The 127,696-nt window shown below is 56.0% G+C and overlaps 7 protein-coding genes and 1 pseudogene across 14 annotated transcripts in view; 3 read left to right on the top strand and 5 right to left on the bottom strand.

The window, feature by feature from the left end:
- Positions 1-10,485: 10,485 nt before the first annotated feature.
- On the bottom strand, positions 10,486-14,856 carry LOC122421326 (annotated as a pseudogene).
- Positions 14,857-28,375: 13,519 nt separating this feature from the next.
- ZC3H18 (zinc finger CCCH-type containing 18) lies at positions 28,376-70,729 on the top strand. 4 transcript variants are annotated; one of them, XM_043436422.1, is made up of 20 exons: positions 28,376-28,560; positions 34,630-35,201; positions 41,122-41,206; positions 41,890-41,958; positions 49,340-49,488; positions 49,801-49,893; positions 50,532-50,689; positions 53,263-53,380; positions 54,320-54,364; positions 54,416-54,570; positions 63,272-63,463; positions 64,150-64,275; positions 64,665-64,766; positions 65,761-65,907; positions 66,217-66,276; positions 67,195-67,355; positions 67,494-67,693; positions 68,096-68,192; positions 69,153-69,249; positions 69,928-70,729. In XM_043436422.1, exons 2-20 carry the CDS (start codon positions 34,644-34,646, stop codon positions 70,133-70,135), a joined length of 2,820 nt encoding a protein of 939 aa, XP_043292357.1. In that variant the 5' UTR covers positions 28,376-28,560; positions 34,630-34,643; the 3' UTR covers positions 70,136-70,729. The 4 variants fall into 4 exon arrangements, with proteins under 4 accessions (XP_043292357.1, XP_043292356.1, XP_043292355.1 ...); XM_043436421.1 differs by having other exon boundaries at positions 54,320-54,382; XM_043436420.1 differs by having other exon boundaries at positions 54,320-54,570.
- Positions 70,730-75,722: 4,993 nt separating this feature from the next.
- IL17C (interleukin 17C) lies at positions 75,723-77,186 on the top strand. Its single transcript, XM_043436323.1, has 3 exons — positions 75,723-75,731; positions 76,058-76,398; positions 76,805-77,186. Exons 1-3 carry the CDS (start codon positions 75,729-75,731, stop codon positions 77,064-77,066), a joined length of 606 nt encoding a protein of 201 aa, XP_043292258.1. The 5' UTR covers positions 75,723-75,728; the 3' UTR covers positions 77,067-77,186.
- Positions 77,187-79,437: 2,251 nt separating this feature from the next.
- Positions 79,438-86,372, bottom strand: LOC122420817 (cytochrome b-245 light chain). The gene is made up of 6 exons (XM_043436324.1): positions 86,216-86,372; positions 82,860-82,929; positions 82,327-82,401; positions 82,025-82,108; positions 81,424-81,505; positions 79,438-79,837 (listed from the first exon to the last, which is right to left on the bottom strand). The coding sequence occupies exons 1-6, from the start codon at positions 86,271-86,273 to the stop codon at positions 79,628-79,630; spliced, it is 579 nt and encodes a 192-aa protein (XP_043292259.1). The 5' UTR covers positions 86,274-86,372; the 3' UTR covers positions 79,438-79,627.
- Positions 86,373-87,039: 667 nt separating this feature from the next.
- MVD (mevalonate diphosphate decarboxylase) lies at positions 87,040-93,674 on the bottom strand. Its single transcript, XM_043436322.1, has 10 exons — positions 93,519-93,674; positions 91,497-91,567; positions 90,979-91,093; positions 90,574-90,720; positions 89,746-89,945; positions 89,583-89,657; positions 89,264-89,482; positions 88,964-89,079; positions 88,097-88,205; positions 87,040-87,664 (listed from the first exon to the last, which is right to left on the bottom strand). Exons 1-10 carry the CDS (start codon positions 93,586-93,588, stop codon positions 87,584-87,586), a joined length of 1,203 nt encoding a protein of 400 aa, XP_043292257.1. The 5' UTR covers positions 93,589-93,674; the 3' UTR covers positions 87,040-87,583.
- A 10,924-nt stretch (positions 93,675-104,598) lies between these two features.
- On the bottom strand, positions 104,599-112,631 carry SNAI3 (snail family transcriptional repressor 3). Its single transcript, XM_043435217.1, has 3 exons — positions 112,435-112,631; positions 108,797-109,417; positions 104,599-107,344 (listed from the first exon to the last, which is right to left on the bottom strand). The coding sequence occupies exons 1-3, from the start codon at positions 112,508-112,510 to the stop codon at positions 107,166-107,168; spliced, it is 876 nt and encodes a 291-aa protein (XP_043291152.1). The 5' UTR covers positions 112,511-112,631; the 3' UTR covers positions 104,599-107,165.
- Positions 112,632-112,720: 89 nt separating this feature from the next.
- The window catches only part of CTU2 (cytosolic thiouridylase subunit 2), a 22,197-nt gene continuing 7,221 nt past the window's right edge, over positions 112,721-127,696 (top strand). For 2 of the 4 annotated variants that reach the window (XR_006263250.1, XM_043435216.1), the window contains exons 1-2: positions 125,244-125,374; positions 126,015-126,092. Coding sequence is in view for 1 of the 4 variants with exons in the window: in XM_043435216.1 (XP_043291151.1) it covers positions 125,310-125,374; positions 126,015-126,092 (143 nt within the window). In the remaining 3 variants the exon portion in view is untranslated. Of the gene's footprint in view, positions 112,941-114,279; positions 114,474-125,243; positions 125,375-126,014; positions 126,093-127,696 lie in introns of those variants that run through there. The other 2 variants (XR_006263248.1, XR_006263249.1) reach the window with 2 other exon arrangements.
- RNF166 (ring finger protein 166) lies at positions 117,214-125,070 on the bottom strand. Of its 2 annotated transcripts, none has more exons than XM_043435218.1 (6): positions 124,916-125,070; positions 120,948-121,104; positions 119,604-119,716; positions 119,096-119,210; positions 118,906-119,013; positions 117,214-118,222 (listed from the first exon to the last, which is right to left on the bottom strand). In XM_043435218.1, exons 1-6 carry the CDS (start codon positions 125,068-125,070, stop codon positions 118,157-118,159), a joined length of 714 nt encoding a protein of 237 aa, XP_043291153.1. In that variant the 3' UTR covers positions 117,214-118,156. The 2 variants fall into 2 exon arrangements, with proteins under 2 accessions (XP_043291153.1, XP_043291154.1); XM_043435219.1 differs by having other exon boundaries at positions 119,096-119,195.

Genomic DNA, 127,696 nt, shown 5'->3' with positions numbered 1-127,696 from the left:
CATGCTGTGACCCGTCACTGCATCACTTCCCAACCCTTCTCAGGTCCCCTCAGGGGCTGTGCAAGGGCAAACAGATTAAAACAGGGGAAAAAATTAATCTTCCTGCTGCAAAAAAGGAATGGAACTATCCCCTCTCTTGCCTTAGAGCATTTAGAACACCTGTAAATTCTTTCTCTGCCTCCTCTGAAATGGATGTCATTTCTATAAACAACTCCATAAGCCTGTTGCAGGTTTACAACCCAGGACCATCTTTCTCCAGGGCCTGGGAGTTGCCTCCTGGAGTGTGATCCTAAGGGAAGAGGCTCCCCTTCTACCCCCAGATTCTGTGGGGTACAGGTCCCCGGCTCTAGGCTGAAACCCTGCACCTGTAAGAGGCCAGAACATCTACTGTCCCTTTAGATAAAAGCAATCAGCTAACACAAACCCCAATTACAGGCGGAGCTGGCGTGAACTGTGTATGACCAATGGTGCTGTCCTAAGTCCTAAGTAAGGACTGATGCTGGTCTGTCCCAGGAACATGTGTCTAATGGGCTGACTCTCCCCAGCTACATAAAAGGGTGAGCGCCCCTCCTGTCTGCAATGGCCTGGTGATGAGACAAGCGTCATGATCTGGTTTCAGGCTTACTCAATCCTGAGCCCATTCCCCCTGCTCTACCCTGTGGAGAAGTTTTCTCAGTCGGAGGAGATTTTGTTCTAATTACACAGGCACACCTTGGATATACTGCAGGTTTGAGTCCAGAACATCACAGGCTGTAAAGCAAGCATTAAAACAAGGCGGGTCCTTTACTGTACAAATTCTTTGCTTTCCCGGTGCATGTTCTATAGTCTAGCCTGTTAAACGTGCAGTAGTACTACGTATAAAAACACTGTGCAAACCTTAATTAAATATTTTATAGCTAAAACATCCTCTAAGCCTTCAGCCAGTTGCAATCTTTTTGCAAGAGTAATACCAAGGGTCACTGATCACAGATCACCGTAATACATATAATAATAATGAAAAATCTTGAAATATCACAAGAATTACCAAAACATGACAGACAGACATGGTGAGCAAATGCTGTTGGAAAAATGGTGCCCATGGACTTGCTCGAGGTAGGGTCACACAGATCTGCAGTGGACAGAGTGATTCAGTGAGCTCCGCCTGGGTTTCCTGACAGCTAGTGCGGGTGAGGAAAGAGCCCGGGTCTGGACCTGCCAATCTGTGTGGCCCAGGACTGCCTCCCACGCGTCCTCACTCTCCCAGGACAAAACTGGCTACAGCCTTTGTGGAAACTCACTCGGGTGGTGGAGTTGAAGGTACTTTGTGTGTGAAAAGGAGCTCTTTTCACTTTTTTCTACCTCTATAGTTTCCCACAATGAGTGCCCACTGCTTATAACTAAACACCTGCAGTGATTTTATGATTAGGGCCATGGGTGCAGGTCCTTTAAAGGCAGGCTGGGCTCCTCCTGCCTCAGCAGTCCCAGAGGGGGCCCTCTCCTCCGTGGTGCTCATAGAAGCTGACCTCCTGATGGGGCGGGAAGGTTCTGAGTGCGGGTTCGGAGGGCTCCAAGCTGCCCCCTGCTCTGGACTCACCAGTGGGAAGTGGGCAGGAGGCAAGAGGCAGGGGAGCCACGTGGGCAGATGGAGCATCACAGCTGGGAGTCGGGAAGGCACTTGGCCCTGCCTGTGTCACAGGTGAATCCTTCCTCTTGGAACCTCAGTTTATCCAAAAGTAAACTGAAGAAAAACCACCATTTATCAAGAACAGGATCTGCCAGGTACTACCCTGGTGGCTCAGCGGTAAAGAATCTGCCTGCAATGCAGGAGACCTAGGTCAGGAAGATCCCCTGGAGAAGGAAATGGCAACCCACTCCAGTATTCTTGCCTTGGAAATCCCATGGACAGAGGAGCCTGGCGGGCTACAGTCCATGGGATTGCAAAAGAGTTGGACATGATGTAGCAACTAAACCACAAGATCAATGTTAATCCACAACTACTGCCTAAGTAAGTTGAAAACTTTATTTCAGGACCCCATTTACATTCTTAAATTACTGAGGATCCCAAGGAGCTTTGATCCATGTATGCTGTATCTATAGGTATTTACCATATTAGATATGGCTTAGAATTTTTAAATATTCATGTTATTTAAAAATAACAGTAAGTAAAACATCTACTTCTGCCTTATTGGCTACGCCAAAGCCTTTGACTGCATGGATCACAACAAACTGTGGAGAATTCTTCAAGATGGGAATACCAGACCACCTTACCTGCCTCCTGAGAAACCAGTATGCAGATCAAGAAGCAACAGTTAGAAGGGGACATGGAACAATGGACTGGCTCCAAATTGGGAAACAAGTACATCAAGGCTGTATATGGTCACCCTGCTTATTTAACTTATATGCAGAGTACATCATGTGAAATGCCACACTGGATGAAGCACAAACTGGAATCAAGACTGCCAGGAGAAATATCAATAACCTCAGATATTCAGATGACACCACCGTTATGGCAGAAACAGAAGAACTAAAGAATCTCTTGATGAAGGTGAAAGAGAAGAGTGAAAAAGTAGGCTTAAAACTCGACATTCAAAAACCAAAGATCATGGCATCCAGTCCCATCACTCCGTGCCAAATAGATGGGGAGACAATGGAAACAGTGAGAGACTTTATTTTGGGGGGCTCCAAAATCACTGCAGATGGTGACTGCAGCCATGAAATTAAAACATGCTTGCTCCTTGGAAGAAAAGCTATGACAAACCTAGACAGCATTATTAAAAAGCAGAGATGTTACTTTGCCAACAAAGATCTGTCTAGTCAAAGCTGTGGTTTTTCCAGTAGTCACATATGGATGTGAGAGTTGGACCATAAAGAAAGCTGAACACCGAAGAATTGATGCTTTTGAACTGTAGTGTTGGAGAAGACTCTTGAGAGTCCCTTGGACTGCAAGGAGATCAAACCAGTCAAGCCTAAAGGAACCAGTCCTGAGTATTCATTGGAAAGACTGATGCTGAAGCTCCAATACTTTAGCCACCTGATATGAAGAACTTACTCATTGGAAAAGACCCTGATGCTGGGAAAGACTGAAGGCAGGAGGAGAAGTGGATGACAGAGGGTGAGAAGGTTGGATGGCATCACTGACTTGATGGACATGGGAGTTTGAGCAAGCTCTGGGAGTTGGTGATGGACAGGGAAGCCTGGTGTGCTGCAGTCCATGGGGTCGCAAAGAGTTAGACATGACTGAGTGACAGAACTTAACTGAACCCATTACATATCAACAGAAATAATGTTTTTATGAAAAACAGTATTTTCCTAAATAAGGAGAAAATTCAGAGAGAAGGACATTGTGTTTTCAAACCTCTTGTCACCTGTCAGTACCTCTGCATACATGCTCAGTCAAGTCCAACTCTTTGCGACCCTAAGGACTGTAGCCCAGCAGGCTCCTCTGTCCATGGAATCTTCCAGGCAACACTAGAGTGGGGTTGCTCTCCCTCCTTGTTAGTTGCTTGGCCTGAGACGACCCAGCCCTGGGGTCTACAGGCTCTGTGGCAAGGTTAATTGTGACCTCCAAGAGGAATTACGCCAAGGGGGGCTTCCAGGACTGCTGCTGCCACTGCCGAGTGGTGATCCCCTGCCAACCCATGCTCCCACAGGAGACCCTCCAACATGAGCAGCACTGTTTATGCTAGCCAATACATAGAAGCAACCTAAATGTCCATCAACAGAGGAATGGATAAAGAAGACATGGTACATATATACACTGGAATATTACTGAACCATTAAAAAGAATGAAATAATGCCATTTGCAGCAACATGGATGGACCTGGAGACTGTCATACTGAGTGAAGTAAGTCAGAGAAGGAGAAATATGGTATGACATTCCTTACGTGTGGAATCTGAAAAGAAATCATATAAATGGACTTACAAAACATAAAGAGACTCAAAGAACAAGCTTATGGTTTCTGGGGAGAAGGATGGGGGGAAGGGATAGTTAGGGAGTTTAGGATGGACAGGTACACACTGCTGTATTTAAAATGGATAACCAACAAGGTCCTACTCTACAGCACATGGAACTCTGCTCAATGTTATGTGGCAGCCAGGATGGGAGGTGAGTTTGGGGAAGAATGGATACATGTATATGTATGGCTGAGTCCCTTCCTGTTCACCTAAAACTATCACAACATTGTTAACTGGCTATACCTCAATAGAAAATAAAAAGTTTAGGGGAAAAAAAAACACTAGAGTGGGTTGCCATTTCCTACTCCAGGGGATCTTCCTGACCCAGGAATTGAAACCATGTCTCCTGCGTCTCCTGCACTGGCAGGGGAATTCTTTGCCACTGCATCACCTGGGAAGCCCTCAAATCTCTTTACTGTTGGCTATTTAATAGCAGGCAGTGGGATTCTCATCTGGGTCGTATATTATTTTGGTCGAAGTAAGCAAAAAAAATCTAACCCACACAGACGTGTGACTGGAAAGGGCCTGGTCAGATCACGTAGCAGGGCCTGAAGACCAGCTTCCAGGTGGACTCTATCACATCCTGACCACTTCCTCCTGTTACAGGAAAATCCAGTGGCTTCTTATGTGCTTTGAAAGGGTTGTTCCTTTTAGCCAGGTATGATCTCAACATCCTGTATTGGGCCATTTGGAAAATCTAAGCTCAGGGAGTCTAAGGGACAGCTCACTGGAGGCACACCTCATTACACAACATCAAACACAGACACAGCTTTCCGCCCATCCCCACCAATTTCATCAGGAAAGCCATCAAACCTTGCGAAGCTGTCAAGCTGTGCAAAATTCTAATTTTCAGGTGAAAGCCTGGACTTTTTCACCAGCACAGACCCTGAGCTGGTCTCCTGGTCGCAGCCTGGAGGGCACTCGGCACCACGTGAACATCCTGTCACAGCCACACCCGCTCCTCCCATTGCATCACCAAAACCATTAAAAAGGCAGAATTCAAGAGCTGAGATTTACTAAATTAGCATCTGTCATGGCCTCATCAAAAACAGCCTCAGTGTGAACTGTGGGGACAGGGTGACCATGAGCACATCCCAAGCCAAAGCCCCCAGAGCAAAGGTCACCTTAGGACAAAGGCAAACAGTGTCCGAGTGGTTTCGAAACGGCAGACCTTTAGGGTTCCACACATCACACTTTGAGGACTGCTACATTAATCCCTCACCATCCCTCCACCCGGATCAGGGGGTGAGCTGTTTTGCCAAAGAAAAAATTGGAGGTTTAGTGACATTGATGCAAGGCCCCTCCAGGCACTTCTGTCTGTAGCAGGACAGAAATGTGTTCACGACCCTGGTCCCCCCTCCACACAGCCTAGCTCTCTGTTCTCTAACCCCTCAGCCACTGTTAAAACCACCCTCCCCACTGCCCCCACTTGGAGCCCCTCCGCTGGGGCTCTCAGATAGCCAAGTCCCAGGTAACACCCCCCCATACCCCCACACCCCGATGATGACCCCACAATTGGCACCCTTCCACAGCGGTCTATGGAGCCCCCACAGTTGGCATCCTTCAGGGCTGACAAAGCACAGTTCACCCCCTTCACCCTCAGGGACAGCATGAGGATCATTCCAAGTAGAAAATGAGGAGGTGGGCCTTGGTCTCCCAGGCTCCAGGCTGTTCTCACCAGAGCACAGCTCCCCTAACCCCCCACCTCCCTGACTTCTCCCTGGCTCCCTTCCCCCAAGCTCCACGTTGGGGAGCCACCTCAGAGAGTCTGGGAGGCTCACGTGGACCACAGACACCTCTCCCCCTGCCTGCTGACCCCAGACCCTCCTCTGCTAGGAGCAGCACTCAATCCAGGCTCCAAGGATCCCCAACTGGCACACTCCACCCCTGCTCAGCCACAGGAGGGGTTAAAGGTTAAGCAAGACCTCGGCATGTCCCCACCCCGGCTCTGAGGGCCACCTCGGTGGCATCAACTCCCAGCCACCCCCAGCACCAGGCGGCAACTGCCACACCTCCAGGCAACTCCTCCCTGGTCACTGCATTCCGTCTGGGCCAGGGTCCTGGTACCAGCATCCTTGCTGGGCCAGCTGCACAGAGCACCTGGAAGCCCGGGCTGAGCAGAGCAGCCTGGCCCAGAGGGGCCACTTCTCCTGGGCCCCATTCCCTGCCACCATCTCTCCTCCCTTCGCGCAGAGCCGGCAGGCACCTGTGGTCCAGGCCAGGGGCCCAGCTCCTTAGTCAGGTGGGGGCGGGAGAGCCTGAGAGGCCCTGACCTTGCAGGGAGGAGGAGGAGGGAGGTACAGGCTCAGGGGGACAGGATCCTCCCAAAGACTTAAGGAAGGACCAGTGGCAGCGCCAGACGCCTTGGGGGGCAGGTCTGAAGCTGCCTGAGGTCGGAGGAGGACAAAGTGCTGTGCATCTGTGATGGGGGTGAGCGGTGGGAGGCAGGCGCTGACACCTTGCACCCATGGCTTGAGAATATTCTGGAACCCAGCAGGGGAGGGGCGTCCCGTTATCCATGCCCCACCCCGCCCGCAATTAAAGGAGCAGAAAGGCACGTGTGTCTGCACAGGCCTGTGGTCCGGTGGGGGGCAGGGGGGAGGGCTGGGGGGCCACCGACTGGCTGGTTGTAAGGACGCGACACCCCAAAGGACAAGCTGTCCGCTCAGAGGCCGAGCACAGTGCCTCCTCAGCTACCCGGGGGTCGCTCCCCTGGAATGACCCGCGCGGCTTCAAAAACGGCAAGGAGCCCTTCGGGTCCACGCACAAAGCTCAAGAAACTGCAAATATGTGTCTTACCTGCACGTCGGCGACTTCAGGCGTTCCTGGGTCGTCCCCTAAACGCCGCTGGCTCCCAGCAGCCCTGTGGTCACCGACGGCCGCCGCGCGGGCCAGGAGGCGCCCGAGACCCGCGGGCGGACGCAGGGAGCGCGGGGCCTGCCGGGACAGCTGGGGGGGCGCGAGCGCCGAGCGGCTCTAACTCGGCGCACCTGCCGGCGCGGGGCTGGGGGCGCAGAGGGACAAGGACCCGCCCAGCCTCCGCTGGCGGCCTAGCCCCAACCCAGGGCAAGGGGAGGGCTCCGGGGGCCAGGGGCCAGAGGTCCTGGCAGGTGGCTCTGCCGCGGCTCCTACGCAGAGAGTAGACGCGGGGGCGGGGGGACGGACCTACAGGTGACAGCGTGCTGGTCTCCAGTCGGATGAGAGGTCTCCAGGTGACAGGTGGGTGGTCTCCAGGTGACAAGCAGGTGGTCTCCTGTCAAATGAATGGCCTGCAGGTGATAGGCAGGTGGTCTGCAGGTGACAGGGGGTGTTCTCCAGGTGACAGGCAGGTGGTCTCCAGGTGACAGATGGGTGGTCTCCAGCTGCTTGGCCCTAAGGGCACTCTCAGTCAGCTGAATGGGGAATGTTCTTCTCTGTTGCTAGTTTCAGGGGAACACACAATCTCATTTCAGCTTATTGAACATGAGACAAAGAACCAGGAGCTGGAGGAGCGGAGTCTGGCCTGGTGACAAGTAACCCGGGAAGTATCTAGGGGTCTCATGGGGTATCTGAAGAAGGACCAACTTCATCTACATCATTCGGGGAAGTCTTTGCAGCAAACTGTCTCCCAAGATGTTTCGAAAAACAAGAGATTTGTCCGGCTTTTTGTTTGGGGGGGTTTTTTTGGCCATGTTGCACGGCATATGAGATCTTTCCCAACCAGGAATCAAATCCATGCCCCTAGCACTAGAAGCTCAGAGTCTAATCACTGGACGCTAGCAAAGTCCCCTGTGAAACTTCTTAACTGCCCCTGTTTTCTGGGAGCACAGGCTCAGAGGGGACCCGACCCAGACACCCTGGCTGTTCCAATATTTCCCAGGGGAACCCACGGCCCCTGGGCCCAGCCCAGCCGGGGAGCACAGCACTACCCTGAGCCCACAGCGGCCCCTGCTGGAGGGAGGGAGTGGGTGTCCACACAGGTCTGAAGAGGGAGCTGAGCCAGCCCCAGGCTCTATGCCCTCTGCAGTCCCTGGGCATTTACTCCGAGGGCAACACGGGCTCAGCAGAGAGTAGAGCCTCGGGGCAGCTCCGAATGGCACAGACCTGGTGTCCCAATGGCCCAAGGGCTCCGTGTGGCACACCTGGCCTGGAGCCATAGCACAGTCCCTTTCCCAAGCCCCGTTTTCTGGGCCTGTTCCAGGGAAGCACACGCTCTAACCTCTGACTGCTGCATCTGTTCCCACGGGGCGACAGCACCTCTGCATCGTCCGGGACCGCTTGAGTTCTGAGCCACAGCAGGTCCGGCTTCACGCGTGTCCCCGCAGCCTCCTGGCTCAGCTGGGAGACAACCACTGGTGCCATGTCCACACACCAAAGTGTCTTTGCTTTTAGCCCCTCGGGTACGAAATCCATCCAGAGCACAGTGCTGGTCCTGGCCCCTTAAACAGGGGTGCTGCTTGTCACAGGCGCTGTCACAGCCAAGGGCTGGGACCGTCCTCCAGCCGGCACATCCCTTAGCGTGCAGCGGGTTGTCACAGCTTTCGGCTTTTGTTCCCCAGACAGGGCGCTGCTCTGACCGAGAAGCTTGTCTCTACTCCACGTGCCCAGACCTCTGGCCCCAGCCCAGCTCTGGTATTTTTTGACACTCTCTGGGGGTGGAACTGCTATTCTGAAAACCGGGAAATAAAAATTGGAGCCAGTGAGGGGCTTCAGAGGGAGGGGCTGACGCATGCCAGGTTTGGGGACAGAGCTCCAGAGAGCCGCATGTCAAATTAAGCCAGAAGCACAGCTCACTCCGGGAGTTGGGGCAGCAGCCTGGGGTCCTCTCTGACTTTTACAAGTTCGTTTTTTCCATCTGCAGGGAGGTGAGGTGCCTAAGTTAACTTATTTCCTGACTTATGTGTGTCCTGGGTAGGGGGCAGTAAACAGTTAACCTCCCTGTCCGTGAGATGTTCCTACACCAAAAAAAGACAGAAAGGGAGCAGTTCAGACAGCGAGACTGGTACAGTGATAAGGCTAGAACTCTGGTAACAGGTACCCTCACTGAGCACTGTCTTACCTGGGGCGGGGTGGCCCAGCCCAGGTGTGCAGGGTGACCAGAGAGGTATGGAGAAAGGCCAGGACCAGCATCAAGACCTTGACCCAGCAGGCCCTCTGCAGCCGTGGGAGAAGCTCACACCCAGGCAGCGTCTGTCTCGGAGCTCAGCCACAAGGTCAATGAGAGGGCACCCTTCCTCCAGCGAGGTCCCGTCTTCTCATCAGCCCCCATCTGTCCCTCGGCTCTCTCTGGGGACAGAGTCCCACCATGGCCCAGCTTTCAGGATGCCCTTTCTCCCTGCCCAATGTACTCCCTCACTCCCACCTCCTTCCATCCTGGAGGTCATACTCAGGCCACCTCTGGACACACAGACCTCCTCCCAAACAAGTGTCCATGGAAAATCTGCTTTAATGAGCATCACGGTGGCCAAGAGGTAAATAATCTCAGAGGGAATGGGGCTGGGCTCAAGATGCTGTGCTTTTGTCCTAATGAGCTTTGTGGGCAGGAGTTCAGTGACTCACCCATGGGGGACAGGTGACCCCCTGAAGGTCTTCCTGGCCTCAGTTTCCTCATACATTAAAACCAACACAATTGGAGGCCCCCCTTGACAGGGTCATTGCTGGGGTAAGAGGGCTGCAGATAGCTGGCCCAGGGCCCAGAGCCCTCAACCATCAGTAAGGACCACCAGGGGGTGTGGGGGGATGGCAGGCATGGACGGCGGGGTGTGGGGAGGGGGAGCAGCCCAGCAGTGGCTCAGTTGGGGCTGCAGTAATCCAGACCAGAGTTGTCATGTGACCATGGCCACACCCACTCACACCAGCTCTCTCTCCTTATTGGTGGACAGCAGGGTGGGCAGCTATGTGCCCTAATGGAAGGCTGGGCATCAGTTCGTCCAGCTTAGCTGCCACCTTCTGGCAGGTAAACAGGCCAGGTCCTGGCCAAATCACGTGGCACAAGGCAGGCCACCCCCAGGGTCCTTGACCTGAGGGCTGGTGCTAGGGTCCTGGGTCCTGGCCATCTACGCGTGGCCCTCAGTCCAGGCTCCACTGGTTCTTGGCGTCAAAGCAGAGATGACTGTCGTTGATCTACATCCCTTGAAACCACTTACCACATGGAGCAACTGCAGAGAACTGGCAGGGAGGAAACAGGCCTGAGATTCTGAGAGTCAGGCCAGGCGACCGTCCCACCAGCTGGCCCAGAAACCCATCCAGCTCCCCCTTGGAGGGCTCTTTCTGCCCCCTGCCACCTGAATTGTCAATGCCTTTGGCTGCAGCGTTCCACCCAGAAAAGTGGTGGAGCCTGAGAGGAGGAAGCCTGGGGCCTAGCTGTCCCACACCGTGAAATCCCCTCCATCCCTGGATGTAGAGGGTAGTGGTCAGCAAAGCGGGCTCCTTGAGGGCAGAGCTTGGATGCCTCAGGGCAAGAGGGCTCAGGAAGGCTTCCTGTTTATGGCTCAGTGGCCAGAAGAAACAGCACTCTGCTCTGTTCGTCCCCTGAGACAGCCCTGCTCTCACATTGTGGCCCAGGGACAGAGCTCACAGGGGAGGAGGTGGGAGGCTCAGAGAGCCATTGGCAAAGGGGTATCTGCCTATCTCCTGGTCCTGCCAGCCATCAGCAGACAGGATCCAGCTGGGGAGCAAACCGAGGGAGGTGGGAGGGGCTGGTCCGGGGGAGGGCAGCCCTCGGACCGTGCTGAATCCAGGCCGCTGCTGCAGGAGTGGGGACCCTGCTGCTTGAGGGCCGGCGGCCTCGCTCCTGCTGGTCTGTGCCTTCTGAGGGGTCTCTCGGACCACGCTGTAGCTGGCGGTGCTGAGCCCAGCCATGCACCTCTGTGGCCCCTCCGCCCTGCACTGACACAACCGCCGGAAGGCCGCCCGGACCTTCTGGGACATGAGGCTGTAAATGATGGGGTTGACAGCGCTATTGGCATACACGCAGGTGCGGCAGAAGAGGAGCACCCGGGGGTCCAGGAAGGGCTCGGCCACGAAGGAGTTGAGAAGCACCAGCGTGCGGTAGGGCATCCACAGGAGGGCAAAGGGCAGCACGACCACCACCAGCATCTTGGTGACCTGTGGGCGGGAGGGCTGGGTGGCCGACCGCCATCACCCTTCACACCGTGGGGCCAGCGGGGCCAGCGGCCGAGCTGAGGCCGTGGCTCCTGCCTCAGTGTGTGTTTGCTGAGCATGTGATGAGAACGTAATTGCAATATCACTGAAATTACTACGGCGTACCCATTGGACTCTACGCTAAACGTTTCCCGTTCAGGAACCCAGGGCCAGCATTCAAAGCTGTGCTGGTCGACACACTGATGGAATAGCCCCATTTCAAGTGGTAATTGTTCACCGCCCTGTGCCCACTGGTGCACCTCACCTCCCAGACCTCTCAGACCCCCAGGAAGTAAAGACCAGATGCCTGGAGCGGCGCCTCAGGCATCTGTTGAGGGGTGCTGCAGGGAAGCCTGGGTGGACGCCGTTGCTGCTGGCACTCAGGTTACGTTCCCTGCAGCGAGCCTTCCAGTGGTGCTGTTGTCACCTCCACCTGGAGGAGGAGGAAGGGAATTCCCCAGCAGTCTGGTGGTTAAAACTCAGGGGCTTTCACTGCCATGGCCCAGGTTCAATTCCTGGTTGGGGAGCTAAGATCCCACAAGCCTCGAGGCAAAAAAAAAAAAATAAGAGGAAGCAGAGGCTCAGAGTGAGAGATCACACTGCCCAGGCACCATGAACCAGCTTCTCCTGCAGCCCGTCTGTGCACAGTCATGTCCCCACTCTGCACCCCATTCTGTTCTTTCAGCTCAGGAGTGAGTCACCAGGCGGGCTGAGGACAGGAACATGCTGGGCTCCAACTTCCCGCTGCCAGCCCAGGGTCACGGCATCTCTGGGAGGGAGGAGGGTCAGTGGGAGGAGAACGGGCAGGTGTCCTGGCCACACAGAGGGACAGCCATCACTGATCCATGCAGAGAACTTCCTGAGGACCCCAGAGCTGAGGGGAGGTCTTGGGGGTCCCCTCATCTGCTTTATCTTGGCCTCTGCCTGCTGCTGCCTCCAGAGTACAGGGGGCAGAGGGTGGGAGTCAGAGTGCTAAAGCCAGCAAGCCTAAGCTGGGTGACCTTGGCCAGCCCCCTTCACCTCTCTGAGCCTCTCTCTGAGCCTCTGTCTCCACTTGTGGCATCAGGAGAACTGCAGTGTCCTTCAGGAATTGGTCTATGGGGAGGTGGGGGGTGAGGGATCCCCACGAAATCATCAGTCCTTTGCCCCAGAAAGTGTGATGCCTGTGTGTCCATAGCTTTGTGCTGGGGCCATGCTACAGCCCGCGTGCAGGCAGGCCTCGACTGCTCAGCGCCTCTGGTTCTCCGTTTCGCTCTGTCTCCCCGTCTGTCTCTTTATGTCTCTCTCCCTCTGTCTCTGTGTGTGTGTATCTCTGTATCTCCTTCTCTCTCTGTGTCTCCCTCTCTGTCTCTGTGCCTCTGTCTCTTCCCCAGTCCCTCCCTCTCTCTGTCTCCCTCTCTGCTTCTCCCCCACTCACATCTCAGCTGCTCATCCACAGGGACCCTCTCTGCTCAGCCCTCCCCCCGCCTCAGCCTCTCCGCGCGCCCATCGTGGTTACACGTCGGAGCCTGTACACGCCTGTCTTGGGCTGCAAACGTGTACGGAGCCCCTGAACCCTGAGATGTGGCCCCTCCTCTCAGAACCCCCAGAGTTGCCCCAGTCAGGGCTGAGTGCTTCCAGGGCCCCCAGAGTGTCCACCCCATTCCCCCCATCCTTCCTGACCATTCATGCACCAGGCCCTCCCTCTGTTTCTCCCCACCTGGACCACTTCCTGGGTATCTGCTTGGTCTGCCCTGCTGCCAATCTCAGATCTTAATTCAGTCGTCACCTCAGCAAGGCCTTCTCAAACTTTCCCCTAAACTCCCTCTCTTCTGGGCAGTATTCTGCAGAACAAGTGTTTACTTGTCTTACCATGAGCCCCAAAGGCAGGATGTTTGTCTTGTTCTGTTCTCCCCAGCTTCCAGCACCTAGAACCTCACCGGACACACAGTTGGTGCCCAGAGACACCTGCTGAGTGAGTGGGTGAACAGGGGTGGAGCCAGCACCCCCCGCCCCATCCATTCACCCCTTTGCCCAAACTCCCTGTCTCTGTACAAACCGCCCCCTCCCACCCCCCAGCCTCAGGAGACCTCGTACCTGCTTCCTGGATGAAGGGAAGCCTCTGGCCTTGTGGCAGCTGGCCCCCGCACCCCCGCCAGGCTCACAGGGCTGTCTCCCCAGGGCTCTTGCCTCCGGCTGGGCCTCACTGTCCCTGTGCTGGTCCCCAAGCTATGGCAGGTGCGCCAGGGTGCTCCAGAACAAGATCCTTGAGATAAGTCCGTAGAGCACCGTAGGGCTCTACTGGTCCGTAGAGCCAGTAGGGGCGCAAGGAAGAAGACGGTGAAGTCCAGCAGGTAGATAGGAAGGTACAGGCTGTGGGCCACCTGGTAGCCGCACTGCAGGCCCCGGCGCCCTCCAGCGTCCAGGTCCACCAGGAAGAACCAGAGCAGGCAATACACGGACGTGGTCCCCCAGACACCCACCACGACTCACTTGGCCCGCGTCATGGTGCACACGGTCTGTGCCCACATCGGGTGGCAGATGGCGATGTACCTGCAGGCCACAGGGCGGTCCTGTGACCCACCTGCCCTCCTGGGCTATTGGGCTGCAGTGGGGACACCTGATGCACTCGGCCAATCAGATTCCCCAATGAGGAACCGAATGCGATGTGATGGTTTAAACGGCCCTTTCACTATGGACCTGGGAGGCTGTGGAGATCTGGGGAGCGGAGTGGCCACGTTGAGGCAGCCTCAGGGGCTGGCAGAGCAAGGTGCCAATCTCAAGAGGGGAGAGCGGGCCGAGTCAGAACACACAGCCCCTTAAGGTCTGGCCAGGCCCACAAGGCAGAGGTGCCCATGCAAAGACCTTGACCTCTGTGCAAGTTCCAGCGGGCTTCCTACTGCCCACTACCAAAGGTCTCATGCTAAGGGGTCAAGGACACTGTGACCCCAGATGGCACAGCGGGCAAGAGGCAGGACTGGGCCAGCATATGTAAGTCAGAGGCCTCGGTTCTGTCCCCAATCTGTGTGGCCCTGGACAAGATGCTGAGTCTCTGGGCCAATGTGCCAAAGGCCACGCAGCTGAGAAGAAGCAGAGCTGATGTTGAACCCAGCCAGCGGGCTTCAGCATCTACATCCTGAGAGGCGGGTTTGCCTCTCAGGTGTTAGCTTCAGAGCTGGAACAGGCCTGGGAGACTGTCCAGTCCAGCGCCCACATTCCCAAGGGGAACACCGTGCCCGAAGAGTGCCAGGCTGCGTTGGCATCCCGCAGCAAGTCAGCGGCAGAGGTGAGATGAGAAACCCACTTCCAGGCACCTGCCCCCTCTCCACCAGGCTCCTCCAGGGTCTCACCCAGCACCCCTCTTCATTAAAGGAGAGCAGCCTCAGTTTACCAAGGATCACAGCCAGGAAGTCCTGACCTGTTGGGGGGGGACTGGGGGTGCACATACCTCTCCACCGTGGAAATCAGGATGGAGCAGGAGGAGGCATTGATGCCCAGATACTGCAAATAGGTGATGTCCAGGCAGCTGGCGTGGCCATACACCCGCTGCCCAGCCAAGCTCTCGGAGACACTGGGCAGCCCTGCAGCCACCAGCACAGTGAGGTCTGCCAGGGCCAGGCTGACCAGGTAGCAGCTGGTGGACATTTGCATGTCCCGGGTGGTCAGCACCACCAGGACCACCATGGCATTGCCCATGATGCCCACCACGCACACGAGGAGCACCAGGAAGATGGAGACCCCCTTGTACGCAGGGCCCGGGACAGCCTCACTGGGAGCCAGGGGCACGGTGCTGGGGCTTCCTGGCCTGCTCCCACTCTCCATGGTGGCTGCTCAGGCACTAGGGGGCAGGGGGATTCCGGGAGGTGTCCACACCGTTGGCTGGGGCCTCGTGCCACTGGACAAACACTTGCCTCTCCCAAGAGCCCAGCCCCAGGGACACACGGGGACCCAGCACAGGTGACGTGACTGCTTGGCCAAGAGAAGGACACAACAGGGACGCTCCTTCCAGTCTCTGCCGTAAATGTAGTCAGCAAGTCACCGGCTCTGCCAGCCTCAGTCTCTTGGTGCATAAATATAGATGGTCGTGCTTAAGACATGAGACAGCAAGGAGACTGAACCCAGAAGGACACATGTCGCACCCTGACTCAGTGCCTCCTGGATGCTTGGCGGCCCGCAGTCCTTTCACTAGGAAGCCACATGGCCTCTCCAAGCCCCAGCCAGCTCATCTGTGAAACTGCTTCTCAGGGATGCAGTGAGATCCCCACAAAACCAGGAGACACAGAGGGTTCTGGGCTGGGAGACTGGCTCTGTCCCACGTCTGTTCCTAATGTTAACATTAAGGCTTTAATTCCCCTGGGTCTCAGTCTCCACACCTGGAGACCCTAACAGTAGCTCAATCCCAGGGGGCTGTGCAGAACGAAAGGGACAGGCACACCAGGGCGTCGGGGGCCCCGCACAGACTCCGCTCCCCCAGCTCTGGAAACGCCAGTCAGCCACCCCCCTCCACCCATCACAGGGCGATGGAGCAGTGAAGTCGTGGCTGGGACTCGGGCCGACAGGTGAGGTCCTGGGGCCCACACAGCCCTACAGCACACCTACACACGCACACCACACACCACCCACTCCTCCACCCTTTAATTCTGCGGGTGTCACCGGCCAGAAGGACCCCCGCCAGCTCCCTCAGAGTCCCATCTGGGCCCCTGGTGGCCGAGTGGCCCAGGACCAGAGTGGAGCCCTCCTTGTACAGACACAGAAACCCAGGCGCACAAGCTAGACACACACAACACACACGAAACAAAATCCCCCTGTACAGCACCCCCAACACACACCGACCCAGAGCCCAACACACATACGTGTCCCCACTTTGGCGTGGACATAGACACACACTCAACTTTGCACGCACAGGTACCAACCACACAGGGACCCAAATGCGTGTGTGGGTACATAAATGCACATCACAACTTGCCCACAACCCAGGCATCTGTGTTACAACTACAGACGCACACTGTCCACGTTCATACACCCAGGTGCTCAGAGATGCAAAACGCCACATGCCTGTGCCCCCAGGCTCCCGCAGCCACTCCCCACACACGGAGCCCCTCACCCTCCTGAACACAAGCCTCCCTTCACTCTACCTGGAGGAGACCATCTCGCCCCGGGAGCCCAGCAGCCGGCACGATCCCAAAGGCTGCATTTCCCTCCAGCTGGCAGAAGCCAGCAGCCACCAGTCCAGGGAGCGGGGTGGAGGAGAACCCAGAGTTCTCCCAGAAGCCCCTCTTCCCCCATGGGCAAGGCCCCCTGCAACTGGGGGCTCACCTGTCTCTGCCACCTCGGCATCCCAGGGTCCCCTACCTCCCCACTTCCATCTCTTCCTCCCCTGCACACGAGCCTTTCGTCAAAGAACATTCCCCCAGGCGGGCAGCAGGGACCACTCTCCCCCAGCCCAGGTGAGCCCCCAGGAGAAACTTGCAGTGCTGAGAACTTACCGGGTCAGGAGCCTCGGGCCTTCCTCCCCCTCCCCTCCCCCTCCCCCTCTCCCCCTCCCCCCTCCCCCTCCTCCTCCTCCTCCCCCTCCCGGGGGAAAGAGGGAGGGAGAGACGGTCCCGTGGTCCAGCGGCACAGGCTTCTGTTCTGCAGGCTGCAGTGCTGCGCAGACGTGCTGGGTGCTCACAGACACACATGCGGCCCTGCCAACTTCTCCTGCCCCCTGTCATCCCCCCTTGTCCCCCTTAGTCCCCCCTTGTAGGGCTGAAGTCAGCTGATGTGGCTTCCCCAGCAGGGAGACCCCTGAGAAGAAATCCCAGGACCCCAGCTTCCCCCAGAGCACAGGCTGGCCAGGCTGGGAAGGACCCTATTAGCCCGCCGAGCCTCTGGAGCCCCACAGGACAAGGCAGAGACCCAGGGAGGGTGGGGGTGGACCAGTCCTTTACTCCCTGGGGGCCCCCCACTTCCGTCTGGAGAGGAGGGAGCACAGAGGTGAGTGCCTCCCGCAGTGTGTGCCTGCGGGGAGACTGGGACTGCGGTCGGGGCGTGAACGTTTCAGGTGAAGGAGTGGGACTGGGCCTGGGCCTGGGGGCTCCAGGGAGCAGGGGACCCCATGCTTCCTGCTGGGCTGGGGCTGCTGCTGTGTTCCCCATGGCCGACACACCTCCTCTTGGCTAGCTTTCAGGAAGAGACCCCAAAGGGACCCCTCAGCTGGCTCAGAAAACAGGAATCCTGCTGTGGCCTCCAAATGGCCAGGGGCCTGGCTCCTCTGAGGCGTTTAAAGTGCAGATTTCATCCCCAGGTCCATCCTCAGGCTGTGAGTCGCAGCCCACACCCCTAGGAACCCAGGAGGAGCCTGGGAAAGGTGCGGATTCCTGGTCACCAGGTCCAGCATCCAGGAGCCAGGCCCTTGAATTGTGTCTCCCAGAAAGTCCAACGACAACAAGTGTCTTATCTCTCTTTTTTTTTAACATTTTGATTTTGGAATGTAATATACTCATATAAACGTGCTTGAAATACAAAATGACATATGAATGAATAAAGTGGGCGTGTGGATACCATCGGCCTGCCAGCCCCACCCCCGCCCTGGCTTACATCCTGATCACTGTCCTCTGCTGCGACCATCAGGTGCTCTCTGTAACCAGCACAGTGGACTGTGTCCTGCTCATTCCACTGACACTGGCAGGTGGGCATCTGCCTGACTATGACTGTCCAGATCATCCGTTCCCCCCTGCTGTATGGCTCTCCACCACAGGACTGGGCTGCAAAATGTCCACGCAGGATGGACTGTTGGTGGACTTCTATGTCGTTTCTAGTTTGGGGGATCACAGATGCCACTGCTGTGAACTCTCCTGTACGTGAGTCCTGGATAAGTACATTTTGGGAAAGGGCAGCAGAAGAGATGGCATGTTCCCTGCCACGGAAGGGGCACCCCAGCCCCCCCAGGGCTTCCTGGAATGCTGGGAAGCCACACAGAGGGCTCCATGGTGCCTGGTGGACAGAGGATTTCTCTGCCTCTCCTTGTGACCACCCTCAGCCCACCCCCCACCCCCTCCTCCAAACTGGCCCTCCCAGGGAATTCCCTCCCAAGAGAGCTCTTGACTGCTGTCCTCCTGGCTGGTGCTGAAATCACCTGGCTGGACTAGAATCTGTCTTCAGCCTCACACGGGGCCCTCTCTCTATACCACTCCTCCTGCCCATTGGTGTGGGGGTCCGGCTCCTCTTTTGGACAGGAAAGACACCAGAGACAGAGGCATCGCCAGCTAGCACCTATGTAGAGAGCACCTCACTTGCCCTGAGTGCTCACCCACTAGCTTGCCTGTGGACAGACCACATTCCTCAGTTTCCTGTGTCCATACCCTCCCTGTGCCCCAGGAGTCCTGCAGCCAGCAACCCCCTCCCCAGCAGCACAGAAACTCTCTGTGACTTCTCCAGGTACAGGGTGGTCACAGAGCTCTTGTTCATAATAAGAGAACTCCCTGACAACTTAGATGTCCAGAGTGATAAGGACCTGATGCTGTTAAAACTGATGCCTTGGAGAAAAACTAATTGGCACATGATCCATTGAATTAATGGGACTTCCCGGGTGGCTCAGATGGTAAAGAATCCTCCTGCAATGCAGGAGACCCAGGTTTGATCCCTGGGTTGGGAAGATCCCCTGGAGAAGGGAATGGCTACCCACTTCAAAATTCTTGCCTGCAGAATTCCATGGACAGAGGAGCCTGGTGGGGTACGCTCTATGGGGTCGAAAAGAGCTGGACATGAGTGAGTAACTAACACTTTCACTTTTCCGTTGAGTTAGAGGGCAGGCTGCAAATAGCAGACGAGCATTCCCTCCTGTTTGAAGAATGTATTCATGTCTAATAGCCGCCATCCACCAGGAGCTTGGCATATGCCAAGCATGGGGCATGGCCCTCAGCATCTTGTGTAACCATCACAACTATCCCTTCATGGTGACGACTTCACTGTTGTTGTTTTCCGGAAGAGAAAGCAGAGCCTCACAGATGCAAGTCGGCTGCTCAAAGCCACACAGCTGATCAAAGGCAGAGCTGAGGTGTGAGCCCAAATCCCTCCTTCTACAAAGTCGGTGTCCTCAGCCTCAGGGTGGATGGTCACCACTGTACCTGTGCTGTGACTCCAGAAATGCCTGGAGAAAGGGTACACCCGGTGCTTGGGTGCCTACCCCGATGAATGTGGGTGATTCCGTAGTTAGAAAAAGTGACAAAACGCCTGGCTGAAGAGCTGCATTCCTAGTGGGAGCCTTCCTGTATTTGGTCCCAAGGCCAGAGCAGGACGCGGGCAGGAGGAAGGTGACACTTCTTAAAATGTCAGCCTCGAGTCCTTGGACTCAGGGGCTTAGCAAGCAGTGTGAACATCCAGCTGGGGGGTTCCAGGCTCAGGATGTCACAAACAGCACACCCCGGGGTGCTCCAGGGCCCAGGGGAGGGATCGGTGTCTGGGTGAGACCCCAAAGAAACACCACGTATCTGACTGGCACACACTAACATGGCCCCTCAGCTACCCTCTGTCAATACCCAAGGCCCTCCTCCTGGCCGTGCCGACACCTGCTGGAACCGTCTAGACGTCCCCGCAGCCCAGGATCCAAAGAGTAAATGTGTGGCCCTACATCAGGGGCCCTTCTGGCTGGCCGGTGGCCATGCTGTCTGGTTATCAATGAATATCTGAGAGGGACGCCTGGGTCTTGCGTGATGGGGTCTACTGAAATCAGGACAGAGAGGAGTAGGCAGCTCCAAGCCACCTTCTGTGAGGAAGGGGTGGGATGGAAAGTGCTCCTGGGAGGTGACGTCATGTTTGTGCAAAAGAAGCTGGAAGCAGAGATAGAAGTTTGCATAAAGACATGAGGCCAGTTGGTGCTAAAATGCAAAACTCACACTCAGGCAGTGAGCTCACACAGAGCCTGGCCCCCACTGTAGCAGTGGCCCTACAACCTTGGCCCTCTGGTGCCTAGGGGCCAGCTGCCCCCAGTGCAGGGCTGACACTACAGTCTCCATGTCATCTGCTCTTCTGAGTGTGGTGAAATCTGGAGCTGGGGCTGTCCAGGTCTGGTGCTTACACACCCGGTGTCCGGCAGAGAGGATGGGCAGGCTGGCCAGGGCCTCGTGCTCTCGGCACAGAGGTGCCAGCAGAGGAGCTGGGTTCCTACACGGCAGCTCCGTGCTGGGTCCTCTGCACCCACCGGGGACCAGCCAGACTAAGGGGCTGCTCAGGACCATGAGTCTCCACAGGTGGGCTGGTGGGTTCCTGGGGCCTTCCCGGAGCCTGGCCACCACAGCCTACTGGTCTTCAGGATAGGACCACAGTGGGGCCTGCGGTTTCATCCAAGCTCTGCCGGTGGCCTCACGGGTTCCCTGGTGAACTCAGTCGGTAAAGAATCTGCCTGCAAGGTGGGAGACCCAGGTTTGATCCCTGGGTTGGGAAGATCCTCTGGAGAAGGGAATGGCTACCCACTCCAGTATTCTTGCCTGCGGAATTTCATGGACAGAGGAGTCTGGCGGGCTCCAGTCCGTGGGGTCACAAAGAGTTGGACACGACTGAGTGACTAACATGTGCAAGGTGAAGGAGGGTGTTGGGGTGAGAAAGTGCTGTGCCCGGATCACCACTGTGGGAGGAAATCCAGGACCCTTGATGAAGGCCTGCAAGTGGGAACTGAGCTGACCTTAGTTCAATTTTCATTCATTCATTCATGGAAACATCCTGCCCAGGCCCTGCTGTGCGGGTAGCCCTGGGGCCACAGAGACAATAGAAGCCCACAGCCTCAGGCAGGAAAGGTCCCAGAGCCCTTCCCCTACCTCCTGGGGCCTGCAAACCTCCTGACACTGGCAGGGACAGGGGGCCACTCCTCAGTGGGTCTCAGGGTTGCCCCTGGATGTCTCCAGGGAGGGAAGAAGGCCAGGTGGAGTCCGTGCCTCAGAGGACAGAATGGAGCCTGTAGGAACAAGGACCCCAGTGGGGTCAGCACCCCTGATGGTAAGCCCACCCTTCCACAGCCTCTCACTCCACCTGCGTGGGGGCTGAGATATGAGTGGGGTCTGGATGAAGATGGGGTGTGTGTGCATGTGTACACAAGCCTGCACCCACCCGTGCCCCTCACCAAGTGACTGTGCGCCGGTGCAGGGGATGGACAGCCTGTGAGTGTCTGAGAGTCTGAGGCCCACCCAGCTGGGACCCCAAATGCTGGGGTCTAGCTAGGGCGCTCTCTGGTGACAGCACGAGGCAGCCACGGAAGCCAGCGGGGGGTTGGCCACTTGAAGAGGTGAGACCTCCTGGTTTCCACCTCCAGTGGATCCTTCCAGCAGATCCACTTTCCCAATTGCAGCTTTCAGACAGTTGCCTTCTTGGGGAGCTCACCTGTGCCCCTGGACACATTCATAAGGATGCACACACATGCGCTGAGGCACTTGGAGGCAGGCAGTGGGCTGGGGGGGGGGGGCAGCAAGGGGATGAGCGCTGAGCAAAGGCAGAGTGGACTGAGTGAGCCCCGCGCCCACCCTGGCATTGGGCACAGAGAGCATCAGGCACAGCTTGCTGAACTGAGGAGGCAGGACACACCCTCGGGGGCTCAAGGGGAAGCTCCCACCCTGGGGAAAATCTCGGGGACAAGTGGAAAGCCCTAGGCAGGGCAGGTGGGAGCAGAGCCAGAGCACGTGGCCCTAGGAGAGACAGGCTGCAGGTGGAGCCTGCAGAGAGGGAGGTGGACCCAGAGGCCCCCTCCAGGGAGCGCAGATCAGCCCTGGTGATGCCTAGAAGCAAACTCACCTGGGCCAGCGACGTGCTGGAACCACCTGCTGGGAAGACTAAAGCCTCACTTTCTTTGGGAGTAGATAATTCATCCACAAAGTTTACATTTGTCTTACCCAACAGCCCCAGCCAGGGCACCGTGATATGGTCACTTGGGTTTTGTGATTGGGCTGCCCAGGGTGGAATCCCAGCTCCACGATGGTACAGCTTCTATTTCCCTGACTGTACAATGGAGAGAATGTGGGGGCTGCCTCCCAGGGCTTTCGTGAGATGCGGGGCACCAGGCAGGCAGTGATTCAGAGCTCCACACAAGGACAGATGCTTGGCACCTCTTGTCCCTTCCTTCATCCTGAGAGGGAAGCAGCAGGTGTGAACTGCCCCACTTCGAAGACCTGAAACGCTGAGGCCTAGAGAGCACTGCCTGCATCCTTCACCTGGGGCCTCAAGGTCACAGGATTTGGACTCAGAGAGACCTGGGCTCTGATCCCACCTTGGCCACTTTCAGTCTTTCTAAATGCACCCTCCCCTGACCCTGCTATACACACACACTCTGGATGTCGTAACATGGTGCCTGACTTGGGGTTACGGGCAATCCAGGAGCTCACAGCCCAGCTGCCAAGACAGCCAGGGGCCTGGGAGGAGGTCCACTGAAGGTGTGACCTGGAGAAAGGAGTGAGCCCGTTGGAGGTGGAAGGCTGTTCCAGGCGGCAGGAGTGACTCCTGCAAAGACCTGGGAGCACAGAAAGACATAGCAAGTCCAGGGTGAAGGAGTGAGCATGCAGGCGGCAGGGCAGGCGGGGGCTGAGGGTACAGTGTAGGGGTGGCATGCTGGGGGCAGAGGGAGTTGCTGGAGAGACCTCAAGCTGGAGTGATGAGACCAGAACCAACCTGAGATTTAGATAGGTGGTTTCTGAGTGCCTGGGAGAGGCTGGGAGTCAGGGGCTGTGACGAAGCAGGAAACAGGGGGGAGAAATGGGAGGACACTTCGAGGTTCAGCAATGAGGAGTGCCCCCCTTCAAGCCTCTCCCACTACCTCTCAGCTCCCAGTTGGTGTTTCCCCTCCCTTCCTCCACTATCTCTCTTCTTTTTTTTTAAAAAATAATAGCTGTATTGAGGAATAACTCATACACCATAAAATCTACCCTTTTAAAGTGCACAACTCAGTGGTTTCTTATACATTCATGAAGTTATACAACCATTACCACTACCTGACTCCCGAATATTTTTATCATCCCTGAAAGAACCTTTGTTCCCATTAAGCAATCACTCCCCAGCCCATCTCCCCGAGTCCCTGGTAACCTCTCACCTACTTTCTGACTCTGTGGATTGCCTCTTCTGGATAGTTCATGTAAATGGAATGTATTAGTCAGCCCAGGGGACCATAACAGACCCCACAGACTGGGGGGCTTAAACAAGGCGCCTATTTCTCACAGTTCTGGAAATCTGAGATCTGGGCTCTGGCAAGAGCTCCCTTCCACTTTCTTGTGTCCTCTTACCATTGGACTGTGGTATCTCTTCTTAGACAGACTTCACCCTCTTATACTGCTGAGTAGTATTCTACCGTATGGATAGCCTTTTTTTTTTTTTTTTTTTTTGACCACACTGCATGGCTTGTGGGATCTTAGTTGCCTGACCAGGGATTGAACCCAGGCTCTTAGCAGTGACAGCCCTGAGTTCTAACCACTGGACCGCCAGGGAATTCCCTGGACCACATTTTCTTGGCCCATCGTCAGTTGATGGACACCTAGGTTGCTTCCACTCTGGAGCTGTTGTGAATAACACTGCTGGAAGATTCGTGAATAGGTTTTTGTGTTTCATTTCTTTGGGAGTGACATCATAGGTCGTATGGTAGCTCTATGTCGACGACCTCACTTTCTTCCTATCCTCATTTATTCATGCAGGGCCCATTACAAGGTGAAAATGCAGGCCCTTTCTTCAAAAATGATACAGTATTTTAAGGCAAGGACAGCTAAGCATTTGACTAAGCCCAGGGTCCCTCTAAGTGCAGGTTCGTATTCTAACAGGGAGAGTTTGAAGCTCTGCAGGAGGCTTGGTGGGGCTCCATCCGGGGGACTGTGAAGGCAGTTGGTTAAAATGCTCCAAATGCCACATAATGTCTTTCTGATCAAGGAAAGGTGACATCATATTAAGCTGATTGCATTTACTAAAATGCAGAGTTGTTGATCCCCATGGAAATGGTGTAAAATTTTAAGCTCTGATATTTAAATGCAGTATCTAAAAAATTATTAACTTTTGTGTTGAGCTGATTATTATTTTTTTGTTTCTTGAGTTAATTTTTTAAAAAGAAATCAGTGTTTAAAAAATTCAACTGAGTAAATTTGAAGATCTAATTAGCTTTATTCAACAATTTATGAATCAGGCAGCATCCCCTTTAGCAAGCAGAAAGGCTTCTAGAAGCTGTACAAAATGGAGATTTTTATGGGCACAGTTTAGTTCAGTTCAGTCGCTCAGTTGTGTCTGACTCTTTTTGACCCCATGGACTGCAACACGCCAGGCTTCTCTGTTCATCATCAACTCCGGAACTTGCCTAACTCATCCCCATTGACTCAGTGATGCCATCCAACCAACTCATCTCTGTCATCCCCTTCTCCTCCTCCCCTGAATCCCAGCACCAGGGTCTTTTCAAATGAGTCCAGTTTTTCGCATCAGGTGGCCAAAGTATTGAGTTTCAGCTTCACATCAGACCTACAATGAACACCCAGGACTGATCTCCGTTAGGATGGACTGGTTGGATCTCCTTGCAGTCCAAAAGGACCTCTTCAAGAGTCTTCTCCAACACCAATAGTTCAAAAGCAATTCTTCAGCGCTCAGCTTTCTTCACCGTCCAACTCTCACATCCATACATGCTACTGGAAAAACCATGCCCTTGAGTTAGATGGACCTTTTTGGCAAAGTATGTCCTCTTCTTTTATATCACTGTCTAGGTGGCTTTTCTTCAAGGAGCAAGCATCTTTTAATTTCAATGGTGCAGCACCATTCTTGTGGTGATTTTGGAGCCCCCCAAAAAATAAAGACTCTCACTGTTTCCCCCCATTCATTTCCCATGAAGTTGATGGGAACTAGAATGCCTTATCTTAGTTTACTGGAATGTGAGTTTTAGCTACTTTTTCAGTTCCTTCTTTCACGCTTCCATCAAGAGGCTCTTTAGTTCTTCTTCCTGTTTTCTGCAATAAGGGAGGTGTCATCTGAATAATCTGAGGTATTGATATTTCTCCCAGCAATCTTGATTCAAGCTTGTGCTTCATCCAGTCCACCATTTCACATGATGTGCTCTACATAGAAGTTAAATAAGCAGGGTGACAATATAAAGCCTTGACATACACCTTTCCCAATTTGGAACCAGTCTGTTTTTCCATGTCCAGTTTTAACTGATTGCTTCTTGCTCCCGAATACAAGATTTTCTCAGGAGGAAGGTAGAAGGTCTGGTATTCTAATCTCTTCAGAATTTTCAACAGGTTTGGTTTTGTGAAAAATGCAGCACAGTCCAAAAGGCTTTGGGCATAGTCAATAAAGCAGAAAGTAGATGTTTTCTGGAACTCTCTGTGCTTTGTTATGATCCAATGGATGTGGCAATTTTGACTCTGTTCCTCTGGCTTTTCTAAATCCAGCTTGATCATATGGAAGTTCATGGTTCATGTACTGTTGAAGCCTGGCTTGGAGAATTTTGAGCATTACTTTGCTAGTGTGTGAGATGAGTGCAATTGTGCAGTAGTTTGAGCATTCTTTGGCATTGCCTTTCTTAGGGATTGGAATGAAAACTGACTTTTTCCAGTCCTGAGGCCACTGCTGAGTTTTCCAAATTTGCTGGCATATTGAGTGAAGCACTTTAACAGCATCATCTTTTAGGATCTGAAATAGCTCAGCTGGAATTTCATCAACTCCACTAGATTTGTTCCTATCTATGCTTCCTAAAGCCCACTTGACTTTGCATTCCAGGATGTCTGGCACTAGGTGAGTGATCACACCATCGTGATTATCTGGGTCATGAAGATCTTTTTGTATAGTACTTCTGTGTATTCTTCCCACCTCTTCTTAATCTCTTCTGCTTCTGTTAGGTCCACACCATTTCTGTCCTTTATTGTGCCCATCTCTGCAAGAAATGTTCCCTTGATAGCTCTAATTTTCTTGAAGAGATTTCTAGTCTTTCCCATTCTATTGTTTTTCTCTATTTCTTTGCATTGACTGCTCAGGAAGGCTTTCTTATCTCTCCTTGCTATTCTTTGGAACTCTGCATTCAGATGGGTGTATCTTTCCTTCTCTCCTTTGCCTTTGACTTCTCTTGTTTTCTCAGCTATTTGTAAGGCCTCTGCAGACAACCATTTTGCCTTTTTGCATTTCTTTTTCTTAGGGGTGGTCTCGGTCACTGCTTCCTGTACAATGTCATGAACCTCTGTCCATAGTTCTTCAGGCACACTATCAGATCTAATCTCTTGAATTTATTTGTCACTTCCACTGTATAATTGTAAGGGATTTGACTTAGGTCATACCTGAATGGTCTAGTGGTTTTCCCTACTTTCTTCAAGTCTGAATTTGGCAAAAAGGAGTTCATAATCTGAGCCACAGTCAGCTCCCAGCCTTGTATTTGCTGATTGTATAGAGCTTCTCCATCTTTGGCTGCAAATAATATAATCAATCTGATTTTGGTATTGACCATCTGGCGATGTCCATGTGTAGAGTTGTCTCTTGTGTTGTTAGAAGAGAGTGTTTGTTATGACCAGTACTTTCTCTTGGCAAAACCCTGTTAGCCTTTGCCTGACTTCATTTTGTACTCAGAGGCCAAATTTGCCTGTTACTCCAAGTATCCCTTGACTTCCTACTTTTCCATTCCAGTCCCCAATAATGAAAAGGACATCTTTTTTCAGTGTTAGTTCTAGAAGTTCTTGTAGGTCTTCATAGAACCGTTCAGCTTCAGCTTCTCAGCATTACTGGTTGGGCCACAGACTTGGATTACTGTGATACTGAATGGTTTGCCTTGGAAATGAGCAGAGATCTTTCTGTTGAGATTGCATCCAAGTACTGCATTTTGGACTCTTCTGTTGACTATTAGGGCTATTCCATTTCTTCTGATGGATTCTTGCCCACATTAGTAGATAAAATGGTCATCTGAGTTAAAGTCACCCATTCCTGTCCATTTTAGTTCACTGATTCCTGAAAGGTTGATGTTCACCCTTGCCATCTGCTGTTTGACCACTTCCAGTTTACCTTGATTCATAGACCTAACATTCCAGGTTCCTATGCAATGTTGTTTTTTACAGCATTAGACTTTACTTCCATCATCAATCACATCTACAAATGTGTGTTGTTTTTGCTTTGGTTCTGTCTCTTCATTCTCTCTGGAGTTATTTCTCCACTCTTCAGTAGTATATTGGACCTCTATAGACCTGGGGAGTTCATCTTTCAGTGTCGTATCTTTTTGCCTTTTCATACTGTTCATGGGGTTCTCAAGACAAGAATTCTGAACTTGCTTGTCATTGCCTTTTCCAGTGGACCACGTTTTGTCAGAGCTCTCCACCATGACCCGTCTGTCTTGGGTGACCCTACAGGGCATGGCTCATAGTTTCATTGCATTAGACAAGGCTGTGGTCCATGTGATCAGTTTGATTAGTTTTCTGTGATGTGGTCTTCATTTTGTCTGCACTCTGAGGCATAAGGATAAGAGGTTTATGGAAGCTTCCTGATGGGAGAGACTGGGGGGAACTGGGTCTTTATGAGCACAGAGGGTGGAAAAATGAAGCTAAGAGGGTAGGTTGCTCCAACAAGGGTGCCTTACCTTAGGGAGGGGAGGGGGTCTTACACAGATCACCTCCCTAGTGCTGATCACACTGTTGGGTTGCAGACTGATGGGTTTAACTTTCCACTCTAGAGACAGGCTGCAACATCAGTTAGATTAGGTATTAAGGTTTGATAGATTTAGCATAAGTGATTAGATCTTGGACCTGTTGATACTTTTTAACAGCATGGGGATTAGTTTAAAAACTTTAAAGCTTTGACATCAAAAAAATGATTAAATTTTGTGTTGGACTGATTATATTTGATAAAGCAAGAGCTATTTAGTACCACAGAAATAGTTTCTAAAATGTTTAAACTTTGATATTTAAACTCAGTTTTTCGAAAATGATTAATCTTGTGTTGAACTGATATTTAACAGAGAGGGAGCTATGTAGTCCCTAGTAAGCAATTTAAAAAGTCTAAGTTTTTCTATTTAAACTCATTTCCCGAAAAGGATTAACTTTAGGCTGGGGGATCTTCAGCAGGGCTGGAGAAGGTAAGCTCTGAGCCGTGACGTCGCGGGACCCACCTCCGCCTGGTAGGGTGCAGCAGGGACAGCGGACCTCTAGGCGGGAACCTGCGGCAGCACGTCACGTGACCACGCGCCGCGGACAGCCCTACTTGCACCTCGATGGGCGGTGCGCGCGCTCTGAGCCCCGCCCCGGGGGCGGGGCCCCAGCCGCGCCTGCGCCGTGACTGGTACGGGCGGACGCGCCCCGAGGGGGCGGGGCCGCGCGGGGGCGGGGGCGCGGAGGCCGGAAGGAAGCAGGTGGGGGGCGTGGCGAGCGAGGGAAGCCCGCCGGCCCGCAGATAACCGTCGCGGCCTGATGACGTCGCACAATGGCCGGCCCCCGCGGCTAGTGGAGCCCGTTTGTTCCGCCCGCGTCGCGCCTGAAGCCGGAGACTGTGAGCAGCGGAAGGGCCGAGAGACGCCTTGTCCGCGCCGTCCCGACCCCTGCGAAGCCGTGGCCCCCTCTCTGCCCTCGAGCTGAGGTAAGTGGTGGTGGTGGCTGGGAGGCCTGGCCGGCGGGAGAAGGAGGCCGAGGCGGCCGGACAGGGAGCGTGGCGGCGGCATTGAGCCGAGGCCCGGAGCCTCGCCGCTTCTGCCTCCGGGGAGCACTCCAGGCTGCCCCCGGCCGGAGCGTGACTCTTGGGCCCCGGGAAGAGGACGCTGAGCTAGGCACGATCCCAGGTTCCGTCCGGTCGAGCTGGCCGGGGGTCCTGAATCCCCCTAAGCTCGAGTGCCTGGCGGCTGCCTCCGCACTCCGTCGTGGGGTTGATCTCCCGAAGCTGTCATTTCTCTTCCGGGACATTCGCGTGGCACTGCTTTCCGCCCACAAAGATGGGGGTGCGGAAGGAGGCACGCAAGTTCGCCCTCCGGACTGAGGATAGGCTCTTCGGGAGCTTTGAGCTCTCTGGATCCTCCTGGAACTTGCTCCCTCGACTTCCCGGGCGGCACAGGTTGGATCTGTTGGTTGTGCCCCAAGACGCACGCCACTCTTTGGAATAAACTTCCCTGTGCCCCTTTGGTTAAGAGCCCATAGGATGCCGGGTCATTGCTGGGAGTACCTAAGACTTAAAAACTTCCAGCCTTACTCCTGCTAAAACTTAAGTTTTCATGAATACTTTATGATAGCTGAGTTTGCCAGATAGAGTGGTTGATCATATTATAAGAGCTGTTCAGCTCTGCATCTGTGAGAGCAGGTCAGTCTTTAGATCCATTTGGGGAGAATGGAAGAAGAGTGCGTTTGGGGGCATAGCAGTGGCTTTCATCCTTTCTCCTTCGTGTCGCCTGTGGAGTGGTCCTGTCCCAGAGCAGAGGTTGGGATTCTCAGGGTGAAGCTGGGCCCAGGTCAATTCCCGCTTCCCAGGCAGGGGCATCTTTGCCTGATGATGTTACAATCTGAGCACAAGTGTGGAACCCACCCAGCTCTGGAAACCAGTCACATGTGTCCTGGAGGCTAGAATTTCTCTCCAGTTTTTGGTGGGTAAGATAGCTTTGTGAAACCATTCCTAAGAGCAAAGGAGGTGTTTTCCTTTTTCACAGATCATCTCAAGGTGAGTGCTTCCTCCCTGGGAAGTCGTTTGGTGTCAGGCTTAGTCGGTTTGGGGATGATGTCTATCACCAGTCTTGACATCCTTCCTTTGGATGTTGTAAATCCCTGAAGTTCTGAACGTGAATTTTAACCAGATGTACCAGAGCTTGGGCATTCAGATAGGGACAGCTCTATTAAAAATGGTTGTCCTCGAAAGTTAGACTTGTATTTCATTGGTGCTCTTTTGCCAGAATCTCTTTAGAAGTCCTGTTTTGGTAGTAAATATGCAAGCCATAGGGGAAAAATCAGTCTTGTTCAACAGTCACACCACATGTTTGACCCAAAATCATCTTACCTGGCTTGGGAACTCACCTCACTTAACCAGACCAGGCTTTTGAACAGCTTCCTGCTGACCCACCTTGAGAGAGGGAAGATTTGCTGCCACTGAGAGTGCCCGGGGATTGTTGTGCATGTTCTAAAGTTCTCTCAGAAAGAAAAGTTCCCAAATGTTCTGTACTTTAGCGGTGCCCTTGGAGTCAAGGTGCAACCTTCCAGAATGACCGCTGGAAAAGGAGGCAGCACCACTCTGTGTCTCAGTTCCAGAATAGTCTTCTAAAAAGTAGACACTTACTTCAAGTTTCTTTCTGGCATGCAACAGGTATTTACAACCAAGGAGTCTTTGTGATTTATTCGACAAGCATCTATCAGTCTCCGTCTGCCAGTGTACTACGCTGTGGAGACACAATGATGGACACTGTTATTCTCTTTTCCAGGCAGTTTCACTATCTTGTGGATCAAAGGCCTAAAGAGTTATAAACTTTGCCAAGAATGCCCGACGATAGGGTGATTGTGTGAGAAGAACACACTAAGTAAGAGTTGCGAGCCTGGGAGTTGTGGAGACGTGCCCGGAGGACCCTGTGTTTCACTGTGTGCACTCAGTAGACCACATGTTTTCCTGGCTCCTGACATACAGCACTTACTCAGATATTTGCCAAATTGAGTTAATCTCGGAATAGGACACTGATGCCCAGAGAGCCAGTTAACTCTCCCAGAGTGGGCCTGGAATACAAACCGCATTCTGACCCCCAGCAGTACTCCCCTCCTGCCCAACAAGTTGTCACTCAGGGTGCTTCTGATAAGCAAGTCAGTTCTTTGGTCTGTTTTCCTCTGCAAGCTGTTCACCTGGGTGTAGCCTCAGATTGTAAAATCCCAGGAGATTCCACAGGGAGAGAAAAAGTGGAGAATGTCAGGGCCGCCTGTGGGTGACTGTGTGTCCTGGTGTGCCTAGGAAGGCTGTGACTCGTGCATGTGGTAGTTGTCAGCAGTGCCCCCAGGTTCAGACAGTAAGTTGTGTGGTAGCCATTTGCTGAGCTTAGAGGACCCAGGAGAGTCTGAGTCCTTCCACTCATGCCCTTCATGGGGGGATGTCTCCCAACAGACTTTGCAAATGGACAATGGTGGTATAGCGTGGTGAGTGTGGGTGCATGGTAGAACACTGCACAATACACTCTGGGCAGTAGTTCTCGGTCTAGGGACTGTGGGTGGACCTCAGGAGTCTTTGAACTCCCAGAAATGGGAGATAAATTGCTTATGTCCAGGTTTTTCTAGAGAGAGGAGCCATTCCCTTCCTCAGATTCTTAAAGCAATCCATGTCTGCACCCCGCCCCCCGCCCCCCGCCAATGGAAGGCTGACAGTACTTGTCCACCTGAATAGAAGCAGGTGCACGAAGGGCCTTTTGCTAAAAATGGCCCTTTAGAGGAGGGAAGATAGCGCTGTGCTTGGGGAGGGGGATGAAGTGATTTCCATAATACAAACTGGGGGCACATTCAAGGATCTTCAAGGACTTCTTTCCACACACCATCCAGCTGTGGTGTTGGTATAGAAGTGTGCACCTTTGGGGGGTTTCTTTTGTTAGATTTAGTTTTAAGTGCCTGAGTTTCAAACTTGGGACACACTTTAAAATAAGTGGTGTCACAGGTTCAATTTCCATATGATCATCACTCTTCTTTACCTAATAGTCTGTGTGGACCATATAGTAACTTTTCCATCTCTGTAAAAACCTGTCTTTTGGGTTCTAGAAGGGCTCAGGCAGGAAGCTAGATGGATCAGCACAAAACTTGAGAAGGGAGAAGAGAACAACATACAGATCTCCTGGGTCAGTGTGAGTCCCGTTCGATGTGAGGGCTGTATTCCAGAACAGAATTTGTAGAGTCATTTGGCGCTCAGGTCCCATTTTCCTGTAGAACAATGGTGATGTGTGGCAGTTAGTCCCAGGGCAGGTAGCAGGAACTGATGTTCTGCATCAGGCCGGCTCGGGACTGGGCAGCAGAGTAGACTCCAGCTTGGACTGCACTCAGTGGCCAGGTGGCCTCAGTTTCCTTCTCTGTGAGGGGTAACATCATTTGTCTAAAAGGTCGATGTGAGGGACTAGACCCAGTGTCTGGCAGAGTAGTAGTCTTGCCGCAGGTAGGGTGGCTGTTGATTTTGCTGCATAGTTGTTGTAAAGACGTGATCGTGCTGAGTCCGTTCTCTGATGTGTGTTGGGTGACTGGCCCCTGGGCAGTCTCATGGGGAGTGGGACACGGGTGTTGGAAGCCATCAGCCTTGTCTCATCTCACTGCTGCAGTGACTTCTAGAGTGGATGCTGTTTTCCCATATTTCAGATAAAGAAACTGGAGTCTGGCAAGTTTACATAATTTGTCCAGGACCCTAAGGCCAGGAGGCAGTGGAGCGAGGATTCGGGTTCTGACTCAGAAGCCCACACTGATCCCCATGTCCCAGAAAGACACGGTCCACTTGCTTGAGTTTGTATATTTGAAGCTAGGAGCTCTTTTTCTTCCATTTCTTACCCTGGGATTTAAATCCAAGTTTGCCAAAATGCACAGAGCAGTTTGTTTGGACCTAATCATGACAATGGAACCTTTTGGCACCTGGGCCCCAGGAAGGGGCTATTATCATGTTACTTGCAGGCAGCCTTGGTGCCAGGAACAGTGAACAGGATAGTATGTTGCAAGGCTCAAGTAGCAGTTGTGTGGATTTTAAGCTAGTTTAAGAGGACACTTAATTTTGGTTACTAGCTGATTAATTTCAGAGGCAACTTGGTTCCCAAGGTTGCCATTAGACTGTACGATGTGATAATCGGAATTTGAGGCTCAGTGACAGTTGTATGTGACTGCCTTGCCTTCAGGGTCCCGGGGGCCAGCCTGAGCAACTGGGGAGTGAAAGTCCCTGCCTCTCTATGGAGAGGTTTCTTACGCACAGTGTAGTAAAAGCTGTACAAAGGTAGGCATAGGACATTGTACACCAAGGGAAATCTCACACATTTCACTGATATCATCAACTAAGGTGGGGCGAGAGGCTGCTGGTTTGCCACTGGCCCCTGACTGGTTGCAGTACGCCCAGCGCTGTGTCTGGAGGAGGCGAGGATGTGGGCCCTGTCTTGGTAGCTTTCTCACCTTGCTGGTTGCCCTGGGCTGCCAGAGGAATGTATGTGGTGACAGGCTCTGCCCTGTGCAGGGAGGCAGCAAAATACAGCACTTTAGGACTGACTTTAATATTAATAATTCCTTCAGTAGGCCTGCCTCTGGACAGTGTCGTTAGAAGGCCGCAAAGTGAATCATTTTCCAAACTGTCTACTTTTAAGTCACTTTGAATGGATTGGTTTGTAAATTCCTTTTACTGCTGACTATTTATAAGGTGATGACTTTGAAGTGATTTGTCCTTATGTTTGCTGAATTTTAATAATTTCCATTATCAGCAAAAAAAATTTTTTAACTATGGGTTCAGATACCAGTTCTTGATATGTGCATCTTTAAACACAGGTTCTCCTTTTGAAAGTGTACATTTAAAAGATATATTTTAAAATTTTAGTTACATATAAATGCATAAGTAATTTTATATACTTATGCAAATACGGTTATGTGTGTTTTCAGGTTTCATCAAGGTATCATGTGACATGACTGTGGCATACATTGTTTTAAATAAAAAACCTTGAAGACTCAGGTGAACATTAAACCTTTCACTGTTCCTGCTCTTTCACACCAGCTTGATGGTGACCCCTGGCCTGGTGGACGGTCAGTGTTCGCTTGTAGGCTGTGTGGTGTTGATTGGCTATTTGGTGTTGATTTCACACACACACGCACACACACACACACTCAGCCCAGTTTATGCAGCCTGCGTTTAGAACAATTGGGACAATTTTCTGTCTTTGCACATTAGGGTGGGAAAACCAGGAAATAGTCACTTTATAATTAAATCTAGTTAGTAAAAATAGAAAAGAAATCTTCTTTTCTAGGATGACAGTCAATGTTTTTATATTCGAAACTACTTAAACATGTACAATTTTCTGCCAGAGTTGTTTCCTGCAGCATGCCCATCCTGGAAAGGTACTTCTTGAGAATCAGGGTGCATGGAGGCCTTCTGGCGTCCTTTGGTGGCTCCAGAAGGGCCTGCGGTTTAAGGATCACCCCCAGTGATTGTGACTTGGTGGTCAGGGCCAGGCCTGGAGAGACGTATGCAGGAGTGGAGACAGCCTGCATCCTGGGGACTGTCTGAGGCAATCGGGCTTGTGTTCCAGACCCTGTAGGGGGCTCCAGACAGTGGTCAGGCATGTTGCCTTCTGTGTTGCCATGGTGTTCCTAATGCACATCCTCCTGAATTTCAAAAGAAATTACTTTAAGAACCCAAAAAGCTGTCGCTTGTGGTGCCCATCTTCCTGCTCACTGGCTGATAAGCTTGGGTTGCCCTGGGAGGAGGGGGCTGTGCGGGGGCTCTTGCCACCCAGTGGTTCTGGGTGTGGGGCTCCTGACGCCCAGCTCAGCGGGCCCGGCCTGGCCCCATGGAGGCCTGGGCTGCGGTGCCTGGTGCCGCTGGTCTGCAGAGCACAGTCTGGGATGTGGAGGAGCTGGGCAGCCACGGGTCCTGAGCCCTCCTGCAGATCAGGAGCCCTCCTGGGGCTAGGAGAGCCGCGCGGGACTGACTGGCCCTTCTGCTGGATGCTCTGAGTGTGTTCTCTTTCTTTTGCAGAACCGTGGGTACTGATGGATGTGGCCGAGAGCCCTGACCGGGACCCTCGCTCTCCGGAGGACGAAGAAGAGCAGCAGGGGCTCTCGGACGATGACATCCTGAGGGAAAGCGGGTCTGAGCAGGATCTGGACGCGGCGGGTGGGAGGGCTTCTGACTTGGAGGATGAGGAGAGTGTGGCCCCAGGACTGAGCCAGGAGGATGAGGAGAGTCGCTCCGATGAGGACGACCGGGACTCTGAGGCTCAGGAGCTGAGCAGGGGCCCGGCCAGCCCCCCACGAGCTGAGGGGGACCGTGCCAGCGACCTGAGGGACGAGGCCTCGTCGGTCACCAGGGACCTGGATGAGCACGAGCTAGATTACGACGAGGAGGTGCCCGAGGAGCCGGCCCCTGGCGCTCAGGAGGACGATGCTGAGAAGGCCGGGCCCGAGGATGACGAGGAGCGCGGAGAAGGGGCTCCTGGGGAGGAGGGGAAGGCGGGGGGCCATGCTGTGGAGGACAAGGAGCCCCCAGAGGCTGCCAAGGAGAAGAGGAAAGAGGATGATGACGGGGAGATCGACGACGGGGAGATCGATGTGAGTAGGCCCGGTGGGCGCCCTGAGGAAGGGGTGGGGGGGCCAGCGCTGGGGCCGTTGCCGTGGTGGTGAGGGGACACTGAAGGCATGGAGACTGGCCTGGCCTGGAGTCGGCAGCTGGCGGAAGTTCCACAGACCCTCACTTGTCTGTCTGGTGCTGTTGGTTGGATCGTGTTAAAATTGTGGATTTTTTTTTTTTTAAAGAGGTCATTTTCTGCCTTTTTTTTTTTTTCTGTCTTTAAGTACTGTTTGAGTTAGTGTTCAACTAGAACCATTGTGGATTTAATTTCCTGTTAGATTCTTGAGACTGAGGAAACTTCCTTCCAGTTTTGTCCATTATTTTGGCCATTTTTCTCTTTGTCCTCTGCTGAGGGTCTTCACTAGGCCATGCTTCTTTGCAAGTGTCTCGTTGGGACTGCAGAAAATGGGATTGTGTTGTCAGGGCACTTTGACTTTTGACCATCACATTCTTTTAACTTTATTTATATTAATCTGGCCTTTCAGGTTAAGGAGAAGGTATCTGGTAATAATCGTTTTAGTTGTGAGCAGTTGGGTTTTTATGACAGATAATCTGATGAGAGAACTTCCATCACCATCTTTTAAGAGGTTGAATTTTGAGGAGGGAAGAATTTGAAGTCCTGCTGAGAAATGCTTTTACTCAAAGGAGGAGAGAGAGGGAGTTTTAATATCCCAGGAAGGAGATTCTGCTCATGGGAGAGGCACTGAAGTGAGAGGTGTGAGGAATAGCTCTCAGAAATGCTCTGGGTTGCTGAGGGGAGGGGGCTGTTGGTTAAGTATATGAGCTGGATTTGCCTGACACACTGGCTTCAGCAGCTAGTACGTATGCCATGTCTTGGGGCCATGGTTGTGCCTGGTGTTGCTTCTTGAACTTCACGAGAACAGAACTTTGTGAGGCGTTACAGGCTCATGTGTGTAGTTACAAGCTTAGAATTTTAGATCTTTTGTCTTCTCACAACTAAACGTAGCAGATGGTCTCCTAAGCTAATAGCCACTGCTTGTTAGTATTATACTTACTTACAAGGATGCTGTCAGGACGTTGTCTGTGAGCATTCTTAGGTTCTGCCAGCTGTGCTTCCTTGCAATTTGGAAATTTCTTCTCAACCAGAGGGTTGCCAGAGGAAAAAGAGATGCCACGAGACTCCAGTTAATCAGTTTGGATGACATTTGGGGCAGAAGACGAAATCATTGATTGAGATTGCCCATGAGTTTGGTCTCTCAGTTTACAAAAAGAAAAGCTAAGTCAGTGTCTTGCCCATAGGACGTGGGGCTCCTAGTGATGGGATGTGCGGCCGGCGGGTCTGGACAGTCCTCCCCCATTAAGAAAGGACTAAGGTGCAAGCTCTTCTTGCTTCAGCTGTGAATAGTCCGCAGGGGAAGTTCATTGACTTCTCAGCCTTTCCATGCTCACATGCGGTCAGATATCTCCCCACAGGTCCTGGGGGCTCTACCACTGCACTGAGTTAGATGTGGTGGCCTAGGACGTGACGTTGACCTGAGCTGGCCCAGGAAAACACCTGTTGTTTGGAGATAGCTGGTTTCTTCAGAAACAGCATGAGAAGTAGAAATCCAGGTTGACTTTCTTGCCCACTTGACCCTAGATGGTTGTTTGGTTTGGCTTGTGCCTGCCTGGCCTCTCAAGAGGGCCCCAGAGCCCCGCTGGCCCCAGGCCCACCTTCATTCAGCCACAGGGTGGCATGTCTATCCACATGCATCCCCATGGGCCCTGCAGTGTGCTGCTGGGCTCTTTGTGACACGGGGGCATGTGACCAGGCGGAGCAGAGCCTGTCGCCCCTCCAGACAGGCAGGCCTGGACAGGGGTGGGCGCTATGAGTGGAGACTCGGACCCTCGTGGGAGCCCCTCTGGTTCACTTGTGCCCAGATGCCTGCATTCCAGGCTCCTCCCCATTCTTTGATCACTTGCTTAGATGTTACGCCCTTTCTGTGGGCTCTGCCCCTGACTGTCGCGTCAGGCTTGGTGCCTTTGCTGTGATTCCAATCTGAACTGACTGGGTCGTCAGTATGTGTGTTCCTGTTGCTCTTTAGCACCCTTACTTCCAAGAACACAAGTGATTTACCCTTCTTTTAACTGAGAAGTGCTTTTCTCTGTTGGAGTACACTGACCTGCTTTTTTCCCTTGTAGGCTTTGGGTCACTGGGACAGATAGCTGGTTTGGAGGGAAGCAGGCCCCCTCTCCCCAGCTTTTCCACTTTCTTGGTGGTTTCCTTGGTAGTGACATCAGTTTGTACAATGAACCTTTGATGTTCTTCTGTTTGAACCAGGTGGTTTATAACTCAGGCCTTGAATGACTTGCACGTGTTTTGGTGAGCTACCTTCAAATACCAGTGCCCTTCTGGAAGTGCCACTTCCCTGTTGCAGTGGGAGGGGATTTTGCAAACAGGATTGTGGGCCAGCTATTTATAGCGTCTAGCTTATTTGTGGAGGGGGCCGAGGGTCCCCGCCAAGTGACAGCTGAAGCATGGGTGAACTTGACTTAGTCAGCGGTCTCACCTGTGCCGGCAGCTCAGACAGCCAAATGGCGCGAGCAGCCATGTGTGCCTTGCATGGTCCTACACAGAGCCTCCTCCCTCGAGAGTCTGTGACTTGCCTTTGCAGACTCCAGTCCTTCCATCTTTGGCCCTCCATCGTCTCCTCCGCTTTGTGACTTGGTTCTGTTTTTATGTCTCACATGTTGTCTGGTTAACGAAACTTTGGCACCTGGAGCATCCCATCCACTTGGGAAGGGGCAGAGTATTCTGTTCCCTCCCTCCTTTCGTCAGTGACTATCGCACTGATAGGGTGGCTGCTCAGAGACGGCGGGACCAGGCCCGCACACCAAGTGGACTGTCCACACAGCTCCTTGGGCAGAAGTGATGGCTCTTGGCCCAGCCAGGGATGAATATGCCTCGGAAGCCTTTTCTTTACATGTGGGCTTTGTCTTCTCATGTTCACATCTGCCTGCTCCTTTCATGTCTGGACACATAGTATTTTCTACCAAAGGATTTAGGGGCTTAGAAATCTGGGGCATTCGCAGCACTGCCCTCTGGTGGGAGGCGGAGAAGCAGCCATGGCGACCTGGTCCCAAGGGATTCAGTCAGGCCTCCCGCCTCCCTCTGCTTGGCTAGTAGGGGCTGGACCACTGTACTTGCTTAGCCGAGCAGCCCAGAAGCTCTGGGGTAGGCAAGCTGCCTTCCTGCCAGCACCCGACATGCTTTAACCTGTTTGTGGTTTGTGTTTATTGCTTTGTGCACAGGTCCTGGGTCCCCTCACAGGTGCTGCTCCACACCCCATCACCATTTTGAAACCAAAACATCAACTCTGGCCTCAAAGGGTGTGCATGCAGGATTATAGACCTGAACTGCTAGCTCGCTATACAGGTGCAGAATCGGAAGTTCAAGGAGCCCCTGATTGGCCCAGCGGCCCCTGGGCCTCTGCTCTGGGGCGCAAGCCTGCATCTTCTTCCTTATCTGCTGTTGCCGGGGAGGTGCTGGGTTGGAAATGAGTTCTTTTTGTTGTTGAGGTGATACCCCAGCTTTGTGGTTTTGTGTTGTTTTAAGGAAAATAACCCACACAAAGGAGAAGGTAGAAGTCACCTGTGCTCCCCTCGCTCACATTTCACGTGTTGCCTCTGAGGGCTTTTTCTGTCAAGATGCTGAGCGGCCACCACGTGCGTCTCCTGAGGCCCGGGTGGAAGCTCTGGCTGCTGGAAGAGTGGGGGGAGGAGGGCACGGCTGGGGCCGGGGGGGGCGGGGGGCAGGCCCACGGTCATGGTAGCAGGAGGAGAACCCAGGCCGCCCTATGCCCCATGCATACTCACCCCAAGGACATGCTGCCTGGTTCTCCCTAGATTTGTAAACTGTAGGGGGGCCTGGCACAAGCTCCCCAAGTTAGTTGTTGGTGCCCTTTTAGCTGTTTATAGACCCACCAGTTTGCTTCTGGGGACACCTGCTCTCTGCTGGCTCTGTTCTAGGTCACGGGATCAGGGGCCACCCGCCAGAATTCCTGCCAGTTACAGCCCTGACCTGGTGCTGGGAACACTCGGGGGCTGACTTTAGAGACATCCTTCTTGAGTTGTTTTTGCTTGAAACTCTTTATAAGATCTCAGAACTCCTTGTGTTCATCACTCGAGAGGCCATTGTGCTAAATGAACAGTTAGTTGACGATTGAGAATATTCTCCTGCTGGGTGATTTATTGATACTTTCGTCTGTCTGGTGTCTAAGAAGCGGCTGAGCTGGGCGGCTGAGCTGGGCAGCTGGCTCCTGATTGCTCTTGTGAATATCGAGAGTAACATCTCTGCAGAAACAGATCTGTAACCTGATCGAGTGCACTGGCTGTGAATCTTGGTTTCTTTCTTTCTTTTTTTTTTTGTGAATCTTGGTTTCTTAAAAGCAGTTGCTCTGTGTGAGCATCTGTATGGCCCAAGACTGCACGTGAGGTGGTGGTGTAGGACCCAGTGCCTGAGGAAGCAGGAAGGACAGGGCTGGGAGACCGGGGTGGGGGGGGCCAGGGGATGATGTTCACAGGGTACAAACTTTCAGTTATTAGGTGAAGAAATTCTCAAGACCTTTAAAAAAACTTGTTACTTTCTCTGAAAGAAATCATTCTGCTGGCTCTCTTAAGAGAGATAGCTCTCAGGCACCTGTTCTTTTTTTTTTTTTTAACAAAATACTTCTTAATAACTTGGTGTTTTTAAGGCAGAAATTTTACAAATATTTACGCTTTGGAATAAGTCACCTTAAGTCCAGGGTTTGTCTCCAGTGTTTCTTCACTCAATGAAGACTGTTTACGGTGAGTCCGATGCTGCTTTTGGAGCAGCAGCAAGTGAAAAGCGGATGGCACCATCTGGTCAGCAGCCTCGGCGGCTGGGGCCCTGTCCGTGGTGGGGGGCTGTGGGGCCTCTGACTCAGACTGTGTCACCCACCGGGAAGGAGAGGCGAGGACATGGTCGGGCCGGACTCACTGCGGTCACAGCTGTGGGGAGCATGCGGAGGGTCACGGGTGTGGGTGCCCGTCCAGAAGCAGTCCCCAGGCTGAGTGGGATGGGCAGTCATTTGGACGAGGGCAGTGCTGCAGGTGATGAGAGGAGGGTCTCCCAGACCTCTGCCCTGCTTGTGGCTCCCTTGTGTTCACCACACGAGGGCGCTCTGGAACAGGCTGGGGCCTGCAGACCTGGAGGGGCTCTATCCTGGACTTAGCATCTTAACTACATCTACAGGGCTCTGGATCCCTGCTTGGGCTAGGGGCCATCCTGGGTTGGGGTTTCAGCTCAGGGCACAGGTGGGGGGCTGGGGAGGGTGCAGAGCAGTGGTCCAAGTTGCTCTCTGAAATCCCTGGAGGAGAGACCCACCCCTACTTGTGGTCTTGAAACCCTCCTGCATTATAAAACCCAAGGTTGGGAACTCTGGGCCAGAACAGGAAGAGAAGGCCCAGGTCTAAGCTGAAGTGGATCTGCTCACTGACCTGAGTCGCCTAAATTCCCTCCTCCTTGGCCCTAGACTTGTAAATTAGAGAAAGTGCCTAGTTTAAAGGACACAAAATATTTTTTCCTGTAAATTTTAAGTGCAAAAAATATTAAAAACCTGAAGTGTGGCCATTTCCTGCCCAGAATTGCTAATTAACAGAACTATGATGACAGCCTGGCTTGTGTTGCATGTCACGTACATCACAGAACGTTGTTTCTTGGTGATCGCTGTGACGCTGCAGTCTGTGGGTGAGCTTCGATCATCCGCATAGCCCGATTGGGGGAGTCTCAGGTTTGGAAGCATGTATGAACGTGGCTGCGTGAGTCGCATGGCCGTACCCTGTCTGGTTTAGGGAGTGCCGTGCGCGTTGGTAGGCGTCCCTCCCGCCTCATCACCTCATTCAGGTGAGTCTCTCTTCAAGTGACTCTCTCTGTTTCAGGACGATGACCTGGAGGAGGGTGAGGTGAAGGACCCCAGTGACAGGAAGGTGAGGCCTCGTCCTACCTGCCGATTCTTCATGAAAGGTAATTGTCTGCGTGAGGGGCCTCTGCGTGGCCCGTTGGTGTGGTCTCAGTTGTTCCCGGGACAGAGGTGGTGGTTCAGCCCTGGGCCTGGGCAGGGCTGTCCTCAGGGCCGCAGTGACCGTCTGTGGCGGTGGCAGCGGCAGAGCTTTGCTCTCAGCTGTGGGCCTTTCCTGGTCACTCTCGTGCCTTGCTCGGAGGGCAGCCAGCCTGCTTGTTTCACCCTAGGCTCCAGCCCATTCACCCAGCACAGACCCATGTCTCCACTGTAGACAGCATCACTCCTTGTCTGAGTGGTCCCTTTTCTAAGGCCACTTGCCCCAGCTGTGACATTTCCCAACTCTGTAAGGAGAATTCCCACTTATTACCAGGCGTCAGAGGCTGGAAAGGAGCCTGTAGAAGGGTCGGCCTCTGAAGGCAGCAAGGCCCCTCCCTCCTGCAAAGCGGATGGAGTGAGTTGAGTGGCTGTGACAGAGAAGGTGTGACAAGGGGCTCAAGCCCAGGGTGCGTGTGTCGGGGCTGCTCCGGAACAGCGCCGTCCGGCGTGTCTGTGATGGAGCGGCCCCTTGCACCGGAGGAAGGTCTTCTCCTGCCCGGGCTTGCTGTGACCCCAGACGCCTCGCGCACTGACCCGGCCCACCCGTGCAGCCTAACGTTCACGAGAGCTTCCTGTACTTCTTTTCCAGATGTTGTGACACCATTGTCCACTCCTCCACCAATATCAAATTCCATACCATTCAGAGGCCAGGTTAAAGGTACAAAATATACGATATTCATCTCTCTAGTACCGCACAGTCCCCCTGCTCCGGAGGCCAGACTCTTTTCTTCTGGATCCAGAATCCTGCCGTGATGCCAGGGGTAGGGGGAGGCTCTGAGGGCAGGACGCGGCCGTGACGGGCTCGCAGGGGCCGCGTGCTGCCTGCACAGGGGGTGGCGGGGGGCGGGGGGCGGTGGTGGAGCCCCGTCCTATGAGTGGCCGTGAACAAGCCCGTCCCTCATACTGAGGTGACCCAAGGATGCAAGCGCCTGGGAACGCTCGGGGCCCTGGTCAGCACGTCCTGGGGGCGCGTCCTCTTGGCTGTGCTGTTTCTGTGCTGCTCGTTGCCGCTGCGCAATGGCTCCTCTGTGCGGCCACATGCGCCGTTCCCTGGATGGGAGCATAGCCGCCCTAAGGATGCAGATGAATACGCAGCACCTTCTAGAAAGTAAATGCTTACAGCTTCTCAAAGCCTGTGGTATTTGAAGTGTCAGTATCTCAGAAAACTTAAACTTAAGCCAAAGACTTCCTTGCCATAAAGACTTCAGTCTGTCTCTGGAATTTCTGGAGTAAATCAGTGGAGCCCGTGGAGCCCAACACGCATGCATGCACACACATGTGCTGCGATCATTTCCAGTTAGCACTGTGCACAGACCCTGTGGTTAGAAGTCTGGCCACGGTCAGGACCTGCGGGAGGCCCCGTGGCAACAGGGCGGGAGGCTGCAGCACCCACCTGTGAGGGCACAGAGGCTCCGGCCAGGTGCGTGGTGTCTCACTGCTGAAGGACTTGCCAGAATTTAGCTCCAGAAGCGCACACACTACAAGACGAAGCTGGTGGCCGTACACAGAGACTCATTGGGGGGTGCTGGAGGGGGTGCCCTCTCCAAGGACGTCTGCAGCAGGGGGGGTGGGTGGGGTGGTAATAGCACAGCAGGGGAGGTGCCTCAGATCCCACTGAGCACCCAGGTGGGGTTTCAGGGAGTGACACCGCCCACCACCACGTGTCAGGCCTTTCTTGGTAGAGAAGTCAGAAGCTACTGGTAAGCAGCGTTTTTTGCAGTTTAATTGGGCACATTCAGTAACTTGTTTCAGAAGTATACTGTTTAATTTATAGTTTCCCTTCCCCCGATATTCTGTTCATTCTACAGAATAATGTGATAGATCTTTGGGTGTTCTGGGACATACCTCTTACCTTTCCTTAGGAAAAAGATTTTGGATGTAAACGTTTTTGCTTGTATGCAGTTTAAAAGATTATAAGCTGAGATGGATGCATTTCGGTTCTCTCCAATAGCAAGAGTCACTAAAATACAATGAAGTTTGCTGTGTCTGGGGAGGATGTGGAGAAACAGAACCTTACTTACGCCCTGGGTGCAGCCTGCTCAGAGTGTGTGGTGGAGAGGGCTGCAGCTAAGCCAGCCACTCCCCCCCGGTGTGTCCTGAGCCGCACGGAGACCTGTACACAAGTGTTCACAGCAGCATGGTCACAACAGGCAGAAGGTAGAAACAGCCCCAGTGCCCATCGGCTCGTGAGGGGATAAACAGGATGTGGTCCGTCCATACCAGGGAATAATAAAAGCAGTATGGATGAACCTGAGGACACTGCTGGTCACTAACAGCCCATATTGTATGATTTTGCTTATGGGAACTGTCCAGGGTGGACAGATCCATAGAGACAGAAAATGGGCTGGTTATTGTCCAGGCCAGAGCAGGAGGGGCAGCCATTGAGTACAGGGTTTCATTTTGGGAGGTGGAATGTCCTAGAATTGTGTAGTAGCGATGGTTGCACAACTTTGTGAACATACTAAAACCCACTGAATGGTGCCCTTTAAATAGGGGTATTTTACAGTATGTGAATTATATCTTAATTTGAAAATACTTAAACAGTGTTTGTTAGCTATATTTCTATTACAAGTTGTGATCTGCAGATTAATTGTTAAGTTGCCCAGATGGACGCATTGATCTTTGTAACCGATGACAACAATGTACTTAGGAATACAAGTTGAAACATTTTAAAGCGCCAGTACTTTGTTTATGGTATATTTTCATCTCTCACCTACTTAGGTTGAGTCATCAAAACTTGAAGTTCTGTCCACAAAGGCATAAATAGCATTTTCTTTAAATTGTCCTGCTCCTGGGTCTCTGATTACTTGGCTGTCCGTAGCACCAAGCCTGTTCTGCAGACCAGGCCTCCTGTGTCTGCTCCTTCCTGTGCCTGCGCACCCCCCCCAACACACACACACTTTCTTCCTCTTGTTAAAATTGTGGTAAAAAACAACATAAAATTTACCATCTTAACTGTTGTTAAGTGTCCATTTCATTGGCCTTCATTGTGGCCATCACCCCCATGGGCCTCCAGAGCTCCTTTCATTATGGAAACCTGAAACTGTCTGTGTTAGACAGGAGCTCCCAGCCCTCCACCTCTGCCCACCTCACCTCCATGAAGTTGAGTACCCCGTGTGCCTAACAGAAGTGCAGTCTCATCCTTTTGTGAGGGGCTCATTTCACTCAGCACAGTGTCCTCAAGGTTCATCCACGCTGTGGCAGTGTCAGGATTGCCTTCCTCTTCAGGATGGAGTGACAGTCCGCTGCGGGGCAGATCACACTGTGCTTGCCCGTCGCCCGTCAGTGGGCGTCTCGGTTGCTTCCTTGCTTGACCTGTTGTGATAATGCTGCTGGGAAGATGGGTGTGCAGATGTCTCTTTGACACCCTCCTCTCCAATCTGTTGAATATACACCCAGAAGTAGGATGGCCTGGTCGTGTGGTACTTATGTCTTTAAAGTTTTAGAAACTGCCCTACAATTGTCCACGTGGCTCTACCGTTTCGCATCCCACCACGTCGCCCGGGGTTTAAGCTCTTTCCTTGTGGACGCCCATTTTCTGGTTTTGCAATAGTGACTGTCATCATGGGTGTGGGGTGGTGTCTCCTGTGGGTTCTGATTTGCATTTCCCTCTGATTAGTGATGTGGAGCATCTCTTCAAGTGCTTTTTGGCCATTTGTGAATATTCTTTGGAGAAGTGCTTACTGCCCATTTTTTAATCCCTGCATCCTCTGGTGTTTAAGGCAGGAGGTCTCCAGGTATGTTCTTGCGACCTAGGGGCCCTTGAAGTCAGTGCCTTAGTGAGACTGAATGCACCACTCGGCAGGGGCCACCTGCTGCACATGCTGTGAAACAACGTCCATGATTAGTTTGAGTTTAGGTCTTTTCATAAATAAATTTATCAAGGTATAATTGCCCTGTCATAAAATCCACCTATTTTAAGTGTCCAGTTTAATGATTCTTATTAGTTTAGCAAGTTGTGCAGCCAGCACCAAAGTCCAGGTGTAGAATATTTCCTTCGCCCCACCACAACCCCTCAGTGTGTGTCTTTTTGCTTTTCTAACAAAACTGCAAGCACTCACGGAGCTCCTTTGCTGCCCTTGAGGCGTGAGGGGTGCCTCCAGGGAGGGCATGCCAGGTGTGGCCATGAGCCCAGTCCTGTTGCCTCCAGGACACCCAGAAAGCCAGGACAGTGGCTGCTGATAAGGTCAGCCTCTCAAGTGAAAAATCAGAGTGTTAGGAAACTTGACAGCTTTGCAGGATTTGATGACTTTTCCAAGCTAACGTTGTGTGATGTCACAAAATCCTACCTGGGTAGAAAGCCATTCACAGTTCAAGGTGGACCCGCCTGGGAGTCAGAGAAGTTCAGTGGCAGGGCTGGGGGAGTTCCTGGTCAAAGCCTCGGAGGACACGCAGCGTCGGGAGAGGCCTCAGGGTCTCCCAGCGGCTGCACCTCCTCCCCTGAGCCACCCCCAGAGCAGGCTAATTTTTCTCAAAATATGTTCATAAAACCTTTATGTTAACAAATATTGTTAACATAAATTATATATGTTATATTTTATGTCTTTAAATTTTCTCGGTTTTAATATCAATAAATATAATCATTACAGAGACTCTGGGATCCTGAGACCGAAAAGTTACACAAACCACTGGTTTCAAGTCTGTCATTTATAAAGAAGCAGCCCAGAAACTATTTTTATTCTTTCAACTACCATAATGAATAATGACTATTCCTGAAGAAGTCGAAGCAGCTCAGCACAGATGACCTGGTTGTCTGTCTGTCACAGTTCTGTGAAGAGGGGAGCACTGACTTTTGTGTTCTTACATTAAGTTTGTGTTCATTGAGTTTTATGCCTGTTAGAGGAAGCATTTGTAGAACTTGGGTTGGTCTTTAATATTTCCTTATTAGATTTTTATATATTCTGTTTTCTTTTCAAAAAGTATTTTTTAAAAAAACCATGAAGTACTTTAAACTTATTTTGACAATCCCTATTTTTATTAGTTATTCTGAGTTGTTCAAATTAACAGGAAATGGGACCGAGGAATATCTAAATAAGACCACTGTGTCTTATTTAGAAACAAGGAAGTCTTTGTTTAAAATTCTAGTGTGAAGAAAGTGTTTTGTGTGGAAGCTAGAGAAAGAGGGTGTAAAATCATCTCCGCTGTTGTGGGAGGCACCACAGGTGCCGTGGCATGCAGGTTAGAAATGCCAGCAGAGGCACCTCACTGACCTCCAGTCAGACTAGCAGTCAGAAGTTTTAAGGCCTGGTGGTATTTCTGACCAAACTCCTGGATCTGCTGTGTGGGGCGTGCATTCTGTCATCTGTGTTCGTGTCTGGTTTCCGCTGAGACTGAGGCAGGCTGTGTGTGTGTGTGTGTGTGTGTGTGTGTGTGTGTGTGTGTGTGTGTGTGTGTGTGTGTGTGTGTGTGTGTGTGTGTGACTGAGGCAGGCTGTGTGTGTGTGTGTGTGTGTGTGTGTGTGTGATGTGTGGCGAGGAGGCTGTGTGTGGTTGTGTGTGTGTGTGTGTGTGTGTGTGACTGAGGCAGGCTGTGTGTTGTGTGTGTGTGTGTGTGTGTGACTGAGGCAGGCTGTGTGTGTGTGTGTGTGTGTGTGTGTGTGGCGTGCATTCTGTCATCTGTGTTCGTGTCTGGTTTCTGCTGAGACTGAGGCAGCCTGTGTGTGTGTGTGTGTGTGTGTGTGTGTGTGTGTGGCGTGCATTCTGTCATCTGTGTTCGTGTCTTTGGTTTCTGCTGAGACTGAGGCAGGCTCTGTGTGTGTGTGCGTGTGTGTGTGCGCGTGAGACTAATAGGCACCTTTGTTTACATGTCTTCCTGTGTGGTGTGTGTGTGTGCGCGCGCATGAGACCAATAGGCACCTGTGTGTGTGTGTGTGTGTGTGTGCACATGAGACTAATAGGCACCTTTGTGTGTGTGTGTGTGTGTGTGTGTGTGTGTGCGCGCGCGCGCATGAGACTAATAGGCACCTTGTTTACATGTCTTCCTGTGACCCTCCCACCCACCACCACACTGCGTCCTTTTTTTCCTTCTGGCTGTACCACTTGGATTGCAGCAAAGTCCTCTACTTGCTCCCTTTGGGCTCCTGTGCCTGTCCACACAGACCCCTGACCAAATTGTAATCCTGTTTCGTCATACAGTCACAGTCCACATAAATTTTCTGGTAGTGAAATTTCATTTAGAAGCAGAAGAGAGTTTTTAAACCTGTAAATCTATTTTTGCTTCCATTTCCTGGAGATTTTTTTTTTCCCCAAACAAATTGCTTTCTTAAATTATGAAAGTAATGTGTGCTGACAGAGAGTCAAAACAGTATCAGTTATCCCGATACAGTTGGAGTGTATCCTCCCATACTTCTTTCTGCATAATTGAAAATTCACTTTTCAAAAGGCTGGTGGGATTGCACTGTTCTTGCCACTCTTCCTGCCTGCAGGCGCGGGACGCCTGCCCTTGCATGTTTGTAGACCGCCCACACTTCCTGGAGCAGCCACCTCCTTCTCTTTGGAGGCCCTGGGCTCAGACACAGGCAGTCTCAACTCCTCTCTGCTCATTCTCCGGCTCTTCCTCCCTGCCCTTAAAACCTGAGGAACCAAAGAGCTTTTTTGTTAGTAGGTCAGGGGTGATATTTTTGTTTTGTTTTGAAAATTCAAATACAAAAAGAACAAAGAATAACACACTCATTTACCTCCTACCCATATATGTATTTTAGATTTTAAATATTATAGAAATACTGTGCTTTATTTTGTTAATACTTTTCTGTGCTTACAATTTTTTTGTTACTTTTTAACTGCATGAGCAGTGTGAACTGTGATGTGAATTTATGAGAGTCTAGCGATGAATAAGTGGATATTTTGGAATTCTTTATTTAGATGTATGACTGCATATTCTTTTTTCTTTAAAACTGTCTGAGTCTCTGGGGTTTTGAACCCCCTGGAGTGTGTTACCCAGCCTCTGCTTTGTATGTGATCTCTCAAACACTTTTAGAAATTATAAACTTAGTTGATTGTTTTTGCATTCCCAGAGAAGAAATTTTTTTAAGTATACTTTATTCCATATTTAATTTTGGAGCCATATATTATTGGTTTTAATACAAGTTGAAATGCTCATAATTTTTAAAAGGTAAAATTTAGTGTTTCTTAAATATCAAATGATTATTTCTCTTTAATTTACATGATATAAGGAAAAAAACATTTTTTTGACAGAAATATTCAAATGAAATATTGTGTTTAGGAGTGAATATATATTAAAAGATGGCTTACAATTTAACTACATGCTAACCAATTGAAAATGTTTTCTAAAACCACTTAGATATTGTATGCCATATTTATTAAGCCTGCACACGTATTACCTATTCAAAAAATTAAATTAAAAAAAAAATTCACTCACTAATTAAATTTAAAATGTAGTCTTCTTTTCTGTCCTGAAAAGTCAGGTGGTTTTCCTGAATCTTGGTGTTCTGTTGCTGAATAATACTAAAGGTCAACCTTTTTAGTTCTTTGTTATAAAGTATAAACACCCCATTTATTATAGTTGTCTATGTGTTTTCTCTCTAACCCTTTTTTTTAAGTAACCAGAAGTAGCCTGCAGTGGCTTGCTAGGAGAAATGCAGGTGTACAGAGCTGGTAAAGATCACCCTGGCATAAACTGGCAGAGTTACTGATCGCTATCGTGCTGCTCATTGATTTCTGTTTCAGTATGGGGCTCTCTTGAGTCAGAATCATGACCTTGTCAGTGCACCTTCGGGTGTGTATGTCCTGAGCCGTGAAACCTGAGGCAGGGCCACCCTGATCACCAGGATGCTGTGGGTGTCTCTGTTTAGGGGAGATGAACTACTCTCGTGGTGACTGTGGGGCAGGGTCCTGTGTGGGCCCTTAAGTGCTGCTCTCAGGGCGGCCCAGACTGTCCAGGCCTGCCTTCATGGTCTCGTGGGATGGACAGGGCTGTGCTCGGCCTGCTGCCTGGGTGTCTTGCCGGTCGCCAGTGGAGCAGGGGGAGCTGAGCTGTGCACATGGGCCAGGCCCCCTCTGACCTGCCTCTTACTTCCACAGGGAACTGCACCTGGGGCATGAACTGCAGATTCATACACCCTGGAGTCAACGACAAGGGCAACTACTCCCTCATCACCAAGGCTGAGCCCTTCCCACCCAATGGGGCCCCGCCGCTCGGACCGCACCCCCTGATGCCTGCCAACCCATGGGTACGTGAACGCCATGAATGCCATTCCTTGCTGGCAGGTCACATCTAAACTCTGTTTGTGATGTTCCAACTCAAAAGCATGACTGTGCCTTGTGTGTAAGACATTTCTAGGCTGCCACGGAGGCCAGAGCTGCCTTCCAACCCTCTGGTTGTCCCCAGCTAGGGGCCCCCGTAGGCTTGGGACAGCCAGTCAAGGGAGGGAGGCTGAGAGAGGAGAGCAGGCAGGGCCCGCTGGGGTTTCACTTGGTATTTTTGCGCCCCCATTTCTAAGTTTTGCTTGCTGTCATAACTTTTTGCTTACCTTTTTTTATAGGGCGGGCCTGTAGTAGATGAAATTTTGCCTCCACCCCCTCCAGAACCCCCCACAGAGAGTGCCTGGGAACGAGGACTCCGGCATGCAAAGGAGGTAACAGACCAGTGGAAAGCCTGCGAAGAAAAGTACTAATGGTGGTCCTTGCACAAAGCCAGCATTTCTGTCTCTCCGAGGCTGCTAGGTCATCCAGAGGCCAGGGGGGCCATGCCACTTCCCCTGTGGCCTCTGTATCTGGAGAAGCCATCTTTCCTGGGGAAGCACAGTGCACCCACCTCCCCCTCCCTCATGCTAGGCCACACCTGGCACCTGGCTCCCAGTTCCCGCGCTTACCCCTCTTGGCTCTGGAGCTTCACTTCAGGGAAATGACGTGCGAAAGCAGAGCCGTTCCCGCCCACTCCCCCAGCCCTGCCCCACTCTGGGTGCCTCTCCTGCCTAGAGCACCTTCCCCTGCCCCCTCACTTAGTGCTCGTCTGGAGCCCCCAGTTCAAGGCCAGGACTAGAAACAGGAAGTCAGACATAGGTGAGCTCCTGAGTGCAGGGTGCACTGTGCCTGCAGGGATGGGGCCCTTGTGGGGTCCCGTGTGCATCCCAGCACAGAGCTTCAGCAAATCCCTACTGGGCGCTTGGTCATGCTCCTCTGGTACGCCAGCCCAGGCATCAGGGGTCAGTCAGGGTAGGACCCCCTGTGTTTCCTTAGCAGTAACAGTGTTGGCTTCTTTTTACAATGATAGGTTTTGAAAAAAGCAACTATTCGAAAAGAACAGGAGCCTGATTTTGAAGAGAAAAGGTTTACGGTGACCATTGGTGAAGATGAGCGAGAATTTGACAAAGAAAATGAAGTTTTCCGAGACTGGAACTATCGGATCACGAGAGACGTCAGAGACACAGCGTAAGGAGTGGTTCTGCCTCTGCTTCCCCTGTTGAGAGCTCAGTGTCCCCGGCTGGGTGGGACCCAGGCTCTTGGGAGCAGCAGCACAGTCCACTCCCCTGGGCTGAGAATGGCCTTCCTGAGGTGCTGCAGACAGTTTGCAGCTGACTTTCCTTGTTTTTCTTCTGGAAGGATATGTTTGAGTGCTGTGCCAGGGCCTTGGGACTGTGGAGGGCTCACATCCATTGGGATTCCTACAAGCTCTGAGGGGGTTTACAGTTGTTCCTAAGGCCCCTGAAACCCACGTCTCTCCCACCTTCCCCCAGGTTCCCCAGCAACCAGGAGAAGCTGTGAAATTTGTCCCAAAACCCGGGAGTATGGCAGGTTTCTTCATTGTTGCTGCCAGACATTTTATCATGGGCCTTTTAAATGGATTGCAGAAGCACATGTGGCTGAAACCCCCGTCAGCCCTTGAGGAGCTGTGTGGTGCCCCCCCACATAACCCGGGCTCCAGCACCTACTCCGCACTCAGCCCAGCTCAACTTCAGGCAGGGCAGTCCAGGTCTTTCCCCAGCAGGCAACTTCAGCAGCTCCCTGGTCACACAGCGACACCGCGTGAGGGGCGTTCCTGCTGGAAAGCACAGCCCTGATTTCCGGCTGAAACAACAGTCAGGGGCGCAGATAAAGGCTGTGGGGTCGGCTCTGTGTTTCCGCAGTCGCCGCCACAGCCGCCCATGTAGGCCTGAGGCTGTGGGCTGGAGGGTGAGGAAGCCGTCTGGCTGTTGGGAGTGATCAGGCTGTCACTTGGCAGCACAGCCCTGAGTTCACCCCACCAGGGCCCCAGGAGTGTAGGGGGAGATGCCCTAGAAAGCAGCCACTGAAGGCCTTGTGGAGGCAGTACAGGCTGGAGGAGGCCTTGGGCCTCTCTGAGCTCTGGGCACATCTGTTTCTCCTACCAGTTTACCCAATGGGAAGGGTTAGTCTGGAGTCAAGAAATCTCTGAAAGAAGCTTGAGGGCCCAGCTGCTGTTGGGTGACCATCCCCTTCACACACACACACACTCTCTCAATCCTGGTGACCATCCCCTTCACACACACACACACACACACTCTCAATCCTGGTGACCATCTCCTTCACACACACACACACACTCTCTCTCTCAATCCTGGTGACCATCCCCTTCACACACACACACACACACACACACACACACACTCTCTCTCTCAATCCTGGTGACCATCCCCTTCACACACACACACACACACACACACACTCTCAATCCTGGTGACCATCCCCTTCACACACACACACACACACACACAGACACACACTCTCTCTCAATCCTGGGCTGCAGGTCCTCTGGGTCAGTGTGTGGGGAGGGCCCTCCTCCTCTTCCAGGGAGTAGGAGCCATCCTGTTCCCATGGTTGAAGGTCCACCACTCTCACCCACACCAGGCTCTGTGCCCAGACCTCCTGTTTTATTCCTCGGGTCTGTTTCTTCATGACCTGGGCCATCTGTGATATCGTGAGGTCTCAAGAGGGTGTCTTTTTTCCCCCTAATTTTTGGCTGTGCCACGTGGCATGAGGAATTTAAGTTCCCTGCTCAGGGATTGAACCCATACCCCCCTGCAGTGGAAGCATGGTGTACTAACCCTTGGACACCAGGGAAATTACACAGAGGGTGTGTCTTATCTTTCCCAGGGTTTCTTGGCTGGTCTTATATGTCTTGGGTCCATGTGAACCTGAGGATCAGTTGTCTACCCACATGAAGAACCTCGTCAGCATTTTTATTGGGATTGCCCTAAATTTATAAATTAATGAAGGGATTTGTAAATTAACTGACTTCTTGGTGATGTTCAGTTTTCCTTTGTGATGATGAGGGATGTGATCCTATTCGCCTGTGCTTTTGTGTCTTTCAAGAGTGTTAAAGTTTTCCTCAAGTAGAGTCTGCATGTTTCTGGTTAAGTGTATTATTACCTTGTTCCTCAGTATGTTTCCTTCTTTCTTGCTGGTTAAATGGGGTTTTCTCTACCCTCCTCACTGGTTATTATCTAGAATTATCTATGTGCCTTACTGGGCTCTTCTTACCGCTTGAATTGACTTCACCATCATGTCATGGCTTTCACATATGGTGTCATTTAATTTGCACATTGAGGTGGCTTGGGGGCTCCTGGAGTCTGGTTGCGGTGGTGCCCCCAGGACACTGTGGGTTGTCTCAGAGGCACTGGGCTTTCTTGCCCATTGGGAACTTAACGGGAACACCTCCCTGTTCCCAGCAAATAAGGTGCTGGCTTTCGTTCTGAAGTGTATAAACATCAGTATCTATCACATTAAGAAAGTGTCATTTCCTCCTCTCATTGGGAAGGGGTTGGGTTTTTATCACAAATGTTTTCACCATCTGTAGGTGTTATCCTTTGATTTCTCTGTAGGTCTGTGATTTTGTTTAGTATATTCAGTTTCTAATATTGACTCAGCCTTGCAGTCTCTTTTTTTTTTTTTAAATGTGGTGTCTAAATCTTGGCAGATATTTTATGTAATGTATTTGCATTAACGTTCCTAAGTGATAAGCTTGACTTTTACTTGCTCTTTTTCAGACTCGAGCCTTACGCAGACCCTTATTACGACTACGAGATAGAGCGCTTCTGGCGTGGCGGGCAGTATGAGAACTTCCGGGTGCAGTACACAGAGGCCGAGCCGTACCATAACTACCGGGTATGTAGGTTGGAACTTCACTGGTGGACCCTTTAAATCACCCCATTTTTATTTGTAGGACTTTATAAAGGCTTAATTGTGTGAGCATGGTGTGTGATTTCAAGTCCCAGTTGACCATCTGTGGAGAACGGATTCTGGTCCGGGGACTGACCTTGTGGCGACTTGAACAGCTCCTTCTCTGAGCTGGTCTGTGCTCTGGCTCTGTTTTCCCCAGAGCCGCGGGGTGGGTGAGCAGTGCCAGCGGCAGGGGCTGTGTCTCTCTCCGGCTCAGGACCACCCTTGGCGGGTCGTGGCCATTCCTGTCGGCACTTCTCTGAGATGTGGTAGGTTTATGAATATATGTGCTTCACCCTCTGAGCCCCTGACCCTGTGCTTCTGATGTGAAGCTGCCGGTTGGAAGAGGTCGTTAGAAGTAGGTTAGTGGTTTCTGTGCCACAGCTTAAGTGATAGTCGTGAGCTTTTAGGGCCAGAGGGGAGTGACTGGCTGGGGACCACATCAGATGGTGAGCCTGTGGCGAGAAGAGGACCTGGCTGCTGGCCCTGCTGTGCCCCTTCTCCAGGCGGTTAGAGCAGAGTCCTCACTCACTGGGGCCGGGCCGCAGGGCTGCAGGTGCCTGGTGCCAGCCAGGGCAGCCTCAGAGGGTGTGGGACCTGCCGGGGTGCCCTGAGCCCCAGGCCGGGCTGCCTGTGCACAGCCTTGGTGTCTACCTCCCGAGACGGGAGCTGAGGTCCGGGAGGCCTGCCAGGCCCACAGGCCTGGTGCTGATGCTGGAGAGCCTGCTCTGCGGGCGCCCCATGTGGCCTCAAGTCCATTTCTGGTGCAGAAACGAGACCCCCACCCAGGTGTTCTGTCTACTCCGCCTGCTCTCGCGTCCCGCCCGCGCCTCTCCTTCTGAGGGTCTGATCCCGCCTGTGCGTGTGTTTGTCTTTTCCACGAAGGAAAGGGAGCGAGAACGGGAGCGGGAGAACAGACAGCGCGAGCGGGAGCGCGAGCGCGAGCGGGACCGGGAGCGGGAGCGGCGCCAGCGGGAGCGCGAGCGCGAGCGGGACAAGGAGCGGCAGCGGCGGAAGGAGGAGTGGGAGCGCGAGCGCGCCAAGCGGGACGAGAAGGACCGGCAGCACCGCGACCGCGACAAGGAGCGCGAGAAGGACAAGGAGAAGCCCAAGGCCCGCTCCCCGCAGCCACCCAGGTAGGAACCGCGCCGTCTGGAGCCTGGGAGCGGGAGGGCTGCGGGAGCGGCAGCGCTGAGGTGGAGGACCTGCCCCCACTGTGTGGACCGCTCCTTTGGTTGTGCAGAAGCTTTCTGGTTAGATGCAGTCCCGCAGGTTTATTTTTGCGTTTGCTGTTTGTGCTTTAGATGTCGTATCTAACATTGTTAAGACCTACATCGTGAAGCTTTTGCTGTTTTCTTCTAAGAGTTGTGTAGTTTCCCATCTCACATGTAAGTTTTTTAATCCATTTCAAGGTAGCTTTTATTAGTGGTTGAAGATAGGGTCTAATTTCATTCTTCTGCATGTGACTGTCCAGTTTTCCCCATTGAGTTTTTGGCTCCCTTGGCAAATATTAGTTGCCTGGGTGTGCAGGGCTTTGTTTCTGGACTCTGTCTCCCGCTGACGTCTGTGCTTCTGTTTTGACACCAGCGCCACACTGCTTTGCTTACTGCAGCTTTTAGCACAGCTTTAATCAGGAGCTGTGGTGCCTCCTGCTCTGTTCTTTCTCAGGATTGCTTCGGCTGTTCGGAGTCCTTTGTGGTGCTGTACAAAACTGTAGGTTGTTTTTTCTGTTGTATGAAAAGTGCCGTTGGAACTTTGGTTAGGCCTGCAGTGTATCTGTAGGTTGGTGTGGGCGGCACAGACGGTGTAACCGTGTTTTCTAATTGGTGAGCCTGCTGTGTGTTTCAGTGTTTTCTGTCGTCTTCAGGTCCCTTCATCAGTGTCTTATGATTTTCAGTGTACAGATCTCTCACCACCTTTGTTAATTCATTCCTAAGTATTTTATTATTTTATATTATAAATAGGATTATTTCTTTTTTATGTACTTCGTTGTTAGTATATAAAAACACAACTGGTTTTTGTATGTTGCTTTTGTATCCTGCATTTGCACTGAATCTTGTTCGTTATTTCTAACAGTTTTTGGTGGAAAAGCCAGACTCATATCCCTGATTCCTGTCCTTGCCATTGAACAGAGTCCTGTCTTGTGTTTCTGAAAGTAAACGTCAGGACCATATAGTCTTTCATTCTTGTCTTTTGTTAAGTGTGGGTTCTATACTCATCCTCTAGGTGATAGTGAACTGACCTCCCTGAATTTGCTCTGTTTTTTCCTAATATTGGGCAAAGTGATAGACTTTAAGAACAATCAGAGTAAATCATATTTTAGATGCATTGAAAGAGTTCCTTCTTCAATTTTTCTGTTGTGGGGCCCTTTGAAGCCCCTTTTTGGTAGACACTTTGCCTTCTGTCCATACCGCTGGCTGGCCTCTGCCTCTTCTTGGCTCACCTCAATCATTGCTCTGCCATTCCCCTGCCTCTGGGCTTTACCTGCTACTCAGAGAGGTCAAACCCCCCCCCCCGCCCCCGCATTCCTGCTTTATTTATTGTTCTTAACAGCTCTAATCTCCTCCTGACTTCATAGTACTTGCTTATCTATTGCCCTCTGTGGTCTTTGTAGAGAGGAGCCCGCACAGGGCACTGCAGTCTCAGGGCCCGGCACAGGGGGGCGCCAGTAGCTAGTCTGTGTGTGACCCCAGGGCCTACCCAACTTAGGAGAAGTCTTGCGTAGAATGACCCATCAGAAAATGCATCTGATCTACTGAACAGTGTAAAGTGTGGAATCTTTCATGGAATTTATGGAAAGTTGTACTAAAGTGGAAAGCTGAAGGGTTTCCTGGTTCCGGAAGAGCTGTTTGGTGTATTGCTCGTCTGCCCTGGGGTCATGTGGGTGACAGAGCTGTGGCTCACTGCCCAGTAAAGATCAAAATGCAAAATTCAAAGCACAGCTTCTCCTGAAGGCATGCCACTTTCCACTGTTGTAAAAGTCTAGCCATCCTAAGTCAGGGACTACCTGTAGCTCATGGACAGATGCCTGTGTTCACTCTCTACGGGGAAGTCTGGGGAAGTCAGACCCACAAGGAGGGTTTCTTGAAGGCAGTGGCAAGTCTTGGCCTGGCCCCCAGCAGCGGAGCACTGTGAGCAGCCACCAGATCTGATGTCTGCACAGCCACAGGGTCTCCTACGAGGAAGGGCTCAGCAACAACACAGCTGAACTAGAGGGTCAGGGTTCGGGGAACTTTGTGAATTCCTCCTAAAATCAGAGGCAGCTTTTGTCATGGACTGGTGTGCTCTGCTGCCAGCCTCTGACATGGTTCACTTCCCTTCTTTGGGCTCAGTTCTTCCCCTGCGGACCCCCTACTGCCCTCAGCAGAGGGGCATATTCTGTCAGTCGGCCTCAGTTCAGCCCGGCTCACTGGTCTTCGGAGTCTTGAATTTCATCTTTGATCACCCTGGCTGGGGCCCCGCCAGCCCTGCCACCAACTTGAAGGGTGGGGTTTCACCAGAGCAGAATTTCCAACACGGCCTCCTGTTTCCTTTCCTTTGATCAGCCCAAGCTGGTGTGACCACTGCGTCAGGAGGTGGCCAGGCTCCCTGCTGTAATTCCTTTACCTGACCTCCCTTTTATGGGAGAGTTTGTTTACTTAGCCTCTAACAGGTTGGGAGTTTTTCATCAGCAGCTGGATGGAGAGAACGTGGTGGCTTCCCAGCTTGCATAGTGGTAAAGAATCTGCCTGCCCATGCAGGAGATGCAAGAGATTCGGGTTTGATCCCTGGGTCGGGAAGATCCCTTGGAGGAGGAAATGGCACGCCACTCTGGTATTCTTGCCTGGAGATCCCATGGACAGAGGAACCTGGTGGGCTACAGCTCATGGGGTCACAGAGAGTTGGACACGACTGAGCATGCAGCATGCACACACCTGAGAGAGGAAACAGGCACAGCTCTTTCCGCCGCATGCGGGCTCTGAACGGGGCGGCATCTGTTGGGGAAGGTCCCACACGTGGGAGTAGGGGATGCCATTGGGTGTGGTGCTGGATCTTCCCTTACATCCAGACCAGCGAGAGCTCCCAAAACCCAGCTTGTGGCCGGAGGGGGCTAGTAGCACACAGGAGGGTGGGTCCTGGCTCTGCCAGGCCTGGGTCCCTCTCATCCCCACCCCTCACCTGCCCAAGCTGCCTCCTGTGGAGCAGCTGCCACAGGGACCGCCTGTTGACACTTCTGCAGGCCTCCGGGCCAGCCCCCATGTTGTTCGTTTGGAGTCAACACCCCTGCCTTCACTGAGGCTCACCTTCATGATTGGGCCTTTCCAGACATCTTGCCCGCTTCTATAACTGGGCTGTTTTTAGAGCGGAGCCTGTAGCCAGTTCTGTGAGAGAATCGCTGTGACGGAAGAGCACTTCCATGAAACCTCCTCCCAGTGTGTACAGCCAGGCCGGCGGGCGTGCTCTGTGGGTAGGGCACCGCAGAAAGGATGTTCTCAGACATGCGGATGAATGTCATTCCAGACACAAATAGTATCCGGGACCTTCCCGAGGACTCGCCCAGATTGCCTGTTATCTTCAAAGCTGTTTACTGAGCATTCGAGCACAGTGAGAGGTTTGGGGCCCCTTGGGGTTGAAATGGCCAGCTTCTCATCTCTAGGGACCAGGGTTCTTCATGGGGCAGTGCTGTTCCCACTTCCTCACACTCCCCGCAGCCTGGCGACTGTCACCTGGATGCCAGGGAGGTGACCTCCTCAAGTGCGCCCACCCAGGAATCTCGAGACCCTGGGAGCACGGAGGTTACTGTTAGGTTGACCAAGCCATGGCTGTGTCACTGCCCGCGCACTTTGGCTCAGACTGGTGCTTGGACCAAGGGTGATGGCCGCTCGGGTCTCCTCTGACTGTTCCGTGGGGCACTTTAGGTCCCCTTCTGCTTTCGGTGGCTTTTTCCGTCCCTGTTTCCTCGAGCACCTCACCTCTTGCCATGGCACCTCCACCTTCAGTGCCATCTGTCTTACTTGTGGAATTCATGGGATCCCATAGCGGTATTACCCGCCTTTGCTAAATAACCCCGAGGGTTCCAGGCACTCACACCCAGACAACTGCCATGCTGGCCAGGCCACTGGGGCCTCCCGTTCCACACTGGCCCCATCCTTGCACTTAAGGAGTTAGATCCCAGCTTGGACTTTCTGCTAGCAGGAGACACACTCCCTGGGAGCTAAGGAACCTTGTTTATCTTTCTCATCTCATTCCAGTCTTTCCCGGTCATGGCTTACTTCCTCCTCTGGGAAAGTTGTGCCCAGGGCATTCTCGAGGAAAAGTGGATCCTGTGTGGATCCTGTGTTCTAACTTCTTGACTGACGCACAGAGTTACAGAGCTTGCCCCAAAATGGAGAGACTTGTGGTCTCTCTCAAGTTCTGACCCAAGTGCCCACAAGTGGCCTTGGTGGGAACTGCATCAATGCACGAGGTCACGAGAGCAGTCAGGCTATGGCTGCGCTCCACAATGGGAACGCGCTGGGTCAGGGCCACCCCAGACTAATGCTGCTCCTCAGCATTAGTGGCCTTGGGAACGATGGGCCTCACTGTGGAAACAGTCTTCATGACCCCACCCAGAAATTAAAAGTCCAACCTCACGGTGGAGTCAAAATTTGTTTTCAAGTCTGAGGAATAAAGCGATGGGTCTGTGATCCCAGATGCCCCTCCCTGGGAACTGCCCTCACCTTCCCAGGCCCCTGCGGGGGAAGTCGGGGGGCCTGTTCACTCCCTGCTCGTCTGTGCATGGGTCCCTGGGAGCCGCTGGCCTGGAGGAGGGCTGCTGGGCAGGGTGTTCAGGCTCGTGGCATCCTGGGGACCATCCTGGGAGCCAGCTCCACGTCCACAGGGACCCGGGGTGGGACCCGGGGTGACCTTGTCCAGAGTTCGGAGGGGAGCAACTCGTGGGGAAGGGTCCATGGGAGGCGGGAGCGAGTGCAGCGGGTAAACCCACTGACATGCTGCCCATTCCCTGTCTGTGCGTCTCTCCAAGCTCATCACCCTTCCATCTTAAAAGAGAACCTTCCTCCTTTTTATCTTTTCTTGTCTTTGACCCCAGGCTAGGCCGCTGCTCAGGGGTTTGCAGGCACCCCCACTGTGGCTGCCGTACCTCACACCTCTGCCCTGGTGTCTGGAGGGGACTCAGGCCCTTTCTCGTGACCTTTGCTCCTCAGTGTCCCTCTCATGTGGCCTTGAACAAAGGCTCAGGAGCCTGGCAGATAAGATTGCCCGTGGCTTTGGCCGCGGGGGAGGGCTGCCCAGAGATTACGGGAAGGTGTTTTCCCCTCTCTGTTCAGAGGGTTTATGCAAATGCCAAGTCTGTTCTGTCCGCTCTCAGTGCCAGCACGGCTGACGGCGTCCTTCTCCCAGCTGTCCCTGCTCGCGCAGCTTTCCTCCTGTGTGGCCCCAGCTTCCTGTCGGCGGGTGGCCTGCCGTCTTGCGTTCCCGTGTAGTTGCTTTTCCGGCTGCCTGGTTTCCCAGGTCTCTTTCCGTTCTCCTCGGTGTAGTCGGAGAGCAGGACAGCCCAGGCCGTGACTGCATGTCGGGGTGCCAGCTCGGCCCCGTGCTCTGTCCCTGCTCCCCAAAGCCTGACTGAGAGCTGTCCCTGCCCTTCCCCAGTCGTCTAGGGACAGCTTCCCCAGACAGCATTGTGAATGAACTCTCTTGATTGTTCATCCAGTCCTTCTTCCGAAAACATCTGTCTTTAAAATGGTTGTTTACAGTTTGTATCCAGGTCTGAAACCACTTCTTCCTGGTTTGAGACCCCAGTCGGGGGAGGCCATTTGGGGCTCAGCTGGCTCATTCATGCCCCACTTTGATCTGCAAAGTGCCCTGTCCCACAGGTGTTACACCTGCGTGATTTTCTGTATCCAGGTACCACCTGCTCTATTGATTCATATTTTAAGATAGTTCCCAGAAATTCCCTGGTAGCCCAGTCATTAAGAGTCCGAGCTCTCACCACCCAGCACCCAGGTTCAGCCCCTCACTGGGGAACTAAGACCCCACAAATTGCGTGGTGTGGTCAAAAAACCTTCATGGGGTTAAAAAAAACTTCCACCTTTTAAACTTAAATACATTTTAAAAGGAAATTTTACACCCTTAACATGTAACAGACACCAGATCACTTGTCCTGGTGAGTCACTGTAGAAACAAAGTAAAAAATAAAAATAGTTTTCTTCATACTAATTAAAGTCAGGAGCCCAGTCTCCCACATTTTGGGGAACATGGGCGGACTTGCAGGATGGGTTCCTGCATGTCCTGGGGTTGTTGTCGAGCTGAAGGAAGGTGGCGCTGGCCTTCAGCTCAGTCAGTGCAAGGCCTGCTCTGGCCCGTCCACGACACTAGCCGGAGAATGTGGGGCTCGAGGGACACCTCCAGGCCTGGTTCTGGTGCTCATAAGACAGCCAGACCATCTTACTGCAGCCAGAGTGAGGAAGCCTTGCCTTTCAGAGGTTGGGGGGCTGCACAGCCACCTGTCTGGCCACGGGTGCTGTGTGCCGCGAGGGGAGAGGATCCAGCGTTCTTCTGCTTCCCCATTGCTGACGCACAGCCTCAGTACTCACATGGCTCCAGTGTGAATCACGCACGCCTTCGCTGCCCAGCTGTTTCTCTCTGCCTATATTGGAAGAGCCACAGGTTGACAGAGCGGGGCCATTTTGATGACTTATGAAAACACCTGTGATCAAGGTGTTCTGTCTTTTCAGAATGAGAACAACACAGGAAGTGTAAAGGTGAAAGCAGCCTGGGATGGCCTGGGACTGGCACAAGTCAGCACGTGGGTTTCACTTCCTTCCTGGACACACTTCCAGAAGGACACACTTCCAGGAGGACACGCTTGGAGCCAGCAGGGCAGTGGCTCAGCGTGTGGGGGCCAAGTTACAGGGTTTTGTGCCTCCGTTCATTGTGTCCTTGGGGCAGTTTTAAATGCTGGATGTTGTTCCTGGTGGGGGCTCTTAGCAGATGGTCAGTATGAGTCTGCTCATTGGTGGATAGACTGATTGAAAAGTTCTGAAGATGTCAGCAGGCGGTGATTGTTTTATGTTGTGTGAATAAAACTGATGTTTTGCTGACACTCACGGAAAGTGGGGATAAATGTCAGGACCCTGTTCATACGTCCGACATGGTTCTGATCCAGAGCCCAGTGGGTCAGGCAGGGCTGACAGTGCTGCTATAGTTGTTCTCTAGGTAAACAGGCAGGACACTCCAGAGGCCTCTGAGAATTAGCATGTCTGGAATTGTTGTGATGTGGTGATTCTATGTGCAGATCAGATTCTGAAATAAGAAAAGGCAGATGAATGAGGGAGCACAGCCCCTCTGAGGAAGAATCTGTGCCTGGAGATGGCATCGCCCACACCTTCTGGAGGGAAGGCAGTTTCCCGGCCTGTGGGCTCAGGTGGAGATGGCTCTGTAAGCCTGAACGAAGCTATTAACACTTGGAACAAGTCACCAATGAGTGGAAGCCAGTAGCCTGGGAAAACACCTGCCAGCAGAGGGTTCCCATCGTCATACCCCAGGAACTGCCCGGAAAACTGGCCAAGCACGGGCATGGCTGAAACCCCCAGGCGGCCTCCCGGAAGCGCTGTCTGTGTGCAGAGCTCTCAGGAGTCAGATGTGCTCCTCTCTGGGCGTGGTGGTGCGCCTGGTGACACAGGACCCCAGGCTCGCTCGGGCAGGGAGTGTGGAGCAAGCACCGTGCTGAGCCCTGTGTGAAATGCTTTCACTTCCAGGGAAAATATTTGACAACTTAGCAAGAACCTGTTAAAGGGTTGCCTCTTTTGGCCCACTGATTCCACATCTTAAAAATTTACCCTTGAAAAGACAAGATGTTCATAAAGACTCAATAGAAAGGGTGATTTTATCATTTGTGTTTTTTAAACACAGAAGTAGCGAACAGTAGAGAAACATTCAGATTATGTAACACCTGACAGTGAAGCACTGCTGTCCGTGGTCAGGGAGGGCCACTCCAGGTGGGGCAGTCCCCGAGCAGCCCTGGCTGTACCTGCAGGGTCCCTGGTGGAGAATGAACACGGGCAAAGGGGACACTCGGACATGCTAGGAGCGGCTGTGCCAGGAGAGCCGGATGACAGGGTTTATTGCCCTGCTTCACTTCCTGTGATTTTTATCTGATCGATGTGTCACAAGGCCAGCAGGTACCTTGGTATTGAACTGCTGTAGTTCTGGGACCCTGTGCTCTCGGTGTTGCCCTGCCGAGCTGCCGCCCGGCCCCACCATTCACGCCCTCAGGACCCAGCTGTGATCCCACCCTCCTGGGAGGTTCGGCCGTGTGTGTTTCCGACTGGTGGTGATCTGTGGTGGGGGTGGGTTGTTCTGACCCGCTAGCCTTTGGTCTGGACACGCATCCTCACACTGTTGACTTGCCCTGCCCGAAAACAAAGGAAGTATCTAGGGCTTAGGTTAATACTTAGAGTTTCTAACTCACTTGGAAACCAGGATTTCTTCAATCATGTTAGCGTCCTAAGGGCTGGTGGTGCTGCCACCGTGCACCCAGCTCTAGGGCACACACCCACGGGCCCCTTCCTCGCGCCCCACCTAGCACCTGTGTGGGGGGCAGGGTGGGGATTCCGAGGGCACTGCTTAGTGTCCAGCTCCCCTGTGGCTCTGTGAGACAGCACTCGTGGAGAGAGCCCTGCGTGTCCAGTTCCAGGGGAGGTCTCCCGTTGCCAGTGTTTGCTGCCTTGTGTGTGTGGCATCCCTGGAGTGAGCTGTTAGGTTACAGTCTCTCCTCCCACACAGTTTCTTTCACCAAATGGCAGAGTTGTCTGGTGGGAGGTGGCCCCAGACCTATTAACCCCTCTGTGATTTCAGCCGTCAAGCTGAGCCACCAAAGAAGGAGACGGCATCCACAGGACCCCAGGTGAAGAGAGCCGACGAGTGGAAGGACCCCTGGCGCCGGTCCAAGTCTCCGAAGAAGAAACTCGGGGTGTCGGTCTCTCCGAGCCGTGCTAGACGGCGTCGAAAAACATCAGCCTCATCGGCCTCTGCCTCCAATTCCTCCAGGTAAGGGAGGTCAGCAGGACTCTGTCTGTCTCCTCAGCAAGGCTGGGTTCTAGAGCATCACTGGCTAACAGGACTGAAACTTAGCACCAAGGCAAGGCCTCCATGAACCCCAGAATAAATGGTGAGGTGAACCAGGGTGCAGGCAGCCCAGAGCGGAGCACAGGCCTGGGCAAGGGTCAGCGAGGGAAGAAGCACTGCTGGCAGAAGAGCCAGGAGCAGCCTGACCTGGTGTGCAGTCGGTTCACCTGTCTCCTGCGAGCTCAGTTCGGCACCTCTGAGATGTGTGTGTGCAACAGGTCTCCCAAACAAGTGAGGACGCTGTGGGCAGTGAGAGTGGGGGCGCTCCCTGAAGAGGGAGGAGGCTGGAGGTGTCTGTGGACTCAGTATTTCCACTACCTGCCCTGGTGGACATACAGATACACACGTGTGTGTCTGCCTGAGTCAGACTGGTTCATCAGCACGCATGAGCACGTGTCCTGGCTCTGTGCCCGAGGGCCTGGGAGCTGTGTCACTCTTGACTGTGAGTGTACCCGGCACCTAGAGGTTCTGAGCACCTCTCCCACGAGAAGGGGACTGGACTTCAGAGCGTCCATGAGGTGCCCCAAGGGCGGAGTGTCTGATTGTGGGGGCGCGTCTGTGTGAGCGGGGCAGGGGAAGATGCCTCACCTCTGCTGTCCCCGGGCCAGGTCCTCCTCACGGTCGTCGTCCTATTCCGGCTCCGGCTCGTCCCGTTCCCGGTCCCGCTCCTCGTCCTACAGCTCCTACTCCAGCCGGTCCTCCAGGCACAGCTCGTTCTCAGGCAGCCGGTCCAGGTGAGCTGTGGGGAGAAACATGGAACCCAGCTGAGGAACCTGGGGGTTCTGGCGATCCCAGGGTGTGGGGCTCACCTGCAGCCGGCCCCATGTGAGCAGTGGGTGATGCTGAACCCATGACAGAGCCCTGTGACTGAGCTGTTCTCACAAGGTCAGGGACAGTTTCTTCACTACTGACCGTTCCCCCAGGCTGTGTCCGAGAGCCCCATGCTCGGCGGCCTCCCCGCCAGCTCCCCTGTGACAGTTGATGGGGGTGCTGCCTGCCCCCAGCGTCTGTTTTTCCCCAGAGGTGCATTTTAGGAAATGACCAAGAGCCACCCCAGGCTGAGCAGTTGCCCCTTGGGACGTGGATGGTGGGGTGCCCTCCTCACACCTCTGCTTCCTGCCAGGTCCCGGTCCTTCTCGTCGTCCCCATCGCCGTCCCCGACGCCCTCCCCACACAGACCTGCCAGAGCCAAGGGGGAGCCAGCTCCGCCTCCCACGAAAGCAGGGTGAGTGCTGCCCACGGGCCCTGGGGAAGAGGGGCAGGCCTGGCCTTTCGATTCCTGGGTGTGGACCTCAGGCCACGGGCCGCATCTCTTCTCCATTGGGGCCCCAGACAGGGGACCCCACCGCAGTGCCGGGCCCCGGCCCCGAGCCTCACAGATGGGGTCTGCATGTGGACTCAGTCCTGCCGCCATGCTGGGCAGCTGCCTGTAACCCAAACGCTGTGTCCTATCAGTCCCATGCATGTTCAGGGTGCTCGACACTGGCAGGGTATCTTCCCCACGCAACAGCGAAGAACTACTTTGGGGCCATTTTCCCGCCTGCCTAAGGTCCCCACTCACGAGCACATCCAGCCTTCCCCAAGGGCCGCCGCCCCCCGCCATGCAGGGCCAGGGTCAGGGTGCCGTTACTGAAGGAGCATGGCCTGGCTCGTGGGCTCTCCTCCAGAGCTCTCCTGATGGCCCCATCTTCCTCCCTCTCCTGCCTTTGAGGAGGAGGCAGGGTGATGCTTGGTGTGGGGTGGGGTCTGCAGGAAACAGTGCCTCAGGTCAGGGCACAGGGGACTTGTGTGTGGGTGTGTGTGAAGTGCGTGTGGTGTATGGGTGTGTGTGTGAAATGGGTGTGTGTGTAAAGTGTGTGTGGTATGTGTGTGTGAAGTGTGTGTGGTGTATGGGTGTGTTTGTGAAGTGTGTGGTATGTGTGTGTGAAGTGCGTGTGGGGGGTGTGTGGTGTGTGTGTGAAGTGCATGTGGTGTGGGTGTGTGTGAAGTGCGTGTGGTGTGTGTGCTGTGTGTGTGAGGTGTGTGTGGTGTGTGTGTGTGTGTGGTGTGTGTGTGTGAAGTGCGTGTGGTGTGTGGGTGTGTGTGAAGTGCGTGTGGGGTGTGTGTGTGTGTGTGTGTGTGTGTGTGTGTGTGTGTGTGTGGTGCCCATGCCCCGAGGTTGGCCTGCAGGGCTGAGGCTTGCCCGGGTGCGTCTGAGCTCCCTGTGTCCCACATGACAGAGAGAAGCTGCTGAAGAAGCCAGCCCCTCCTCCAGCCCTACCGCAGGCCCCCAAAACCACCACCACTGCCCCTGAGCCCACCAAGCCCGGTGGAGACCCTCGGGAAGCCAGGAGGAGGGAGCGGCAGGCCAGGAGCCCCCCCAGGAGGTGAGTGTACCGCCTTCCAGAGCTGGGGGAGGCGTGCTCCAAGGGACTCGGCATGGCCCCCAGCCTTGGTGTCCCAGGAGTTCGACGGCGAAGTCTCCTGCTGGTGGTGGCAGGGGAGTGGGGGCTGGTGGGGGTGTGGTTGACTCACTTTGTGGGGGAGTCCTCTATAGAAGAAATCCGAGCCCCGCCTGATTTCAGTGGCCAGTCCCTGGTGGATTGTTGGTCTCGGACCAGCGAGCCCTGGCTTTGGGGGCGCCCGCGTGTTGAGGCCCCAGAAATGTGAGCTGTGGCCTCTTGGTTGTGTTGCAGACGCACAGTTAGCGGCAGCGGCAGCGGCAGCAGCTACAGTGGCTCCAGTTCCAGATCCAGGTCATTGTCATGTCTGTCCTTCCCCCGTCCTGTCCCGCAGCTTCTGCCCACGGTCAGGGTCCAGGAAACCCCGCAGAGGCCACCTCGGGTGCACACAGCCCCTCACTTGGGCTGGCCCTGCCACTCCGCAGAGCTTGGGCAAGAAGGACGAGCAGGCCGAGGCAGCTGGGGGATGGCCTATTGAAAAGATCTGAGACAGGAACAAACAGAAGAGAATTCTGCCATTTAGTTTAAAAAGATGGTATCAAGTTAGTCCTGAGATTCCTTGAATTCAGTTTTCTCTTTCACTTGTAGGCAGCAGGTGGTATACACATTTGCCTGAATCTGAGTAGGTCTGCGGTCTATTAAATACCTAACCTTTCAAGAAGGCTGGGCTCTGGGCTTCCCTGGTGGTTCAGTGGTTAGGAACCCGCCCACCAGCACAGGGGACGCAGGGCAACTGAACCTGTGCGCCACTAGAGAAAGCCCTTGAGCAGCAGCGAAGACACAGCACTGCCAAAAATAATACGTATGAAAGGCTGCCTCTTGCCTTCCCTGCTGGAGCTCGGGACGTGGGGCTGGCAGTTTTCTCAGAGAGCAGAGCCCTTGTGTAGCCTGGGCTGTGACGGGACTGGACCGAGGAGACCGTCCGTGTCTCAAGCCTCCCGAGCCGGCCCCTTGGGGTGTCTCTGACGCAGTGTCTGCTCATCCTGCAGCCCATCCCCGCCCTCTGTTGTGTGTTGGTCACATGCAGTTGTGCATCCCTGCCCAGCTAACAGCGCGGGAACCATAAGCACGAGGGCCTGGCCCCGGCCTTGCAGGTGTCCCCTCACTGGGTGGCACCTGTAAACTGTCCAGAGCCCCTAAAGCCTCAGGCTGGGCGGTTCCCCTTCCCTGGGGTTCGGGGCTGTGTGGGCACAGACGTGTCTGTCTGTGCAGATCGCTGAGCGTGAGCAGCGTGTCCTCGGTGTCCAGCGCCACGTCGAGCAGCAGCTCAGCGCACAGCGTGGACTCGGATGACATGTACGCAGACCTGGCCAGCCCCGTGTCCTCGGCTAGCTCGCGGTCGCCCACCCCAGCCCAGACCAAGAAGGAGAAAGGTAGGTGCCCACAAGGTGTGCCGGGCCTTGGGGTCCCGAGAGGAGAGGCGGTGTGGGCTGATGACACCTCCCCCAGATAGCACGCAGGCAACTGCCTCACCAGAAGAGAGGCTGTGAGGGGGCGTTTTTCCTTGGCAGGAAAATCTAAGAAGGAAGATGGTGTGAAAGTGGATAAGCGGAAACGGGATTCGTCCACACAGCCGCCCAAACCCTCAAGAACCCCTGCGGGCGGCAGGTCCTCCCAGCAGCCCACCACCCCCCAGCAGGTGCCACCAGGCCAGCCCCCAGCAGCCACGTTCATCGCCCACAAGGAGATCAAGTTGACGCTGCTGAACAAGGTGGGGCTGTGGGCAGTGCTGCTGGGGCCCCAAGACCCGTGGCTGGGCCAGCTAGCGGCTCTCCACACCGCCTGGCTTGTCCTGCCCTGATGGACAGCCTCATGGGCCGTGCCGCGTGGGCAGGGGGTTGACGGTGGGAGAGGAGCCGGTTACCACAGGACAGCCCTGGGACCTGGGTCGGGGGGCAGAACAGACGTGGCCTCTCTGAGTTGGCGGCCACAGTGCCCAGGGGACTGGAGGGCCTGAATCCATCCCTGGCGTGGCGGCCTGGAGACCATGGGCCCTGCCTAACTTGGGGCCACGTGGCGCAGGGGCCCCAGAGGAGGGCCCGCAGGAGCGGAGAGCAGGTGGCTGCCTGTGTCCACTCAGGCCTTGGTCCTGACTGCACACCTGTCATTCCAGGCTGCTGACAAGGGGAGCAGGAAGCGCTACGAGCCCTCAGACAAGGACAGGCAGAGCCCACCGCCAGCCAAGCGCGCCAACCTCTCCCCGGACCGAGGTGAGCCTCTGCCTCTGGAGCCGCACTTCGTGTGCCCTGAGAAGTATTGAAGCCCCCAGGGGGCTTTTGACCGGGTGGTCTGCATCTGTCAGCATTTACAATTTTAGAAGTGAAAACTGTAATACTTTGACAGTAATAAGATATTGTGTTTTAACACAAAGAAGAATTTTTTATGGAAAATGTATCTTCAGAAACAGAAGCTGTCAGGAGTAGCACTGTTTTTTTGTTTTGTTTTTTTTCCACAACCTCCTTACAGGTGGGGTCATTTCTTGTTATCACACAAGTAGCTCAACCTGGGAAACCCCACCTGGGCTTGTGAGGCCGTGAGCTTGTGGGCTTGTGAGGGGGCGGCGTCTCAGTGCTGCAGGGTGTGCCTGGCTTGCTCCATTAGTAAAGTGAAACCCCAAGTGTTGCCAGGCCATCTTTCCCCCTAAAATAGAAGGAGAGGGCCCAGCACACCCCACCAGGAGCAGGAGGAGGACACGGCATACCCCTGAAACACACACCCACCTACCCACCCCAGGCTGCCCATAATGCCTCTTGAGTGGTGGGACCCCTCTGTGCGCCCTCACTCGGGGCCCACACTCACAGGGCAGCAGGCACTCCTGTTCTTGGTCTTGCTTGCGGTCTGTAAGCAGCCGTGTCTTTTTGTTCCCCACTTGATCTGCACTGTGAGTTTCTTCCAAGTCAGAGGAGGACGGTTTTGGTCTGCTTGGCCTTGCACACTGGAAGCTCCTTGTTTTGAATGACGCTGATGATGGTTCAGGAAACCAAAACCCAAATTAGACCTGGGTACTTTTGAGAATGAGGAGGCTGAGCTGAATGGCCGCCGTTCTCTGGCGTGGGGTCACCGGGGGCCAGAGAGAGGCTGCCCCTTCCCTGCCTGTGCCCACTAGCCCCTATGCAGCTGGCCCCACGTGGAGCTGGGACCCTGGTCTTACGTTGTCCCCTGTCACTCAGGTTCTCGGGACCGGAAGTCAGGTGGGAGAGTCAATTCCCCGAAGCCAGAGCGGCAGAGGGGTCAGAATTCCAAGGCCCCCTCGGCCCCAACAGACAGGTGAGTGTCTCCCCACAAACCCCCCTGCTCCCACCCTGGGTACAGCACATCGGGTTCTTGGCCGCAGAGAGGGCCAGCTGAGCTTCCTCCCCAGGCGGAGGCCTGAGCTGTCAGGACTAGCTCGGGGCAGTCTCAGAGGTGCTGGGAAGGTTTTGCTGGCCCGTGTTTTCACCCTGGGCCCCCAGCGGGTCCTAGAGTGCAGAGCAGCCTGTGAGCGCGTGGCTTGTAGCCGGAGGGCCAGGGGCCAGTTGGCAGCAGCTCTTCCCTCCCTCCCACTTGGCTCAAAAAGCGGGAGCGGGGCTCACCTTTTCCCTGGAAGCAGGCTGAGTCCCTGAGCACCGGCACCCCGGGTTCGGGTGGAGGGCCAGGCAGGAGGGGCACGGGCACAGCCCCACATCCCCAGCCCTTGGCACACAGCGAGGACCAGAGCGGGACAACCAGGTCAGGGGGCTCCACGCGAGCCCCGGAGCTGTGCCCGCCACCTCCCAGGTGTGCTCCACACGGGGGGCTGTGCTGAGTGTGGCCAGAACCCGAGCTGGGCCCCAGACGCTCATCTGTGGTGGGAGCCTCGTCCACTGGGGAGGGGGTGCCTTCTGCCTAGCAGGTACAGCTCCTGGGGCCCAGGCCCTGACAGGAGGCTCTCAGAGAGCAGCCCTGATGGCCTCCCCACCCCTGCAGGAAGCGCCCGCTGTCACCCCAGTCCAAGAGCTCCAGCAAGGTCACCAGCGTGCCTGGCAAAGCCTCGGACACCAGCACCACCGCCGCCGCGGGCACCAAGTCAGGGAAGGCCAGCACGCTGTCACGGCGGGAGGAGCTGCTGAAGCAACTCAAGGCCGTGGAGGACGCCATCGCCCGCAAGCGGGCCAAGATCCCCGGGAAGGTGTAGCCCGGGCTCTGCTCCCCGAGGCAGGGACTCACCTGTTTTTATAAATAGGGTAAGCGCAGCCATTTTGGATTTTGCAGTTTATGTCTTATTTTGGCTGTGATTCTTTTTAAAAATTAAAAAAGAAAAAAAAGTTTCTCAGCTGGAAAAGAAGCCACACATGTAATGAAGATGATGCTGAATCCCAAACTGAACCAACCCCTTCCCAGAGCAGAAGTCCTGCGAGCCAGGTGGGTGGGGGCGTGGCGGCATCGAGGACCAGCTCTGATTTTATGTCAGTTACGAGTCCTCCCTCCGCTCAGGCAGGCGTCCTCAGCTCCGCCCTCCTCTGTAACCAGGAACACTGAGTGCTGCCGAGCGTCTTCCCCACCCCGCCGTCCCCAGGATCAAAAATATATATATTCTTGACTGAAGTCTGATTGGAAAATACTCCTGTCTTTTATTTTAAGCATCAAATTGTTTTAGTTGATTTAAAATGGAAAAAAAAAACAGAAAAGACTGAAAAAAAAAAACAGGCCAAGGGTATTGTTGGGCATCTGTCAGATGTGGAGGGTCTTTTTTTGAGGGGTCTCCTAAAATAAAATATTTTGATAAACAGCTGTGTTGCCCTGGTGGTGATGTTTGCCTGTGCCCAGCCCCCCTGCATCCTCCCTTTGGCGTTGCCCACTGGGCATTGCTGGCTGAAGGAGGCCACCAAGATGCCCCCGGAGCTGCTAGCCTGGCCCCGTAGCACCCCCGCCTGGTTTCCTTGCAGTGGCTGGCCCAGCGGGGCTTCCTGAGGGCCGCCATCTCTGCCTGGATCGGAGGCCACCTTCCCGGTGAGCCCTGCACCAGAGATACTCCAGCCTACAAGCCAGTTCTCCACCGAGTGCCTCACACAAGGTTGGACCCCACACGGACATGCAGGTGTCTGTGTGTGAGACGTCCCAGCTGGGCCACGCTGCCATCCCAATGCAGGGCAGGAACGCCGCTGCACCCTGCTTAGCCCCTGCTCCCCTCCCAGGGGACCAGGACCACTGGAGGGAGACCCTCCCTTGTGGGTTGACTTTGCAGAGTGGTGCCAGGGGCCTGGGAGTGCCCCTACCCAGACCGATAGCAGGGCCTCTACCCTCAGAAGACTACCTTTAAAGCAAGTCCCGTGAGTCCTGGCAGACGACTCACGTCTTAGCACTTCGCTGTGGGGGTGTCAGGAGGAGCCACCTAGGGCTCTGGCCTGGGGTCGTGACCCTGGAGCTGCATGCAGTGACCAGGTCCTCTGCCCCGAGGCTGCGTGGCCCTTCAAATGTGGGACAGGAGAGCCGGGCGGGAGCCAGCGTCGTGGGGCCTCCAGTGGCCTATCCGCAGTGCCGGCCCCACAGCACAGCACACGTAAGGCCTCTTGCACCACCGGCCTCATCATGGCGTGTGTCTGGGTAATTTCTCAGGTCTTATCTGGTTTGCCATCAGGTCAAAGCCAGGTGCAGAGGGAACTCCCATTCTCCAAATGGGCGGCCTTCGAGGACACGGGGCGGGAATGCAGAGCACCTCGGGTGACAGCCTGGCTCTGCACGCTGGGCCCCACCAGCCAGCCAGGCAGTGATGACCTCTGAAGCCAGGAGTCCACAAGTGAGCCCCCATGCAGGTCTCTGCACTCAGCCGAGGGGCTGGCCTGACCTGACCTTTCATGCCTGGGCTGGACCTGTGGCCTTGGGTCCCTGGACCGGGGCTGGGTTTAAACTGGCATCTTGCCCTCTGCCACCTGGGGGCAGGGACCTGTCCCAGGAGGGCTGAGAGCACACCCAGAGCCAGCTCCCCTACAGGTCTAGTGGAAAGAACATTCCAGGCCAAGCATCTGGGAAAAGGGAGGCTCTGTGGTGTAATGGGTTCTCAGCATCTCTGCCCTCCAGGGAATGTGCTGCCAGGCTGTTCACCTGCGAAGATGGGAGCCGTGACCTGTTCCTCAAGCCCAAGCTCTGCTTCCCGCCCCTCCTCCAGCCCTCCTCCTCCATGGCAGGCCCTGCCCCTCCAGCCTCCTCCTCTGCAGCAGAGTGCCGAGCCTTCCCTGCCCACTAGCGTTCCTCCCACCCCAGGGCCTTTGCACACACTATTTCCTGTTCCTGGAACTCTGACCCAGCTGCGCCCCACACTTCCTCTCGCAGCTCCGACCAGGCCTGCTCCGTCCCCTCCCTTGTCCACTGCCCGCCCGAGTGCCATCCTCGAGCTGGCTCTCTGGAGGGTAAACTGAAACCCCAGCCTTCTGAGTTTTCTCATGTTAACCCTCCTCTTCTCCAGGGAAGGGGTCGGGTCTCAGTTACACATCCCCACCCATGAGGAGCAGCAGCCCTCAGGACCTATGCCCACCAGCCCACCCCGCGGGTCCCACCTCCAGCTTCAGGTGAGGGCTTCTCCCCTTCTCTTGAAAGGGTAAGAAAAGGAAGACACCATGTTTTTAGTTTATAATTTTTCTAACTCAAATGTGAAATATAGTCTCCAACGTACGAGTGAACACATCAAGCTAATGGGGCAGCTCAGTTCAGTAACAGTGAAGTTCCCTCGGGTTTCTCATGATGGGGGTCACCCCTGCCTGCCACCCCACGACCCTGCTGTCATCTACCGCTGACTCGGACACACCCTCCCACCTTGTGCCAACTGTCCAGCAGCCCCTGTGACAGTCCCACCAGCACCCCAGCCCCTCAGGCCTGTACACCCAGACGACGGCAGTCCGCCTCCATTGGCAGGAGGAGTTGGGCTGAAAGGAGGCAGAAGCCCTGGGTATACAAGCAGGGACCCCCACCCTGGTCAGCCAGCCCCTGACGGGCCATGGACTAGGACAAGGCAAAGAGATTGCTCCTGACAGTGCAAAGTTTGGGGAGCACAAGAAAACTGGACTGTGGCATAGACTTACCATGGGCAGCGCTGCCTGGCCCAGTGGTCGAGAAGGCCACACCACAGGAGGGTTGAACGGGGAGGGGATTTCCACCCCCACTTTACAGGTGGTACTGAGGTCTGCCCCTAGGTCTCCCCATAAGATGGGGGAGAACTTTGAGCCTGGAGTTGCAAGAGCCTAGAGCAAACCTGTCCTGCAGGCCACCTCCCCAACTCCAGCCAGGGCTGCACGGGCTCCAAGTCATGGGCAGGGATAGAGGGACTGTCCCTGCTGAGTCTGTCCATGTATCTCCTCTTCTTTTTCTTTTTTCTTTCTTTTCCTTTTTTTTTTTCTTATTTTGTAACTCTATGGTTGATTCATATCACGTGTCTCCTGCCCTGGATCTTTTTCTCTCTCTGCTGCCTTCTGTCCTCAGCGTCTGCATTTGTCCAAGTCTCCTTGGATCTCTGTGCCTATTTCCTTCCATCCCTCCTCCCGTACCTCCATTTCCCACTCTGTCCCCCCTCCATCCCCTTTCTGCATCTCTCCAGGCAGGGACTTGGGAGCATGGACCTGTGGGTGCAGTCTGGGGACAGGGATGTGGTGGGTGTGGTTTAGTGGTCTGGGGGCGGAGCCATCCAGGACACCTCCTCCACAACGCCCTCTGGCCTTCCTCCTGCAGCCACCTTTCCAGTCTTACCCAACCCGGTGCTGGTGTGCTTGCCTCAGCCACCCACAGGAATGAGGCACTGCTGGGCCCTGCCCTGTCTTTCCGGCTGGTGCCCCGGACCCCGACCCCAACCCCAACCAGCCCGCTAGTGCCCACGGAATAATTCAGGGCAGCAGTGAGGGAGGCACATGGCCTGGCCTCAAGACCTGTCCCTGACTCGCCCACTCACTCAGCTGTTCTGAAAGACACAGAAAATGCCAGAGCTCAGCCCTCGGCGTAGGGACCACTGCGCAAGTGAGTTCTACAGCCTTTCACTTCCAAAGATCCTGTGTGGAGACCCCAGCCGCTTGAAGGCAAGGCCACTGCTGGGGCCACCTCCCCGGTCTCCAGGTGGCTTCTCCCCAGGGGCTGTTGCCAGGCACAGGTACCACTTCCCCTCACTCGTGGGGCCCAGGCAGGAGGGACTGGAATTTCTGAGGTCCCGGTGCCCTGCAGAAAGGCGGGGTCTTTCTCAACCTGAGCATCAGGCCCAGGGGAAGGTATAAGGGGCTCTGTTGTTTCCCTAAAACCATGTCGAGGTCCTAATAGCCCCAGTGCCCGTGAGGAACGTGCCTGAGGAAAGGGTCTCTGCAGCCGTGGTCAAGGTCAGGTCTTGATGATGTCTTCCTGGATTTGGAGAGTGTGAAAGCCGTGGAGAAGGAGAGACACCTGGGGAGAGAGGCACCCACAGGAACTCCAAGGACCACAGGGGCCACCAGGGCTGGGAGAGAGGCCCTGCCTACACTGACCTGGGGCTTCCAGCCTCCAGACCTGAGAAAAGACACTTCTCTTAAGGCCCCCAGTTGTGACAAATACAGGTGGTGAGCTCCCCACTGCAGGAGGTGTATCAGCAGAAGGTGGGTGGCCATGGGCAGGGGTGTGGTAGGCAGGAACAGCCTGGGGATTCAATGTGTCCATCCATTTAATGGGAAGAAGCCGGGAGAACAGCTATGAAGCAGCGCCTGCTTCGGGAATGTTTACTCCAGATCAAGGCAGGGAGGGAGGGTGGACTGGAGGCCCAGAGTCATGCACTGCCCAGTAGAGGCCCTGGGAGGGCCCAGGTGTTACCCCGCCTCTCCCAGCGCCATCTCAGGGGTCTTCCCATCCACTGAGTCTGGGCCTCCAAACTCAGACTGGTGCCTTGATGGTGTACATTCTGCCTCCTGTGGGCAGGTGGGAAACCAGGAGAGCTGACCCCATCCTCCACGGCGAGGCCCTCCTCAGCTGGATATGTGGTACAGATTCCAGAGACCAGGGCAGATGGGCCCTCCCAGGATGGCGTCCAAACCTAGCATTCAAAACTTTGCAGAATCTGGCTCCAAACCGTCTCCTTTCCAGGATAACGAAGCCCCCCACCCCAGCACCCCCAGCCAGCTGCACAGAGTTGCTACAGGTGGGCTCCTGGGGCCTCCTTAGAAACCTTCCTAGGGCACCCTGCACCTTAAAGTTTCCAGGGCATCATCACCCCCTCACGCTTAGACTTACACTTTGTTGATAAAACCACAAAAACCCAACAGAGAAACCTGAAGATGCTCACCGGCCCCTGTTCCTTCTGGAACCTCCCCTCTAGCAGGAGGAGTGGATGAGAATCAAGCCTGGTGGGGGACTAGACAGCAGCGCAAAATGAAGGAGCCCCCCGCCCCCAGGGCACCAGGTCCAAACCGCAGAAACATACAAGTGGCTAGGACTCAAGTTTACAGAAGGTTCAAGAGTGTCACAGACAAGACCCTTCATTCTCAGCCACATTTGCAAGTGTTTGGCCCGAGGCAGGGTACCCCTGGGGGGTGCTGGGGAGGGAAGGGGGAGAGATGGAGGTGGCAGAGGAGGGAGGAGTGGGAAGTGGGCCCACCCTGTGGGGGGAGGGAAGGGTCATAGGGAGGGAAGGAGGAAGCGCAGCCAGGCACTTCCCGAGGAGGAAGCGGTGCCCGGATTTTCCCCAGGTGTGGCCCCAGGTATAAAGGGCGCCACAGGCCAGCCGCCACCAGGTCAACCACCAGGGACGCATTCAGGAGCCGGGAGCCCAGAGCCCAGCCCCTGCTGCGATGGTAAGACGCTCCTCTCCCCGCACCCCCACCTGCATGGGGCCACCTGGCCCCAAAGGGCTGGTGGTTCACTGACCCCCAGGCTGAGGATGTGGGGGGTCCAGGAAACCCATCAGATCTCGGGGTCGAAGGGAGCCAGGATCCTGGATGCCAGGTTCGCTGGTGAGCTTGGGCTGAGAGGCTGGCCCCTCTGGACCTCCTGTTCCCTCAGCTGTAGAGGGAGGCTACACCTCCCCCACCCCATCCTTCCACCGGGAGCAGAGCCCGCGGGTGGCAGTGGAGGGTCCCGTCCCTGACCACCCCTGACCACCCACTGCCTGTTCCACCAGCTCCTCCCTGGCCTCCTGCTTCTGCTCTGGCTTCCCGCCAGCCTGACTCGCCACGGCCCCTCACTCCGGGTGGGGGCCCACCCCCACCCCCAGAGCCCTGGGACCCCACACTGCTACTCCGCCGAGGAGCTGCCCCTGGGCCACGCCCCCCCACACCTGCTGGCCCGAGCTGCCAAGTGGGAGCAGGCATTGCCAGTGGCCCTGGTGTCCAGCCTGGAGGCGGTGGGCCGCAGGAGGAGGCACGTGGGGGTCCCGGCCGGGACTCAGTGCCCTGTGCTGCAGCCAGGGGAGGTGCTGGAAGCTGACGTCCACCAGCGCTCCATCTCGCCCTGGAGATACCGGTGAGGGCGGGCTCCCGGGGCCTGGGTGCTCTCCCCGTGACCTCCAGCCGGAGGTTCCAGCTCCATGAGGGCAAGGGTGAAGCTCCGCGTGAGCCAATCCTCGCCCCATGTCTCAATTGCAGCCCAGACCTGGGACACCAGGGTCCTCTGGGTTATTTGGGGGCCCCTATCTGAGCCCTTGCAGGGGTGAGACTGGGACAGGTGGGGAGAGAGCAGACTTCCATGCTCTGGGAGGCCATGGGGCACGTGCACACCGGCACTCAATTGGGCACAAGCTATGTGCCACGTGCTCTCAGCGCCCCACACCGCAGGCCCTGGGCCCTGAGTGCATGTGGCTTGTGGGCGTGGGGCATGGGCAGGGAGGGAGGCGTCCTCCAGGCTCTCTGACACCTGCTTGTCCCCGCAGCGTGGACACGGATGAGAGCCGCTACCCACAGAAGCTGGCCTTCGCCGAGTGCCTGTGCCGGGGCTGTATCAGCGCCAAGACGGGCCGCGAGACGGCTGCACTCAACTCGGTGCCACTGGTCCAGAGCCTCCTGGTACTACGCCGCCGGCCCTGCTCCCGGGACACCACGGGGGTGCCCACACCTGGGGCCTTCGCCTTCCACGCTGAGTTCATCCGTGTGCCCGTGGGCTGCACCTGTGTCCTGCCCAGGTCAGCCCGGTGACTGCTGCTTGGCTCCTGAACTGGCCTCCAGGGAGGCCCTCCTATTTATGTGTATTTATTGGTTATTTATGTGCCCCTGGGGTCTTGGGCAGGTACGAGGCTCCAGGAAAGACTGGCTCCAGAAAAGGCTGGAGGGGGGCGGCGGGGGCCTGCGCCGGGCAGCCCCCACCTCGAAAGACACAGTTTACCCTTTCACAGAAACAGCCGGGCTAGAAGGAACATCTTCGCTGTTCTAGGACTTGTTAAAACACCTGCAGAAAAGGGAAACTGTGTTCTGATGGCTGCCTCCACCTCCAGGCCCCTGGGCACCCCTCACCGCAGCCCCTTGGGAGGAACAAGTACCCCTGTGTTTCTAAAACAGCTATTTATTTTCCATGTGAATCTATGTTGTTTACTTGATAAACCACCCCCAGAACACAGACCTGGATGGCACAGAGAGCAGTGGGTGAAGCCCCTCTCTCACTTTCACCCCCTCCGGGCCCTCTATACCCATCTGGTGCCCAGGGGGCAGTCACTGACCACTGCCCGCCAGGGGCAGCCACTGGTGTGGTGTGTCCTTCTAGAAAGATCTGTGCATGAACCCAGGTGCACCCAGGGCGGGGTGGGTTTCAACAGAGGAGTCCAGGTGTGCCCTGATGGATGAGCAGTGGCTCCTGGGCCTGGTAATGGGCCACACTCCCAAAGCCCAGCCCTCTATTCACAGACATGGCTGCGGTCCCTGGGGACCACCTCCCCACCCCACGGACAGGTGTCCTTAGGGTAACTTCTGGGCTAGTGGTCAACTCAGGGGGACATGTCTTTAACCTGGCTGAGTCATGCTCCCCCAGCCCCAACAGGGTACCAGAAAACTCTAGACACCCCCCAGGGCTTCTGTCTACTGTAGGTGACCTGCCAGAGAGGGGCAGCCAAGCTAACAAGCTCAGTCAGCTACCTGGGAACTGCCCGCCCGCTCATGGCAGGATATTCTGGATCAGAGCATGTTCCACGCAGTGAGTTTAGAGGCTGAGTGCACAGCCTCAGCACTCTGGCTCAGTCACGACCCCCCTTTAGAGTCTCAGTCTCCCTGCTACCCGTAATGCACCTTGGCTCTGAGGGCTGATGCTGGGCCTCGGGGCTGCAGGATGATTGTCTGCAGCCCCCTGCCGTTTTCACCCGATGACTGACACCTACTGTATATAAGGCCCAGGAAGGCAGGAGGGTCTCAGAGAAGGTTTCCTGGAGGAGGTGACCTATGTCTTGAGCCTGGAAGGAGTCTTCAGTCAGCACTTACGCCCTGAGTTTCGGCCACGTGCCCAGCGCTGGGAACAGAGCAGTGACAAAACGCTCAGCCGCCCACCTGCCCCACGGGTGACTTGCAGCCACAGGACCCGCGGCAAAGCACTTGGCCTGTTGGTGGTGAAAAGATCAGGAAGAGAGGGACTGCAGTGCAGGCCACCTGAGGACGACCCGAGTGGCCACCCAGGGCCCTGTGCTCCAAGCAGAGGGAGCAGCCCGTGCGGAGGCTGTGTCTGGGAGGTCAAGGGAGGTCCAGTGGCTGGAGCCAGTGGGCAGGGTGACGGGGTGGGGCTGGGGGTGGGGTGGGGTCTGCCACGTGCTCCTGTGAGTCTCTGGGCTCTGAGCCGGGCACTGGGCAGGCCCAGGTAGCGCTGGGAGTGGCCAGGGGACAGGGAACGGTGAGCCGACTGGATTTATGCTGAAGACAAAGTGTTGGTTGATGGGCAGGATGCCCTCCAGGCCAGAGGTCCCAGAGACCCCGATTCTGAAACTGTGAGAATAGGAAGCCAGTGATTGAAGGATTTTCCCAGACTTTGGGGGACTGGATATCCAGGAATGAAGGGCCTCTCAGGCTGAGGTGTGAGCTGATGGGCTTTGGGGCCCCTTCCATGGCTTGTATGGTGTGTGTGTGGTGTGCTGGGGGAGTAAGCAGGGGACATGTGTGGTGTGTGTGTGTGTGTTACGGAACCAATTTGGGTCTCTTGTCTGTTGATTACCCCCCACCCTCCCTCACTGTCCTTAAAAACCTTTCCCCGAAAGCCGTGAGGGGGCTGGAGTTCTTCTGAGTGTGAGCCGCTTGGCCTCCTGGCTCAGCGCCTGCGATAACACTGCCCTTTCCTTCACCACGACCCAAGTCAGTAGGTTGGCTTTGCTGCCTGGGGGTAAGGGGACCTGCGTTTGGTTTGGTAACAGTTTTTGCAGCCCAGAGCGGGTGGAAGTTCTTGTGTGGGCACCCTGCCTGTGGCACATCGACCCCGGGGTGGCCCGAGAGGTGCTCCAGCAGGTGAGTCCTGGCAGATCGGGGGTCTGGGGGGACACAGGCCCTCCCCCCAGACCTGAGACGTTCATTTCCAGAGCAGAAACACAAACACAGGGAATTCCAGATACATGATTCATGGAACAGGTGAGGCACCAAGACCCCAGCCCTGCTGTCGAGGAACCCCAAGGAGGTTGCAGGAAAGGGGGCATCCCTGGCTGGGCGCCATATACCCCCACCCACCCACTGGCCTGCCCACAGGAGGAAGGACCTTCAAAGCTTCAGAGGGCCGGAGCGGCTTGAGGTTCTGGTCACACGACCTCATCGGTCACTGGCATGGGGTTTTCCTGGGGGCCACCCGGGGAGACCCCTGCCGCCTCCTCCTCACTCGGCTTCTTGCGGGCCTCGGCCGGAGGCCGGGGTGGAGGGTTGCTGGGCGGCTGCTTGATGGTGGCCCCAATCTGCGGCCGCTCCTTGAGTTTGGGCTCGATGGGGCTCCACTGCTCCCCACGGATGGCCGCCTGCAGGACATAGACAGGCTGGGCCTGGGTCCTCCCGGGCCGCCCCCCTACCCATCCCTGTGCTCCCCCACCCCCGCCAGGGTCCAGAACAGGCCTGAACTCAGCAAGACCTGAGGGGCTATAGCTCAGAAAGGTTATGTGCCAGGCCTGAGGCTACATGGTCAGCACCCAGCTGTCTCACCAGCCAGGAGACACAACTCAAGAGGGGGACAGTGGAACCCTGGGGCTTTTGAATGACCCCTGGAGGCTAAGACCAGACTTCCTCCCGGGGACTAAGGGCGGGGAGCAGGACAGAAGCCCAGGCCTAAGGGGCATGATGCTGAACCGAGGCCAGCAGCTCTGGGCGGGGGTGGGGGGTGGGGTGGCAGGCGCAGTGTGGGAGGCCGGGGGCCCGGGCATGTCGAGGGGGGAGATTACAGCCCAGTGAACTTGCCGAAATGCAGAGTCCTGGGCCTACCCCACAGCCACAGGCCAGGTGGACCTAGAAATGTGTATCTCTAACTTTGTATCCCGTAATAGTTGATTAAAAAAAAAAAAAGCATATAATTTATGAAGCATAAGAATGAAAAGAAGTTCTATAATCACACCTCCTAAGTTAAAGACTAGAACACTCTATACCAGAAGCTAAAATTAGAAAGTTAGAGAATGCAGGAAAATACAGCAGACAGGCAGCAGGGGGTAAAAAAGCACACAAAAAAAGCAGAAAAAAGCACAAAGTAGAAAAACAATTTAGACGACAAACTTGTGTTCTGCTCAGTGAAGAATCCATGGGCAAAGGTGGATCCCTAACAGAGAGGACGTATCCTCAAAAGCTAAAACCTACAAAGGGTTCACAATGAAAGCACACATGCGGTTTCTGCAAACTAACAAGACAAAACTCCAACAGAAAAATGGAGGAAAGATCTGAACAAGCGGCACAGAAGGACTCAGCTGTGATGTATGAGGGGGGTGCCCGGGGTTGGAATTAGTAGAGCAATCAAGTCGAAACTGACTCTGGGAGGCTGGAGGCTGTGGCTGGGTTGGAGCCCATGGCTTAGCAGGCTGACAGCCGGCAGGCAGCATGCGGAGAACAGTGGGCATTCAGCAACCTGTGCCTGACAGGGATCCTCGTCCCTCCCCATTCCACTGCCGTCCACCTCCCTGCCCCCTCCTCCCCACCTCCCAGCCTCCCCACCCTGCTATAAAGTTGGCCTTAAGGGGCCGTCTGCATAACCTGGACTCCAGGCAAACCCAGCCCTGCGCAGCTTGTGGCATCAGCCAGGCTCATGAGTCCTGGGGAAGTGCCCCTGGCAGCATCCTGAACTGGACAGAAAACTTTGAGCTATGGATCCCAATCCAAGCAGCACCCGGCGGGCCAGCCATGTCCTCTCCCCGAGCTTTTGCTGCTTGTCCATAAAGTGGGGACCCTCCTCCCCTGTCGAGGCACTGTGGCATGGGTTACGGAGGATACAGGGGAGTGGCTAGCACGTTAGATGGGCCACACGTGGAGGCCACGTTGTCACTGTCCCCACAACGTAAGCCAGGACACAGGCTCGGCTTGCAGGACCAGCCTTGAGGCTGAGGCTGACTGCAAGGATGCTACCCACCAGCAGGTAGATGCCGCTTGCGATGGCCAAGCAGGCTGTCCCCAGGATGGTGGCGAGCAGGAAGCCAGCAGGTACCGCCAGCCTGGAGTAGGGGTGGAGGGCAGTCAGAGGGGACAGGGGAGACAGAGGACGGTCAGACGGGGTCCGCAACTCCCCCACCCCCGAAATAGGTCAGACAGCATAGGATCACAGGACCCTGAACGGAGGGGAGGCCTAGTGCTGCACAACTGGACTTCTAACTTCACCCTGAGCTGTTCTCTGCCTGGTCTGCACCTTCCCAAGTCTTGGGACAGAGCTCTTGGCCCCCAGCCACCATCCTGGAAAGAGGTCTCTTGGCAGCTGCAGGGGCACCGGGCGTTGCGGTCTCTCTGGAAGACTCACCAGGGCGGCTGAGCCATCAACCCTGGAGCACCGATTATCCCTGCATTAAGCTATCAGGCTGGGGTGAAGTGTTAATGACAGATACAGGTTTGGGGAGCCCTTGGCAGAGCCTGGGACCTGGGTTTTTGTTTGGAATGGGTTCTGGGCTGGGAGGGGCCTGATTGACTCCAGCAGTCCTCTGCCGGTGGCACTGGGGGGTCCCAAGTGGGCACAGGCTCACCCAAGGTGCAGGAAGGCCCGGATGTAGTAGTTCCTGGTGAGGGGCCCGAACAGCTTCACCACTCTGGTCAGGTACTTCTGTCCACTAGGCAGGAGGGGGAGACAGGCCGTGTCACCCTCCACCCACCCCAGCCTCTCAGACCACCCGGTCCTTCGTCCCAGGGAGGGGAGGGGGCCTCAGGTCCAGTGGCAGGGCAGATCCTGATTGGGCTAGTGCTGGAGCCTCAGAGAGACAGGAGCGACAGGGTCCTCATAGTGACAGCTGGGGGGAGGGGGTTGCCCAGAGCCAGGTGAGAAACTCACCACCTCTCCATGGTGGAGCCCTTGCTCCTCTTCCCCCGGGGGTACTCCAGCATGCAGACCAATACACCCGCTGCTCTGAAGCGGAGGTTAAGGAACAGCCCAGATCAAGCCTGAGAGGCCCCAGAGAGTCAGCTCTTTTGATGAGAGAACCGGGAGGTGTGGCCACTGCCTGAGGTCCACAGGATTCCAACAGGTCTGGCCACAGTGCGGGTAGCCTCCCTTCCCCATTCCTGCCTTGGCCTCTGGAGGGCTTGTAACAGCTGGACTGGCCAGGACAGGTGGGGCTCGGTCCACTGGTGGACAGGCCGGGCCAGCTGGGGAGGGTGACTGATAGAAGGGAATGCAGAAGGACCCCGAGCATTCTCAGGCCTCAGTGTCAGCCCTCGGGTGCCATGGACACCTCCCTCCCTTGCCAGGGCCTAGGGCCCAGGCCCCCAGGCTCTGTCACCTCCCTGCTCGGAGCGCCTCCTGCCTTTAAGGGGCAGCGGCCTCTCTGGCCCTGACCCCGACCTGGGTCTGTGGCAAGAGGATACATGGAGTAGGTGCCCAGGTACCACTGGGTGAACTGACCGGCCGTGGCCACGATGCCCCCGGTGATAAGGACTGTGGGCAGAGGAGAAGGAGGTTAGTAGATGCCACATCCTATCCCTGCAGGGGCTCTGGCCACCTCCCCAGGGCCCCCTCCCCAAAGGGGGGCCACCAGTCCACCACAGAGCTGCCCTGCCGGCCCCCGTGTTAGCCCAGGAAGGGGACCCAGGCGGGGGAGACCTTGGGAGATGACAGGGGTGGCTGTAGGGATGGGCGTTGGGACCCTTCCCCAAGAGCAGTATTTGAGGGAAAGAGGGGGCTGAGGAGCTGCTGAGAGGGAGGCAGGGCCCGGCTCCAGCCTGGACACAGCACCGAGGCCTGTGACCCACGGCACCCTGAGCATTTGCTCAACGCATTTAAGCACCACTCTGTTGGTGGTTGACCTTGTACCAGCTGCGCGAACCCTCTCTCCTGGCCTCAGGTGTGCGGGCTGATCCTGTTCATGTGCTCTGTGTGATGCCGGGTCTGGGTGGGTCTGGTCTCCCCAGCCCTGTGCGCGCCCGATCGCAGCCCGCCTGCTATGAACACATGCATCGCCCCAGTTCCTCCCCAGGCACTTTCTTTTTTTTTTTTTTTGGGCTCATCTACGGTGGTAGCGTCAGTGTACCGCTCAGAGGCATGAAGCACGCTCTCACTTGTTGCTCCATCACGGTCACCCATCCTCAGGGTTCCAGTCACTTACTGAGGTATCACTATTACATAAAGTGCACAGACTTTTAACATGTGTGACCCCCCACCATGTGATCTCCACCCAAATCAAGATTCTCACCCACCCCAGGTTTTCTGGGGGCTCTTCTTTTGCTGGACAGAAGGTTGGTCCAGGCCCTTCCTGGGGTGGTTTGCAGAGAGCTCCAGCTCGCTGTTTGTCTCATCAGGTAGTTTCCCACAGTTTATTTATGCATTCTCCTGCCTTTGGGACATGTCAGTTGCTTCCAGTGTTGGGCTTTTATGAATCAGCTGATAGAGCTTAACTCTCCACCCTTTAAGCCATCTGATAGTGAATTTGACACATTTTATTGACTGTGATTGCAGATAATTTACTTTGTTATCTTACTTGGGTTTCCTCTTGAACAAGCTTTTCTTGTTGCTTCTCCTGCCTTCTACTGACTTGATCAAACTGTAATTTTAAAATTCCTCTTCCTGAACTACATGTGGACTTTAGAAGGTTTATCTTTAATCTCACCCCAAATTAGCCACAATTATTAATTATTTACAGTCAGTGTCTTCACAGTGGCATAGCCATCTTCCCTCTGGATCCAGCTTCGCTCTGGCTGGAGCACACCCTTCAGCACTCCTTTCTGATGACCTGAGCTTCGTCGGTGGTCCCTGCAGCACAGAGTGGGAGAGGGCAGCCCCTCCCCATGTGTAGCACAGGCCTGAGTTTCCAGCAGTTTTGTCTTCCTTGTGACTTTCTTCGTCCAGGCTGTGGTGGCAGATAACACAACTCCTTGGAGGGGACGATCTTTTGGTCTGTTTCTTGTTCAGGCAGCCTTTCGAGGTCTGGCCTCAGAGTCCCACGAGGTAAAAGCTCTGACCCCCCGCCCCTCCCTTCAGCCCCTGAACCCTGGCCTTCTTCTGCTGGTGTCATGTTTCCCTCGCTGTGCTGGAGGAGGGAAGAGCCATCGCTCCTGCGTTCAGGCCATGGCTCGTCCACTCGACCTGGGCGTGTAATTTCCTTGGCCTGAGCCTGCGTCATTGGTGGGAGCCTCAGCTCCCAGAGGGGCTGGGGTCTCTCGATGGGGACAGACGCTTCATATCATGGTGAATGAGGTGGGTGCCGTGGCTGTCGGGCTGGGAGCTCTGGAAACATTTCTCTGAGCAGGTGGATGTGGGCAGATAGGTGAAGTGGGGGGAGCCAGCCCTGTGGCAAACACCAGGATGGTGGGCCCCCGAGGCCAGAGGGGCAGGGGCAGAGTGGTGGGAGATAGAGGGACCGTGATCTGAACAGATGTGATTCTCTACAGCATAAAGGGCTGGTGGGCTGAGATGCTCATGGGGCCTGTACTTGGTACTGAGTCAGGAGTTAGCAAAAGGAGGAATTCAGAGCCAGAAGGTTGTGGAGGAAGACAAGCAGTAGTCATTGTGGTGGTGATGGGGAGGGGTAGACAGCAAGGGGAGAAGACACTGGGCGGAAGCAAGGAGAACCACGTACTGACCCGCTGGGTTCTCCGCCATCTAGAAGCCAGAAGGGGGCTGCCCTGCCCTGCAATCCAAAGTTGCCCAGCCCCCAAACATGACCTTAAAGTGCTCCCTCCCCACCCCCAGCCCAGCTTTGCAGGCTCCTCCCTTCAGTCCCCAGGTTGGCGGTGGGGGCCTCAGGGTGGGTTCCAGGGGAGCCACGATGGCTGAGACCCTCCTCATCACTTCATCCCCGGGTCCTCCCGCCCGCCCACTCCCACTGTGGGCGGGGCCTTCCTGGGAGGGGCGGAGCCACGGGCAGCTTCCTCTAGCCTCAGGCCCCACCCTCTCCTGAGAAGTTGAGTCCAAGTGCGTACCGCACTGTCTGCAGCCGCGCCTGAGTACAGGGAAGCAGTGGGGACGGCCGCCTTCCTACCCAGAAGCAGGCCCTGGGAGCTGGATGGGAGGGGTCACATGGGTCGTCGCCAGCTGCCTTGTGCAATGTCCTTCAGAGCAGACTCAGGGCTGAGCCCTGGGAGACAGAGCGGTCACCCAGCTCCATGGACCAAGTCCCTGGCCAGGAGGCAGGAGGAGCCCACCTCCGCAGCCCAGGAGCCTTAGAGGAGGGAGCTCCCACCCCAGGGCAGGAGGGTCACTCCAGGCAGGGGTGGGTCATGCTGGGTTTTCCCAGCCCTACTGGGCAATGAGTTCTCCGGAAACCACCGGGGCAAGCGCTTCTTCCCCAAACTGAACTTCCTCTTTTTGTGTGTGTGTGGCGGAGGGGGTGGGGGGAGGAGGCAGAGGATGGGGGTGTGGGTGTGCACGGGGTGCAGGGGCAGGAGGGCCCCGAATCCCCCTCCCCAGCCCCAAGGCTCCTCTTGGCGGCTGCAGCCTGCTCCCAACAGAGGCCCCCAGCCCCCTTCCCGTCGGCGCTGCAGGTCGCCCACTGGAGCCTCTGGGCTCGGGGCCCCACCCCAGGCTCCAGCCGGGTGTCTGTGGCTCCTCAGGACCCTGCTCCCTCCCCTTCTCCAGCCTGCCCTTCCCCCTTTACCTCTCGCAGCCTGGGGTCTCCATGCCCCCACTTCCCCAGCCCCAGCGCCCCCCTGCAGTGCCGCGGCGCCCGGCCCCCAGGCTCAGCTGCCCCTCTGCAGCCCCTGCCCCAAGTGCGAGCGCCCCTACTCACTCAGGCCGGACGCCAGCGCCTGCTCGTTGGCCCACATGGCCCATTCGATCTGCCCCATGGCGGCAGATCGGCTCCAACGCGGCTCGGACTCTTCAGACCCCGCGGCCCCAGAGCTCTGCCAGCCTCCGGCCCCGCCCACGTTCCCCAAGTTCCGGCGCCGCCCCGCCCCGCCGCTGACTCCGCCCCAGCCCGGTTCCCCAGGTGACAGGCCGGCGGCAGGTGGGGTCCCAGGAGCCTTGCTCCCCACCCGCTCCACGGGACCTCAGGTCTTCCTCCCCTGCAGGCCCAGCCAGCCCGGCCTCGGTGGACTCCTGGAGGGGAAGCGGGGCTTCAGGCCAGGCCCCTGCGCCTCGTGGGGAGCCTCCCTGGAGGCCCTGGGCTAGTGCAGGTGTGGTGGCCTTGGCCCCACTGGTAACCCTGGACTAACTTGGAGGGGAGGGCGGGTGAGTGTGGGAAGCTTCTGAGAAAACCCAGAATGTAGCAGTGCTGGGCCCTGTCCTTTGTCACCTCCCTCCTTGGACCCCCTTTTAGGGTCAAGGTCAGAAGGCTCAGAAGCCCTCCCCCTATTCCCCCCAGCTGGGTTAGGACAGTGGAGAAGAATGGAACCCACTTGAAAGGGGCACACAGACAGAGCTTAAAGCCAAACCCGAACCATTTCCCTGCCTGTCAGCCTTAGTGACCACGTCCACCCAGCACTGCGTGGCTGTGGCCGTGGGTCTGCCTGTGCTGAGCATCCCACCCATGGCGGGGAGGTCCCAGCCCTGCCCCCAACAGTGTCCGCCCAGCCCCCTGGGTGAGGGCTGCAGAAAGCACACCAGGCCAGGTGGAGTCCTCAAACTGCCTTTACTTTGGCCTTGGCACTGCTCCCCTGTCCCGCAGACACAACACTGCACCCGCTCAGGGGCCTGGGCTTAGAGTTGGGGGAGCACTTCATGGAGCTGTCCTGAGGTCGCCTCCTGCACGGTGACATGGCTTCCAGCTCTGAGGGGTACCCCGACATGCTGTCACCTCCTGTGGCAGTGGGGTGGCTATGAGTGCAGGATCCAAGATCCCTTCATGATCGATGCACCAGCAGCTCCCTGCCAGCTCAGTCCCCTGGTCTTGGATCAGGGTCCAGGTCTCCATCTCAGCAAGCTCTGGGTGCAGGTCAGGGAAAGGTGAGGCACTTGGGGGGGCTGCCCCTGATCACCTGAGTGGCTGCAGGCATCATTCCATTGCCCAACTCGGCCACAGCACACAGCCCGGCCCAGAGCAGGCAGTCACCCGCAAATCCCAACAAGCGTGGCCTGTTGACCACCACACCCGGCTCCCAGTCCCAGTGAAGCAGCCCCTTCTCCCAGCGGTGGCCGGGCCCCATCGAAGACATGGTCAGGCAGCTGGCTTTGGCAGACCATCAGGACCCAGGAGATGAGCACCAGGGTCGTCCAGGACCTGAGGCCCAGGTCCCACCTGCGGGGTTGAGAAATTATCATCAGGGAGGGACAAGGTGTACCTGCCCTTCCAGGAAATGCAGGCAGGTCAGACACCCTGGTGATGCTGGGCCCAGGGCCCAATCCTCAGGCAGAGGCTCAGTCCCTCTGGGCAGACATGGAGTGGACAGCAAGTCCAGGGCCGTTGGCAGAGGCCAAGGCCTGGGGAGCATAGGTCACAGGTCTGGGAGTCAGATGGGACCCTGACCTGCTCTGGAGGGTACCCCACAGTCCAGCCCCACCCCTGCACACCACAGGCATCCATCAGTCTTTAAATATTCTCCGTGAGTGACTGAGGGGAACACTAGGTGCTGTGAAATCAAGGAGTAGGGTCACGGCTACCTCTCTGGCCCTCCTGTGGATGCCCTGGGGCGAGCCTGCAGGGCGCGTGCAGTGTGCAACCAGGACTCACCTGGGTGGCGATGATATATCTGATGCCGCCGGGGATGGGGTCCATGCCCAGCGTGGCTTTAAGCTCATCTGAGAGCAGGACGGGCTCTACGGGCAGCCCCTTCAGAAACCTGGGGGAAGAAGGCAGGGCTGGACCATAGTCCAAGGACGGCAGGGGTGGGAAGTGTGCAGCACAGGCAGATGCAGGACTGCTGGGGTTTGTGACTGCCAGTGGGGTCGGGGTCTTTGGGGCTGATGAACAAAGATGCTCAGCCTGTTCTTAACGCCACTGGGCTGCACACCTTGAGGTGGTTAAATGGTGGGTACAGGCACACATGGAGTGAGAAAGCCAGGGCCTAGCTCTGTCTCTGAGGGGAGGGCTTTAGGAGACCTCCACGAGGCTATAGTACCGCCCCTCGCCCTTGCCCACCGTGCTGCTGTGCCCCGTGGGGACACAGCTTAAGAAACAGCCTCAGTTCAAGCTTAATCCTACAAACTACCCCCGCAGTAACCAGGGTGATGAGTCCAGAGCCCCCACATCCTTGATTGTGAGGCTCATCCCATGCACGGTGGGAGCAGTACTCAGCTCCACCTACCAGAAGTCTCACTGCCCCCTTAGGGTGACGGATAAAAAGAACCCACACACGCTTCTCACATCCCTAGTGGGTCAAGTGTCCCCACACTGAGAACAGGGCCCCTTAAACAGCTGGGTGGGAGAAATCCAGATGCCCCCGGCATCACAGGAGCCGCTGGAGACAGGCATGTGCCCCTGGGGCTGCGCCGAGCGAATGAGCATCCACAGCCACACGGGCATGCACGTGGGGACACTGCCTGTGGTCCTCACAGTTGCTGCCCACTGCGGCCTCCTGGATGGGGGCCTGCAACTCACTTGTCTCCGTTCGACTCAGGGGGGAAGCTGTGCCTCACAGCAGCCACAAACTCAGCCACAGTGTCATCCAGGGTGAAGATCACGGCGTTAGGACCCGCATCAAAAGTGTATGCCACCTGGAACCGGGCAGTCAGATGGGCTCAGACCAGCTTCCAGGACCCACAGGCCAGCCACTCAGGAATGGGGAGTGGAGTTTTTCCAACATGGGGGCTGTGCCACCAGTGAGAGTGAGATGGAGACACAGCCCCCAGCAAAGCAGGTTCTGTGAAGCCCACCTGGGGAACCCAGCCCCGCACCTGCCTTGGTCCACCCATGGTGAGCGTTGAAGCGGTGCGCCAGCTGGATGATGCGCCGGGATGTGTCACTGAGGTAGGAGATGGGCGGGAAGGTGTCCAGGCAGGTGGCGTGGAACTGGTTGCTGTCCTTCATGGTCAGCTGGCCAAAGGCCTGGAAGTCACGCTCCCTGATGCAGCGGGTCATCTCAGCCATGCGCGCTGGCACCAGTGCCTCCGCCCGGAACTGCAAGGCAGACGGCCAGCCCATGAGTTGAGTGGAGCCGCGGAGGCTGGCTTCTGAGCACCCCTGAGGAGCCGCCTGCCCAGTCACCCGCTGGCCTCACCTTGAGCAGGGCACTGGTCTCCACACTGGTCTGCATGCCTGCCGTGCTGCCCATTGGCTTCCTCTCGGCACTCACCTGCGGCAAGGGAGGGAGGCCTTTACCGTGCCCGCAGCCCAGGAAGCCTAGGAAGGCCCTCTCGACCCCAGCTGGGCCCCCCACTTACCACGAGGATCAGGACTCGTAGCTCCGGCCAGTGTGACTCGGGGGCCACCTGACGGGCAATGCTGTCCTTCCCGTCGGGGCGCTCCCCCATCTGCCACTCCACGAAGCCACCGTATAGGCTGCGGCAGGCACTGCCCGAGCCCCTGCGGGCCACTTCCGACAGATCGCTGTCCACCCCATAGACCCGGGCCAGGGCGTAGGCTGCAGGTGGAGGCGGGGGAGGCTCAGATAGGCTGGAGGTGGGGGGGTGGTCTGTGCTCAGTGCCAGAGAAGGGGGGCACCTGGGGGATAGAGCCTTGGCCCTCAGGGTACGTGAGCTGCTGGGAGGAGGAGCCCCCTGGGGACCAGGAGGCCTGGGGCTGCTGGCAGTGCTGGGCATAGGCCAGGACTTCTTAAGGGCATGATGCCGGGATGCAGCCCTGGAGCGGTCCACAAGGCAATCTGTCTGCCCTGGTTCACTGGTCTCAGGGCTACGTGGAGGACGTGACCCAACCACCCACTGCTGTGGTGACCGGCTTTGCCCCCAGCTTGGGGGTGGGGGGCCCTGCTAGAGAGTGAGCCACAGGAGAGCAGGGCAGAGCAGGGGTTCCGAAGGAGCAAGATGGTCTCACAATAGGCCATCTGAGAGCCTGGATCCGGCCACAGCCCTGGGGTTCTGCTACATAAGCCAGGAAATCACCCCCACTTAGTTTTTTGTGGGGGATTTTGTCATGTGCCGGGTCCTCCCCTCAGAGCCCCCAGAATATCTCAGCATTCAGAGGTGCGCCATGGCTGAGGCCGTGGCCTTGAGTGCAGGGCCAAGCACTGGGACCTGTCCTGGGGCACCCACCTAGGCAGGCATAGCCTGCAGCCGAGGAGGCCAGGCCTGCGGCCGTGGGGAAGTTGTTCTCCGAGGCCACGTGAACCTTGTAGCTGAGGCTGAGAGGCAGTGGGTCCTCAAGGCCGTCGCTCCTCCGTTTGCGGGCCAGGCGGCGGACTGCGGGGATGGGAGGCAACGCCTGGGTCAGCACAGGGGGACTGGCCTCTGCCCGAGCTCCTTATACAGACCCCTCTTCTTGGGAGACCCCAGGTCCAGACCTGGCCAGGCTGACAAGCCCCCTAAGGTATGGGAGGTGGAGAGGGGGCAGGTGATGGCAGCACCTTCTATGTGCTCAGACCCGCCCAGCGTGAGGAAGCGGTGCAGGGGTAGGGGAGGGCTTGTCCTAACCCCAGCATCCTCAAGGCCCCTACTCACTCTCCCTCAGGCAGGCCTGGAGGCGAGGCTGCCCCACATCCTCCTCCCGGCCGTTCAGCCAAATCCGGTCCTCCGTGAAGTCCCTGCTGATGGCGGCCGTCGTGGTGGTTTTTAACTGGGAAAGAAAGTGCAGAGCACCTCAGTGGTGGGTACCAGCCAAGCCCCCCTCTCTGTGGGGCCTTTCCTCCCCTGGTCCCTCTTGGTTACCCACTCAGGGCAGTGGCCTTGCTAGAGAACAGGGAAGTGGAGGTGGAGGCCAAGGCAGGCTGGGCTCGAGCAGTGGGGATGCCCTGTGGGTGTCCACTACGCAGGGAAGGGCCCACATGCCCATCTCCCAGCAGAAAATGCAGGGCAGGGACCTCCTAGGAGGGCCCAGCATGTACGTGCCCATGTACTGAGCACACCTCACAGTGGGCAATGGGATGGATGGCGTTCATTGGCTGGGGATGTACTGATACCATCTGTAAACAGGGGTTTTGTAAATATTTTTTCGATGTATATCAACAGCCCATGCTCACCTGATCCTGGTGCAACGTGACGCTCAGAGAGGAATTGATGGGCAGGATCAGCTCCTCATCTCGCTTTCCCCCTGGAACAGACGGCCCACCACAAAGCGAGTCAGTGTCCCAGCCCAACATACGGGCACCCTGTTGCTCTTGCCCACCAATGCCCTGCCCCTCCCCACCGCCACCGCCACCCCATAGCTCCCCAAGTTGCCTGGATCTTGCTCTTTCACTGCACAATCTAAGTCCTCCTCCTGTTGTGCCCCACCTTCAGGAATCCCTCATCGATTGTTTCCCACCTCACTTAGCTCCTGAGAGCAGAGCTGGTGGCCAGTCCATCCCCTTGCTTCACTGCTTCTGTTTTGTTTTTCACTCATTCAGCAAGTAGTCTTGGAGTGCCTGCCAGATGCTGAGTGCTCTGATTTAAGTCTCTTCCCTTTCACTCCCAAACAGAAGGAGTCCTAGTTACTGAAAATTCCTTAAATCTCCCTGCTTATACCCCTGGAGACGCTCTGGAATTATCCCCACTTCCGCTGAGCACTTCCACTCCTGCATATCACAGCAAATACGGGAAACCTTCCAGAAAGTCCAAAATTTCAGATCCACTGTTAGGCACAGGTGGGGCCGAAAGGGTCCCCATATTCGTCTTTGGGGTGGCGGACAGTTACAGGACATGAGGACGAATCCTGGTAGGTAATCCAGGAGAACACAGAACGATCCTCCATAAACATGCCCAGTTGCCTGCTGACAAAAGTGCAAAAGCAGTTCCTTGGAGGAGGTGTGCGGCATGAAACCTTCTGAAAATGCCTCTGGGTGACTGGACAATCCATGGCCCAACACAGCCACGCCTCAGTCTCATGTCTTGAACAAAAGCACTCAAAATAGATCAGACTTCAACTTAAAATGTAAAAGCCTAAAACTTTTAGGAAAAAGCATAGTAAACACTCCTCAGGATGAAGGGCTAGGATCACGACATCTCTGACTTGCTACCAAGGATGGAGAAGATGACACATTGGCCCCCACCACCGTCTAACAACTTCAACCCTTTGAAAGGCTCTGTTAGGAGGATGAAAAGAGAAGCTACACGGTGGGAGAAAATATTTGCAAACCTTGTATGTAGCAAGGATTATTATCTAAAATACAAAACGAACTCTCAAAACTCAATAGTAAAAAGCAGACAGTTTAGTTAGAATGTGGATGAAAGTCCTGAAGAGACATTTCACCTAAGACTCACAGAGAGAAAATGAGCACACAGAACACTGTTCGACATCACCAAGCAGCAGGAAAAACAAGCTAAAGCCACAGTACGATGTCACCATCGGAATGGCTAAAATAACTGCTAGTGACAACAACACATGCCAGAAAGCTGGATCACCCATACGGTTATATGTAGTTGGCGGGAATGAAAAATGGTACAGCCAAAGGGGAAAAGTTTGTTTCTTTAAAAAACCAAACATGCAACCACTCCATGGCCTAGCAATTGTACTCCCGGTGCATTTATCCAGAAGAATGAAAACTTACATTGACACGAAAACCTGTACACAAAAGTTTACAGCAGCTTTTTCCATAATTGATCCAAAGTGGAAACAGCCCAGTTGCCTTGTAAAGGCATATTGCCAAGCAAATTGTGGCCCCTCCCCGCTGGGGACTCCAAGATTCAAGCGGGTGACTCTCCAGAAACTAGTGAGGGAGAAAAGCCAATCCTGGGAGCATTCTTGAGAACTGACTAAGACAGACACCGAGAGCAGGTGGAGGTGGCAGGGTGGGCGTGGCCGTGGGAATCAAGCCCCCACGGGGACCGGCTTCCTATATGAAACACGTCCCCAGGTCTCCTGGCTGCACGTGGTGCCCAGCTCCGCGATCGTACCGCGGGAGGGTCCCCACATCTGCACGCGGACCCACAATCATGTCCACACGAGGGCCCAGCCCACCTGCCGCGGGCCGGGGACCCGGTCCACAGCCCAAACAAACCCCTCCCAGCCTGTTTCCCTGTCTGCAGGGCCCCCACATCCTGCGCCTCACGAGCCCACCACTCACAGTACTTGACGACCGCGATGTTGACGGGCGCGGTGCAAGTCACCACCACTGTCGGCTTCTCTGAGGCCATGGCCGAAGAACAGAGAGACCCCAACCCACGGCCGCCAGCCTTCCAGACCCGCGCCGCAGCGAGGCCGGCGATTGGTCCTCAACGCCCCACCTGCTCGCGTGCCGCCCAATCAAAGGCGGGCCCGGCCTATTGCTCCACCTCTCAGCCAATGAGTGGCATCGGAAGATAGGCTGGCGACCCTGAGCCCGCCCCCGCTGGCCCAAAGACGCGCTCCGACTCTGCGCAGGCGCAGGGATTGGTTCGCCTCCACCGCCCTCCCCTAACACTCACGCGAAGTCCACGCAGGCCCAAGCTTTGCGCCTGCGCGTGGTGGTGCCGTTCCCCAAAACGCGCCGAGGGTTCCTGGTGAAGACTCTGGGTGAATGCCACGCTCAGCGCCACGGGACACGCGCTCCTCCGCCCTGGGTCCCCCACGCCCCGCCGCCCTGGGTTTTCCTCACCCAGCCGCCTGAAAATTCCCCTCACCCGGCCGCCCTGAGTTTCCCTCACCCCGTCTCCCGAGTTTTCCTCAGCCCGGCTGCCCGAGGCTCCTCACGCCTCACTCGAGTTTTCTCTCCCCACGCCACCCGAGCTTCCCCTCACCCCGCCGCCCGGGGTTCCCACAGACTCCCCATCTCCTCACCGACCAGTTCCTGGGTGAGGGGCTGCTAAGGGAGGAACTTCTTCGGAACAGGTGGGGCTTTCCAGCCCCACCCCCGTCTTTTAAAGCTCCGTACCAGCAGGGATTCTCTTTTCAGGGTTGAAGTTCAGTCGCTCAGTCGTGTCCGACTCTTTGCGCCCCATGGACTGCAGCACTCCAGGCTTCCCTGTTGAAGTGGGTTGCCACATTTATAATGACTCTTACTGGTGTAAAATACACCATTTTAACCACTTGGAAGCGTGCGATTATGTGGCATTAAGTACCTTCACATTGTTGGGCAACCATCACCACTCTCCAACTCTAGAACTTTTTCATTTTCTTAAAGTCAAACTCTGTTCCTTACACAATAACTCCCAGCTTCCCCCTTCCGTTTGTAAAAATTTATTTTTGGCTTTAAGATGATTCTGTTTTCAGTGAAGAACAGAGCGCAGCCCTCCAGTTCTGTTCCTACAAGTATCAGCAAATAGCTTTCTTCCGATTAGGTGTTTCTTGGAGACCATCCTGAAGATCTCCATTTGCCATAACTTGTCCAACTGGTCCCCTGTTGGTTGACAATGAAGTTGTTACCAGTTTTTGGACACAAGCAGCTTTCCTGCGCAAGTGTTGAGTCCTTTTTTAGGATAAATCCCTGGAATTGGAATTGCTGGGCCTAGCAGGATGTACTTGAAGTAAAGTTGATAGCTCTTGGCAAGTTCCTTCTGGAAGTTCCATTGATCCCAGCCGCCAAAGGAAGGGATCTGGAACCTTCCTCAGCACAGCGGCTCCCCGTCCACCTGACCTGTGAAAAATGGTATCTCACTGTTTTCAGTTGTGTTTCTGATGGTTGTTTTCTTGGAACCACTGTTTTGTTTCATGCAGAGCCATTAAAACTTCCTTTGAAGAGCTGTTGGTGCATTTCTCTGGACGGTGGTTGCAATGTATTCTCTGAACTATAGAAGCAAGGTCACCTATGAATCTCAGTGATTTGTACAGTGTGTGGGAGTGATGAAGGGACATCTCACACGTTCATGGTGCCATCTGTTTTGCACCAAGTACTGTGCCAAGTGCCCTACTCTGGGGGACTTCACCTGGTGGACGTCATTTTATTGCTTATAATTTAAATATTGACTATAGAGTGAAATGCATCACCCCACATTCACAGGTTGAAACCTAACCCCCAGTATGATGGTGTTAGAAGGGGGCCTCTGGGAGTGATGGGGTTATGGGGGTGGGGCCCTCATAAAAGATCCCACAGAGCTCCTCACCCTTTCTCCAGGTAAGGGCACCATCATGATCCAGGAAGGAGCTCTTGTCCGACAGCAAGTCTACCACCACCTTGATCTCATACTTCCAGCTTCCAAACTGTGAGACCTCAAGGGTGGTTGTTTAAGGCCCCAAGTCTGTGGTATTGTTTGTTACAGCATCCTGAACAAACTAAGACAAAGACAGTATTATATGTACTTGATTTAAAGAGTGAATTATCAGACACTCTTCTATGCCCTCCCCCAGGTTTGGTGGGCACTTTATTTTTTACCTTATTTTGACTGTACTGGGTCTTCATTGCTGGGCGCGGGCTTTCTGTAGTTGTGGCGAGCGGGTGCCATTCTTGGTCATGGTAGGCAGTCTTCTTATTTTGATGGCTTCTCTTGTTGCAGAGCACGGGTCTAGTTGCCCCGGAGCGGGATCTTCCCAGACCAGGGATGGAACCCGTGTCCGGAGGGAACCTATGTCCCCTGCACTGGGCTACCAGAAGTCCAAAGGCAGCCACTTTTAAATCTGTTCTTTTCCTCCGTGTTACTTTTCTTTTTTATTTCATTGACTGTTTTGGCTGCACTGGGTCTTCATTGCTGCATGTGGGCTTTCTCTAGTTGCATCTGGCGAGGGCTGCTCTCTAGTTGCAGTGCATGGGCTTCTCATTGCGGTGGCTTCTCTTGTGAAGCATGGGTCCTAGAGTGCCAGCTCAGTAGTTGTGGCACATGGGCTCAGTTGCCCCGTGGCATGTGGGATCTTCTGGACCAGCGATTGAACCTGCATCCCCTGCATTGACAGACAGATACTCAATCACAGGGAAGCCCCTTCCTCCATGTTTCTAAACAGCCTACTTGTTTCCCTCTTTCTTTTTCTCTTTCCTTTATTATCATTTTCGATGGCATCTTTTGATTGTCACCAAGCAAAAATGAGGAATTGTCTTCTATCTCCACCACAATCCATCCTCCCTCATACAGGTAATGTTCTCAGCATTATGATCAGGTGAACCATGCTCACAGTTGAATGCATAGGTGTAAGTGCCTGACAGTGTGCCTTTGTGTAGTGGGGAACCTTGAACAAACAAGCCCCCTGAAAGAGGGCTGGGCATAGACGCCAAGCTGATACCATAAGCCCCCACTCTTCTGAACAGTCAGCCTTCAAGCATGTGGAAGATAAGCTCATCACAAGGCCTCTATTTCTGGGGCTTTTTGTTAACTAGTTGTGGGTTAATGCCTGTTCTGCCATGGTGGGAGTGATAAACCAAAGGACAGAAGCTTTTACACATGGTCACATGTTCTGATTTGCTCCATTAATGTTTCATGGAGATGTGGTAGGTGCCTTGACACCTCAGGGAGTCAGCCTGAAGTGTCAAGGTTGCAGGACAAGAATGGAGCCTGGAGCATTTCTTACAGTCTTCCTCAGACTTCCTGTCTTATTTCAAAGCATTTTTTTTAACGTAAAATATGTAACATAAAATTTACCTTCTTAACCTTTTCCTTTAAAAAAAAAAAATTTGGCTGCGCTGTGTCTTAGTTGCAATATGTGGGGTCTAGTTCCCTGACCAGGGATTGAACCCAAGTGCCCTGCCTCGGGAGCACAGAGTCTTACCCCTGGACCCACCAGGGGAGTGTTAACCATTTTCAAGTGTGCAGTTCAGTGGCAGTAAGTGCACTACATCGTTGTGCAGTCATCCCAGGTCCGTCTCCAGAACATTTTCCTCTTCCCAAACAGAGACTCTACGATCAGTAAACACTGAGTGTGGATCTCCTTCTCCAGCCCCTGGCAGCTATTCTTCTACTCTCTGTGTCTGAATTTGTCTGCACCAGGGACCCATGTAAGTGGAATCCTGTGTCTGGCTTATTTCACTGAGCATAATGTCCTCAAGATTCACCCATGTTGTAGCAGGTGCCAGAATTTCCCTGCTTTTTAAGGTTGAGTAATATTCCATTGTATGGATGGACCACATATTGCTTATCCATTCATCTATTGTGGGTATTTGTGTTGCTTCCACCCCTTGGCTGTTGGCGAGTAACGCTGCTGTGAACGTGGGTGTCTACTGTGTCTTATTACAGTTCCTCTTATTTGGTTCTTTGGGGTACACACCCAGAGGTAGGGTTGCTGGGTCACGCGGTAGTTCTGTGTTTGATTTTCTGAGGAACTTCAGTCTTTTTTGCATGCTGCTGCACCCTGTTACCTCCCCACCAACGTCCCCAGCTTGCATTTCCTGTGTCTTCACTGACACTCGTTCTTTCCTTTCCTTCCTTTTTTTGCGCAGCCTCCCTAATGGCCGTGAGGTGTGAAGTCGTGTCTCCTTGTGGTTTTGATGTGCATTCCCAGATTTCCTTTCATTTGCAGTGATTTCTCATTGTTGCTAAGAGAGCGCGTGGTATGGCGTTGCTCAAACATTAGTGTAAGTACCAGTCATCCAGGGAGCGTGTTGAAATGCCGATTCTGAGTCAGGAGGTCTGGAAGACTGCCTGTGTAGCCAGTGTCCTGGGTGTTGAGGGCAGAAGCTTGCTGTTCCAGGGATACACCATGAATAACAAAGAGCGCAGAACTCACGTGGGCTCTGCATTCAGACCAACCCTGTGTGTATGTAACTTTCCAAGCCGCAGATAAGTGTTCCCTACAGCAGAGCAATGCTCCCTCCAGGGAATTAATGGACAGGAGGTGACTTGAAAAGGTGATGTGCAGAATTTTCTTTATTGCCCTTTCATTTCAATTCAGTCCACCCTGGAGACCCTCAGCAGCGAGGTTTTTTTTGGCATCTGGGGGTGAAACACGACAGAGCGTGGCAGTGAGAGACAGAAATGGAGGGTGTCTTCCCTCCTGGGAGATTACCGTGGGGGCGGGGGTAATCTGACACTCACAGAAGAGGTGACTCCACCGCAAGGTAACACAGCTGATGCCCACAGCGTGGGCCCGTGGGCTGGGGCGAGTGTGTGTAAGAGGAGTCGGCAGTGGGAGCTGAGGTGGCCGGGGCACCGAGGAGTGATGCAAGTGGGGCGGTGTGCCAGCAGGAGGTGGGAGGGACGTTCTGGGGGCGGAGGCAGCGGGGAGGGCTGAACAGGAGCACGCCATCCCTCCAGGAGGAAGTCCGTCTCTTCCTCAGGCCGAGCTGGGAGCCAGCAGGCGGCCAAACCCTCCTGTGCACTGGTTGGGAGCACCTGTTCAGAGTGAGAAGGGCCCAGTGCCCCAGACTTCACTCCCACCTCATGGCTTGTTGTCCTTTTCATCATCTCCTGAACTCCTCAGGACTTAGTATCTTGGCCCTGGAGATTAAGGCCTTGAACTTGGTGATCTCTAAAGACCCAGGATTTGTTCTCTGAGCCTGCACAGCAAGCAGGTCTCCATGGGTCGTGACAGAGACATGGAGGTGTGGCCCTCATAGAATATTTTCTGTCCACAAAATCTTTTGATTGTTTGGTACTTTTTTTTTTTTAACAGAATTTTTAAAAATTTCCATTGTAACCATTTTTAAGTGTACAGTTCAGAGGCTTTAGGAGCATTCACGTTGTGGTGTGTCCATCACTTCCGTCTGCCTCCAGAACTCCCTCGCCTTTCTCAAGCTGAGACTCTCTTCCCACTAAACCCTCCCTCCCCAGAACCCTCCTTCCCCAGCCCCCCACAGCCACCATCTACTTGCTGTCTCTGTGGCTGTGACTCCTTTAGGTCCCTGTATCAATGGAATCATACAGCATGTGTCTTTTTGTGTCTGGTTTATGTGACTGAGCATCATGTCCTCAGGGGACACCCCCATGTGGTGTGTGTCACGATTGCCTCCCTTTTTATTGCTAAGGAGTGTCCCTTTGTACCAATAGACCATGCTTTATTCATCCGCCTGCTGACCACTGTGAAAAATGCTGCTGTGTCTTCTGCTTTTTTTGGACACAATCGTCCTCAGCTCATGGGCTGTCCAGAAGTAGGTGGGAAGGGCTGGGTTTGGCCTCTGGGACGTGACTCACTGACCCTGCTCGCAAACATAATCATCCCTGATCACGTTCTGTGCTCAGCTTTGGGTCTTGCTGTGAGTCCCTGGGGACATTCCCATCCAGAGGAAACGCTCTGGGTGGAGTGTCCCAGAGCCGAGAGCTGGCCACATCTGCGGGGAGCCCCTGCTGTGCTCACGGTGCCACGGGCCGCTTCCCTGCATCCCTTTAGCCCCACGCCCGCTGTGAGCAGCCCACAGTCACCTGCCTCAGGATCTTTTCAAGCTCTTCTATGGACCCATCACCCTCTTTAATTACAAGGTGTTCCTGTGAATTAGAACTTCCCTGTAGCTCAAATGGTAAAGAATCTGCCTGCGATGCAGGAAACCTGGGTTGGATCCCTGGGTCAGGAAGATCCTCTGGAGAAGAGAATGGCAATCCACTCCAGTGTTCTTGCCTGGAGAATTCCATGGACAGAGAAGCCTGGCAGGCTACAATTTGTGGGGTCAAAAAGAGTGGACACGACTGAGCAACTAACACACACACACACACACACACACACACACACACACACGGACCTGTCACTCCGATGTTCCTCTCCTCTTTTTCCTCTGCCTCTCTGTCTTGTTTCCCAAACTCTGGTCAGCTCTGAGTGGCTTCCTTCCAGCCTGCCTCCCTCTGCAAGCCCTTCCTCCTCCCCCGGCCAGGCACGAGGGTACCCCTTCCCATGTGGCTTCCAGAGCTCCCCTCCCTGCACATCCTCCCAGCCCCTTCTGACCATCTCACCCCATGCTGTGGCCCCAGGTTAAAAACAGTATCTGACATTCTGATCTAGTGCCTTATTTCTGATTTCCAAGTAAAAGGAAATTCAAAATTGCTTACTGAGCAGCAGTTTTTGTGTGGTTTGGGAGCAGGACCCTGGAGCCGGAAATCCCAGCGCTGCCACGGGCCCGCTGTGTGACTCCCGGCAAGCTGCTCAGGCTGTCTGTGCCAGCATCCTCCGTCAGAGGGGACAAAACACGAGAGAGGTCATGTCGGTGCTGCACCACGTGCATCTGCAGTGACTGCTGGTCTCTCTTCGTCCCCAAAGGAGCTCTCAGGTAAGTGCAGTCGCCCTTCAGAGAAACTGTTCATTTGGTTAAATCAGGAGTAAGTTACACGGAGTCCATCACTTCCAGCTTTCCCAAGCGAGAGCTCCAGACATGGCATCACGTACTGTATGCACGAGGCGGGGAGGCCTGGCCAGCCGGGACAGGCAGCTGGCATCTGCTCACGCTCCTGCCTCCCCGCCTGAGCCACTGACTGTGGAAACTATTCCCCTCATCAAGGGACACGTGCACCCAGCTCACCTGCTTTCAGACGCCCGCACGTGTGGTCCAGCACCCCAGCCACCCCTGTAAATAGATCTGGGGCTTGATTCCTGTGGCCTGGATAACCCAGGAGACTGCTTTGCAGGCCTCCTGGGGCTGATGATGGTTATTCCATTTGTGCTAAAAAGAGTAGACCCCTCTCCAAGGCTGGGAAAAGCCCCGATAGCTGGATTAAAAGGGGAGGAGAGTCTGGTTACGTCGAGGTTGCCCTGTTCCGTTTATTCCTTTCTTCTTTTGATGGTTGTCCAGGGTCTGGTAGAGGTCAGGCATGGATATGCAGGCTGCCACCACGCGGTGGAGGTCATGGGGGAGAGTGGCTTCATATGTGCTGCCGAGGATGTCGGGCTTGAACTCGAGGCTGCAGGACAGACAGACAGCCTGTCTGAGGTTGGAGCAGCACTGGGTGAGAGGGTGGTGGAGCTGCACCGGCATGCAGGGTGGAGGCTGGATGGAAGATGGACCTGGGGGCCAGAAAGATTCTTCCGCTTGTCAGCCTGAGAAATTGCAAGAATGTGGACTATGGTGAAGGCTATGAGGGTCGAGGTGAAGATCTGGTCTGAGAAAGGCTTGGGAGGTGGAACTGGGTGACTGTGGGGTCAGGAAGGTGAATACAGGGGTGAGGAAGTCACATGGCCTCAGAGTTGTTCCCAGAGTCAGTGAGTAAAGCAGAAAGCATCTAGGCAGAATCACCCCCACGTGCCCAGCCAGTGTCTCCCATGGAGCGATGGGCCCACTGCCCAGCTCCTCCCGGGGCTGCCCACCTGCCACTCCAGCCCCGAGAGCTCACGTTCATACGCCAGGGTCACACGAGGGACAGGGGTTCCCATGCTGTGCATCTCAGGGACCCTCACAGACAATTGAGGATCCCAAAGAGTGAGAGTGTGTGTGTGGTGGGGGGAGGCTCCCATTTATTTTCACCTGCTTCAGAAGTTAAATGTGCTATGTTTCTTACAGATTTTGTTTATTAAATTTATTAAAAATAATCATAATAAACCCGTCACACCTTAACATTTTGTGAACAATAGCTATTTTCTGAGACAAAGCTGTAGTGAGGAGAGTGGTGGTGGTTGGCGTTTTTGCACGTCTCCGCGTCTGGCCCCACGAACATCCTCCTTGTGACACTTTGCCTGGTGGGTGGGCTGCACTGTAACCACTTTTGGCCAACACGGCTCTGACTGGGAAGGACCAGATCTCCTCCAGGTGCACTCTGATCCTGGCGCTGGGCAGTGAGCTTCCCGTGCTCTGCTGGTCTGTCTGCTGCTTTGTCTTTGGTCCAGGCAGGGCTTTGTGGCATCTACATTGGTCATTTGGAAAATACTGCTTCACTGACTAAGCAGAGCTTCCAAATGCTGACGAGTTTCATTTTATAGTATCAAAAACTCTCATCTGAAAAGTCTTTAAACCTGGGGAACTGCCAAGCTTTTAGGGAAGACAGACATTTCCAAAATGGCCATTTTTTTCTCAAAAGCACAAACGCTGTCACTATCAAGTGTACTTCTTCACTCAGAAGCTCAGAGGAACCAGGACTCGGGGGACGGAAGATGTCCTGAAGCTGATGAGCTTTGTGTGGGTGGGTGGTGGTGAACTGCGGTGCCCTGGTGTGTGTGGAGCCCCTGGCAGTGTGGCCCCCCAGCTTCTGCACTGTCCACAGCTATGGTGACCGTAACCAGCCTCCCCCAGCGCAGCCCCTGGTCTGCTGACCACCTGAAGAACTGCTGGTATAGGAATGTGGGTTAGGTTCTGCAAGAGAAGGCGGGAGATGACCCCCAAGGTGACCAGAGCTGAGCAGCCGGCCGGCCGTGCCTCCCCGATGCCCAGCAGGGTCACCTGACTGTCCTCGCTCTCGGGCTCTTTCTGACTGGTCCCAAGCCGCTACGTCTCAGAGTCTGCTCTGCAGTGCTCATGGAAGGGCCCCTGGGCTCCATGACCTGCCTTCCTGCAGCCTCCCATTTCTGAAGTGCAGCTGTGACTGTGTCCTGGGCCCCAGGCCTGTTCCTGGGGGAGGACAGGTGGCAGGTGTTTGAGCTGCGAGCACGGACTGAAGTGATTCTGCATCTTCCTGAGCACTAGTTCCAGGCCATCCTTATGGGGACAAGAGAGCAGCCCTGAGGGGTGGAGGCAGAGGAGGGGTTAGCCTGGGGACAGCGGGCTGTGAACCCAGTTGGGGGCTCTGACTGACCCACGGGAGGACCGCTGCCTATTCCACATGATACCCGAGGATGGACCCTGGTGGTGGCCCCCTCCACTCTCGCCCTCTGCCCTCCTGTTCTCCAGCTCTGCCCAGCGCTCTGCGGGCACCTGGGGATGGACGCTTGGGCAGCTGCCAGACCACCTCCCCAGCAGCTCAGTGGGCCGGGCGGAGGCAGCTGGGAGGAGAGGTGGGCTGGAGCTGGAACTTGGTGGTCAGGAATGGACATAGCATCCGGGAGAGGCTAAGGGTGGAGGGTCTCCCTAGGGGGAGCAGTTGTGTTGTATTTTTGGCGTCTCATGTCTCCTTGGCTGCCATGTCTCCCTGGCCCCTCCTGAGCTCTACAGCAGAGGCTCACCTACTTCCTTATCGCAGACACCGAGGCGTTGCAGTGGAGTGAAGCCCAGCAGAGCCGCAAGGCTGGAGCCAGCACGCCTCACTGCTCACCTGGCGAGGACTCTGCGTTTGCCGGCAGAGGCCAGCAGACCCCCAACTTGGGGAGGGGGTGCCGCCCGCCGCGCCCATGTCCCAGCCTCTCCCTAGCACCTCTCGGTCTTGGCTGCCGTGGTGCTCTCCCTGGAATGCTCCACCATCTGCAAGGTGATGGAGGCTGGAAACTTTTGTTCCACTGAACTTTGCCAGGGAGCTATACTTAGCCACCAAGTGGAGGCCCGGAGTGGGCTCTCTGAGTATAGATAGTAACCAGTGGGCTATTTTCAAACTTCCAGAGAACCCCCGGAATATTCTGGGCCAACCCGATATTTATGGAAGCCTCTGGGCTCCCTAGTGTGTCTTCAGTTTCAGGAGAGAGGTCTCAACAGGGAGTGGGGGGCAGCCAGGCCCCCAGGAGGCTGGGCATCCCTCCCACACCTGTCCTGGGACCTGAGCCATGAGCCGGGCGCAAGCATCCCAGTCAGAAGGCAGCCCCAGGGGTTTTCTGTCCACCGCCCCTCATGCGCCTCCCGGGAGCACTTGTCATACAGTGCAGATACCACCCCCACCCCAATTCTCTTGTCCAGAATGCTGCAGATTTCTTAGGCTCCTGCTTTTGCCCAGACTCAGCCCACCGCCTCCGAAACACCTGCTTCATATTCCTCAGGTCCTGGGCCTCCGGTCCCCCGACCCGGTCTCCTGCCCTAGAGAGAGGCACTGACAGTGTGCGTGGAGCAATGTGATCAAAAGGCCTTCCAAAGGGAGAAAAGAGAAAGTGTGACACATAAAAATCTGGGTAGAGAAAAGAAAGCCTGTAGGTGGGGGGCAGGGGACCCAGATTGCAGTGCCCCACCTCACGTGGGGACAAGTGTGAGTGAGGGTTGGACCCCTTCCTGATCCCCACCCGTGAGTGTTGGGAGTGGGCTCCAGAAACCCAAACACTAAGCGAGATTCCTGGGTCAGTGCTGCTGCTGACCAGGCAGAACCACGAGGAATAGCGAGGCGGGAAGCTGTGAGGCCTGAGTGGCCAGTGGGGACGTGGCCCCATGGCAGGGACGCGGTGTGCTGACTGCAGCCGCCCTCCTCGGAGGGGAACATCTCCCCCATTCATTCCACGTTGGCTCCCTGGCAGGTGCCCAGGCCTGTCTTCACCCTGCCTGCCAACCCACCCTCTGCCAGCCCAGATATAAATATAAGAGCATTTTCCATGGGCCAGCACAGAAGGGCAAACATGGGACTTTATTTTAGGCTTGTGAAATTCCCTTCCTCCATCCCCAACAGGTGCATCAGCTTCATTTAGATATTGGTGCTCAGAAATAGAACACAATTTACAATATAGCTTCCTTCAGGCATCTGGATGCCATTTTAAAAAAAGCCGTCCAGTGCGGTGGTCGGACACAAACACAAGTGCAGTTGGAGCTCAGCCTTTGCCAGGAACCAACAGAGGCTCCCGAGCCCTGGGCTGCCCACCCCTCCCAGCAGTGTCCCGGGCACTTCAGGAGACAGCGCAGGGTGGAGGTGGGGTGGCCCTGTAGGCCAGAGGCCCCTTCTCACCCACAGTGGGGCCCTGACCAGGACAGCGGAGAGGAGGTGGGGTCAGGCACCAGCAAACTCCAGAGGGGGCCACAGGGGTGGGCTCACGCCGCCTTTGGCGAGGTGTTTCCAGTAAATTGGCTGTGAGATGGCTGCCACCTCGACCCTTCGTGCCTGAGGGGAACAGGGACCCACCAGGCATCTCTAGGCAAACGTGTGTTGTCATCAGCTGTTACAGGGTGAACGGTGCCTCCCGTTCACATACTGAGGTCCTGACCCCCAGGAACCTCAGAACATGGCCTCATTTGGAAACTGGGTCTTTGTGGATGTTGTCAAGAGGAGGTCATCAGGCTGGGTCCTCGCCCAGTCTGACGGGTGTCCTTATAAAAAGGGGAAATCTGGATACAGAGACAGACACACACATGCGGGGAGACGGAGACAGAGATGGGGGTGATGCTTCCACGAGCCACAGAACGTCAGAGGAGCCAGCAAAACAGGAGCTAAGAGAGGCCTGGGGCCCCAGAAGGGACCAGCTCAGCCGGCACCTCAGCCTCAGACTTCCGGCCTCCAGGCCTGTGGGGGTGTCATTCTCTGTGGTCTGAGGGCCCCGCTCTGTGAGTTTGTAACGGCCACCCCAGCAAAGGGCACCTTTCCTTCAAGGGAAGCGTCTGGTTCCTGCCATCTGTCCCTCGCGGGAGGCTGATTCCTGTGAGGGGAGCAGTGGGCCTGGGAACGCGAGTGTGGCTTCCTCCAGGAGGGTCTGTGTTCTGTCAGCAGATACAGTCTGATTCAGGCTGGAGCAGGGGCTCTCCTGGGTGGTTAGTTTCATCAGGGTCACCCTTGGTCCAAAGAAGCCCAAGGTCCGGTTTCCTCTGGCATGTCCCCAGGTACCTTCTGATGGCCATCATCAAACCAGCCACCGGGGGCCTGTCTGCCCCCTGACGTGTCCCTTGGGGTCTGTGTGTGAGAGCCAGGGGTGGTGTGGTCCTGTCACACAGGACATGGGAAGCAGGTCAGCAGGTCCAGTGGCTCAAGGCTGAGAGCGGGGGCCTCTGACACTTGCCGTGTGATTTCACTCTGGGAGCGGGACCGAGGTGCCTAACTCTGTCCCTTGGCCGGGACCAGCCCTCCTGCAGAGAGGAACAGGCGTCCCCTCCTGGTGTCAAGGACTCAACCCATCTCCGCCAGACTCAGGCTTCCTTCCTGGTTCCTGAACGCCACTCTCCAGGGTCTGGCACAGATGACTCAGACACGCTGCCAAGAGGCCGGGCCAACCCAGCAGGTGACCGCCTGGGGTCTGGGGGTGAGGGAAGGCCACCCATGACAAGGAGATGGGGTCTCAGTGTCTGAGTCAGTTTGGGAAGCTGTGTGTCTGGGTGGGATCAAAGATCAGCTGTTCGCTGGTTTGAGGGTGCTGCAGCCTTAGGAGGGCACATGCAGGAAGCAGTCTGGACGCTGAGTGATGGGCTCGGGCCATGGGCAGGGGGCTGCAGTGAAGCTGCATCCGTGGTGGTCAGTAGAGATGCTGCAGGCACAGGATGGACTGTGCTCTGAGTTAGACTTTGAGGAGATAAATGCCCACCGCAGACAGGTGGCCTCGGCTGCCCTCTCACACCCTCACCCCATCCCTCGTCTGCACTGAACTGTCCCTGCGTCCTTCCAAGGGAAGGCACCCTACTCACCCGGGGCTGCTGCCCCGGAAGCACCACACAGCTCAAGGCCCTTGCCCCTCGGTTTCCCGTACCCTGGCCAGAAGCCCGGATCATCCAGGCGCCCTGCAGCTGCAGCAGCCTGTCAGAGCTTAGCCTCCTCCGCGGACTCAGGGGACTGGGTGAGCCTCAGAGGCCAGCGCATCAGGAGTGCGGGCTCTTTATCACCCCGAATCCACCCCCGTCGGGGTCTCCTGCTGCTCCCTCCTCAGGACAGCCTAGTGAGGAGGAGGCAGGGGGATGCGGGTCGTGAGTGTGAGCCTGTGCACATGTGACATGAGACAGCTTGGCCCACCCCCAGGCAGGTGGAGGTGAGCCTCGAGGTAGCTCTGCCCACAGGTGGCCCGCAGGGATGTACTCGGCCCAGGTCAACCTGTCAGTCAGGAGCGGAGGGCACCCAGGGCAGCCCCGGCGTCGTCAGCCTTGCTCGGGGGTCATCTGTGCCGGCTCAGCTCGGAGGTTCTCGTCCGTATGAGTGTCTTCCCTGGAGAGAAGCCCCTCACCTGGGCAGGGGAGGGCGCCGGACTCCTCGAGGACGCCCCTCCCCTCTCAGGGCGCACAGCAACCAGCTTCCTCGTGCCGCGCCAGGAGCGCCATGCGGGAGAAGGTCTTGGCGCAGCGCTTACACCGATACTTCTTGGTGTCTGAGTGTGTCTGCAGGTGGGCCCGCAGGTTGGAGCGGTCGGCGAAGGCCCTGCTGCAGTGAGGGCAGGTGTAGGGCTTCTCACCTAGGGGAGCAGAGGGGACACTGGTGAGTGGCCCCGCTTGCAGCAGTCAGAACGCTGAGGAGGGCAGCCCCCGCCTCGTGAGTGAATAAGCTGCCCCACCCAGAGCTCAGCACCCCCACAGGGACTCCAATGCCTTCCTCCCCATCGCCCCCTCCCTCCAGATAACTGGTGGGGGGGGGGCCTCTCCACTCCTGCCCTCGGCCGAGGGGTCACGTGCCCGGTAACCTGGGCAAGACCTCAGCAGCTAAAACACAGACCTTGGCGAGATGGCTCTTCTGCTGGAGCTCCCTGGGGCCCCTGCCACCAGCCCTGGACGGGAGAGGTGATGCGAGCCTTCTGGCAGCTGTACCCGCCCCCCACCTCCCTCCCAAACCGTGAAGGTGGCCGTGCACGGGCGGGCATGCAGGACCTGGAGCGTGCCCGTGTCCTCCAGGCCACCTCCAATCAGGGCAACCAGGGATTTGGACAGAGTCCTTCTGCTGGGACCTTCAGTTAGGCCGACCCAACAGGTGTAAAAGGAAGGTCAGTGACAGTCCTCTGTTCAGCTCTGTGTGGACAGTCCTGCGGGGCCCAGAGCATCACATTCCCACTGCCCGGCCTTCATGTTCCCAGACCAGGGCGCTGACCCCTGACGGTGTGATGGGGCGCCCGGAGGGGGACATCCTCAGTGAGTGGTCAGGGAAAACCGGATGGATTTCCAGCCTGAGAAAAGGCTCCTACGAAGCCCTCCTTCCCGTCCCTCACTCAGTGTGACTCACAGGGCTGTGACCGAGGGTGAGGGAGGCCCAGTTAGGACAGTGTGTGGTGAGGCCTGCAGCTGCCTCTCCGTGCCTGTCTCTCTTTGACCGAGCGCTTCACGAAGCCCTGGACCCGAGAGGAAGAGTTCCCCAGGGCCGGGCCAGGCCGGGCCGGGCCCGTGCACTCTTTCTGGGCTGTTTAGTTTGTAATCCAGAGAGTGGAGACGCGGCTCCCGGCCCCACACCCCCTCCCGTCCGCCCCTCTCCTGCAGCACGTGTGCTCCGCGGCCACCCTCTCACCCAGTGGTGGGTTTGCTCCAGAGTGACTCCCAGCCCCCGTCTCTGTCCCTCAGACAGACTGTGTGACCCCCTGGGCTCCTCCTGCCCACGCCAGGCCTTTCTGGCTCCTCTCCTTTCCTGCTCCTCCAGAATGTGGAAAGGCCACAGAATGTGAGAGGTCAGGCCCCGCGGACGCCCTGTGCATCCCACCAGGTGTACGAGTTGTTTCTGGAGACAGGAATGTCCTCAAAAGGATGCCTCTGTGTCCTAAACCCGGGTACCTGTGAGTCTGGGGGTGTGGGCCTTTGAGCCGCAGCCTCAGGACACGGGGAAGTAGAAGCACTGTGTGTGCATCCATCCTCTTGCTTATGAAACCAGCCCTCTCCCCCGCACCTCCCGCTTTGACCCAGCTGGCCCCTCGGGGGCCCACGTCTACCTGTGTGGGTCCGGAGGTGGCCCTGGAGCAGCCAGGGCCTGGAGAAGGCCTTGCCGCAGACGGCGCAGAGGCAGGGCAGCGTGTGCGTGCGGATGTGCATCTTGAGGGCGCCCAGGCTGCCGTACTCCTTGTCGCAGAACTTGCAGGTGAAGCAGCGCTGGGCCTGCAGGTGGCAGTGCAGCTGCTGATGCCCGGCCAGGGCGGCCGGCACTTGGAAGGACTTATGGCAAGGGAAGCCCCCCGGGGTGCGGGGGGCCCGCTCGGCCCCCGGCAGGCAGCAGCCCGGAACCTGGGCCCCGTCTGCGTTCAGGATCGAGGGCCAGCGCGTGGGCAGAGCCAGCAGCGGGGGCAGGTTGAGGTGGTTCACGCTGTCTCTGAGAGGTGCGCTGGGGGCCCGGCCAGCCCGAGGGTCCTCCAGGCTGACTTCCAGGGGGCCTGGCCCCGAGGCCCTGCCAGCTTCCTCATTACACAGGAACGTGGGGAGGGGCAGGGAGACGTGGGCGACGACGGAGGTGAAGTCCCAGGGCCGGGGAGGGTCGCCAGATGTGGGCGGGGCTGCCTTGTCTGGGAGCACGAAGGGCACCACCAGCCCCCCGCAGGCCGAACAGGCACCACTGGCATCTAGAAGCAGGGCGAGGAGACAGTGCACGGTGAAGTCTGCGTCCCAGCGCTGCAAGTTCTCCAACCCGCCTTCCTGGCCCAATCCCACAACCAGGCCATCGGCAGCCCTGCGCAAAGGAGGTCCTCACCAGACAGAAGTGTGGGCCACTGGGCCAGAGCAGGAATCTCAGTTCCTCTTTAAAAACATGGACAGAGAAACATCTCACAGGGTCCCAGAACATCCCTCAGGGGCCAAGGGAGGCCCTCTGACACCCTGGGCAAGAAAGGCCCTGTCTCTGAGCCCCTACCCCAGCTCAGGGCCGGCTCGGAGCTCCGTCCTGTGGGCTCCCACACAGCATTAATTCACAGCACTTGGCAGCAGGCCGATGTGTGTAAAATAGCTAATTAGCCTCCAGTCACCTCCGATCCCCCCTTGCCCATCGCAACACAGGTGCACACAGCCTCCTGCAGACGCTCCTGGGTCAAAACAGGTTGTTCCAGCTGGTGTCCGCTGCCTCCTGGGTCGGCCTGCCCTCAGGCTGTGGGCCAGCATGCCTCATGCTTGACCCAGGGGACAGAAGCCCCCAGAGTAAACAAGTTAGGAAAGTAAGAGTTCAATTCTACACATCCCCAAAGATCAAATCTCCAAACAGCTCTCAATCTATTTCTTATTTCATGTGTTGAAATAAATCTTTGGCCCCATTTCTATGTCCACACTATTGCTCTGGGTTGAGAAAGACAGACCATAAAATGGGGAAAATATTTGCAAATCCGATATCTGATGAGGAATTAGAGTCGGGACCATATAGGGAAACCTTGCCCTCAACAATGAAACAACAAATAATCCATTTTTTAAATAGGTAAAGAATCTGAATAGACACTTCTCCAAGGAAGACATACACATGGTCAATAAGTGCCAGAAAAGATGCTCAATGTCCTTAGCCTGCAGGGAGATGCAGGTTAAAGCCACAGTGAGGTGCCACATCATACCCACTAGGATGGCTAGAATTAAAAATAGACCATTAGACATGTTGATGAGGATGCAGAGAAATGGAAAAGTGAAGGAAATTTCCCACCCTCCACTCTCTCCTGACTTCACCGGTTTTCCACTGCAGTCTTCCCAGTGATAACATCAACACACCAGTTTCCTGTCCTTCCAGAAATGGAGGCTGGACAGGGACCAGCTAAGAGATGAAGTCCAAGGAATCTCTGGAGACAGCACTGGGGTGCCCAGAGAGTCTAAGGGCCCTTGTATAGGAAGAGAGTCACCTTAAGTCTCTGAGGCTCAGCCACTACCCAGGCCCCAGGTGCCACCATGGAGCCAAACCCTATCTGGGGGCCAGTGTTGACCCCAGTGGGAGGGCAGGGGAGAGGCAGCCATCTGCTGGGTGCTTGTGACTGCATGCTCCTGTTAATACTTTTCTTTTTAGTTAATTAATTACTTTGGCTGTGCTGGGTCTTAGTTGCGGCACATGCGGTCTTAGTTCCCTGACCAGGGATTGAACCCAGGCCCCATGCATTGGGAGCACAGAGTCTTAGCCACTGGACTGCAGAGGAGTCCCTCTGTTAATACTTTAAATGTTTCCCCATATGTCCTGGGTTAGCTAGATTGTTTTATTCATCCTGTAGCTCAGATTCCTGGGAGAAGAGACTTAAGTTCCCTTCTGGCTTCGGGGTTCCCTGGGGAGGCCTAAAAGGGCACTTATTGAAAAGTAAAGAATGGGGGACCCCAAATCCAGCATCTCAGGTCTATGCTAGGGTAACTGCCTGACAGAAAGAGGATCACCACAGCCACTTGGCTTCAGGAAGCTGGTGCTACAAGGACGAGGGAGGGGGTGGGGAGCAGAGCACTGGTGGCTCCGAGGCTGCTCCCTGACCGTCAGTCACTGGGCCTTGGGTGGCTGCGGGGTCTGCACTGATGTAAAGTGGGGTGCCTGTGACACTGGACTCTAGACAATGGTTTTTCAGCCTTTAAAGCCATGACCCATGTGAATTATGTGTTCTGTCATACATGTATATCCAAAAGAAAAGTTTCCTTTACTGTCTGCATTGCACTCTGATGGTTTCAGTTCTTTTTTATTTTATAAAGTTGCTGGTGGTGACTCAACTGGATTTCTAAATGTGAAGTTGAGGATCCCAGTTCTAAACGCTGCCCACTGGTGGCAGCACCCGCCCCCCACCTCCAGCCTGGACTCTCTCCCTGCTGCCAGTCCTGAGTGGGCACTGACTATGTGCTCTAGTCTCCACAATGTCCCTCCTCCCCGCTCTGGGACAGCAGTACCCCAGAGGGTCTTCACCCCAAGAAGCTGTGGAGCTGGGAGCATCTCTGACCACTCTGGAGAGGCCTTTGCCCTGGGACCTCCACGTGTCCTGACCGTAAAGGCAGTGGGGATGAGTGCCCAGGCCTGGTTGCTGGATGCCCGTTTCCCCACCTGGGTGAGGACTGTCCTCCCTTAGTCCACCCTATCTTGGGCAACCTTCTCTAGGGTGAGGGGAGGTGGGAAGGAAGGAGATCCCCAGGAGGGGTGAGGAGGCATTGGAGAGGGCCCAGCAGACTACTGGGCGAGCTGGGCCTTGGCACCACGGGCCCCTGGGTCACTCTTCCCGCCCTCTCTGCTCACCACCCAAGCCAGGATGCTCTGGGGGCCCTTGGAGAGCAGCCTCGTCATCTCTCTTCGCAATATCTGTGGGGCTTTCTCAAATATCCTGCCCCAGGAAGATGGCCCTGGGGTCCGCTTTGCTAGGATGAACATGCCAGGCAATAGCGAAGAGCCTCAGAGTGACTAGGGGCCTGGAAACTTATCTAAGTGGACAGAGAATCCTCACCCACTCTGCCTGACGCGAGGCCGAGGTTCCTGAAGTGCATAAGGCGCCCGCGGGACACCTTCCTACCTTCATCCCCGTGGTCCCTCCTCCCACCTGAGGCAGGTGTCCCGGCTCCCGGGGGGGGGGGGGGGGGGGGGGGGGGGGGAGGCGTCTCCCCTCTTGCCCCGCGGGAGTCGAGCCCTGGGCGGGGCAGGGAAGCGCGCAGCCCCTACCTCTCTGCGTCTCCAGCTGCCCGTAGTTGGGGACCCTGTGGCTGGAGTGCGTCTTCACGAGGAAGGAGCGCGGCATGGTGCCCTCGCGCGGGTGCCGCTGAGCGTCCGCCGGCGCCCGAGGCCTGCGCGGCCCGCAGGTGCCTGGAGGGTCAGGTTATTAGCATAGCGCGCCGCCTCGGCCAACCAGCGCGCGGCGCGGCCGGGGCGGGGCGGGGCCGCGGGGCGGGGCCGCGGGCCACGCCCAGGACAGGTGCGCGGGCCGCGGGGGAGGGAGCGCGTGGCTGCGTGTCCAGCCCACGGGACTTCCCTGGCGCGCGCCATGAGTCACGCCGACCCCGAGACCTGGCGCGCCCACTCGCCGTGGACTGAAGGGCGGAGGTCAGGCTGGGCGGAAGCCGAGCTGGGCTCAGTCCACCCTGTGGTGGGAGCGTGAGCCGAGTCCAGCTTCGGAGAACCTGCTCCAGCCAGTTATAAACCCGCCCCGCCTCCTGCGTAAACCCGCAAAGGTAGGTTTGATGAGCGCCAGCCCTGAACTCCAGAGCTGACCCTGCTGACCCGCTAGAGTGGTGACCAGGGGCTCGACCGACCTCGGGGAGACTGTCCCTCTCCCAATGGGAGGGGACCCAGAAGAGACAGTACTTTAGCAGTTGGCTCCAGAAAGCTCATTTGGTGGGAGGAAGGACACTGCCTGGCATTCTGGAATTCCGAGGGCTCAGAACAGGCAGCTGTGGGAAGTGGGGTGAGAGGGCACCCACTGTTGCAGCCCAGACTGTGTGGCCCAGGCAGCCTCACCTTCTGTGTCTTTTGGAGTTTTCAGTGCCACCGACAGCCCGCCATGCCTGCATGTCTGGTACCTTCTGATGTGGACATTTGATGAATTCAGGGGTCCGTCTCTGGCGGGGGTGGAGGAACACACTGCCAGGCCCCTGAGAACCGCCAGGCACTTCCCTGTCTGTGCAGCAGACCTGCCTTGAAAGGTGCAGGCACCACCTGCAGCCTGGTGCTTTGCCAGCCAGGAGCCTGGGGGTGAGTGGAGTTGGTGAGGAGTCCACAGAGGAGCCTCAGAGAGACATGGGGAGGGAGGCCTGAGTCACACCAGGTCGTATGTGCCTTCAGTTTTGCGGAAAAGAAAACATGCTGAGTTAGGTGGCAGTGGGACTGGGACCGGGGTCGGCACTTCCGACCTCATTCAGGGTGTCTGTTGCTTGGTTAGGGCTCATGGAAGAACAGACAGGTGGGGCACAGATGGAAGAAGATGTCTGTCTCTCCCATCACCTGGTTTACCACCGGGTTGCCACTCGCATGCATTTCAGAGAACATGTGGCTGCCTTCTGCTTGTGTGTTTCTCCCGTGGCCTCAAGCTTTCCGTGTGTACTTTCCCTTCCTTTTTGTCTTCCCAGACGTAGATAACACTTGCAGATACCCGGACCAGCCCTGCACCCACACCGTCCTTCCTTGCCCAGTAAACCACTGTGTGGCTGCCCCAGGTTGACTTTAGTCCCTAGAGGGACTCGCGCACTCCCATGGAGAACCGGCCAATCTCATCCAAGAAATGCCCCAGGGATTTCGAGGACCCTAGAGCACCTCTGGGGTGGGGGTGCTCCTTTCCGAGGGCTGCCATGAGCAGTGACCCAAAGGGAAGTTTGAGGTCCCTGCCTATTGCTCAGAACTGCCCTCCTGTGGTCACACAGACTCCCTGTTCGCTGTGACTCACAGGGTTGTGTCCGGGCCAGCCTGGAGTAGGACTCAGAGGAAAACCCAAGTGCCGGCCCTGTTTGCCCCTGTGCAGCCCTGGGAGGTCAGTGGCAGTACCCCCTCACCTTGGTCTGTGTCCTCTGTCTTCAGTATGGCCACCTTGCCTTGCAGCTAGGCCCCATGCTGCGCTGTCGGAAGCCCACTCCCTCCAGCCTCCTGGAATGGCACTCCCCATCAGAGCAGGACCTGCAGGGACCCCAGGGTCTGCCCTTGACACTTGGAGATGTCTGCTCGTGGCCACCTGCCCGCTTGCCTCTATCAGACACTGAGCCAGCAGAGCCCAGATAACATTGTTACAATTCCTTCTACATTGGTGTTTTCTTTCTTTCTTTTTTTTTTTGGTGTTTTCTTTCTTTTACAGGTATGTTTTGTTCTTTTCTGTGCTTTACAATGTGACTCTGGGCTTGTGCATCTGTATTCCGTTGAGCCTGGATTTTCTACTAACTGGGCTTCCTGGCCCAATGTGTAAAGCCCCTCCGTGTTAGATGCAGCCCAAGGGCTGAAGAGGTGGGACGCTCTCGCCCTCCCCCACAGCACCTGGGTGAGGTTGGGTCTGTGGTCGGGGCTCAGCAGTACCTGTCAGATTACATGGAAAAGTGTCAGGTGTGGTCCAGGCATGCCCCTCCCTGGGGATCTCTCGAGTGTAGACACCTGGATGAAGGTACCTGGCCCCACGGTGGGCCTGGCTCTGGGGCTCAGAATGGCACTCAGAACCTGGCCTTGCAGCTGGGGCTCAGCTGTCCCAGCACTCAGGGCACTTGCCCTGGTGGCGTGGCCCCTGTGCTGGTGTGTGGCGTATTTGTCATAAGGGCTTGACTGTGATAGCCTGCCTTGGAGCATCCTCGTGGCTGTCCAAAGTCACGGACCCAGGGCTGTGGCTCAGGCTGGTGGCCAGTGTGTGTGTGGCCACCCCCAGAAGGGGCTCACAGCTGCTGGCAGCTGCAGGATCCCTCTGGAGGGCTGGTTGTTAGAGGTGATACTGGTTCCTGAGTGGGGGGAGGGGCCCACACGCTGTGTGCGTGGGGTTTCTGGGAGGGGACCTGGCCACACACAGCTGTGACCCGCAGTAGGTGCGTCTGCAGGTGCTGAGCCTCACAGGCGATGTGGGGCTGAGGAGGGACACACATGTGAGTGTGTCAGTACTCAGGTGTGTGCAGGCCTGCACTCTGGCGTGCACACGAGGAACGCTGCAGGAGCTGTTCCGGGTGTCACTGCAGTCGGGCTTCCGCAGGTGGGCCGGGGTTTGCAGGGGAGTGTCTGCTGGTGCACAGCCGAATTCCAAACTCTGGGCTCCACAGCACTCTCTCAGAGCCCCTTCCCCATCTGGGCCCTCGTTCCTGGCGGCTTGTGGGAGAGGCCGGAGGGCCACGGGGCACGGCTTTCTTCTCTGTGATCGCGAGGGCAGCTCCTCCTGGTCGGGTCCTGGCTCTGGCAGCTGGCTGGGCCGGAGAACAGGGCTCATCACGGGTTCTGGGCATGGAAGCTCGCTGCCGGCAGGTGTTGATCACACGCTGCTGGGGATGTGTTCTCAGGCCCACTGTGTGGAGGTGTCTTTGGGCCCGTCAGTCCCCGCCGTCTTGTGGTGAGGCAGTTCAAAGCTCCTTCCAGGGAGTACGTTTCGTGGGCAGACGTGTGGTGCTCGGGTGTGTCGGAGAGAGTCCAGAAGGAGGCGCTGCAGCCTGGGCATCACCCCCGGGGACTGCCAGCCTGCTGTGGCTGGGAGCCCTTGGTCGTGTGCTGACATGGTGGGTGCTGAGACCTCTACAGGGCGAGACCTGGGGACAGACACCCGGGCGTCGCTTCCTCAAGGGCACTGTGACGTCAGGACCTGCTGACACTGCCCCAAGGCTGCCCCTGGGACTCTGTGGGCACCAAGGGTCGTAACGGGCACGTGAAAGCAGCTCCGTCCTCCCCAGGCGGCCTGTGGGTGGCTGACCAGGCTGGCTGTGTCCAGGAGGGGAGAACGTAGCTGCTGCCAGCTGAACTGGGGCTGGGACATGGGCCCAGTGACCCCAGAACCACATGTGTCCCGGACACGATGTGCTGGCAGCTCCGGGCTGGGGGGGGGGGTGGGAAGCGACAGGTCCTGGACGGGGGCAGGGTGGCCAGCCCCAGAGGGGTCAGCACTGCTGATTGCCGGGGGCAGGGGAGGGTCAAGGTGGAGTAAGGCACTGGGCTGGTGGGGGGAGGATGCGGGGCAGCGTCTGCACCTGGCCTCTGGAGCTGGGTGGTCCCTGCGCTGTCCCTGCTGGCTCCATGCCCTAGGGGACTGGCCAGGGCCACCCCGAGGATCCTGTACCTGCACACAGGGGGCTGAATCCCAGCCCCTCGGCCTCCTGCAGGAGGGGGACTTTGGCCACACGCTTCCTTTCCCACCAGCCCTGGGGAAGCTGAGGCTGGGCCTGGGTGGCCCCTGGGACCACGTCACGGCCTCTTCTGGAAGGCAGCAAGAAGGACAGGCTGGCAGGTGGCATCCGTGGCCAGTGGGGTCAGAGGGTGGTCAGTGGGGGTGGGGTGCTGGTGGCTCCTGAGGAAGGCTTTCTATAGTGGCTAACTGTGCCCCAGGCAGGACGGTCCTCTCGTGGAGGCCTCTGCTTGTCAGCCCTACCACAGTCTGCGGGAGCCTCACCTTCTCCTGAGGGGCAGGGTCCAGGGCACAGGCAGGGGAGGCAGGCAGGGACAGCTCGGCAGGGCACCAGGACCCTGACCACACGGGGTGCTTGTTATGTTTTAAAGGCCTGTGGTGACTTGGAAACAGCAGGGGGTCCTGGCACTGACATTGGCCTGAGACCACCGTCCCTGGATGGATGTCTGAGAGGAGGGCCAGCTCCTGGGCTGGGGAGTGAGGGCACATGCTGAGGGCACAGCCTGGCAGGCTGCCTGGGGAGGCCGTGGGAGCCTCTGAGGTGGAACTCCTTGGGGACGGACACGTGCCCACAGGCCTGCAGCAGAGGACAGTCTCCTGACCCCACTCCAGCCCTCTGCTGTTAATATTTGCTGAAGGAAATGCACTGGTCAGGCCGCTTGAGATGCTTTGAAACGTTTTATTTAAATTTTTTTTTTTTAAAGACAGCAATAATTTATGCCAGAAACCAAACGAAGGTGCTAGTGAGCGTTTTCTGGCCTGACCAGCCACTGCCCCGGCCCCCGCGTCCTGCCACCATTGGGGGTGGCCCTGCCTGGGGCGGGAGGTGGTCAGCTTCAGAACAGTGACAGCAGGGCTGAGGCCGGGACCCGGGTGGGAGGCCAGGAGCAGACCCGGCTGCCTCCACAAGTGGCCAGGCACTGGGATTTCTTCTGGCTGTTATCACAGGGACCCTGGGGAACAGCAAAGTGACCTGGGGATGTGGTCACCTTGGTCCCCACGCACAGCCATTGTCCTGTCTCTCTCCTTCCCCCACCTATCCCACAACTGTTTTTGTTTTTTTTAAAAAATATAATTTTGTAAATGTTCCATAAAAATACTATTGTTCCTAGTCAAACACAGATATTGCAATATGCAGGGTAACTGCTCTGTCTTTGCTCTAGAAAACGTGAAAAGGTCATCACACCGGATAATATAGAAAAGTGCGGAACCTCTAGGTATCACAAAAGCCAGTACCGAGCGCGCAAGGGGGAAGTGTTGCCAGGTGCTGGGCCGGGCCCCTGTGCGTCCCTGCTGGGTGGCAGGGCCTGCGGACGTGGCGGGGCCTGAAGGGTCCTCTCGGCAGGGAGGACAGCATGGCTTTGAGACACGGACAGGGGCCGCACTCTGCCCCAGTGGCTGCCCCGCGAGGCCACCTGCTCAGCCCGAGCACCGAGGAGCCAGTGGCGCTCAGCAGGAGCGCAGGCGGTGGGGACGCGGCCTCTCCTCTGGCAGCGATGTGGTTCTGCCCGGCCCTCGGGGCGCCTTCCCAGGCGGGTCTGGGCGCAGGAGCCGGCGGGCTCTGTCCTTGGAGGTGGGGAGGCTCAGCCAGTGGTGGCACCGTCAGTTCTCAGAGAGAGACAGGGCCAGGGCGGCCTGGAAGGCGGCCTCTTCGTCGATGCTGTAGTCCTGGAAGACAGGGGCGGAGCTGGGCGGGACGCCGTGGTCTCTCAGGGCCACCCCCGCCCGGTCACCTCAGACAGACCGGCGTCCAGTCAGCCCTCACGGTCATGGGTCCCGGGCACCTCGTGGCAACCAGTGGGGGGGATGGTCTGGCTGCCCTGAAGTCCACACAGCAAGCTGCCTTGAGGACACTGCGCCCAGTGATGGAGGGCTGGACAGACTGTGCACGATGGATGCGAGTAACGAGAGCTGTCCTTTCCCCCCAGATTCAAGGACGGGGGGGGAAGCCAGCACCCCCGTGTTTCTACCATCAGGACCAAGTGTGGGCGGAGCAGAGGCGGGACCCTATGAGGCCGGGTGCCTGGAGGCTGGCAGGGGACGGGAAGAGTAGGCCTGGGGGCACACAAGAGGGGAGCGTCTGCAGGTGGGATGTGGCTCTTGCCCAGTGGGCTTCGGAGGGGCCTGTCCCCAAGGAGGGTCTGTATCCCCAGGCCTCAGTGCAAAACCAGGGAGATGGTGCCCCTACGATGGCACCTCCCCCAGAGGAGCCCCGAGTGAGGAGAGCTGGTTGGCCTGTGGGTGAGGGGCCCACTCTGCACAGCCCAGAACCCCCAGACCTCTGTCTCTAGTGGCCCTGCAGACCCGCCCACCACCAGCACTGCAGGGCAGGGGGAAGGCGGGTCACCCACCACGAAGGTGTCGTAGGAGAACTTGTGCCTGTGGAGCAGGTGTTGCAGGAAGTTGGCGCTCTTGTAGCTGGGGTCACCCCAGGGCATGGCCGAGCAGATGGGACACACCTGGGACAGAGCCAGGAGGTGGGGGGTGAGTCCATGGGGCCGTGCGTGTGGGGAGCAGGGTCCCAGGGGCGGGCGGGCTTACCACGCGGTTGGGGTCGCTGCGGTGGTTGTCCACGCAGTGCTTCACCAGCTCCTGCTGGTCCAGATTGCGGGCACCACAGTAAGGGCAAGCAAAGGTGGACCTGTTGGGGACGGCGCTGGGCCGGGGCAGGGGGTGAGTGGCGCTGCCCCCCTTCCTACGGCCCAGCCGGCTCGCCCTCCCCCGCACCATGGGCCCTGCTGTGGTGGAGCCCCTGCCCTCCTCTGCACGTTCCACCAGGAGCTCCCATCTAGTAACTCCCAGTCTCTCCTTCCTCGACGAGGCTGCGCGCCCAGAGTGGTATCTGTCCGGCCCCAGCCTAAGGACTGCACTCCCCACTGGGGGTTGACAGGTGGGCTGGGCCAGGCCCTCCTGGGTCCCCTCCTGCAGGGGTTGAGGCCCTCCGCAGGGGGCCCAGCAGCCCTCCCACCTCCTCAGGGCAGAGCTACACTGCCCACCCTGTGACATAGGCCAGAAAGTGCCCACAGAGGATGACCTGTGCAGGGCCTACCTGGGGATGGGCTGGGACGTGGGCACCACGGGGACGAACTTGGGACAGTTGGCCATCTGCTCCTGGACCTTCACACAGGAGGACACGTGCACTCTCATCTTGGCCAGTGTCACCTGGGAAGAGAGAGGGCAGGGTCAGGGGGCGGGGGCTGGGCCCCTGGTTCCTGACACCCTGGCCAGCACCCCGGCTGAAGGAGGCTGATGTACCCAGGGCTGCGGAGCTGCACCCAGAAGCAGGCGCTCACAGCTCACGCTGTGGTCATGCAGGGGGCCTTCAGGGAGCAGCCCTGACAGGGCCCCTGGGGAGCTGGGGGACATGGGAGGGTTGTTTGTTTAATTGATTGATTGATTTGGCTGCTCTGGGTCTTAGTTGCCCCACTGGGATCTCTAGCTGGGTCTTGTAGGATCTAGTGTCCTGACCAGGGGCTGAAGGTGGACCCCCTGCATTGGGAGCGTGGAGTCTTAGCCACTGGACCACCAGGGATCCCATGGGAGGGTGTTTATTTGTGAAAAGTTACTCCTCATAACGGGAGCCAGCAGACAAAATTCTAGGCAGTCAGATGTGCTGAAAACTCCTTATCAAGAAGTAGGAAAGCAAACGTGACACAACCTTCTCGGTTACCAGGTTGCCCACTCTGGCCAGAGGCGGAACTGGCTCAGAACAGGGCAGGGCAGGGGAGTGCTCGCTCCCCAGGGCAGGGGCCTCTAGCAGTGCCCACCAGGAGCCAGGGGTACAGGGGGAGGGCCTCCTGACACCAGCCTGGCCCCCCTTTGCCCAGGGCTGGGGACGCTGCGTGAGGCCTGCCCCTCTGATCCCACTTGTGTGGAAAGAACCACAACACAGAACAAGGGCGGAGGTGCCTCATGCTGCTCTTGGGCTGGGAGGGAGGGGCACGAGAGCCTGAAGGAGGCCCCTGGACATTCAGACCTTTGACCCGGAGGACAGAGCAACCAGGGCCGCTTCCTACTGTGGTAACTCAGGAGAGTTAACCTGAGCAATTGTGGAATCTGAAAACCTCACTTCACGTTCTGCTCCCAGGCTGGGTCCCTTGCGAGGTGGTGCGCCCGCCTGCAGGAACAGCAGGTGTGGGGCAGGCTGGGGAGCTCGGGTGCTGCAGGGACTGGTGGGCCTGGGCCTGCCTCAGTCACTGCCTGCAGTCCGAGGGTCACTGGTGTGTTAGGCTGTGTCTAGGGTGGGCTCAGCTCAGCCCCCATCCCCGCATCAGCCACAGCCCAGAGCCCAGGCCACACTCGGGAAGTGAGTGGAGCAGCAGGTTGCTCAACAGGACCGTGGGGTGGCCTGCGCCCGGTTCCCCTGCACACCCGCCAGGACCCTAGCCAGTACCTTCTTACTGCAGCCTCGGCAGGGCGCCTTGTAGGATGCGAGCTGCTTCTCCACGTGGGCAGCCTTGTCCACCTTCTTAGGGTCGAAGGGCAGGCGGCACAGTGGGCACAGCGGGGACGGCACCTGCAGGCAGGGCTGGAGGCACTCCCCACAGAACCTGCAGGGGGGACACGGGCCTGAGGGCTGCACGCCCCTACATCAGCGGGTGCTTCTGTGCGGGGCCTGCAGGCGGGGTGGGCACCATCTGGCTGAAAAATGGCCCTGTCCCTGCCCCATCGTGGGCTCCTGAGCTGCAGCCGTGACCCCCTGTCCTGTGCTGGCCCCCAGACTTGGTCCCAGCAAGAGCACTGGTTGTGGGAGGGCCAGGGCCCACCCTGCCTATCTCACTGCAATGGGTGATGAAAATACCTCGGGGGCTCCAGAACAGCGTGGGAGACCCTGGAGGCCCTCCACCCACTAAGTCTGGGGGTAAAATCACTAACCCCCAGTGCTGAGAGGAAACCACAGGGCCCCAGGGCCCAGCACTCACTGGACGGAGCAAGGCCAAGGCTGGCCAGGGAGCGTCACCAGTCTTGGGACATGCCCTGTCCCCAGGCAAGCAGGCCTCGGGCCCGGCCTGAGCAGAGGCAGGGTGGCAGAGGGGCTGTGCCCAGGCACCCAGGCTCCTCTTGGCTCTGAGCTCTTAGCCATGTCTCTGGAGATGCCGTGTTCTGCACCTGAGGGTGCTTGGCCACAGCAGCTCGTGTTCATAACCAGCCCTGTGCTGTGGAAGAGCACACGCCGCAGGTCGAACACTCTCAGCTGGGGGACAAGAGGGACCAAGAGCCTGATCTCAGGACCAGCTCAGTCTGGCCTTGTAGGAAGTGTCGAGGTGTCTGCTCAGCAGACTGGAGCCTCGTCCACAGCCCATAGGCTTAGCCCCGCGAGAAAGGTGGCAGCTTGGCGGCCTGCACGAACCCTGCTGGGCATCGGGGTGTGCCCTGTCCCGCGGGGGTCAGGGAGGTGGGGCTGCGGGCATTTCTGGGGGCACAGACGGCCCAGCTGAGCACAGGCCCCCGTCCTTCCGCCTCAGATTTTCACCTCTTCTCAGGAAGAGGCACCCTAGGTGATCCAGAGGCCCTTCTCCTGCATCTGGCTTCCATGCAGCCACCTGTGTGTGCTTTCAGTGAGGGGATGTGTCCCCTGAGCCACAAGGAGCTGGAGGAAGCTCACAGAGCGCCAGGCTGAGGGTGTGCTCAGGACAAACCGGCCTCGGGTCAGGAGAGGGGCGCCTGGTGGGGAGGGGAGGCAGGGAAGCTGCGGTTCCAGAAGCAGGACGAGCCCCGCCTGCCACACTGCCATCTCGTGTCTTACTCCCTGAGAAGCCGGGGGCAGAACGAGGTGCAGCGTGGCCCCTGCCCTCACAGGCACATGGAGACCTGGTTGGGGCGTGGGGGGCAGCCTGTCAGCTGGCGGAAGCCTCTTCTGCGTGGGCCCATCGCTCCAGTGCTGCCCCCACTGGTCACCCCCTGCACAACACAGGGGAGCCGCCTGGGACCCAAGCCTCTCAGGCCACTGAGCTGGTGGACAGAGGCCTTGCAAACTGAGCAGAGAAGCCCGCTCCAGGCTAGTATATGCTTAGCAGTCCCAGGTCTCTGCAGGCACTGGCCCACGGGTGCTGGGGGCTGTGGCCGCACAAGGGGCCTCAGTTAGAGGGGCTGAGAGGCTGGCCTGGCCCAGCAGCCTGAGCTCCAGCCTCAGCTTTGCTGCGCACCTGGGAACTGCCCTCGGTCACCGTGATCTCCTTTTCCTTGCACAGGAAGAGTAACAGCACCTGTCTCTCAGGCCTCTGCAAGCAGGGAGGACTCAGAAAATGTCTGTTACCACCATTCCCTATGTATCTCCTTATGCATGAGTGTACCAGTTTTTCTACAACTTCTGTTTATTAACAGACTGCACGTGGGGACACTTAAGTGGGGGACAATGTGATGGCACTGACCAGAGAGGGCGACAGAAGAGGCACAGTGGCTGGAGGCAGCCCAGGCAGAACTCTGGCCCAAATACACTGGCACTAGGGGAGGCTTCGTCAGAGCATTAGAAACAGCCAGGTGGCTTCTGGTTCCAGATGTGGCTTACTGCCCAGGGCATCCCCTGAGTGTGACAGATTACTGGCTTCCTCTGGGGACTTCCTGGGAGTGCTTCCAGTCTCCACCGAGGAGCCCCCTTGCCTCTGGGCTCCTGCTGGAAAGCTCTCCCTGTGACCTGTCCCCTTTTGTCTGGTGCTGGAGCAGTAATCCAGGCCCAGGCAGGGCTGCTGTCACATCCAGAAAACCCATTTTGTGGAAGGAAACTGCTTAGTCAGGTAGCTGTGGGATGAGGCAGATAACCAGACCACCAGCAGACTTTTTAAAAGGAAAGGTGTGTCTTTAAATCTTTCATATTCGTTTGTACACACGCCTTCAAAACATCGGACAAGAAACTTATGGAAAGTAAGGAGCAGAGATAAACAGCCAGTAGGTTTACATCAGCAGGTAGAGTCAGGAAGAAAATATTTCTAAGGCAGAAGCTGAAGAAGAGGCTGCTGCAGGACCAGCCTCAGGAACAGGAGAAGAGGGGTCTGATTCTGCCAAGAAAAGTGTGGGGAGAGGGTATTATAGAAGAATATGCTTTCACAGCAGTTTGTGTAGTTCTGTATTCTAAAAAGACTATGTGGGAAAAAAGCCTTGTGTCTAGGGCTGGCGAGTGTTGATAGAAATCCTAAGCCCAGGAAAGGCTTTCTAAAACTGGGCCCCAAGACAAGCTCTGCAGCTCTCTCAATGATAGGCTGGAAGAAGCTGAACACACTGTGACAACACCCACTGGTGTGTGTTGACGAGAGAGGTGCTGTTCAAAAGCTGCCCCTGCCAAAATGTCACAAACAGCATGAAACAGTGAGGCACAGCGCCTTCAGGACTAGTCAGCAGCACTCTCCCAGGGTGCGCAGGTGGGTGTCTGTGCCGCCTGCACTGTGTGTGTGTAAAGGCTTCCCGACTCCTGACACAGTCCTGCAGCCTGAGGATACACAGCATACACACCTAGCAGTTCCAGTTTCCTCTTTGCATCAAGAACCTCCTAGGCCAGCTGCCTTTGTTTGCAAAATGTTCTGGGGCCTCCTGCTATCCTGGGTGCACCTTGGCCCCACCTCCTCAGCAGCTCTGCGGGCAGCCAAGCCCTCCTGCCCCTTCTCCCACCCTTCTAATTTCACTCAAGAGCTGTGTTATTCAGCCTTCTGGAGAATTGGAGATCACACACTCTGATCTCAGCCCGCCCCCCGCCCCCCAACCAGGTTGGCAGCTCCCAGAAGACATGAGTGCAGCTCTCTGCTGGGAGAAGAGCCACATTCTCCGGTTTGTGTTCCTGAAACAACTGGCCCTGGCGCAGCTTGGTGTGTGGCATCTGGTCCACCGAGGGCCAGCCTGCCTGGCTGCTCAGTGACCCATGGTGACCCAAGTTCTCCATCAAAACAAAACAGCACCAGACTCCAAGCAAGCATTTGTCCAAACTTTAGGGAACTCCTCTTTGCAGTCACGACAAGCTGACAGCGGATCCAAAAAATAGTTGACAGCAAAAGCCATAAAGCATTTATTTACAATTGCCCACCCCAGTCTCCAGGAGACCAGATGGAAGGCGACCGGCACAGATGTCGCGCCCGCTGCCCTCTGAGTTCCCAGGGAGGCCCGCCGAGGCCGTCAGCGGCTCCTGGCACCCGAGACCGGGCAGAGCTGCAGGTCGGCCCTGTCTGCCGACGGGGTGATTGGGGTCGAGCGCCCGGGGCGGGCGGGCAGGACGCTGGGCTGAGGCGGATGGACGTGCCCAGAGGGCAGAAACGGCGCTGCGCGTGAAGCCCCTCGCCCCCCAAGTCCTCGCGCGCTGGGACTGCACTGGGGTGGCCTCAGACCTCCCCGCGGCGGCGCCCGACCCCGCGGCCTCCCGGAGGCCAGCGCACTCACGTGTGGCCGCAGCTGCCGATGGCCACGGGCCGGTGGTAGACTTCCAGGCAGATGGGGCAGCTGTACTGCGCCTCCAGGGCGCTGTCGCCGCCCGCGGGTCCGCCCGGCGGCTGTCGCTGCTGAGCCGAGCCCACCAGGCTGCGGAACATCGCCATCCCCGGGCTCGGCCGGCCGCCGCCGCCCCTGTCCCGGCTTGGCCTGCGCGTAACGGCCGCGCCGGCGCCGAGTTGACGTCAGAAGGAGCGCCCGCCCCCGGTTCGAGCGTCACGGCTGCGTCGGCGTCGTGTTGACGTCATAGGGAGCGGCCGCCCCTCGCGCCGGCGCCTAGGTGACGCAGTCAGGATGCGTCCTGCTTCTGCTGTCGAAGCTGTCTGCTAAGCGGCACGGCGAAGCCATGTGCGAGATGTCTGAGGAGTACCGGGAGTCCGCCCCCAAGGGGCCGCCGCAGCCACGGCTTGGGTAAAAGTTGGGCAGCTGCACCCGCCGCTTTCTTTCCGACCCTCCGGCAGGCGGCGAGCTCTGCCCCGAGGGCCAGCCCGTGGGCGCTTTGCGCTCAGTCTCGGGGGCCACGCTCCGGGAAGCCCGGAGACCGCCTAGGGCGGGTTCTGGGAGTCCAGCAATCTCTGGTGTGGGGTGGACCTCGCTCCTCAGCACCCAGGGAGTGCCTGGCAATCCCGTGGTGAACACTTGGCGCGCTCGCTCCTCTAATTTTTGTAGCCAGTGGAGTGGTTCCGCCTCTGACCAAACTGTCCTTACTCGGCGAGGAAAGTCGGCCTCCCGGCCGCTTCTGCACTCTGGTTCCAGTTCTCCCCTCCAGGACCTCCCAGAGCGAGCTGTCTCCCTTCTCGTGCCAGCCCTAGGAGAGCCCACTGAGCTGGCTTTAACGAACCGAAATCCTCTTAGGGCCCTGGTATTTCCTCAAAGGGGTAGTCTGGAGAAGATACAAGGTCCGGTCTGTGAGGTGCAGGCTCCCCCCCACCCCCACCCCACCATGGCCTCTCTGGTACAACAGCTTGGGATGAGAAACCGGCTGCCGCCTTTCTGAAGCCCCTGAGCGCGTGTAATCAGTGTCCTGGTCTCTCTTCTCCCAATGCCTCAGAACCCGGGATCAGAAGTGTGTGAAGTGCAAGGAAGGCCTGCCTGTGGTGGTGATCCGGGCTGGAGACGCCTTCTGCAGGTGAGGCCTGGAGGTGGGAGGTGACTCGGCACACACAGTCTTAGTAACCAGGACTGCCTCCATTTCTGCGGCTTTATTTCTTGCTTTTGAAAGCATTTTACTCCTAATGTCCAGGGGTGGGTGGGTGGGTCTGTATGGCTCTGGGTGTCGGTTCTTGTGTGAGTGCTATTCTCCCATAGTCCAGGTGTGCATCAGGTGGCAGGAAGGTCCGGGTGTCGCTTACAGAGAGAGTTGGGAGCGAAGGTGAAGAGGAGTGTGGTGCAGGCGAGAAGAGCTCTTCAGGGGCAGCTTGGAGCACCCTGGGCTCTCTGGCAGGCGCTCTGTGTGTTGCCTGTATTGTGAGAGGGGGGGGGGCATGGAAGGGGGGGTTCTGACCCAGCTGTGGGGGCACCTTTGGAGGTTTTTTGGTTTCTTTTTTTGTTTTCTTTATTTGGCTCCATCAGGTCTTCGTTGAGGCACGTGGGATCTAGTTTCTTGATCAGGGATGGACCCCAGGCCCCTGCATTGGGAGCACAGACTCTTAGCCACTGGACCACCAGGGGCAATCTGTGGGGGGACCTCTGGACAGGAGCAGGGGCTGGTCCCAGAGAGGCCTAGCACATTCTGTCTGATCTGAAGCTGTCTGTGGCCCTGTCACGTTGCCCGTGAATCATAACTTTTCAGTGTCTGGTCATGTTCACGGTGTCCATAGCTCCACAGGGGTCAGGCTTGTCACCTGTTTTATGAAATTCTGGTGACGTGGCATGCATAGCAAACTAACACGTTGAGTTATTTGACCAGCTCACATTTTTAAATTGGTCTCCCAGAGTATCGGATTCTACTTACTAAGTTTCTGAAAAAGAAGACAATGGGATGAAATAAGTTGTTTTCTCCAAACTTTCTCACAGTTGCCCATTTTTGGGGGCCAAGTAGATTTGCTGTGTGCTGTCATGAAATATGTTTTAGATACGAAAGTCACTGCTTTAACCACATAAGAGCATCTGGAAATGATGGTCTCTCCAGTCTGCTTGGAGAGCTCCCTGATGAGGAGGAGAGAGGCCACAGTGACTCCTCCTGGGCCCAGGGCTCCCCTCCCCTGCTTGCTTATTCTGGGAAGAGGTGACAGGCTGATCTTCCAGGTTGCAGATTTTGGCAGTCTGGGTTTTGAGCAAGTTCCTCATTGGTGGAGAAGGTCAGCATGTAGGAAGCTCTTGCCTCACCTGACCAGAGGGAGAGCAGGGGCCTCATGGTGCTGCGGGGGGCACGGCTATGGCAGCTGCAGGGTCCTCTCTGCCACCGTGAGCATCCGTTTTTGCCCAAGGAACCTCCCAGGGTCCTGACCTTCCAGGTTACCCGGTGGCACATCCCCAGGAGTCCCTGGAGCCTCAGTGTTCTGCTGTTGAGTTACTGTCCACAAAGCCTCCATGGGGTGTTTGGTCGGCTGTTCATAAGCAGGGCCTGTTCTGTGTTGGGGGCTGTTGTGACAGTAGATCATCTGAGCAGGAAGAAGGAAATGCTGTGGGGGCACAGCCCGGGTTTGGCCGCTGTCCGGGGCAGCGCTGCTCCCCTCCGCTCAGGTCCCTCTACTCCCCTCTGCTTGGGCCCCTCTGCTCCACCTGGCTGCC

Source organism: Cervus canadensis, chromosome 18, assembly GCF_019320065.1.
Source record: "Cervus canadensis isolate Bull #8, Minnesota chromosome 18, ASM1932006v1, whole genome shotgun sequence".
In the NCBI taxonomy this organism is placed as follows: Eukaryota; Metazoa; Chordata; class Mammalia; order Artiodactyla; family Cervidae; genus Cervus; species Cervus canadensis.
The sequence above is the reverse complement of the archived record's forward strand: the minus strand, read 5'-3'. Positions and strand labels throughout refer to the sequence as shown.

What these genes read in the sequence shown, in the direction of transcription:
- MVD (XM_043436322.1), bottom strand. Translation starts at nt 93,588, where the DNA reads ATGGCCTCAGAGAAGCCGACAGTGGTGGTGACTTGCACCGCGCCCGTC. An exon ending in TGCAGGCTATGCCTGCCTAG is followed by an intron (nt 89,946 to 90,573) that starts GTGGGTGCCCCA and finishes CTCCACCTGCAG; the next exon opens with CCTACGCCCTGGCCCGGGTC. An exon ending in AGACCAGTGCCCTGCTCAAG is followed by an intron (nt 89,483 to 89,582) that starts GTGAGGCCAGCG and finishes TCTGCCTTGCAG; the next exon opens with TTCCGGGCGGAGGCACTGGT.
- SNAI3 (XM_043435217.1), bottom strand. Translation starts at nt 112,510, where the DNA reads ATGCCGCGCTCCTTCCTCGTGAAGACGCACTCCAGCCACAGGGTCCCC. An exon ending in GCAGCTGGAGACGCAGAGAG is followed by an intron (nt 109,418 to 112,434) that starts GTAGGGGCTGCG and finishes CCCTGCTTCTAG; the next exon opens with ATGCCAGTGGTGCCTGTTCG. An exon ending in CCACCTCCGGACCCACACAG is followed by an intron (nt 107,345 to 108,796) that starts GTAGACGTGGGC and finishes CTGCTCCCCTAG; the next exon opens with GTGAGAAGCCCTACACCTGC.
- IL17C (XM_043436323.1), top strand. An exon ending in ATCTCGCCCTGGAGATACCG is followed by an intron (nt 76,399 to 76,804) that starts GTGAGGGCGGGC and finishes TTGTCCCCGCAG; the next exon opens with CGTGGACACGGATGAGAGCC.
- LOC122420817 (XM_043436324.1), bottom strand. Translation starts at nt 86,273, where the DNA reads ATGGGGCAGATCGAATGGGCCATGTGGGCCAACGAGCAGGCGCTGGCG. An exon ending in GGCGCTGGCGTCCGGCCTGA is followed by an intron (nt 82,930 to 86,215) that starts GTGAGTAGGGGC and finishes CTCTGCCCACAG; the next exon opens with TCCTTATCACCGGGGGCATC. An exon ending in CGGGCCTTCCTGCACCTTGG is followed by an intron (nt 81,506 to 82,024) that starts GTGAGCCTGTGC and finishes CCCCTACTCCAG; the next exon opens with GCTGGCGGTACCTGCTGGCT.
- RNF166 (XM_043435218.1), bottom strand. Translation starts at nt 125,070, where the DNA reads ATGGCGATGTTCCGCAGCCTGGTGGGCTCGGCTCAGCAGCGACAGCCG. An exon ending in ATCGGCAGCTGCGGCCACAC is followed by an intron (nt 121,105 to 124,915) that starts GTGAGTGCGCTG and finishes TCCCCCCTGCAG; the next exon opens with GTTCTGTGGGGAGTGCCTCC. An exon ending in ACGTCCCAGCCCATCCCCAG is followed by an intron (nt 119,211 to 119,603) that starts GTAGGCCCTGCA and finishes GCCCCGGCCCAG; the next exon opens with CGCCGTCCCCAACAGGTCCA.
- ZC3H18 (XM_043436420.1), top strand. Translation starts at nt 34,644, where the DNA reads ATGGATGTGGCCGAGAGCCCTGACCGGGACCCTCGCTCTCCGGAGGAC. An exon ending in CGCTCCCCGCAGCCACCCAG is followed by an intron (nt 54,571 to 63,271) that starts GTAGGAACCGCG and finishes CTGTGATTTCAG; the next exon opens with CCGTCAAGCTGAGCCACCAA. An exon ending in TCTGCCTCCAATTCCTCCAG is followed by an intron (nt 63,464 to 64,149) that starts GTAAGGGAGGTC and finishes TCCCCGGGCCAG; the next exon opens with GTCCTCCTCACGGTCGTCGT.